The sequence below is a fragment of the Pongo abelii genome, chromosome 14 (genome assembly GCF_028885655.2).
Source record: "Pongo abelii isolate AG06213 chromosome 14, NHGRI_mPonAbe1-v2.0_pri, whole genome shotgun sequence".
Classification (NCBI taxonomy): Eukaryota; Metazoa; Chordata; class Mammalia; order Primates; family Hominidae; genus Pongo; species Pongo abelii.
The window spans coordinates 45,577,916-45,722,094 of record NC_071999.2 but is presented as its reverse complement, the minus strand read 5'-3'; the positions used below and the strand labels follow the sequence as shown (position 1 = coordinate 45,722,094).

At 42.3% G+C, this 144,179-nt stretch overlaps 1 protein-coding gene, 1 long non-coding RNA gene and 1 pseudogene across 2 annotated transcripts; 2 read left to right on the top strand and 1 right to left on the bottom strand.

The window, feature by feature from the left end:
* The first annotated feature begins 28,193 nt into the window (after positions 1 to 28,193).
* Positions 28,194 to 139,052, top strand: FOXO1 (forkhead box O1). Its single transcript, XM_002824200.6, has 3 exons — positions 28,194 to 29,262; positions 133,958 to 135,309; positions 135,784 to 139,052. Exons 1-2 carry the CDS (start codon positions 28,636 to 28,638, stop codon positions 135,293 to 135,295), a joined length of 1,965 nt encoding a protein of 654 aa, XP_002824246.1. The 5' UTR covers positions 28,194 to 28,635; the 3' UTR covers positions 135,296 to 135,309; positions 135,784 to 139,052.
* LOC134759885 (uncharacterized) lies at positions 61,796 to 117,615 on the top strand. The gene is made up of 3 exons (XR_010136751.1): positions 61,796 to 68,803; positions 68,903 to 107,322; positions 110,840 to 117,615. It is a non-coding gene; the product is annotated as an uncharacterized LOC134759885 (long non-coding RNA).
* On the bottom strand, positions 73,681 to 76,351 carry LOC103892216 (E3 ubiquitin-protein ligase RNF6-like; annotated as a pseudogene).
* Positions 139,053 to 144,179: the final 5,127 nt, after the last annotated feature.

The window sequence follows — 144,179 nt, the reverse complement described above, 5'->3', positions numbered from 1 at the left end:
CTTGCTGCCGCCTTGCAGTTTAATCTGAGACTGCTGTGCTAGCAATCAGTGAGACTCCGTGGGCGTAGGACCCTCCGAGCCAGGTGCGGGATATAATCTCCTGGTATGCCGTTTTTAAACCTGTTGGAAAAGCGCATTATTAGGGTGGGAGTGACCCGATTTTCCCAGGTGCCATCTGTCACCCCTTTCTTTGACTAGGAAAAGAATTCCCTGACCCCTTGCACTTCCCGAATGAGGCAATGCCTCGCCCTACTTCGGCTCGCGCACAGGGTACTGCACCCACTGTCCTGTACCCACTCTCTGGCACTCCCTAGTGAGATGAACCCAGTACCTCAGATGGAAATGAAGAAATCACCCGTCTTCTGCGTCGCTCATGCTGGGAGCTGTAGACCGGAGCTGTTCCTATTCAGCCATCTTGGCTCCACCCCCACATACCCCATGTACATTTTATCATCTCAATTCTCCAAGCTAGAGTTCCACTATGTTTCTGAAATCTGAATTTCCTGTTGATCAAAAAGCTTATGTATGAGGAACGAAGTAGAATTTTGTCTTTAAATACACTATACTTACTCATTTTTATAAAATAATCTCAACTTATTTTAGGTTAAGAGGGTACCTGTGCAGGTTTGTTACCTGGCTGTATTGCATGATGCTGAGGTTTAAGGTACGATTTATCTCAGTATCCAGATACTGAATATAGTGCCCAATATAGTTCATTTTTCAACCCTTGCCCCACCCCAGTAGTCTCCAGTGTCTATTGTTGCCATCTTTATGTCCATAAGCACCCAACGTTTAGCTCCCATTTATAAGTGAGAACATGCAGTATTTGGTTTTCTGTTTCTGTGTTAATTTGCTTAGGATACTGGTCTCTAGCTGCATCCACATTGCTGCAAACGACATGATTTCATTCCTTTTTTTTTTTTTTTTTTTTGACACAGTTTCGCTCTCGTTGCCCAGGCTGGAGTGCAATGGTGCAATCTTGTCTCACTGCAACCTCCGCCTCCCGGGTTCAGGCGATTCTCCTGCCTCAGCCTCCTGAGTAGCTGGGATTACAGGCATGCTCCACCATGCCCGGCTAATTTTTGTATTTTTAGTAACGACAGGGTTTCTCCATATTGGTCAGGCTGGTCTTGAACTCCTGACCTCAGATGATCCACTCTCCTCAGCCTCCCAAAGTGCTGAGATTACAAGTATGAGACACTGCACTCAGCCATTTCATTCCTTTTAATGGCTGTGTAGTATTCTGTGGTGTATATGTGCCACATTTTCTTTATCCACTCCATTGTTGATGGGAACCTAGGTTGATTCTGTGACTTTGCTATTGTGAATCACACTGCAATGAACATATGAATGAATGTGTTTGTTTGGTAGAACAATTTATTTTATTTTATTTTATTTATTTATTTATTTTGAGATGAAGTTTTCACTCTTGTTGCCCAGACTGGAGTGCAATGGTGTGATCTCGGCTCACTGCAACCTCTGCCTCCCAGATTCAAGCGATTCTCCTGCCTCAGTCTCCTGAGTAGCTGGGATTACAGGCATGCGCCACCATGCCCGGCTAATTTTGTATTTTTAGTGGAGACAGGGTTTCTCCATGTTGGTCAGGCTGGTCTCGAACTCCCAAACTCAGGTGATCTGCCTGCCTTGGCCTCCCAAAGTGCTGGGATTACAGGCATGAGCCACTGTGCCTGGCCTATTTTTTTTAAAGTATATACCCAGTAGTGGGATTGCTGAGTTGAACAGTAGTTCTAAGTTCTTTGAGACATCTACAGACTGTTTTCTACAGTGGTTGAACTAATTTACATTCCCACCAACAGTGTATAAATGTTGGTGGGAATGTAAATTAGTTCTCTGCAGCCTCGCCAGCATCTGTTATTTTTTGACTTGTAATTGATAGCCATTCAGACTGGTGTGAGATGGTATCTCATTGTGGTTTTGATTTGCATTTTTCTGATGATTAATATGATCGGCATTTTTTCATGTTTTTTTGGCCACTTGTATGTCTTCTTTTGAGAAGTGACTGTTCATATCTTTTGTCCACTTTTCTTTTTTGACACGGAGTCTTGCTTTTTTGCCCAGGCTGAAGTGCAGTGGCACAATCTTAGCTCACTGCAACCTCTGCCTCTCAGGTTCAAACAATTCTCCTGTCTCAGCCTCTTAAGTAGCTGGGATTACCGGCATGCACCACCATGTCCCACTAATGTTTGTATTTTTAGTAGAGATGGGGTTTCACCATGTTGGCCAGGCTGGTCTCGAACTCCTGACCTTGTGATCCACCTGCCTCGGCCTCCCAACGTACTGGGATTATAGGCATGATCCACCGTGTCTGGCCTTTTGTCCACTTTTTAATGGGGTTGTTTGTCCGATGCATACTTTGCAAATATATTCTCCCATTCTGTAGGTTGTCCGCATGCTCTTGATAGTTTTTTTTTTTTTTTTTGAGACGGAATTTCTCTCTTGTTGCCCAGGCTGGAGTGCAATGGCGCGATCTCAGCTCACTGCAACCTCCACCTCCCAGGTTCAAGCGATTCTCCTGCCTCAGCTTCCTGAGTAGTTGGGATTACAGGCATGCACCATCACGTCTGGCTAATTTTGTATTTTTAGTAGAGACGGGATTTCTCCATGTTGATCAGGTTGGTCTCAAACTCCTGGCATGATCATGGCTCACTGCAGCCTTCACCTCCTGGGCTCAAGTGATCCTCCCACCTCAGCCTCTTGAGTAGCGGGACCACAGGCATGTGCCACTATACCCAGCTAATTTTAAAAATGTTTTTATAGAGATGGAGTATCCCTATGTTGCCCCAGTTTGTACTTCTCAGCTTAAGCAATCCTCCCACCTTGACATCCCAAAGTGCTGGGATTATAGGCATGAGCCACTGCACCCAGGCTGCAATTGCTGTTGAGAACTTAGTCATAAATTATTTCCGAAGGGTGATGTACAGAATAGTGTTTCCTAGCCTTCCTTCCCCTCCCCTCCCCTCCCCTTTCCTTCCCTTCTTTTTTTCAGACAGGATCTTGCTCTGTCACCCATGCTGGAGTGCAGTGGTGTGATTTGGGAACACTGCAGCTTTGACCTCCTGGGCTCAAGCAATCCTCCCATCTCAGCCTCACAAATAGCTGAGATTATAGGTGCATGCCACCACATCCGGCTAATTAAAAAAAATTTTTTTTTTTTTGTAGAGACAGAGTCTTATGTTGCCCAGGCTGGTCTCAACCTCATGAGCTCAAGTTATCCTCCTGCTTTAGTCTCCCAAAGTACTGGGATTACAGGCGCGATCTACTGCACCCAGCCTGGTCTGGGATTCTTATAGTTTGAGGTCTTACATTTAGATCTTTAATCCATCTTCAGTTAATTTTTTTATATGGTGAAATATAGGGGTTCAGTTTCATTCTTCTGCATATGGCTAGCCAGCTATTACATCCAGCACCATTTATTGAATAGGGAGTCCTTTCCCCATTGCTTAATTTTGTCTACTTTATCAAAGACCAGATGTAGGTGTGCAGCTTTATTTCTGGGTTCTTCACTCTGTTCCTTTGGTCTATATGTCTGTTTTTGTACCAGTACCATGCTGTTTTGGTTACTGTAGCCCTATAGTATAGTTTAAAGTCAGGTAATGTGATGCCTATAACTTTGTTCTTTTTACTTAGAATTACTTTGGCTATTTGGGCTCTTTTTTTGTTTTACATAAATTTTAGGATAGTTTTTTTTTTCTAATTCTGTGAAAAATGGCATTGGTAATTTGATAAGAACAGCATTGAATCTGTAAATTGCTTTGGGCAATATGGCCATCTTAACGATATTGATTCTTCCAATCCATGAACGTGGGATGTTTTTCCATTTGTTTGTGTCATCTATAATTTCTTTCAGCAGTGTTTTGTAGTTTTCCTTGTAGAAGTCTTTCACCTCCTTGGTTAGATGTATTCCTAAGTATTTTACTTATTTATTTTTTGTGGCTATTGTAAATGAAATTGCATGCTTGATTTGGCTTTCAGCTTGAACATTATTGGTGTAGAAAAATGTTACTGATTTTTGTACATTGATTTTGTGTCCTGAAACATTACTGAAGTCATTTATCAGTCCCAGGAGCCTTTTGGCAGTCTTTAGGATTTTCTAATTTAATAAACATTTATAGAAGACCCACTACATGCAGAGCTTAAAGAACATGAGGCCAGGCATGGTGGCTCACGCCTGTAATCCCAGCACTTTGAAAGGCCAAGGTGGTGGATCACCTGAGGTCAGGAGTTCGAGACCAGCCTAGCCAACATGGCGAAATCCCATCTCTACAAAAATACAAAAACTAGCCAGGCGTGGTGGTGCATGCCTGTAATCCCAGCTACTTGGGAGGCTGAGGCAGGAGAATTGCTTGAACCTTGGAGACAGACGTTGCAGTGAGCTGAGATTGTGCCACTGCACTCCGGCCTGGGTGACAGAGCAAGACTCTGTCTCAAAAACAAAAACAAACAAACAAAAAAAATCACCTCAGTCACTCGGAGTGCAAAGTGAAGAGAAAGTGCCTGAAATTTTAGAGCTTACAGGAGACATAATGGTGTCTAATGCAATCAGTAATAATTTGGAAAGAGTTCAATAAAGTATTTTTATCAAATGCAGAGTTGCCAAAAATCTGCCTTCTGCAAACCCATCCTCCACACTGTTTCTGGAATGGTTGGTAGGTGCTAGTTATATTAAAAACAAAGACTCACTCACTCAAACCTTTTTAAGAGAAAAAGGGTTTGTGGCAAGTTCACATGGACTGGACCCGGATCTAAGGCTGGTCTAGGGCCAGCTCTTCTGTCTAGATCTCGTGGTCTTCATGCTCCCACTATAGTAGCCTGGCCTCCTCCCTCTACCCAATGGACAGTGTTGTCTTTCTTTCTTTCTTTCTTTTTTTGAAACAGTCTCACTCCTGTTGCTTGGAGACTGGAGAGGCTGGAGAGCGTGGTGCAATCACAGCTCACTGCAGCCTGGACCTCCTGGGTTCAAGTGATCCTCCCATCTCAGCCTCCCAAGTATCTGGGACCAAAGGCATGTGCCACCATGCCTGGTCCAATGTTGTCTCATCCTTGTAAACTTCAACATGTAAGGAGCCAGGCTGGCTGGCTTAGTAATGACCATCGTCCCTATTGACCAGAACCATTCTTTCAGGCCACCTCAAGGTCTTGCCCTGGATCAGATCCTCTGGTCCCTCTTCTCTGATTATGGTCAACCATGTCCAACTCAGTCCAGAGCAGCTTCCCAGAGCAGGGACTGTGGGCAGGTTGGCTTCATGTAGAAGGAGAAGTTGGTGTCTAAAGTCCTGTATCTGCCTGACAGACAGGTTCAAGATATATTTTTTAAGACAGAAATTATGTAATGGGGCCAGGCATGGTGGCTCACACCTGTAATCCCAGCACTGTGGGAGGCCAAGGCAGGTGGATCACTTGAGGTCAGGAGTTCAAGACCAGCCTGGCCAACATAGCAAATCCTTGCCTCTACTAAAAATGCAAAAATTAGCCGGGCATGGTGGCTCATGCCTATAGTCCCAGCTACTCAGGAGGCTGAGGCAGGAGACTCACTTAAGCCTGGGAGGCAGAGGTTGCGGTGAGCCGAGATCGTGCCATTGCACTCTAGCCTGGGTGACAGAGTGAGACTCTGTCTCAAAAAAAAAAAAAAAAAAAAGAGACAGAGAAATAAATAAATAAATAAATAATGTCATGGTACCTTTTTCTCATCATCGTTTGTTTTTTCTTTTTCTGGGTTTTTCACCCATCACCTATGGTTATAGTTTCCAATCAACAATACTTGGGGTGATGCTTTTTGACTCCACCAAATCAGTGGCCTGAATAATAGAACCAAGAGCTTGCTTTCTTTTATTTTTAAAGCAAAGTTCCCAAAGTCTTAAAATGCATCTTATTCATTTTCAGTGGCTAGCATGCTGGCTGGCAGAGCTGACAGCCCATAAATGTTTGATGAAAACAGAACAAAACAATAAGGCTTTATTAATGTACCATAACATGATAGACTAAGTAGGTGAAAACCTCCATCTACTTCCTTGTTCTGAAAAATCTTCCTCATTTCCATTCTGTTTTCTTCAATTCTCCACTTGAGGGCCACTGACAGCTCAGCCCAGGGCTGCCCAGGCCATTTTCCTCATCTTGCCCTCAGCACAGGTAGAGATACAGAAGGGATCAAAGCCCACATCTTTCTCTGTCCTCACACCTGCACATACCTTCTCAACACACTCAAGTCTGTAAAATCATCCTACATCTGTTAGTCTACAGCCAGGAAAATCCAGAATTGGGGTAAGTGAGCTCCCTAATGGAAACATAACTTACTGGAGCATGGTTCTACAGGAAGATAATGTGGAGCACTTTGCATCTCCTTCCGAAGCATCACCTTCATATCTTCCCCAAGAGTGGTGGGGATGAAATAACCCAAAAGAAAGCACAGTTTCTCCAGAGTGATCTGTAAAAATACAGTGTTGATAATGATAACCTTTTATTTAAAAAGTCTTTCAGGGCCAGGCACAGTGGCTCATGCCTCTAATCCCAGTGCTTAGAGAGGCTGATGCAGGAGGATGGCTTGAGCCCAGGACATCAAGGTTACAATGAGCTATGATTATGCCACTGCACTCTAGCCTGGGCAACAGAGGGAAACCACATTTCAAAAAAAGAAAAAAGAAAAAAAAAAGGCTTTGGTGGCCCTGCATTGATTAAATGGCAAACTTCACACCTTTGTACCTTTCCACGTGCTAGAGTACCACCTTCCTTCTCTAACTGGGAAACTTCTTACCATCCTGTCCCCTCCAAGACTAAGCTGGCTGTTCTGGGCTTCCCTCCTAGGCTCTCCAGGAAGGACTGGCCCTGGTGTTCCTTTTGTTGTTGCTGTTTTTAATTGAGATGGGGTCTCACCATGTTGCCCAGGCTGGTCTCAAACTCCTGGGCTCAACCGATCTACCCACTTCAGCCTCCCAAAGTGCTGGGGTTACAGGTGTGAGCCACTGCACCCAGCCCATGGTGTTCCTTTTGTACCTGCGGGCACAGCATCAGCCACAGGGCCCTACTGTTAGATCAGCAAGATGGCAAGTCTGGTCCCATGGCTGACTCGCTGTGTTACTGTGCATAAATTATTTAACACCTCTGTGCCTTGGTCGCCTTATTTGATAGCGATGTAGAACTTGCGATATGTTGGATAATATGAATGAAATACTTAGAATGGTGCCTCGCACACAGTAAGCATGGACTAAATGGTAGCTCTCATTCGAGTATCTCTACCATAGTTTTTAACATGGGATAAGAAAGCGTCAGTGAATTTCTTCTGGAGTAACTGTGTAATCATAGGTTTTCTCTAAGTAAGTTAGTGGTGGAACTCAGAAAACAAAAACAGAAACAAACCCAGGGCAACTGCTTTTTAAATCAGAGTTTCCAACTTTTCCCACTTGTAGGAGTTGTGCTTTTAGCACAAGGAGACCCTACGTTCCGTTCAACAAGACAGCAAAGGCCCTAATGTGGTTGCTTATAGTTGTCAGGCTCTCGTTATTCTTTTTGTGAGACAGGTGTTTTAGAAAAACTATGGGATGCAGTAGGAATGATTTGCATTTTAATAGGCTTGGTCATAAAAAGGATTCTTCTGGCCGGGTGTGGTAGCTCACGCCTGTAATCCCAGAACCTTGGGAGGCCAAGGTGGGCAGATCACCTGAGGTCAGGAGCTCGAGACTAGCCTGGCCAACATGGTGAAACCCCATCTCTACTAAAAATACAAAAATTAGCTGGGCGTGGTGGTATGCGCCAGGAATCCTAGCCTACTGGGGAGGCTGAGGCAGGAGAATTGCTTGAACCTGGGAGGCGGAGGTTGCAGTGAGCCGGGCTCATGTCATTGCACTCCAGCCTGGGTGACAAGAGTGAAACCCCATCTCAAAGAAAAAAAAAAAAAGTATTCTTCTTCCTGTGCCTTCCCTTTCCCTAGAACACAAGCTGAGATTTGAACTTAGTCAAATTTACACTGTCCTTCTGACCTTAGGAGAAATAAACCATGGAGACGAGCCCAGTTTTCAAGTTGTCTAGTTCCTGTGAAATTAAAATGGGTAGGTTTGGCTCTAGAAGAACTGTCAGTTGAGGCATCCTTTTTTTTTTTCTACAGTATGGCTAATAATGGCAGTTTTTAAAATTGAAGCTAAAACACCTAGAATTAAGATTTTGGCAGAACACACTGAGACATTCCATGGTTTTGGACATTTTAACTATATGCCTTGATTAAATGTTCACTTCTCACTTAACAGATTTTAAAAGCAAGAGGTGGAAATAAATGATAGAAGTCAAAGTTTTATGACAAATGTACTTCAAATGCTTCTCCTCCAGTGAATTTTAAAAGCAAAATTAGGATTAAAAAAAAAGGATGAGGCTGCCATGGTGGCTCATGCCTGTAATCCCAGCACTTTGGGAAGTCGAGGAGGGTGGATCACCTGAGGTCAGGAGTTTTAAGACCAGCCTGGCTAACATGGTGAAACACCATGTCTACCAAAAATACAAAAATTAGCCAGTCTCAGAACCTGGTCTCAAATAAATAAATAAATAAATATTTAAAAAGTAAATACAATTTAAAAAGTGTTACTATGTGCAAATTGATGTTGAAAAATTATACTGCTGCTTAAAGCAGTGGTTGCTTTATTTGGGACAATTTTTGTTTCCTTTTAATCCATAATCATTCTAGTCCCAATTCTTACACTCCTCCTTACCACTGGCCCTGCTTGCCTTAGATCCCTTCCATCCACTGATCTCATGTGGCATGATATGTTTGTCTGTTATCCTTATAGAAAATTTGGGTTTTATCATAATAGCTATTCATCAGTCACCTTCTATTGTTATTCTAATTGTTCATGAAAATTCAAAGCATAATATTTCTTTAAAGATTGATCCATTCCCAGTGCCTACTTCTTTCCTTTATCTCAAGTGAAACAAAGATTCTAGTTTTAGACTAATAAGAAAAATGCGCCAGGTGCGGTGGCTCACACCTGTAAGCCCAGCACTTTGGGAGGCTGAGGTAGGTGGATCATGAGGTCAAGAGATCGAGACCATCCTGGCCAACATGGTGAAACCCTGTCTCTACTAAAAATACAAAAATTAGGTCCGGGCGCAGTGGCTCACATCTGTAATCCCAGCATTTTGGGAGGCCGAGGCGGGTGGATCACGAGGTCAGGAGATTGAGACCATCCTGGCTACATGGTGAAACCCTGTCTCTACTGAAAAAAAAACCCAAAAAATTAGCTGGGTGTGGTGGCAGGCACTTGTAGTCCCAGCTACTCGGGAGGCTGAGGCAGGAGAATGGCTTGAACCATTGCAAATGGCAGGGTTTGCAGTGAGCTGCGATCGCGACACTGCACTCCAGCCTGGGCAACAGAGTGAGACTCCGTCTCAAAAAAAAAAAAAAAAAAGTTAGCCAGGCGTGGTGGCATGTGCCTGTAGTCCCAGCTACTCGGGTGCCTGAGGCAGAAGAATTGCTTGAACCCAGGAGGAAAAAAAAAGATAGCTTTAGGCCAGGCACAGTGGGTCAAGTTTATAATCCCAGCACTTTGGGAGGCCGAGGCAGGCGGATCACGAGGTCAGGAGTTCGAGACTGGCCTGGCCAACGTGGTGAAATCCTGTCTCTACTAAAAATACAAAAATTAGCTGGGCATGGTGGCAGGAGGCTGTAATCCCAGCTACTCGGGAGGCTGAGGCAGGAGAATCATTTGAACTTAGGAGGCAGCGGTTGCAGTGAGCCGAGATCACACCATTGCACTCCATTCTGGGCAACAGGGTGGGATTCTGTCAAAAAAAAGAAAAGAAAAGACAGAAAGAAAGAAAGGAAGGAAGGGAGGGAAAGAAGAAAGAAAGAAAGAAAGGAAAGAAAGAAAGATAGAAAGCAAGCAAGCAAGCAAGAAAGCTTCAACCAGCCCAGGAAGTTTAAAAAAAATTAGCCCGGCATGGTGCAACACACCTGTAGTCCCAGCTACTTGGGAGGTGGAGGTGGGAGGGTCACTTGAGACCGGAAGGTCAAGGTAGCAGTTAGCCTGATTTTGCCACTGCACTCCAGCCTGGACAACATAGGGAGACCTTGTCTCAATAAATAAAATAAAATAAATAAATAAATAATTAAAAGAAAGATGCTTCAGAGAGAGTGAGAATATCTAAGAGAAATTCTCTCTTAATAAGTATCTTTAGAAAGTTTCCCCAAATTATGCAACTGATAAACTTTTTTCCCCCAGCAAAGCTCAATATTAGAACAAAAGATGCAGACAAGTCAGATATCTAATGTTAAAAGATGCCTGTATAATGAACAATAATGAAAATAGCGGCCAGGCATAGTGGCTCACTCCTGTAATCCTAGCACCTTGGGAGGCAGAGGCAGGCAGATCACTTGAGGCCAGGAGTTCGAGACCAGCCTGGCCAACATGGTGAAACCCCATCTCTACTAAAAATATTAAAATAAATAAAAAATTTTAAAAATAAAGCAAATGGTTGGGTGCGGTGGCTCATGCCTGTAATCCCAGGACTTTAGGAGGCCAAAGTGGGTGGATCACCTAAGGCCAAGAGTTCGAGACCAGCTTGACCAATATGGTGAAACCCCGTCTCTACTAAAAATACAAAAATTAAAATTAGCTGGGTGTGATGGCGGGTGCCTATAGTCCCAGCTATTTGGGAGGCTGAGACAGGAGAATTGCTTGATCCCGGGAGGTAGAGGTTGCAGTGAGCTGAGATCACGCCACTGTTCTCCAGCCTGGGCAACAGAGAGAGACCTCATCTCAAAAAAAAAAAAAGGTAAAATATTTATGCTACTCTTAAGATATTATAAAAATGAAACTGCAGGGCACGGTGGCTCACGCCTGTAATCCCAGCACTTTGGGAGGCCGAGGCGGGAGGACTGCCTGAGCTCAGGAGTTTGCGACCAGCCTGGGCAACACGGTGAAACCCCATCTCTACTAAAGTACAAAAAATTAGTCAGGCGTAGCAGTGTGCGCCTGTAATCCCAGCTACTCAGGAAGCTGAGGCAGGAGAATTGCTTGAACCCGGGAGGTGGAGGTTGCAGTGAGACAAGATCACGCCACTGCACTCCAGCCTGGGCGACAGAGCGAGACTCCATCTCAAAAAGAAAAAGAAAAAGAAAAAGAAACAATTTTTGGCCGGGCGAGGTGGCTCACGTCTGTAATCCCACCACTTTGGGAGGCCGAGGCAGGTGAATTACGAGGTCAGAAGTTCAAGACCAGCCTGGCCAACATGGTGAAACCCCGTCTCTACTAAAAATACAAAAATTAGCTGGGTGTGGTGGTACGTGCCTGTGATCCCAGGTACTTGGGAGACTGAGGCAGGAGAATTGCTTGAACCTGGGAGGTGTAGGTTGCAGTGAGCCAATGTCACGCCACTGCACTCCAGCCTGGGCTACAGAGCGAGACTCCGTCTCAAAAAAATAAAAATAAAAATGAAACAATTTTTAAAGGCACATAAAAGACGCTTCTCTTTTTTTTTTTTTTTTTGACTTTTCTGAGTTTTATTACCTTTTCTCTAAAACTTTTTTTGCAAATGGCTATTAATGTCATATACCAGTAGAGGGCGATAAAACATTACTTTTAAGTATTATCTTTACTTTTACCAGAGTGGAAAAATAATTTTTGGATAACTTTTCTCTTGCCCCTTCACAAAAGAAAACGATCGAAGACACTGGCAAGATGGAGAAACATAGTTCAATTGGAAGATCAAAAGTAACAGACAGATTACCATGACCTAAATTTGCAGAAGAGAGAATCACCATCTGTGTAAAAACTATCGTGACAGCTCTGTTTAGATTGGTTTATGTCTCACAGAGACAGCCTTTTGTGCTAGCTCTCTGACACTGCATAACAATTGTGGGCAATTATGTATGGAAATCCTTCAAGCTGAAACAAATTGCAAAATTTAAGTGCACTTAGTCTGTTATACCTTTTGTGGATCTAGAATACGTAACTTTAAAAATCTAGATTGTAATAGCTTCTAGATAGATGATAGTTTGGGCGTGAACCATTGAACCATCCACTTGTGGTGTGGCAGGAGTATATGGTGAGGAGTGGCCAGCTAACATTCTCAGGGTGCCATGTTTACATGGGCAGGCTTGATTCCTGGAGGCCGAGCTCATTTACCAGAAGAGCAGCCAATACCATGAATAAATCTGGTCCTGAAAAAGTAAATGCTCTGTTTCTTGGATTATTTATTTCCATGAGATGGAGGGGGACAAGAAAGCTTATGCCTTTCCCTGTGGCCATGCAGCGCAGCTAGAGAATGTACACTGTGGTCGGTGCGGTGGCTCACGCCTGTAATCCCAACACTTTGGGAGGCCTAGGCAGGTGGATCACCTGAGGTCAGGGGTTCGAGACCAGCCTGGCCAACATGGTGAAACCCCATCTCTACTAAAAATACAAAAATAAATTAGCCAGGTGTGGTGGGGGCGGGTGCCTGTAATCCCAGCTACTTGGGAGACTGAGGCAGGAGAATTGCTTGAACCGGGAGGTGGAGGTTGCAGTGAGCCAAGATAATGCCATTACACTCCAGCCTGGGCGACAAAAGTGAAACTCCGTCTCAAAAAAATGTGAAAAAAAAAAGAGAGAGAGAATGTGCACTGTATTTAGTCTAGCCTGGGGCATTTTGTTTTGCAAATTTTAGTAGTATGGAAGTAAACTATCAGCACAAGAAAAAAGAAAATTCCTATGGCTCTGAATATGTTAGGATTTCTATCAAACACAGGGCCCAGCCCAGCCAGTTCCCAGTGGGGTAGGCTTGGCCCTGAGTCCCTACCAACACATTGACTGCTCTCCCCACAAGGTGATTTCACTGCACCGGACACAGGATGAGATGGTTTAGATGCTGGCATTGGAGCAGCTGCAGTAATGTGAGCTGAAAGGAATGCAGTTGTATGTCGAGAGTGCCAATTTCCAAAGCAGGTTCTTGAAAGGCTGTTTCTCTCCTTATAGTGAGGGACCTGTGCTGTTATCAAGACTAGGAAGGAGATTCATTAAATGTCATCATCAGCCTGAACAGGTGGTTGGCAAAGGAACAGAAAGCACGGAGATGAAGTCTTCAAGATCGGGGTGATTGCTGGCAACTAACATTATCAACTGTGATTCCAAGAGGCCCCAACTGTGGGACGCCTGGAGGAAGCCACAGAGGTTATCTGGAGGACCAGAGCTTACAATCTGGATGGACTGGATCCAGCTGAATCCATCTGAGGCTAGCTCCAGGAAAGGCAGGTCTGGTATTAAGACGTACAGCAGACCATGGTGGGTGGGGAGCTCAAATTGTACTTACAGGCAACTGGGTGTGGGGAGGAGGGTGGTACGGCTCTGCAAGCATAGACCAGATCCTGTGGCTATCCCCACATGAGATAGCAGGAGGATATCCTATGGGAGTTAGCCATAGGATCTGGTCTAAGCTTAACTTGAATTTCAATAGGCTGTCTTTTCCTTTCAATGAGCCTTCCTCACGAATACTTTCCATCCAAAGACTCTCTCCTTCTAATGTTCTAAGGGCTGCCAGCTGCCTAGGGCAGGCTCTCCAGAAGCCTAGGAAAGAGATGCAGGGGTCAGGGAAGCATGAGTTGGGACCTCTTTTTTCTCCCATTCTTACCTGTGTTCAGTCTGGTTTACTGAAAGCAAGAGGTAATGAGCCTTTGTGGATGGGTGTGGCCGAATCATTGTGCATTACCGATACAAGATGATCTGGAAGAAGCCCCTGATGGAACCTAAGGCCCTGGTGGAGTTTCTTTGAATATCATCAGATGGAACTTGAGACCCGAGATACAGAGGGGACTGCAAACAGGCCTGCAGTGCCTGGGGCTGATCCTACAGGCAAGCACCTGTATCATTATCTCAGGTGACCCCCACAGCAGGAAGATATTATTATGCCAAGTACTCAGATAATGAAACTGCCTGGAGGAATAAGGAGTAGAGCCTGAATGAATTTACCACTTTGTCCTGCTGAGTGGTTGGTGAGGGAGGGGTAATAAGCATTAGAGCTATTAACTAAGGAAGCAGCATGGATTACTGGTTAGAAGCAAAGCCGTGGCTCTAGCCTGCCTGGGTTTGTATCCCAGCTGCGCAAGTAACACAACCTCCCTGTGCCTCAATTTCCAATCATATCTGCCCAGTAGGGTCTTGTGAAGATTAAATGAGTTTATACAGAAAAGTGCTTAGAGGCTGGGTGCGGTAGCTCACGCCTATAATCTCAGCACTTTGGGAGGCCAAGGCTGGCAGATCACTTGAGGTCAGGAGTTTGAGACCAGCCTGGCCAACATGGTGAAACCCCATCTCTACTAAAAATACAAAAGTTAGTTGGGCGTGGTGGCATGTTCCTGTAATCCCAGCTACTAGGAAGGCTGAGGCAGGAGAATTGCTTGAACCCGGGAGGTGGAGGTTGCAGTGAGTCGAGATCGCACCACTGCACTCCAGACTGGGCGACAGAGCAAGACTCCGTCTCATTAATAAATAAATAAATAAATAAATAAGCTTAGAACAATACCTGGCACATAGTAAGTCAGTTTTCCTGCATGGTGCTGACTGTGCCGCTTTGTTAAGCAACCACACATTAGGAGAGTGAGTTTGGTTGAGACTGCCTCTAAAATTAGTGCTTTATTTGCTTAACTGCCTCCCTGAATTAGGGTCTTTTCATTCCTCATTTGAATGTTAAAAACCTAACCTATGTTTGGAAAAACATAATTGATCATACAGTCATTGTAATTTGCGAGGGCTGCCCTAACAAAATACTACAGACTGTGTGGCTTAAACAACAGAAATTTATTTTCTCACAGTCTGGAGTCCAAGATCAAAGTGCCAGCAGGTTTGCTTTCTCCTGAGGCCTTGCTCCTTGGTTTGCAGACGACTGCCTTCTCCCTGTTCTCACATGGTCTTTCCCCTGCGCAGGCATCCTTGGCGTCTGTGCATCCAAATCACCCTTTCTAATGAGGACAGAGGTTTGATTGGGTTAAGGCCTAGCCTAACAGTCTCATTTTAACTTAAGTCACCTTTCTAAGGGCCTGTCTCCAAATACAGTCATATTCTGCCGCAGTGGGGGTTAGACGTTTTAGCATATGAACTTGGGGAGGAAGAACACAATTCAGACCAGAATAATCAGGTTCCTCGAGGAAAAAAAAGAATTTAGATGTGCTAACATCAGTCAAAGAATGACAAGTATCATTGAAAGGAAGAAGTTGAGTGCCTGGGAGCAGCCTGGTCACTGGTGGGTATCAGAGCTCATGATCATGTGTATGTATGAGAACCACAGCATGCTTCGGGTTTTCAATTGAGTAAGAAATAATTATTTAAAAAATTCCCCTAGCTTTTTTCTCTTGTTCTTTTTCTCAGCCAGCTAAGAGAAGAGGGAATGTGGCACAGGGCTTGTGGAGGGAGGTAAGTTAAGTGTCTACTCTGATCCAGCTCAAGAAGGGCCCTTGAATAGCTCCAGGAAACAACAGAAAGTACTTTATCCATTACGACCATTTTAATAAAATCTCCATTGCAACCCATTTAAAAATAACTTTTCATCCAGGCACAGTGGCTCACGCCTGTGATCTCAGTATTTTGGAAGGCCGAGGTAGCAGGATCACTTGAGGCTAGGAGTTTTAGACCAGCCTGGGCAGTACAGTGAGACCTCATATCTATAAAAACATAAAAAAATTAGCCCAGCGGCCGGGCGCGGTGGCTCACGCCTGTAATCCCAGCACTTTGGGAGTCCGAAACAGGCAGATCACGAGGTCAGGAGTTTGAGACCAGCCTGGTCAACATGGTGAAACCCTGTCTCTACTAAAAATACAAAAATTAGCCGCATGTGGTGGCGTGCGCCTGTAGTCCCAGCTACTCAGGAGGCTGAGGCGGGAGAATCACTTGAACCTGGGAGGCGGAGGTTGCAGTGAGCCGAGATCATGCCACTGCACTCTAGCCTGGGAGACAGAGCGAGACTCCGTCTCAAAACAAACAAACAAACAAACAAATAAAAATAAATAAAATAAAAAATAGGCTGGGCACAGTGGCTCATGCCTGTAATTCCAGGATTTTGGGAGGCAGAGGCATGAGAATCATTTGAGGTAAGGAGCTCGAGACCAGCCTGGCCTAGATGGTGACACCCAGTCTCTATTAACAATACAAAAATGGCCAGGCGTGGTGGCTCATGCCTGTCATCCCAGCACTTTGGGAGGCCAAGGCGGGCGGATCACCTGAGGTCAAGAGTTCTAGACCAGCCTGGCCAACATGGTGAAACCCCGTCTCTACTAAAAACAAAAAATTAGCTGAGTGTGGTGGCACGCGCCTATAGTCCCAGCTACTTGGGAGGCTGAGGCAGGAGAATCGCTTGAACCTAGAGGCGGAGGTTGCAGTGAGCAGAGATCGCACCACCACACACTCCAGCCTGGGCGACAGAGTGAGACTCCAACTCAAAAAAAAAAAAAAAATATTAGCCGGGCGCTGTGGTATATGCCTGCAATCCCAACTACTCTGGAGACTGAGGCAGGACAATCACTTGAACCCTGGAGGCAGAGGGTGCAGTGAGCAAGATCACACCACTGCACTCCAGCCTGGGCAACAGAGCAAAATACATCTCAAAAAAAATTTTCTTAAGAAAAAATTAAAAAATAGGCCAGGCTTGGTGGCTCGTGCCTATAATCCCAGCACTTTGGGAGGCCAAGGTGTGTGGCTCACTTGAGGTCAGGAGTTTGAGACCAGCATGGCCAACATGGTGAAACCTCGTCTCTACTAAAAATACAAAAAAATAGCTGGGCGCGGTGCCTCACGCCCTGTAATCCCAGCACTTTCGGAGGCCAAGGCGGGTGGATCATGAGGTCAGGAGATCGAGACCATCCTAGCTAACATGGTGAAACCCCGTCTCTACTAAAAAAATACAAAAAATTAGCCGGGCGTGGTGGCGGGAGCCTGTAGTCCCAGCTACTCAGGAGGCTGAGGCAGGAGAATGGCGTGAACCCAGGAGGCAGAGCTTGCAGTGAGCCAAGATCGTGCCACTGTACCCCAGCCTCGGCGACAGAGCAAGACTCTGTCTCAAAAAAAAAACCAAACAATAATAATAATAACAATTAGCTGGGCGTGGAGGCGGGCGCCTGTAATCCCAGCTATTCGGGAGGCTGAGGCAGGAGAATCGCTTGAACCCAGGAGGCAGAGGTTGCAGTGAGTGGAGATCACGCCATTGCACTCTGGCCTTGGCAACAAGAGTGAAACTCAGTCTCAAAAAAATAAATAAATAAAAATAAAAAATAATGCTTTCATTATGACCTGTTTAAGAATTGATCACCAAAGACAGAACTAAGAATGTCCTTGCTAATTAAGAAAAAAAGAAAACCCTTTCACACCTTTAAATATTTTTTGGTAACATTTACAATATAAATTTTTACCCTGACTGTGTAATTTTAGCAGCTTCTTTTGTTTCTAAATTTCAGGTTTTCCTGGTTTCTAATTTAAGATGTTTCCATGGTTCTCATCAATTTTTGTTTATTAGTGACTAAATTTGTTGTATATTTTAATTGGGCTGTGAAAATAAGGTGGCATTTATGGTATCTTTTAATAGAATCATCATGTGTACACACAGTTGACACGTGGTTTTACAGTACAACCGCCAAGAATAACTAATCTAGGAATAACTGCAGAATCTGCCTTGTTAGAAATAATTCGTCTACATGAAAAGACATGAGTACTTTTTAATTTTAAAAGTGAACATTAAAATTAGGCTATTGCCTTCTTCCTAAATAAGAATTTAACTAGTCTTAAAAAAAGAAATCACAGCTAGGTGCAGTGGCTCACTCCTGTATCCCCAGCACTTTGGGAGGCTGATGCGGGTAGATCACCTGAGGTTAGGAGTTCAAGACCAGCCTGGCCATCATGGCAAAACCCTGTCTCTACTAAACATACAAAAAATTCACTGTGTGTGGTGGCAGTTGCCTGTAACCCCAGCGACTCGGGAGGCTAAGGCAGAAGAACTGCTTGAACCTGGGAGGCGGAAGTTGCAGTGACCCGAGATAGCGCCATTGCACTCCAGCCTGGGCAACAAGAGCGAAACTCCGTCTCAAAAAAAAAAAGAAAAGAGAAAAAGAAATCAAACCCAGAAAAACAGATCCCAGACTTAGAAGCCATTATATTCCAATTCCCTTCAAGTCGTCTACTTTTTGTTGTTATTGCTGTGCTATATGTTTTGCTTTTCTTATTTGAGAGAGTTAATTTTGTTAAGATTTTAAAATTTTTATGAGACAGTCACTTGTCTCCAAATTTTGTTTCTTCTTCTTCTTCTTTTTTTTTTTGTAAAGAGACAGGGTCTCACTATGTTGCCCAGGCTGGACTCGAACTCCCAAGCTTCAACAATCCTCCCACCCCAGCCTCCCAAAGTGCTGGGATTACAGGCATGAGCCACCATGCCTGGCCCCAGTTTTTGTATTTCTTAAAGCAACATCTAACTCTTACAAAATACGTTGGAGTGTCTGAGTGGGTTCAGTTTTTGAGAATTTTGTCCAAAAGAAGAGCCACAGAAAACCAAAGGATACATTGTATAAATTCTCTTTTGCAATTATTTTAGAGAAATTTGCATGATTGTTAAAGTTGTTGTGCTGCTTTCTATGATAATATTATCTGTCAAGCTGAAGCTACCAGTACCATTGTCAGCTAAACTCCTGAAATGAGTCAGCTAATTTTATTTTTAGCTGCTTTTTAATTGCCTGCTGAGACTATCAAGAATAATATGAGGATTTTTAAAGCTTTTCTAGCAACATTTTGGTATATCAGATCGTATAAAAAGATAGGTCAAAGATTCAAAATTCTCAGCTTACTTCCATGTAAAACTCATAGCAGCTAGGTGCAATGGCTCACACCTGTAATCCCAGTATTTTGGGAGGCTGAGATGGGAGGATTGCTTAAGGCCAGGAGTTCCAGACCAGCCTGGGCAACACAGGGAGATCCCATCTCTACAGAAAATTTAAAAATTAGTTGAGCGTGGTGGCAAGCATCTGTAGTCTTAACACCTAGGGAAGCTGAGGTGGGAGGATCACTTGAGCCCAGGAGTTCGAGGCTGTAGTGAGCTATGATCACACCACTGCAACTCCAGCCTGGGTTACAGGGCAAGACCTTGTCTCTAAAAAAAACAAACCAAAAAACCAATCATAACAACAACAACAAAAACCCCCAAAGCTGTAGGGCATGAATAGCTAGTAACAATCCCTGAGATTAGAGGCCTTCCTAAACTCTTGCTACGATGTGTCATTATTATACATATTATCTCTAAATTCACAAAGGACCAGTTGGATTTGGCAACCAATGTGCCTAACACGTGAATGTGGAGGAGCTATGGTACAATTTAGAACAAATATCAGTGATTTAGAAATCATGTATTTACCAGAGTTAAAGTAATTTGTATACTAATAAAAACCTACCCACGAGGTTGTACCAATGTCAGAGAACAAACATTTTATCCCTGTTTCAAAGTGCTTTAAGACATTATTTTAATCCTTACAATACCTCTTTGAGGTATGTAGGTGGCAAGTCATACCAAAATAAAAATTCAAAATACAAAATAAATGGAACACTACTTAGGGAATAAAAGAGGTTCTAGTTGATCATGCGTTGTTGATTTTCTGCTTTTCTTGGAAGATCTGTTTGTGATTTCACTTTATCATATTTTGCATAGAGGACCAGCATCATGGCAAACTTGATGAGGGGTTGCTATGATCTGTAAAGAGCCTCTGTGTTCCCGTTGCCTTCTCCTCACCCCAGTCATGGCTGGAGATGACTGAGGGACTCTGGGTGTGCTGTCCTGTCCAGAGGACAGCAGGGAGGGGGAAGCCTCCACCCTACTTCCCCAGACCTCTGCCAGGCTCCTAATTTGGCTGTGTATACAATGAAAAGGGAAAATCAAATCATGAGTCAAATATATAGATACTAAAGAAAAGAGATAATGTATTGAGATGCTTAACTGATTTTGTTTTACTGGGTTATCATAATCTTCAGCATCTACTGATGCCAACATCAGTGGATGCACAGGCCAATGGCCAATGGGCCATTAAAACTAGCACATCTCCTGGAGATGGAAAAACAGCAAGGAGTGATTTTCCTTTTGTGATTTAGTGGCAATTTAAACTGTTCCCACCTGAAAGGAAAGTAGCCATAGATAAGCTCTTCTAACTAGGGCTAGCCTCTTGTCTGTGATTGATGGGGGCTTTCCATGCTTCTCTGTGATGTGATGCTGAAGGAAAGAGAATACAACCTCAACTCTTAGCTGAAGGAAGTTTTATTTATGCTTTTCATGAAAACTGGGGACACTGACACCTGATTCCACCCCACTTCTTTTGAGACAAATTCTCACTCTCTCGCCCAGGCTGGAGTGCAGTGGTGCGATCCTGGCTCACTGCCTCCCAGGTTCAAGCAATTCTCCTGTCTCAGCCTCCCGAGTAGTTGGGAGTAGGCGCCTGGCTAATTTTTGTATTTTTAGTAGAGGCTGGGTTTCACCACGTTGGCCAGGCTGGTCTTGAACTCCTGACCTCTAGTGATCCTCCTGCCCCGGCCTCCCAAAGGGCTGGGATTAGAGGCGTGAGCCACCTCACCCAGCCTCCAGCCAAGTTTTTCTTTTTTGAGACACGGTCTTGGTATGTCGAACTTATGGACTCAAGCGATCCTCCTGCCTCAGCGTCCTGAGTAGCTGGGACTACAGGCGCACACCACCATGTCTGATGCAGTAACTTTTTCTAAAGGTGCTTTAAAAATATTTCTGATATTTTATGCCCACTTGGTGAGAGAGAGGGACATGCAGCAATTCAACTTTGAAGCCAACTTCAAAATAGAGAGGAACACAAGGGCTTTGTTTGTTTTGCTTTAGTTTACCGCCTCATGAAAGTAAACCTTATGGCTCTGCTGAATTCCCCAGTAGGTCCAGGCAGTAGGGGTGGGTTACATATTACTGGAATAAGGCCCACCGTCTGAACTGTAAAACACATGTTCATTTGTTCTAATCTAACTCCAAGCTTCTGAAACTCAGCTGAGGACAGGCTTTTTGATAAATATCCAATGCTAGTCCCTTTTCTTGATGGGGATAGAGTTCAATATGGCTGTTGAACTTGGTTTGATGTGCCTTTATTCAGGATAAGGAGAGATTTGGAGAGAGTTCCAGATAAACCAACCATTCTGGAAGAGCTGGCTGCTCTTATTGTATATGGTTTTAGGCTGGCTGTTTAAATAAGCAAGTGCTAATGGCTTGAAATCCCCTACATGGTTTGTCTTATACACATGCAAACATCAGCATTATTATTGTTATTTATGTTCTGTCCCTGGGCTTCTATCATTAACATAAACTGAATTGGCTTTAGGCAGAGATGATTGCTGACTTAGATTACCCCCCAAAAAGTCCAAATGTCAATTTTCTGGGAAAAAAATTGAAATCTTAAATTAACCTCTCATTAATTTCTTGTCCTCTAGAAAAACCCAACATTTTATAGAGGCAGAAAGTGTCATGTTAAACAGGAGATGAGCTCTGAATTTGGATAACGGTAGGTTCAAGTCCGATTGTAATTAGATAAACTTCTAAGATAAGACCTCAGGTAAGATTCTCAGCTGTTTGTACCTTAGTTTCAATTTCTGTAAAATGTGAGTCATAATAACTCTTATATTATTGGGTGGCTTGGAGGACTGATTCAGATAATAGCTGTAAAGTGCTTGGTCCATAGTTATTGTTGAAAAAAAAAAGCAGTTTTTATTAACACTGGAGCATAAAGAAAACTTTCATGTGTATATTCTCATTCTGGGTAAAAAATGATTTACAGTTTATAACTGAAAACATCTTGAAAGTAGACTTATATGTATATTTATTGACTTACAGCTCATCTTGTGTCAGATGATCTGTAAATCTGAAAAATGAGGAAGAGAGCTTCCGGAGCCTAGTCTTGGATTATAGAAAGAATTTTTCCAGGTTGGAATGCTCTAGAGCTCAGGCATGCAACATAGCCGTCAAATGTTCTGTTTTCAGTTTGTTGTTGAAACACAAAATTATTTAAAGTACACATGGCATCACACGAGACAAATTAATCTTTCCTCCAGCACTATATCAGTAATCAGCTAATTAGGAATTCCATTTTTAAATGTTAAACCTTAGAATATAGAATATTTCAGTGTGTTTTCAAGGCTGTATTCACCACAAAGTAGAAACCTGATATCCCAGGGAAATCACTATTCATCTAGGTTGACTCTCTGCCAGAGTAGACTTTGCATATGGGTGGGCCCTGTGAGTCAGCCAAACCTGAAATTTGATAAACTCTTGCCTCCTGTTTTTACACCCTGGCTGACAGTCAGTGACTGTACTATCATATGGAAAACACATGTACTCTAACTACACAGTTATTACCTCTTGTTATTGATTTTTATCAACGAATGACAAGCAACTTGGTTAGTTACTATAAAATGCTAACAGTTTCTTCCTTCATTCCTATCCTGGATTCTCTTAGTCAGTAGTTTGTTTACAATCACACTTGACTCCCTTTCTCTGCTATCATGGTATGGAAATAGGGCGATTAGATTGGAAAAACTGATTATTGTAAAACAGCAATTAATTTCTTACTGCTTTACTTGAACATTCATGCATATTAGTTTTCCAAGTAAATAAGTTAAATGCCTTGTTAAACTTCCTTTCTGCCAGAAATGTTGTACCATCTGTGTTCAACATGGCAGCATTTTCTTATTTAATACATATGTCCCCCCTTTTTTGGAAGTGTGTTAAAGAGCTTTAATATGACAAGAAACAGAAATAAAATAGTGAAAACACATTGTGTTTCAAACATGAATGTAAGATTCAGATTTGTGACATTCAGAGAATTTGGGATTTCATGTACCATCATTAATTTTATGGCAGTTCTATGAGTTCTCAATGTTAGAAAGAATTTTAATTCTAATGTGAATCCCCTTTTGGCTTGGGAAAGCTATTTTATTTTATTGTCGTCCAGGCTGGAGTGCAGTGGCATGATCTCAGCTCACTGCAACCTCTGTCTCCTGGGTTCAAGTGATCCTCCCACCTCAGCCTCCCTAGTAACTGGGACTACAGGCTTGCGCCACCACGCCTGGCTAATTTTTGTATTTTGAGTAGAGCAGTGTTTCAGGGTTTCGCCATGTTGGCCAGGCTGGTCTGGAACCCCTGACTTCAAGTGATCTGCCTGCCTCAGCCTCCCAAAGTGCTGGGATTACAGGTGTGGGCCATTATGCCCAGCCCAAAGATTTTATTTTAAATGGCTGTGTGAAATTCCACCTTATAGATATGCCATTATTTATTTAACCATTCTCTATAGTTGGTCATTTAGGTTATCTAGAAATATGTGTTAGTATTCCTGCAGAGACCCACAAGTAGTCTCTCACTAGTACCTAAAGTGAAGGAATAGTTTATTGAAGTTGACAAACACTGGCCCGTCACAACAGAACTGACAAAAGAAGTGGTTCACTGCTTCCCTTCTGTTACAGGTTAGTAGACAGATAACCAGAGGTAGTCTCCGTCTTCTGTCCGTTTGTAGTAAGATCATCCCAACCCTGAGGCTTAGTGGTCAGAACTCATACTCCCAGTGCCCGTGGATGGTGCATTTTTAAATCTTTTCCACTTCATCTCATTATTTTCCTCCAAAATGGTGACTATATTTCAATTTTTCCAGCCTTAGCATTTCTTTTACCTATCAAAAACATTTTTGTGTAATTCCTCCAAATAAATATTGTCACTATGCATTGATGATTAGAAAAGAACAGCATTCTTAACTCTGATAGCAAATATCGTATCAGGGAAAATAAACCATTTTGGAGTTCAAGGAATTTACCATCAAAACAATGGACTCTAAGATGCACAGCACCTGGCATATATGTAGGAGGTGCTCTGTAGATATTTGTGGAATTAGTGACAAAACCCAAAGGAAATTATCCCTTAAGAGAAACGAATGGTTACTTCTAATCTTACTACAGCTACTAGTTAATATGCCAGCCTTCAGGACATTGGTTTAAAGACCTGAGGCTATATATATTTTTTTCAGATTATTACTTTCTATGGGCTAAGTGAAGAAAGGCTGTTTCAGGTTGACAGCAGTACCTCCTAATAATTCAGACAAAGTTTTGGAAATGGACAGTTGTTGGGGAAAGGGAATGTGAAATACGAAGTGAAGTGCCCTGACTGAAAAATCAGCATCCAAGTTTTTCACTTACTCATTAAATGGAACTTAAATTATCTATTTTGACAAGTAAAAATTTAAATTTAAACCAGAGATCTATCATGTGTTGGTGAGGGGTAAATGTAGAAATTTCTGCCTGGGAATTGATCAAAGGGAACCATCCCTCAGTCTTCCTGTTAAGGATGAGGCAATAGTTACCCTGAAAACCAGGCACAGAAAAGAACATCACATAGTTTTGTGAGATGGGCTTTGTAAGGATAAATTTCCTTTTTCATTTTAATTGTCCTCACCTGACATGAGACATTTTTCTTCCCTATTTCTTCCCAGTTCAGACACATGCAGCAACTAAGTGATAATCAGTAGAAAATGCCTTCAAAGCAAGCTGCAACCACAAAACACAAGGAAGGAGAAAACAACTTTTTCCCTTGAGCAGAACCAGGGATGACCTAAATACTTTGTCACCCTTCAGAGATGGCAACATTTATATTTTTGACTAAAAAAACCCCCAAAAACAAAAAACAGAAAAACTTCTTTTGTAATCTCTTCTTTCATTATCTTATTACCACTATCATTGTTTTATGTCTGTTTTCTTGATCTTTTATTTTTTATTTATTTGTTTTTAAAATTTTTTAATTTTTTTGAGATACAGTCTCACTCTGTCGCCTAGGCTGGAGCAGTGGTGTGATCTCGACTCACTGAAACCTCCACCTCCGGGGTACAAGGGATTCTTCTGCCTCAGCCTCCTGAGTAGCTGGGATTACAGGCACCTGCTACCACGCCCAGCTAATTTTTGTATTTTTAGTAGAGATGGGGTTTCACCATGTTGGCCAGGCTGGTCTGGAACTCCTGACCTCAGGTGATCCGCCTGCCTTGGCCTCCCAAGGTGCTGGGATTACAGGCACGAGCCACTGTGCCCGGCCTATTTGTTCTTTTAATTCAAACCTTTATTTGGTTCAGTGGAGTTCATCTAACTATGATTACTAAGATCTGCGGCTTGACTGGAAGGAAATACACCACGAAGTTATAATGGTTATTGCTATAGGGGGATTACAGGATATTTATAATTTTCCATCTGTGTTTAGAGAAGGTTACTGATGGGAAAGCAAAAAATTAGAGCTATAGCCCTGGCATCACCACTCTTATGTGAGCTGGGGCAAATCAGCATCTCTGCACCTCTCTTTTTCTAAGTTAAACGGGGTCACCAAGGTGATCTCCAAGTTTACTTTCAAGTTTAACATTCTGTGGGTCTAATGGAAAAGAAAGTTTAGCTTGATATAACCGTTGTGGAGCGCAATTTGGCTGTGCCTTTCAAAACTACAAATACCTGCCGACCCAGTGACTCCCATTTCTGGAAATTGCTCCTGTATATATACTTGTACAGATATGAAATGAAGTTATGCAAGGTTATTTCTTTTTTTTTTTTTTTTTTTTTGAGACGGAGCCTCGCTCTGTTACCCAGGCTGGAGTGAAGTGGGGCGATCTTGGCTCCGCTTCCCGGGTTCACGCCATTTTCCTGCCTCAGCCTCCCGAGTAGCTGGGACTACAGGCGACCGCCACAACGCCCGGCTAATTTTTTGTATTTTTAGTAGAGACGGGTTTCACCGTGTTAGCCAGGATGGTCTCGATCTCATGACCTCGTGATCCGCCCGCCTCAGCCTCCCTGCAAGGTTATTTCTTACAGAATAGTCTATGATACCTAAAGACCAGAAACAAGTGAAATATTCACCAACATCCTGGGGTTCAGTAAATTGATACTTAGATACAACAGTGTGGTGGTTAGCTGTAAAAACCCTTCAATATATATTTTTAATTTTTTGGACCTATGTGTCAGGGACATTGGTGTTATAGGTTCTCTGTGCCTGCCTCGTCAATTTTTTAAAAGAAAGCCCAAATAAAAGTAAACTATGACATTTGAAGAAACAATTGGGCAGGAGAGCCTCAAAGATTTCAAGAATTTGGGGAAAGTCTGTAGGAAGACTCCTTTAACCAAATAAATATTCTCTGATTGACGCCCTGAAAAACCGGAATAGAAATGAAGGCAAGGCCAAATTTGAAGCTGGCTTCCTTTGCCAAGAATGATCCAGTAGGGCACCGCCTATTTTTAGGGTGCGGCTGTCTGGATCGGGGGCTGCTTCTGCAGAGTGTAATTGGAAAGGTGGGGGGAAGCAACAGCTGTACTTTGGGGGCCTGCGTTTGAGCTCATCTGAGTTACTGAGGTCCCCTAGCGGCTGGCAGAGGAGGCCCAGACTGTCCAAATTTGATAGTAAACGTGAAGAGACCACAAGACCAGGGTGGGAACCAGTCTCCGCCCGTCCCCAATCCATCCGGCTCACGCTCCCCACCCCACCCATCCCTAGTATCAGCAAGAAGCTGTTGTGATAAATAGATTATGAAGAAACAGGAGCCCGGACTAGAGAGACCATAGTGAGAATATAAAAGAAGAAAGATAATCTCTCTCAATCTTTTTAACTTTTGTAAGAGGCCTAATTTTTCCTTTTTTCCCCTCTTTTCTCTTTTATTTTTTCAACAACCTCTTGTCCAACTGACTAATTTTCTCTAGATGCCACTTTTTCCATTGTAGAATTACTTGTAAGAAAGAAAGGGGATTAAAAAAAAAGAGTTGGAAGCTGTCCTTTTGGACAAGATATTTAAAACCCTACTGTCCATCTTCCATCCTAAGTGGTCCCATCTTTCTAAAAGGAAATGCCTTCCATATTCTTCCTAAAAAAGCAAAAGCATAACAAAACAAAACTGGAAAACTGTTTCTTCTGCTTGAGACACAAGGGCCATTATCTTCCCACCTTTGGCCCCACTGATCCTTGACAGGATGTCCTGGACCTGCAGCCCAGATGAGGAAAGGTGGGGTGTGGGTGGGGGGTTGACTGACACACACAGCAAGTAGCCTCAAGGAACTTGGGGGTGGGGAAGGCTGCGCCCCAAGGCTTTGGTCCTATCCCCCGCCCCCCTTGCGTTTTTACTTAACACCCGATCACTTCCGTTGCAAATAAAAAATAAATAACAAACAGCTAAATTTAATTAGGGATAAGTAATAAAGTGACCTGGTTCTCGCTAACTGCGCTCCTGAGCCCTTCGCTGCCGGCCCTGGACTCAGTGGACGGAGCGGGAGATTCCCGCCCAGGGGAAGAGGTTCCCACCGAGGGCATGCGGTCGCGGGTGCCTTTGGATTCGTGTGTGCGAGGAGGCCAGAGAATCTCCTCCCCGCGCGGGAGCCCCGTTCCTCATTTCTAGCATTTTAAAAAAGGTCAAGAATACAGTGAATCCGGCTGGGGACTGCCGGCTGGGTGACGCGCCTCTGGCTAGACCGAATGGCACAGGCTGAGCCCGGGGATGCGGACAGGTGGGCACGGAGAAGGGTCCCTCGGCGCGGACTCGACTGCAGGAGCCGCGGCGCCGGGGGCGGGGGGCGTGTGCAGCTCGCGAGGGGGCCGGAGGACTTGACAGATCGCAGCGAAAGAAAACATTAAACCAAAACAAAACCCACCGATTCCCCACGTCGTTCAGCAAAGACATCGTGGGTGGAGCCAGCAGGGAGCGATTGAGTAGAATTCCGCGCGGCCGCCTCCGCCCACCCACCCCGCGCCCCCGGCCCTCGGCCCCCTGCCCTGCCAGCCCCCCGGGCTCGGCCCGCAGAAGAGGTCAGGGCGCAGCGAGCGCCTCCTCCCACCCGGGCTTCCCGAGTACTCGGCTCTGCTGCTCCGTAGTAAACAAAGTGTCGCCGCCGCCTCCACGCTGGTTTGCTTCCTAGCAATCAAAACACTGAGAAGGCGAGAGAATCACAGAAACACTCGAGAATTACCAGAAAATAATAGAGATCCAAAAAAAAAAAAAAAAAGGAGGTGAGTGTGTGAAAGAGAAAAACACCCCACTACCCCCCACCAGCCCACCGCCGCCTCCCCGTGGAAAACCGGGCCCCGCCCAGCACGGCGCCCACTGGCTGCCCGTGCGGCGGTGCCGCATGCCCATTGGCCGCGCGGCCTGTCGGTCAGGGGCGGGCCGGCGCGCGCGCCGCCGCGGGCGGGGGGCGGTAGCAGATCCCGTAAGTCGGGCGGCCTGGTAGTCGCAGCAGCCGCTGCCGCAGCCGCCACATTCAACAGGCAGCAGCGCAGCGGGCGGGCCGCTGGGGGAGAGCAAGCGGCCCGCGGCGTCCGTCCGTCCGTCCGTCCGTCCTTCCGTCCGTGGCCCTGTCAGCTGGAGCGCGGCGCAGGCTCTGCCCCGGCCCGGCGGCTCTGGCCAGCCGTCCAGTTAGTGCGGCGGACCCCGAGGAGCCTCGATGTGGATGGCCCCGCGAAGTTAAGTTCTGGGCTCGCGCTTCCACTCCGCCGCGCCTTCCTCCCAGTTTCCGTCCGCTCGCCGCACCGGCTTCGTTCCCCCAAATCTCGGACCGTCCCTTCGCGCCCCCTCCCCCTCCGCCCCCAGTGCTGCGTTCTCCCCCTCTTGGCTCTCCTGCGGCTGGGGGAGGGGCGGGGGTCACCATGGCCGAGGCGCCTCAGGTGGTGGAGATCGACCCGGACTTCGAGCCGCTGCCCCGGCCGCGCTCGTGCACCTGGCCGCTGCCCAGGCCGGAGTTTAGCCAGTCCAACTCGGCCACCTCCAGCCCGGCGCCGTCGGGCAGCGCGGCTGCCAACCCCGACGCCGCGGCAGGCCTGCCCTCGGCCTCGGCTGCCGCTGTCAGCGCCGACTTCATGAGCAACCTGAGCTTGCTGGAGGAGAGCGAGGACTTCCCGCAGGCGCCCGGCTCCGTGGCGGCGGCGGTGGCGGCGGCGGCCGCCGCGGCCGCCACCGGGGGGCTGTGCGGGGACTTCCAGGGCCCGGAGGCGGGCTGCCTGCACCCAGCGCCACCGCAGCCCCCGCCGCCCGGGCCGCTGTCGCAGCACCCGCCAGTGCCCCCCGCCGCCGGGCCGCTCGCGGGGCAGCCGCGCAAGAGCAGCTCGTCCCGCCGCAACGCGTGGGGCAACCTGTCCTACGCTGATCTCATCACCAAGGCCATCGAGAGCTCGGCGGAGAAGCGGCTCACGCTGTCGCAGATCTACGAGTGGATGGTCAAGAGCGTGCCCTACTTCAAGGATAAGGGTGACAGCAACAGCTCGGCGGGCTGGAAGGTGAGCGGCCTCGGCGCGCGGCCGGACCTTGGGGGCGCAGTGGGTCGGGCGAGGGCGCAGCTGTGCAGGTTTGCTCGGCCTGAAGGTGCGGAGCAGGAGTGCAGCGCGTTTCCAGGAGGGCGGGCGAGAAGCGGTGGTCGCGGTGGCCTCGCCCGGGTCCGGTCGGGGACGGCAGTAGGTGTGCGTGCGCGCCAGTCAGGAGTTCGCGTGGGACGCGGAAAGGGGCTCGTTGGGGAACTAAGTGAAGAAAGTGCGCCAAGAAGTGGACGTCAGAGCGGCCGAAAAGTTTGCCAGTGAAAGGAGAAAGGGGTTCGCTGGGAGCGGCAACCCCCGGCCCGCGCCGACTGCTTCGGCTGTCCCTTCCCTCCCGGACCTCCGCGGGGGGAGGGCGGGTTCTCTCCGGCCGCGCCGCGGAGCTGTTTCCGCCGGGCGCGGCGGGGGAGGGCGCGGCGAGGGGCCCCGCAGCCTCCCTGCCCCGGGACCGGGCTGCAGGTGGAGGGGACAGGCAGGGCGCGACCGGCCGGGGACGGTGAAGGGCCGGCCGGGCAGTTTCTGGAGGCGGTGCGCATTTTGCTTTGTTTTGGTTTTCTCCGGAGTGGCCTCGAGTGCCGGGGGCCCGGCGTCCCGAGCCCGAGGTGGTGCCTCCGACACGTGCGAAGGGGCGGCCACCGCCTGCGGAGCGCCGGCGCCTGGCCGCGCGGGGCGAGCTAAAGTTCAAGTGTGACCCTCGGCGGGGGCGGGCGCGGGCGGTGGCGGTGGCGGTGGCGGTGGGGTGGGAGGGGCCCCGGGCGCAGGAAGCCCGCGCCTTTAAAGGGCCAGCGCGTCGGGGCCGGGCGCCGTGGGGCCCGCGTTTCTCCATGCGGGGAAGCGCCCGAACTTGGTCTTGACCCTGGTAGGAGGCTTTTAGTTAGAAACACAGAGGCTGCCCTGAGGAGCCGGGGGCTGGGATGTGTGCGTCTTTTCTTGCCGTGCCACCCTATTCTTGAGCATGGAGGTCCAGATGAGGGAACAGGCGGGGGCTTTGCGACCAATGTTTTGAGGGAGTCGGAGTGGCGGTGCGCGTCGAGGGAGCGGTGCCTCGAAGGAGGATTTTTGCCATTTTTGCCTTCCAGAGCGTGGCCAGGAGAGACTTAGCGTGGGGGCAGGCACTTGCCGACTCCGAGGAGAAGGCCCGGGGGCCCTCGGCTCCGCGGAGGCTTCCCGGAGGCGGGGTCCAGTCGCGGCGCGGCCTCCCCAAGATGACAGTTTCTCACTGTCACCGGTGGCGGAATTGCTGTAAAGGCTGTCTAGTTGAGCTAAACACCTCCCTCTCCCTTTCTGAGACGGAGTCTCGCTCTGTCGCCAGGCTGGAGTACCGTGGCGCGATCTCGGCTCACTGCAACCTCCGACTCTCTGGTTCAAGCGATTCTCCTGTCTCAGCCTCCCGAGTAGCTGGGATTACAGGCACGAGCCACCACGTCCAGCTAATTTTTGTGTTTTTAGTAGAGACGGGGTTTCACCATGTTGGCCAGGATGTTCTGGATCTCCTGACCTCGTGATCCGCCCGCCTCGGCCTCCCAAAGTGCTGGGATTACAGGCGTGAGCCACCGTGCCCGGCCGAGCTAAACACCTTTTTAAACATACCTTTCCTCGCCTCTCATATTGGACTCTACAGCATAATAAAGATTGGTCTTTGCTGCGCAGTTGTTAACACCAAGGTTATTTTACATACAGTGTCATCCCTGTGGTTAATGCGTGTCAAAAAGGTTAAGTTACACCATACTGAAGTTCCTTTAGAAGGAGTTCAAGATTCATTTTATATTTTCCAAAGTGTGTTTTAGAGTAAGGGTATCACTTATCGCTTCATTACCAGGCATTACATGCAATTTTACCAAGTGTTTCAAAAAAGTAAAGTGCCTTCTTACCATTAAGCTCAGCATATATTCTATTAAGTCACAAAATCGAAATTGTCTGCCAAATCTTGTTTTACTTAACATTTGAATTTAAGTACTTGACTTACTTGCTCATCTATCAATTCCACTTCAGCTGTTAGAGTATTAGCCATTTAAAAAAAAATACTCCCCCCTTTTTTTGCATTCAAAGTACAGTGTGTACTTACACCATTCTTTAGTCCTTGGAAATGGATACAACCTACTTCAACTTGCTGGAGTGCCTTTCTTTAAAGATAAAGGCAGTGTTTTGGGATATTTTTAGTTTTGCGTCTCAAATGGCATTGTCAGAGTGTTAGTCTTAAACTAGGAATATGACTTACACTTTTTAAGATTTAGGTTTTTAAAAAATAGCTTCTGATGTTAAATCATCTTTACAACCATTTTTATCAGGTTCTTGTTCTGATTTTTAAAAAAATGCAAGAATAATTTAGTGTTTTTTTTTTTTTTTTTTTTTTTTTTTTTTTTTTTTTTTTTTTTTTTTTTACTTTATTTGCCAGAGCTAGGAGACCTGTTAAGTTATCTGTCTGAAATTGGAGGCCCTTGAGCAGCTACCAGTGGGAGCCTAATGGGGCTTTGCTTTGGAGTAGGCTGCCTTTCTCAAATGAGTAAATGTTTCAGGTGTAATGTCAGTTGGTTTAAGTCGGATTACAGCAAGTACATTTTCAGTTTGAGTAAAAGGGTATTTTAAGAAGAAAAGAAACAACCTGAGCTGTTCTAACTCATAACTAGTCTTTTGGTTAGTTTCATAAAAATGAGTTACTTGTTAAAACCAAGTTTCACTCTCAGATCTGAAAGACTCCTAAGAGTCATAAAAGAGAAATTTTACTCTGAATTTTAACTTAAATCCAGTTTTTAAATGCAAAGCAACCAAAACTTAACTGTTTTAGGACCGAGGAGAGGTTGCTTTGGAACAAAATATTTCCTGTGATTTACTACTGGAAATTAGGCTGAATCTTTAATTAAATAGTTTCTTGTGTGCTGCTTCCTGGGGCCTGCCTGAAAGTTTGAGTCATTTGCATAGGACAAACTAGTTGGAAAACTGTTAATGAATTCAAAAACTTTTAATGTCATTCTTTAGATAGTTAAGTGCTGGTTATATTTGAAGGATATGCATTTTGTGTTTGTGGGGATGGTATGTGAAATGTCTTACACTTGTTTTAATATTGGCTAGAATTTCTATAAGGTCACACACAAAGTGGAACCTAAGACTTTTGGAAAACCCGGGATCTTCTAAATCTAGTGCAGTATTTATAAATAGTGAAACTTCATTTCCATGACCTGTTTTCTCACATAGAAAGCCTTCTAAAGCTTGGGAAGTGGTATTTTGAACTCCGATTTTTTAAAATAAATGGCTGTTTTGAGTTGACTCTTGATATTATTTGGAACACTTTAGGTTAAAAGAATGACTTTGACTATACCACTTAACTCTTGTTAAATAAATTTTTAGATTGTTTTATTAGAGGTATCTTCTTTGATTTAAAGATAAATATCTTTTTTTTTTTTTTTTGAGGCAGAGTCTCACTCTGTCGCCCAGGCTGGAGAGCAGTGGTGCAATCTCGGCTCACTGCAACTTCCGCCTCCCAGGTTCAAGCAATTCTTCTGCCTCAGCCTCCCGAGTACCTGGGACTACTGGCATGTGCCACCACGCCTGGCTAATTTTTGTATTTTTAGTAGAGAGGGGGTTTCACCATATTGGCTTGGCTGGCCTCGAACTCCTGACCTCGTGATCCGCCCGCCTTGATCTCCTAAAGTGCAGGGATTACATGCGTAAGCCACCGTGCCTGGCCCCAAAGCTTTTTATTTTTAAGATAAATCTTTAATTGGGAGTGATGTTTCTTATTTGGCCTATGAGTTGACAGTGGATTTCCTTATGTTTTGAAATAAATATTTATTCTGTAATTTGGGTATAATCTGTAGGTGAGTAATTGAACCAGCCACAGAGATCCCATTAGAAAGATGGCTGCTTTTTTGTTGCATGATCACATTTGACTTAGAGAATCCTGGTGAGACCAAGTGGTTAGAGGATCTGAGACATCTTTCCTATTTCTGGATTGTCACTGAAATTACCTTAAAGAAAGCCTTGATAGGCTGGGCGTAGTGGCGCACCCCTGTAATCCCAGCTTTTTGGGAGGCTAAGGTGGGCGGATTGCCTGAGCTCAGGAGTTCAAGACCACTGTCGTGGACAACATGGTGAAACCTCATCTCTACTAAAATACAAAAAATCAGCCGGGTGTGGTGGCAGGTGCCTGTAGTCCCAGCTACTGGGGAGGCTGAGGCAGGAGAATCACTTGAACCTAGAAGGCAGAGGTTGCAGTGAGCCGAGATCACGCCACTGACCTCCAGCCTGGGCGACAGAGGGAGATCCTGTCTCCAAAAAAAGAAGAAGAAAGCCTTGATAATCCTGTATATGCACTTGGGGAAGCAATAATGAGGAAATAATTTAAAATGGATGAGGGGGTTATGCAGCTAAATGTAGCATCTTATTAAAGGCTGAAAGTTACCTGAATCTATTTGAGAGCTAAAACATTTTGTTCAGAAATTCCAAAATAGATGCCAAATTGGAATACTTAGTTTCAGACTCCCAAGAACTTTACTTTTTACACATGGTTTTGTGGCATGTCCGTGGTTGAGGGGATGGCGATAAGAGTGGCCTCTTTTTGAATGATTCTCATTTTTGTTGTTGTTGTTGTTTTTCTGAGACAGGGTCTCACTCTGTTGCCTAGGCTGGAGTGCAGTGGCTTGATCTCAGCTCACTGCAACCTCTGCCTGCCCCTGGCTCAAATGATCCTCCCACCTCAGCCTCCTGAGTAGTTGGGATTATCAGCACGAGCCACTGCTCATGGCCTAATTTTTTTTTTTTAAATTAGGTGACAGAACACTTGACAAGTGAAAATAAGGCATTTTAATTCTCATGTAAACTTGAAAAAAGTTAAAGGTCTTCAAGATCCCAAAATTGCTGAAAAGGTATCACATTAGCAGCAGACACATAAATTGCATGCTCCGCACACACAAAGAATCTTCTCCGAGGCGATATGAAATGGGATGTGGGGGAAGACTATTCAGTGGCAAGTTAGAATCCCTTGCAAACTGTAAACATATTGCCTGTCCTTGTGCTTCTAGCCCCTTCATCCAAGCATCTAAACTGCAATTTTGTGTTAGACTTTCTAAGATAGCAGCTGTATTTGGCTGGAATTTCTCTGGGGAAGCCTGAATGATTTGCATTTTTCTGGAACACTCTGCCCTTGGAAACTACCCAGTTCTCTGGCATCATGGGAATTTACCCAGCCATTTTTTTTGGCCTATATGTGCTGTAGCTTTGGGGCTTTTTGGGGATCCTCTTGGAAAGGCAGTGTAAATACCACATAGTGATTGGGGAAGGCAGAATTTTCAATTGTGTGGGAGTTGGTCTGCTTCCCTGCAGTTCAAGATTTGCCTTTGCCTTTGTAGCAACAACTTGCAGAGACTTGCCCAGCCCCCCAGGATCTCCCTGGGGTCATATAACCAACCACCTTTTCTTGGTGCATAAAGAATTCTGATGCTTCTAGTGGTGTTCCTCAGTTGTGAAACAGAAGACCACATGTACTTGAAAAAGTATGTATTTTGGTGCCTAAGAGATGTGCTGTGTACAAATAGTTCAAGTGTGGAAGACATCTTCCTCTTTGCCAGTTGCTGATGAGGATGAACAAAAATCAAGTCAGTGGCACAGAAATTCTTTTGTAGGTGTTACTACTTGTTATTTGTAGTCTTTTAAGGAACATACGAAACATGAAAAACACATTTTTGTACGTTGGCCATTTTATATGGTTCAGCCTTTTTAAAAACTTGCTTTATTCATTAGCATCCCAGTTTACTCCACTCCGTCTTCTCCCTGTGGTTTATCAACTTGTAGGTTAAGCACCACCAATAGTTGAATCTAGGGTTGACTTATTCTTGCCACTTGGCAGGCATTTGGGCTACTTTTTTTTTCTTTCATCCATTTTTGTAGTTTTGATAAAAACTAAAAAGGAAAACAAAAAAAGCAAGTTAGTTTTGATATTAAGCCAAATACTACTAAAAAGGTAAATCTGCAGCTCCTCATCATACAATTTAGTGAATTTTTACCTTCACTTATTACTTTAATAAGGGCATAAATTCAAAATGTGTCCTTTATTTCAAGCCATATTTATCACAGGAAAAAAAAATCAAGGGAGAGCTGTTTAGGGAATTAGCCTGTGTAGCCCCCAATTCTGGGTTTTGTTCTGATGATCCCTGAAGCTGGACTCTTTATGGGAGTTGGGGGTGTGTGTGTCTAAGTCTTCCTTTTCTTTTCTTTTTGAGATGGAGTCTTGCTCTGTCACCCAGGCTGGAGTGCAGTGGTGTGATCTCGGCCCCCTGCAACCTCTGCCTCCCAGGTTCAGGTGATTCTCCTGCCTCAGCCTCCCGAGTAGCTGGGATTACAGGCATGTGCTACCACACCCGGATAATTTTTGTATTTTTAGTAGAGACAGGGTTTCACCATGTTGGTCAGGCTGGTCTCGAACTCCTAACCTCGTGATCCGCCCACCTAAAGTGCTGAGATTACAGGCGTGAGCCACTGGGCCCAGCCTGTCTTCCTTTTTTTTTTCTTTTGTGAGATGGAGTCTTGCTCAGTGGTCAAGGCTGGAGTGCAGTGGTGCGATCTTGGCTCACTGCAAGCTCCGCCTCCCGGGTTCACGCTATTCTCCTGCCTCAGCCTCCTGAGTAGCTGGGACTACAGGCGGCCACCATCACGCCTGGCTAATTTTTTTTGTATTTTTAGTAGAGACAGGATTTCACCATGTTAGCCAGGATGGTCTCCATCTCCTGACCTTGTGATCCACCCGCCTCGGCCTCCCAATGTGCTAGGATTACAGGCGTGAGCCACGGCGCCCGGCCAAGTCTTCCTTTTCTTAGCTTTGCTTTGAGAAATCATTTCTTATCTTGGATTCCATTACAATGGTCCTCCTGCCATCTGGCTTCTCCAGTTGGTTCGCTTATTTTTCCTTCTCCTATCCTCATTCATAAGTATACCTCAGGACTAGTTGTGGACTTTTTCTCTGGTATTTTCTTAGGTAACTTACTCTCTGTTGCCTTGTGTATCCAGTTACCTAAAGGCTCTGGATGTCCCACTTTTATCTCAAATCCAGTATGTCTAAAACAGAACATACTGTATTTCCCCCTGCCCTCAGATGGCCCATTTCAAGGTCCCCAGTTGGGTTAATGGTCTAGTTAGTTCTTTCCCTAGTTTTCAAACCTTGGTGTCCTCTTGAGCACTCTCCTGGTGTTTAGTGTTCCCAAGTCTGTTAACTCTTCTTTCTCAGGGTCTGTTGAGACTTTCCGTTCCTACCCCCTAACCATTCCCCTAGTATTTCAGGCCTAGACGCTCCTGTCCCCAGAGCTTAGATCATCTTGAGCCCCGAAATTCAGCAGCTCTTGCTCAGTCTGCAAGGTTCAAGTCAGTTCACCAACTTCCAATCTTGGCTCCTACCCAGAGAAATTTTTGTCCTCTGAGTGAATATCTGGTAATCTTTTAATTCATGCTGCTGTGTATTATATGTAATTTAACTTTAATGTCTGTATGTCTTGGCTTCTCAGTTATATTGTAAATATGTTGTTAGGAAAAGAATTCTTTCTTGAAACATGGGTCTTTTATATTTCAGCTTCCTGTGTGTTGAGAATATCACAGTCTGTATCATGTGAGAATAATTTAAGAAGTAGTATAACTAAAGAACAGTGATTATTTTGTTTTCAACAGATTGTCAAAGTACTTTTTTTTCCGTTTATTTGTTGAATGATTACTGTGTACAAGATGTGCTAGGTGTTTTTGAGTGGTAGCAGTGACTCAAAACATAGATCCAGTAGGAAGACTAGATGCAACGTGTAAGTAATTATGATATACAGTGGGAAGAGTTAAGTGTCTTAGAGAAAAATGAAGTTCTGTATTGGCCGTTGAACCAGGCATTGAAAATGGGAGATTGGGCCTGGCACAGTGGGTCACGCCTGTAATCCCAGCAATTTGGGAGGCCAAGGTGGGCAGATCATTTGAGGTCGGGAGTTAGAAACCAGCTTGGCCAACATGGCAACACCCTGTCACTGCTAAAAATAGAAAAAATTAAGCGAGTGTGGTGGCGTGCATCTGTAGTCCCAGCTACTTGTGAGGCTGAGGCAGGAGAATTGCTTGAACTTGGGGCAGGGGGTTCGGGGGGCGGAGGTTGCGGTTAGCCGAGATCACGCCACTGTAGTCCAGCCTGGGCAACACAGCGAGACTCCCATCTGGGAAAAAAAAAAAAAAAAAGGATGGGAGATTGTTCCCTTACGATTTCGCTATGGAAATTTTCAAGCATTCAGCAAAGTTGGAAGAATTTCTACTACCTTTTCTACTAATGACATTTCATGATGCTTGCTTGGTCATATATCTGTGTAAATGCACATCTTTCTGTCCATTAGTTCATCTTATTTTCAAGATATATTTTTGGGATGGTGGACTGGCATTCATAAAGGTCTGAAAATATGGGAAGCATCAATTTCTCTGAGTGCGAGGTCAGGAGATCGAGACCATCCTGGCTAACACGGTGAAACCCCGTCTCTACTAAAAATACAGAAAAAAATTAGCCAGGTGTGGTGGTGGGCGCCTGTAGTCACAGCTACTTGGGAGGCCGAGGCGGGAGAATGGCGTGAATCCAGGAGGCAGGGCTTACAATGAGCCTAGATTGCGCCACTGCACTCCAGCCTGGGCGACAGAGAGAGACTTGGTCTCAAAAAAAAAAAAAAAAAAAAAAAAATTCTCAGAGTGATAGCCATATGAAATACACACACAGTTTGAAAAGTATAGGTAGGAAGGACATATTATGAAAATAACGCTGTGTTATAGACCAGATTTGTCAAATGATATCTTTGTTTTTGCCAAATAAGAAATTATGAAAATATGATTACATTAAAAAATTTTAAAATGCAACTACTTAGGAACACACTTGTATAAATATGGAGACCTATGGAATGCAATTTAAAGCCAGTGTACTGCAGTTGATTTTGAAACTGACATATGGAATTTGGCAATACATAGAACAGATTATGTAATTGACTTAATGTGAATAGTTGGCATTTACAATGTATTTAGCTTTTTGCTTGATCTGTTCTTTAAAATTAACTTCAGTGAGGCCCAGTGTCCTGGTAGCAGAGTGATTCAAAGAAAGAAAGATTACTATTAAGTCTTGCTTTTTTGAAAAATGAGAAATTCTGAATTGAAGTCAGCAATTTCAAAATATACTTAAGGCAATTATGAGGGAAGGTTATACTGGCTTGAAACGATACTTCAAAATGTAAATGTCAGTTCTAATATTGCCTTAGCTAAATATTAGATGTCCTTGATAGCTTTCTCATTGCAATAATTATCTTCCCACTAACCCAAATGCAAGAATGAAGATTATAATGGGGTATTTCAATAGATCCAGAGGAGGTTAAATTTGGATAGGCCGAATGCAAAATTGACACCATACAGTCCAATAGGACTGAATATATTCACTGTTAAGTGTACTTGGAGTGAGTCTGACTAGCTCATGTTGAACCAAAAGGTTTATGCAGTAAAAACGGCATTGTGACACATCAGAAGGCACAGATGTAGATTAAATAACACTCATCAGCCATTTAGAAATGGCAAGTGTTGAGGAGAGCTGTCTGGGTGCGGTGGCTCACACCTGTAATCCCAGCACTTTGGGAGGTTGAGGTGGGTAGACCACTGGAAGCCAGGAGTTGGCCTGGCCAATATGGTGAAATCCCATCTCTACTAAAAATACAAAAAATTAGCCAGTGGTGGTGGTGCATGCCTGTGGTCCCTGCTGCTCGGGAGACTGAGACACGAGAATCCCTCAAACCTGTGAGGTGGAGGCTGTAGTGAGCTGAGATTATGCCACGACACTCCAGCCTGGGCCTGGGCGACAGCAAGACTCTGCCAAAAAAAAAAAAAAAAAGAAATGTAGAAAACGATTTTACTAATATATTTATCCCTATAGAAGCAGACATTTTATTTAAAAGGTACACTGCTGATGAGGGGTGGGGGACAGTTAAATAAAAGTAAATGAAAAAGCCCACTACCATGAGGTTTTATTAAATGTCTAAGTTACCTTCCATGTGGAGAAAATAGCTTTCAAACGCACCAGGATCTCACACTTGCATGATTGTTAATGATGCCAGGCAAAACTAGTCAAAACCAACTAGGAAATAATATGGAACTGGCCAGTCTAATTTTTTTTTTTTTTTTTTTTTTTGAGATGGGGTCTCACTCTGTCATCAGGCTGGAGTGCAGTGGCCTGATCTTGGCTCACTGCAACCTCTGCCTCCCAGGTTCAAGCGATTCTCCTGCCTCACCCTCCCAAATAGCTGGGATTACAGGCACACCTGTAATAGTAGAGACCACCACACCTAGCTAATTTTTGTATTTTTAGTAGGGACGGGGTTTCACCATGTTGGCCAGACTGGTTTCGAACTCCTGACCTCAAGTGATCCGCCCACCTCGGCCTCCCAAAGTGCTGGGATTACTGGCATGAGCCCCTGTGCCCTGCTGACCACTATTGATGTTTGTAGATCCAGTGAAATTCAGAATTACGGCTCATCTTTGGTCTTTTAATTTTTGTAAGTAAAGATATTATGTAAAACATCATCCTTCAACTCCTTTCTCATCTTGGTTCTAATTTTGAAGGGAAGAAATGTAGTAGGGTCTTATCTCCCTCAGGGAAGGGAGGTAGATCATTTCTTTCAAGATAGCCTATCTCTACTGACCTTAAGTCTTAGGAGTTCTTTAATTCTTAGAGACCTCTGCCTTCTCAGAGGCCAGTACCACCTCTAAAGTGTTGTGGCCCCTTGGTCTACACTGCAGCACCCTTCATCTGGGAAGTGCTGTTATCTCCAGTAAGCCCCACTGTATCCTTTATACATCTCTGGCCAGCCACATATAGAAATTTCCAGGCTGTCAACTTTTTCAGTGTGACTTGGTTCCAGCATCTTGTATACAGATCTTCAAGACCTAAAAAGAAAATCTTTTTTCTGCCTTGATGTGTTTTTCTCCCTAGATGATGTTTGTCTTTTTCTTTTTTTTTTTTTTTTTTTTTTTTTTTGTGACAGAGTCTTGCTCTGTCGCCCAGGCTGGAGTGCAGTGACGCCATCTCGGTTCACTGCAACCTCCGCCTCCAGGGTTCAAGCAGTTCTCCGTCTCAGCCTCCTGAGTAGCTGGGATTACAGTCGCCTACCACCACGCCTGGCTAATTTTTTTTTTTTTTTTTTTTTAGTATTTTTAGTAGAGATGAGGTTTCACCGACTTGGCTAGGCTGGTCTTGAACTCCTGACCTTGTGATCCGCCCACCTCAGCCTCCCAAAGTGCTGGGATTACAGGCATGAGCCACCCGAGCCCGGCCAGATGATGTTTGTCTTAATAACAATGTCATTCATTCTTTGAGCAGTTCCAGTTACAGAGCTGGTCCTAATGATATACCCCATGAGCTTAACAGCCCTGGAGCCCCTACCCATCTTATCTGATTAAAGCGAACCTGTGATGAGAAAGAGGGTGGAAGAGAGGGCTTCCCTTGTATCCTTTTGTTCTTTTTTGTTTCATTAAAGATATTTCTTGGATAAACAGTTTTTCTCAATTGCTGTTCTAACAGTCTGGAAAATATAGGTCATGGTTTTGCGAATCTCCACTCTTACTATGTTGGAGATATGATAAAGCATCCATGTTGAGGGAAAATATGTGTTTCTGTTTAAAACCGTGGTTTCCCCATCTTGAAGGTGTTATAGTACTGCCTTTGTAAGTACTGGTGAGTACTTACAAAGTACTTACTGGTGAGGGGCTGGGTTTTTGCTCAGTTAAAAATCTGAAAGTAGCTAAGTGAACCTGGCATCAGGAAAGGGAGGGAACCTCTGTGGTTGTATTTTGTAACTGCAGTAAAAAAGCCAATGCGCATGATTAATCCTCTTAAGTCTTATTTGGGCCTAATGAGGAAAGAAGGAAGAGGGAAACCAGTTTGCATTATGTGGGAAGATAAAGATTTCTTCAATGGTTTGGTATTCTGAAGAGTTAGCTGAGGCCTGGAGGCACTGGGCTTTGTCTCCTCATCGGCCCTTTCCTTTCATATTGGTTTTCCTTTTTTAATTAAAAAATTAGTGCATTTCTTCTGCAGCTACCAGGCTCAGAAGCCTGCCATGCAAGTGGCTGAGCGAAAACCCCTCTTTGAGTGAGGAATCCCGAGCACAGAATGAGAGGGTCTTCATCTTTGCAGCAGTGGCAAGGGTGAGAGCATTCTGTATCTGAAAAGAAATGCATTTAGAGGCTGGGCGTGGTGGCTGGTGCCTGTAATCCCAGCATTTTGGGAGGCTGAAGCGGGTGGATCATGAGGTTAGGAGTTCGAGACTAGCCTGGCAACATGGTGAAACCCTGCCTCTACTAAAAACACAAAAATTAGCCAGGCGTGGTGGTGCGTGCCTGTAATCCCAGCTACTTGGGAGGCTGAGGCAGGAGAATGGCTTGAACCCAGGAGGTGGAGGTTACAGTGAGCCGAGATTGTGCCACTGCACTCCAGCCTGGGCGACAGAGCAAGACTCTTGTCTTGAAGAAAAAAAAGAGAAATGCACTTAGATTTCAAATTTAGTTTGGAGAGAGAAGTTATAATTGAATCACCTAATTCCCAGGCTTGTAAATATTGTGTCCTTCAAAGCTTGAAAGCAAAATAACCACATAAATATTTGGGAGTGGTCCATACAAGTAAACGTCAAATACTTGAGACATTTTGGTTGCTTGGAAGCAAGGTCAAAGGAAATGGTTTGCATATGGTTTAGCTAGAAGCTCTTATTTTGGCAGATTCTTGAGGTAGTAACGGTCACAATGTGGATTTTATTGTTCTATTTTGACATGAAAAAGGTTTTTTCTCTTCTCTAACCTTCAGGATAGAGTTGCATAAGTAACATCAAGATAGGTATGTTCAGTCACCATAATTTTGTATCAGAGATGATGTGCCTTCATGAGCTGTGAGGTTTAATTTGCAGAATCATCAGTTTGGGCCGGCACGGTGGCTCACGCCTGTAATCCCAGTACTTTGGGAGGCCTAGGCGGGTAGATAACCTGAAGTTAGGATTTCAAGACCAGCCTGGGCCACATGGCGAAACCTCGTCTTTACTAAAAATACAAAAATTAGCCAGGCGTGTTGGCGGGCCCTGGGGAGCCAGAGGTTGCAGTGAACCGAGATCGCGCCACTGCACTCCAGCCTGGGCGACAGAGAGAGACTCCATCAAAAAAAAAAAAAAAAAAAGAATCACCAGTTTGTTACACCAGTAGGTTTCAGCCTGCCATCATACTATACTGTGATTTGAATACAGGAGAAAGTGGGCTCTCTTGAATTACAGTTACCTCATCTGTTTGCAGCAGAACTGTCTCTGCAGGGCTACCTCCTAAACGGGGAGTGGGGAGGGAGGAGAGGAGAACTTGCAAAACTTGTAAATATCAATTGGGGTTGTTTGTGTACTTGGCACCAAGCTGGTTGCATTGGAAACTTTTCTCTCTGGATGGGTAGGTATGTAGGCCATCATGAAATTTACATGTGATGAATGGGAAAGCTTCCTGTGGATCATCCTACCCTGAGAGTTCTTCAATCTGTATGACTGAATTGGTCTCTCCCCTTCAACCTTTTAGGATTTAATTTTCTCTTCAGTGGCCCATTATGGCATTTACATACGTTGAATTTGAAAGATTCCCATACTCCCAGTCTCTTCTGTTACCGGTGTGCCTGGAGCAGTTTGTTGAATTTGTGAAATTTTGAGATAGAATGAATTTTGTAGGACCTGAATTTATTTATAATGTTATTGATATTATAAATATAATGTATATTTAGATGTATATTTATATGTCATGTATTTGTATTAACATGAAGTCTTTCTGATGATGATAAAACACTTTTTAAACATTTGGCAGTTGATGACTACATTTTAGAGGTCATCAAAATGTTTTTTTTAATTTTTTTTTCCTCTCGAAGTATTTGGTATAATTTAAAAAATTCATGCTAAGGAAATTTATCAGGGTTAAAGATTCCTGTAATTAGGCATGTTTTGATGTTATTGATATCCTCTTTTCTGGTTTTGGAGTGGATACTTTCCCTGCTGTGACCTCTGTGCTCTGTAGTGGTTCTCCTAGGGAATTATATTCCAGTAATTCTGGATATTTCTTTAAGGTGCTTTGTATTTCTTGAAGTGCCATTTTGATACTTTCAGTGTTCTGAACTATACCTAGAACGTACTTTTTATAAAGAGAAAGCAGAGTCCATCCAGGCAGAGAGAGTAGTGTGTGCCTGTAGTCTTGTCTATTTGCAAGGCTGAGGCCAGAGGATCCCTTGAGCCCAGGAGTTCAAGTCCAGGCTGGGCAACACACTGGGACCATGTTTCTTAAAAAAAAAACCAAAAAAACTAGGCAGGGCGTGGTGGCTCACACCTGTAACCCCAGCATTTTGGGAGGCTGAGGTTGGCGGATCACTTGAAGTCAGCAGATCACTTGAGGTCAGGAGTTTGAGATCATCCTGGCCAACATGGTGAAACCCAGTCTCTACTAAAAATACACAAATTAGCTGGGCATGGTGGTGCATGCCTGTAGTCCCAGCTACTCGGGAGGCTGAGGTAGGACAATTGCTTGAATCCAGGAGGCAGAAGTTGCAGTGAGCCAAGATTGCGCCACTGCACTCCAGCCTGGGTAACCGAGTGAGACTCCATCTCAAAAAACAACAACAATAACAACAACAACAAAAATCAAAGCTAAACAAAAGCGGAATCCAGATTATTAAAATAACAATTTAAAAAGCATGATTGTCACAGGCTTCAATAATTACCTGCCTGCTCTTGAGTATTTAGGTTGGTCTTGGAATCGGCCTGTCCCTGTGCTTGAGGAGTGGACCCTCAGGGTGTCACTGCCCTTCTTTGTGATCTCTTTTTAGCCCACAGTCCTTCCTTTGGTGCCTAACCCAGAAATAAACATTCTTAATCTGTTCAGCTTAATTGAGATTCAAACCTCTTAAAAAGTAGTTTTGTCAAGAGGCGTGTGAACCAGAGCAACTCCATTTTGAATAGGAGCTGGGTAAAATGAGGCTGAGACCTACTGGGCTGCATTCCCAGATGGTTAAGGCATTCTAACTCACTGGATGAGATAGTTGGTCAGCACAAGATACAGGTCATAAAGACCTTGCTGATAAAACAGGTTGCAGTAAAGAAGCCGGCTAAAACCTACCAAAACAAAGATGGCCACGAGAGTGACCTCTGGTTGTTCTCACTGCCACACTCCCACAAGCCCCATGACAGTTTACAAGTGCTGTGGCAAAGTCAGGAAGTTACTCTATATAGTCTAAAAAGGGAAGGCATGAATAGTCCACCCCTCGTTTAGCATATCATCAAGAAATAGCCATAAAAATGGGCAATCAGCAGCCCTCGGGGCTGCTTTGTCTATGGAGTAGCTATTCTTTTATTACTTTACTTTCCTAATAAACTTGCTTTCACTTTACTCTAGGGACTCGTCCAGCATTCTTCCTTGCGGGAGATCCAAGAACCGTCACTTGAGGTCTGGATTGGGACCCCTTTCCTGTAACAGTTTGAATGTTAAAGTTTGTGCCATTGCATTCTTTGGTGTGATTGCTTTATTTTGAACTAGAGGTGGAGAATATGGGGAATGTGGAATAAAATGAAGGGAATATATCAGTACAGATGGAGCTCATAATTTGTGGTGAATTTCTCCTTCCTCACAATTGGAGGGCATATGTTTGAAGTCAGTCAATTTCTGAATTTATTACCTAATTTGATTGTATGCCTTATACATTATATTTTTAAGAAAAAAATTAATTATTGTGCTCTGTGATCTCATTGAACGATGTAAATGATCTTGGGTCATGTAAAATGCTGAACATATAGGAGGACCCTACTTAATAATTTCCTTTGCAATGAAAATAGGGACACATTTTAATCAAAGACAAGCTGTTGATGGGTATGTTTCTTAGACTAACCATGACTTCCGCCTGTGTTTATGGCAAGAAGGGAAAAGGAAAACACTTTCATCCACGGAAGTCATCAATTCTGTCATGATTGACAACTTGGGGGCCTCCAATTAAGCCTCATTTATACTCCCCACCCCTCATTTTTTTAGAGAATTCATTTTAAAGGGTATTGGGAGGAAGAAGTAATTAAGTCAGAGAGATAAAATGAGAACTTAAAACTCTAGAGTAATGCATCAGAGGGATTCTTTGCAAGACAGAATTGTCTGTGATCCTTAACTGTGTGAATACACTCCTCGGATTTGAAATGAAGACACCCCCTTTCCACTTAGTCATGTGCCCTATGAAGCTTGTTTCTGTGTGGCTTGCTGAGACTCACTTAAAATGACATTTACTTTTATTAAACCTTAAGGTTTGTGATGGGCTTTTTGCACAAAAGCCTACTTCTCCAGGGGACGTCCCTGCTCCCTCAGGTTGCTATCTTGTTACTCTGGCCTGAAACAAGTTAGCAGCCACTTTCCCGCAGACCTGCACAAGGCACATCACATCAAGGGCTGTTGATTAGAGCATAATGACTCGTTAGATCATATTTATTGTGCAAATGAACCTGAATGTTACTAGGACAGCATATCCATGTAGGCTTAGAAAACTTAATTTTTAATGCCCCTTCTATCTTTCATCAGGCTAAAGCTTTTGAATTTATGATTATTCATTCTAGCTATAAATATATTAATAGTATTTTGGGCTGGTCAGATATGGGGCATGACCTTTGACATCCTGCTTGGCTATGCCTGGGAATTTGACATCCTTCAATTTAGGTGGAATTCTCTTGTTTCGTTTCCTGTGATAGTGTGGGGAAATACACATTTTGGCTCCTTCGGCAGAGGAAGACAGGAAAAAAGTAAAATTGGAATGCACTAAGAAAGTATTAATGATTTTATTTCTGCTGTGTATAGTTGAATGCACATGCTTTTTATGGAAGCCTGAGCCTATGAAAATAGTGCACAATAATAAGAAAATGCTAACAATCATATTTAGTTTTTGCATTTTTTAATTTGGGTTTATTTTTTGACTAGTTTGACATTTTTGGGTTTTTGAACTGTTTTGCATCTAAGTGTACATGGTGGAAAGAACTTTTTGTGATGCCTTTACTAGTATTGTCAGTACAAAGTATCAACAGTTGGGAAGAACTACAAAAGGGAACTCTTAGCCGGTGTGTATTTTGACCTGAGGAAGGGAGTGTTCTGCTGCTACCAACTAAAAGTTTATGAGTGTGCTTCTGTTTCCTGAATGTAATCAGAACCTCCATCAATAATTATCCCTGTAGGGGAACACAACATGGCTTTCTTCTACTGTAGGTTCTTTGACTGAGCCAATAATTAAATTGACATAAGGCAGACTAACAGGATAAAAAAAAAATTGTATTTTCTTATGCACTGGTGACTCGAAGAAGAGTCAGATGATTGAAGCTTATAGAGCGTCCTCAGCTATAAGTTAATGGAGATTATACAGATAAAGGGAAAAAGACAAAGAGACTCTTACCACTCGTGCTTTGACCAGACTCTGCAGGCAGAGATGTGGGAGCCCAATGTGGTAAAAAGTCTTAGCTGCAGCTGGCGTTTTGTCAGGGTCTCAGGATCCTGCAGCTGGAGCAGTCCTGGAGCTAGTAGTGTCCCAGCCAGTGAAGGATGCTCCACATTGGGCACCAGAAGCTATATAGCAGGGAAAAATGGCTTCCCCCCATCCTTCTAGGTTCTTTGGGCTGGGCCATGATTTAAATTGACATTAGATAGCTGGGCGCGGTGGCTCATGCCTGTGATCCTAGCACTTTGGGACACCGAGGCGGGTGGATCACTTGAGCTCAGGAGTTGGAGTGCAGCCTGACTAACATGGCGAAACTCTGTCTCCACTAAAAATACAAAAACTAGCCAAATGTGGTGGTGCACGGCTGTAAACCCAGCTATTTGGGAGGCTAAGGCATGAGAATTGCTTGAACCCAGGAGGTGGAGGCTGCAGTGAGCTGAGATCATGCTACTGCACTCCAGCCTAGGTGACACAGCAAGATTCCATCTCAGGGCAGGGGAGGGGAAGAAATAAATAAATTGACACAAGGTAGACTCTAACAGGAGAAAATGCCATTTTATTTATACTTATGTTTGCACAAGAGTCCCACAAAATGTAATGCAGGTTGCATGATTGAAGCTTATATTGTATACTGAGCTACAGAAAAGAATTAGGGTTTGAGGTTTTTGGTGGGGTGGTGGCCACACAAGTTAAAGGAGGATGAGGGGAAGAATTATATGGTGAATAAAGATTGTCTTGTTCTTGGGGATAAGGTCTTTCAGGTAATAAAAGTTGTCTGGAGCAGTCCTAATCTTAGTACAGATACTTTACTAATGTAGATTTCCTTTATGGATGCAAATTTCTTTTACAAAAGGACAGCTTTTCTTGTCTACTCTGGTGTCTGCAGTTTCTCAGAATAACCAGCTCAAATATGCCAAGGAAGTATATTTTGGGGTGGCATATTCTGATCTTCTACAGTCATATTTTGGGGTAGTGTGTCCTGGGCCCCAACATCCCTTTTGAATTGTTACGAAGTTCAGGCCGGGCATGGTGACTCACGCCTGTAATCCCAGCATTTTGGGAGGCTGAGGCAGGCGGATCACTTGAGGTCAGGAGATCGAGACCACCCTGGCCAACATGGTGAAACCCTGTGTTTACTAAAATACAAAAAATTAGCTGGGCGTGGTGGCACATGTCTGTAATCCCGGCTACTCGGGAGGCTGAAGCAGGGGAATCTCATTAACCCGGGAGGCGGAGGTTGTAGTGAGCTGAGATTGCACCACTGCACTCCAGCCTGGAGACAGAGCGAGACTCCGTCTCAAAACAAAACAAAACAAAACGAAACAAAACAAAAATGAATTGTTATGAAGTTCAAATGTCCAAAATTCGATGAAGCGGAGGGAAATTGGTTAAGCTAGAATTTTATAATATTCACCTTTTAGAAGTCACAGTAGTCAGCTAGGCACGGCTCACGGCACCAGCGCTTGTAATCCCAGCACTTTGGGAGGCCGAGGTGGGCAGATCACAAAGTCAGGAGTTTGAGACCAGCCTGGCCAATATGGCGAAACCCCATCTCTACTAAAAATACAAAAATTAGCACTCCAGCCTGGATGACAGAGCGAGACTCCGTCTCAAAAAAAAAAAAAAAAAAAAAAAAAAGTCACGGAAGTCAACTTTTGCTTTAAAAAAGAAAACCACAATTCCTTCGTAGCCTCCAAATAATCAATTTAATAGGCTTGCTTTTTGTTCATTAAGTTTTTTCATTTCCCATCTAAGGCTGATATCCATCATAGACTAATTAAAATTGTAGATTGTGGGGAGTCTATCTGTTCTGTTCTCAATTATTCACTAAATGAAGAGTGCCATGACTTTTTTTTTTTTTTTGAGACGGAGTTTCGCTCTTGTTGCCCAGGCTAGAGTGCAGTGGCGTGATCTAGGCTTATCACAACCTCTGCCTCTTGGGTTCAAGCAATTCTCCTGCCTCAGCCTCACCTGAGTAGCTGGGATTACAGCATGCGCCACCATGCCTGGCTAGTTTTGTATTTTTAGTAGAGACAGGATTTCTCCATGTTTGTCAGGCTGGTCTCAAACTCCAGCCGCCTTGACCTCCCAAAGTGCTGGGATTACAGGTGTCAGCCACTGCACCTGGCCAGTGCCATGACTTTTGAGGGTGCACATCTAAATGGTGATATTAAAAATGAGTACTTTTTGATCACCTCCTACTCCCCTTCCCTAGTTTTTCATCTCTTCTTTGCTTTCCTTCTCATTTTTGGCCCCCTCATTTAAAATATTTGACTTGAATAAATTTCTCTAACTTTAAATTAGATGAAAAGTTTCTTTAAAGGTCATTGCTGGCTGCTGGTGTGAGTTTTAAGTTAGCTACAACAACCCTATTTTACTTATTACTGCCTTTAGAAATAGTCATTGTTATTAATAGAACTGATCCCATTTAGAAATATTTGCAGGTGGTGATGATACACTTCACCCTGGGCGTGAACATGATGCAAGTCACCTTAAGGCCCGTAAAGAGGAAATCCACAAGGAGAATGACTTAGGGGAGTGAGTTAAATGGAAGTTACCTCTGTGTACTTTCACCTTTTAAACTGAAAATATGTAAGTATGTGTTTGTCTTACCATAGTTTTACTACCTTCATTGTGTTCTGGTAAATAGGACCTTTAAAATGAGCAGGGAAGGGGAGGGAAACAGTTTTTCTGGCATCTGATAGTCTGGATATATAGATGTAAATTTCCACTGAAACCGCACCTACCCAATCCTTTTCCTACTGTGACATGTCATTAACTCATATTTGACTTTTGGGAGGAGAGAACTACAAACTCAAGCAGAAATACCAAGGTGTGAGGTAAGAAATCATAGCCATTTCAGTATTCTAGATGTGCATGTCAGCAGCTGTTGTCATTGAGCTAAATGCCTTTGTGTTTTCAGTGTTGTCTCGACTCTGTCGCCAGCGGTAGTCTAGTTTAGCAAATTCTGCAACCTTCCTGCCTCATCTGTGTTGAATGCTAAGACTAGTAACTTTGAGATGAGTAGTGTTGGCTGCCTTCACATTGTGAAGTTCTTAATTTTAACTTCTGGCTTAGAGAATATGAGACCATGGACTGGATGGAGAAGTCTCTTAACGTTAGTAAAAGGAGTTAAATTCTCAGGGTGGTTTCGCTTTTGTGCTTGAATGAGGATGGGAGAGAATACTGCCATTCTCTGTGTTTTGGGTGAATAATCCCAAAGACATTTTATATGTTGAGAGTTTAGAGGTTTGACCCAATCAAACCGGGCATTGTATAACTGGGATGTCCAATACCAAGGCCTCTAAGCTCCTGTAAAACACTTTAGAAGTTCCTGAGCCATCATTGTATGTATGACCTGGTATATCCCACTGGACTCACGTGCAGATCTTACATTGTGATTTTTTTCTCTGGCTCTGGTTAGATTTGGCTTTTACTCTATCTCTGGCTTCTAATCGGTCCTCCTTTCATTCTCCCACCCTACTTTTCTCTCCTAGTAAATTTTTCCTTTCTGTTAGAGGCAGTAAAGTCCTCACTCTCCTTGTCAGTCCACATGGAAGCTTTGCCTACTTGGCTCCCCTTGGGGTGCGGTGAGGTGAGAGGAAGTCTAGTCCTGTGCTAATCGCAGATTGTTGGGGATGTGTGTTTCAATTTCCTTTTGTCTCAGTTTCCCCACCTGTAATTTTGGAGCATGATAATGGGCCATCCAGTGCTAGTGTCTGCAAAACTTGCTTCGAGATCACTGGACAAAAGGTGCTGGTTAGATGTATTTACTGGCATGCCCTGGGAGGATGTCTTTAGATCACTAGAGTATTTCAAAACTCACGTTGGGGTCACATCAGAATGATCAGAATTCCCTCTAGCATTTGCTCTTTATAATGCACTCATGAGCCTAACTTAGATCTGTAATTTTGCAGTAAATATTAGGAGTTTTTGGTTCTGTTTCTACATTGGTAACCAGATAATTCCTATTTAGACAAGTCACATCACTGCTGTACTAGCATCGTCATCTGTAAAATGGGGATAATGATACTGCTGGGAAGTACTTGTAGGACAAGTCGAGGTGCTCAAAGGAAGGAGCTGTGTAATTATGCTGTATTACACAGCAATAGCATTAGCCAAAATACTTGGACTTAAAGCTTAGCAAACCTGAGATTCTGGGGTTTTTTTTCTTTTTTTTTTAAATTATGGACATTAGGATTATATGGAATATTTTTACATAAAAACATAAGATCAGAACCAAAGAAAGAATCAAAACCTTTAGACCTATCTTTGCTAGCATTCCTAGTAATTGTGTAGCACGTTTGATAAGGGTGCTCTGGTAGACTTATATTGTTTTTGTGCTTTGGAAGAACTTCTGATGGGATGGGGAAATAACCTGGCAGCATGAGAAAGTGGAGTATAAAACTGTATATCAACTGATTTCAATTGTTTGAAGTATCTTAGGCTCTACTGTGTAGCTGTACTCGGGAGGAAATACACCCAGAGTTTGCAGTGGGTTGTATTTGGAGTGTATAAATATGGGTAAGTTATACATATATATCTCCTTTTCTTTTTTCTTTTTGAGATGGAGTCTCACTTTGTCACCCAGGCTGGAGTACAGTGGAGCAATCTTGGCTCACTGCCTCATCCGCCTCCCGGGTTCAAGCAATTCTCCCACCTCAGTCTCCTGAGTAGCTGGGATTACAGGTGCCCGCCACCACACCTGGCTAATTTTTGTATTTTTAGTAGAGATGGGGTTTCACCATGTTGGCCAGGCTGCTCTCAAACTCCTGACCTCAAATGATCCACCTGCCTTGGCCTCCTAAAGTGCTAGGATTATAGGCATGAGCCACCACGCCCAGTCCTATATTACATTTTAAGTAACAAACCCTTTTAATAGAAACATTAACAATTTTGAAATGAAAATGCTGTTTGTGGTTTTCAGGCTCCCGTCCTTGAGAGAATTTTGGATTCAAGCAAGTCAAACTTGAGATTATTTATATTTTTTATTTTTGGGAGAGGATCTCACTCTGTCTCACCCAGGTTGAAGTGTAGTGGCACAGTCTCGGCTTCACCTTCTAGGCTCAAGCAGTCCTCCCACTTCAGCCTCCGAAGTAGCTGGGACACAGGCGCACACCACCATGGTAGACTACTTTTTTGTATTTTTGGTAGAGATGGTGTTTTGCCGTGTTGCCCAGGCTGGTTTCGAACTCCTGAGCTCAGGCAATCCACCTGCCTTGGCCTTCCAGAGTCCTGGGATTACAGGCATGAGCCACCCTGCCCAGCCTATTTATGCTGTTAAAGGGAAGAACAGAGGGCTGGAATTAAACTTTTGAGGGTCTTTTATGGGATAGGCAGTGAGATAGGACTGAGCTGATCATGTTAGGATTCCAAAGGGTAAGTTTGCCAAGCTTATATCTGTCATCTGATAGTCTGGATGTATAGATGTAAATTTCCACTGAAACTGAAATTTACATTTATATGTGGTGACAGGCATGAGAGATACCTTTTTGGAGTATAGTTGCCAGTGCAAAAGTGAAGACAGACTGGTTGAGGGAAGTACACAGTGTACAATCCATTTTGAGAGGGCATTCACTGACTGTATATCTAGATTGGGGTTTGGTTGCACTTGCTACATATCCTAGCACTTCTTAAGAATGTGAAAAAAAATCTATAGAATTAGACCTGTTTTTCAAAGCAGTGAAGTTACACTAGCTACAAAAAAGAAGCTGATATTTATTGTGTGCTTACTGTGGCAGGCACTGCTGTAAATGCCTTTTATGCTATAAATGCCTTTTATTTTAGTCTCATAAACATATAATGTAGATATTCCCACTATCCCCAATTTGTAGATGAGGAAACTGAGACACGAAGTTGAGTAATTTCTTGAATGTTACACAGTAAATGGACTCAAGATGCCAATGGGTATTTATTTATTTATTTATTTATTTTTTGAGATGGAGTATTGCTCTGTCTCCCAGGCTGGAGTGCAATGGTGTGATGTCGGTTCACTGCAACCTCCGCCTCCCAGGTTCAAGTGGTCCTCTCACCTCAGCCTCCCAAGTAGCTGGGATTACAAGTATGCGCCACCATGCCCGGCTAATTTTTACATTTTTAGTGGAGATGGGGTTTTACCATGTTGGCCAGGCTAGTCTTGAACTCCTGACCTCAAGTGATCTGCCTGCTTCGGCCTCCCAGAGTTGCTGGGATTACAGGTGTGAGCCACCGCACCCAGCTGTCAGTGGGTTTTTAACCTAGGCCTGTGACTCTTAATCACTTCAGTTTGCTACATCAAAGAGAATAATTATCTTTGGAATTTTGGAGAAAAAATCTAGGACTTAAATTTGAAACTGGAAAAACTAAAGTAAAATAAAATTAACAGCTAAATAATCAGTTAATTGACAGAATTTAAACAATTAATGCACATACTGACAATCCTATGGTAGAAGTCTTACTGGCTCATCCAGCTAGTTAACTAGACTCTTAAAGATAAAAAATATATAATGATATATATATATATATCGTATATATGTATATATATGATATATATATGATATATGTATATATATGATATATATATGATACATGTATATATATGATATATATGATATATGTATATATGATATATATATGATATATGTATATATATGATATATATGAGATATATGTATATATGATATATATGTATATATGTATATATATGATATATATGATATATATGTATATATATGATATATATAATGAGATATAATGAGATTTATGTCAAAGTATTAGTGAATTGTTCTCTGAGGAGAATAATTCAGGTGTGTTTGTGGTGATGATTAATGAGCGGTTGGGAGGAGTTGACCAAGTAACCCTGTCGTGGCTCACGGTGTGGTGAAGAGGAGTTGCCTGTGGTTTCCTCACCAGATGGATAGGAAGGCTCTATTTAGTTGGCTTCACTGTTGGCTCTGTCACCCCCTGCCATACTGCCTAGAAGATGGAGGAAAAGAACCTCCTTTTACGGGGAATGGAAACTTGTCCTTGTTGATGCTGTGGGGTTGGCACATAGAAATAACAAACACTGGCTGGGCACAATGGCTCACGCCTGTAATCCTAGCACTTTGGGAGGCCAAGGCGTGTGGATCACCTGAGGTCAAGAGTTTGAGACCAGCCTGGCCAACATGGTGAAATCTTGTCTCTACTAAAAATACAAAAATTAGCCGGGTATGGTGGCAGGTGCCTGTAATCCCAGCTACTTGGGAGGCTGAGGCAGAAGAATGTCTTGAACCCAGGAGGCAGAGGTTGCTGTGAGCCGAGATTGCGCCATTGTACTCCAGCCTGGGAAACAGAGCAAAAACTCTGTCTCAAACAACAACAACAACAAAAGAAATAACAAACACTGACCTGTTTGGACAGAAAATACTTTGTTCTTGGGGTGAGCTTAAGCTTCAGGAAGGTTACTGATACTTTAGTTAAGGGACAAGGACAAAAAGAAATCCTTAAGCTTTCATCCACATTTTACTAAGAACAGGTCAGTACTTCCCATTAGGTACTGTCTCTATTGCATGCACAGGAAACTGAGGCGAAGAGAAACGAAGTGACCTGCTCCAGACTGAGGTCCTGAGACTCAGGGCTTGGGGGATGCTAAAGCCGCCCTTCTAACTGGATCATCAGATGAGCAGAATAGCGCCCAGGAGTGCCCTCATTGAGAAGGTCTTTTGGTTTTGCTTTGGACTATACATAGAGAGAGTGTAGTGTGGTTCAGAGGCGGTGGTAGCCAGGGCTACCTTCAGAGCCAGACATTGCTTGGCTTAGGACTCTGCTTCCAAATAATGTTCATCCTCCCTCCCTTTCCCTTTCCTTATCCTTTAAAAGAAATCACAGTGGCCTAAAGCAATTCTTTTAATTCCCTTCACATATGATGCTTGCATGAAGTGTGGCCCTTTAGCTTTTTCTTGAGTAATTGGTTCCTAATAGATGGACAGGATTTGTGCTATTTTAGTGTAGGATTATCTAGAGTTATTAATGTTTGTTTTATTCAAGGAGTGGAATCTATGGCCCTGTGGGGGCAGAGGTTCTGTAGTGTTTAGAACCTTGAGTATTGTCACCAAATCCGTTCAAGCTTGTTTAACTTAACCTTGGACAAGTTAACATTTAAGTATAGGTTTTCTCACCTGTGTAATGAGGATAGTACTTGCTGAGATTGTCGTGAGGATTGAGGGATTGGGGTTGCCACATAAGGCAAAGGTTGCTCTCTCCCCTGTCCTCAATCGTTTTATTTTCGAAGATTTTTCAGATAGAAGGGAGAAAGGAAAAAACTTCTAATTAGGTCTAAATTCTTCCTCTGCTAAAGACTGGGCTAATGGTTCTCAGCTGGTCCCTCTGACATTTGGCAATTCAAGAAACATCTTTTGTTGTCACAACTTGGGTGGGGGTGTGTTGCTACTGGCATCTAGAGATTAGAGATCAGGGATGCTGCTAAACACCGTGCAATGCATAGGACCTACCTCCCATAACAGAGAATTATCTGACCAGTAGTGCTGGCCACTATGTATGTCAGTAGTGCTGAAGTTGTGAAACCCTCCCTGCTCTAGACAAAATTACTGTTTTTTTTTTTTCCTGCATGAAAATGCCTTTGTTGCTTAGTGAGTGATTTTGAACTATTGGAATAAAAAACTGAGAGAATTCCTAACTTAGTTACTAGTGTTTTTATTTACTGCACCTAAAACTAGAAGAATGATGTGTAGGGCTCTGGACTACTGACAGGCGACCCTGTGGTAGGGCCAAGCAGGGTTAGACTGTCAGAGGGTCAGACCTCCTGTTCCATCAGCCCCGAGGCTTGTGACCTCTGAAGAAATGAGAGTTACTCTGCTGGCTCTTGAACCTTCTCCATATCCCTGCTTCCCTTTTCATTGTCTTAGTAACTGTTGTTGTTGTTGTTGTTGTTTTTTTTTTTTAAAGACAGAGTTTCCCTCTTGTTGCCCAGGTTGGAGTGCAGTGGCACTATCTGATCTCAGCTCACTGCAACCCCCTGCTCCCGGGTTCAAGCGATTCTCCTGCCTCAGCCTCCCAAGTAGCTGGGATTACAGGCACGCGCCACCACACCTGGCTAATTTTTGTATTTTTAGTAGAGACAGGGTTTTACCATGTTGGTCAGGCTGGTCTCGAACTCCTGACGTCAGGTGATCCACCCGCCTTGGCCTCCCAAAGTGCTTGGATTATAGGCGTGAGCCACCGTGCCTGGCCTTAGTGACTGTTCTGGAGTTACAGAGGTGGTGCGCTGCCCTGCCCCCCTTCCTTCCATTTCAGAACTTCCAGTGATGGTCTGAAGTTTCTGCTGCCTTCAGTGCCTCATCACAGCATGAATACAGTGCCCGTCCTTCTGATGACCGCTTCTCACCACTGTCGTAAGTGGGCATGTATTTTCCTAGGACCGTTGCCACCTTCTGAAACCTTAGGCCCCTCCTCCTCCCAGACTGCCTGTTTTGCTGCCTTTTTCGTGAAGCTTGTTGTCTTGATTTCCTCCCCAGTTGAATGGGATTTCTCGGTTTCCTTTGATTTCCGCCTTAACAGGTATGCTCTCTCTTGGAACTTTTTGTGAGTTAGTCTCTCGCCCCCAAATCTCGTTGGAGTGTAAGCTTTTAAGGGCAGAATTCTATTTACTTTTCCTTTCTGGTCCCAGGAAACATCTTAATATAGTTTCTCACACACAGTGGGAATGAAACAGACATTTAAAAATGACAAATTTTAGCTTTTTTTTTTGTTGGAGAAGCAAAAATGTATTCTTTCATATAATGTCTTCCTTACATCACTTCAACATTCCTCTATAAGTTATCTCATTATGGTGATGATGGTGATGCCAGAGGTTCTCATCTGGCTTGACATGTTTTTCTAGTGCAACCTTTTGAATTACTAGGTCCTTAAATTAAATGATCTGGTTCACTGCTGTCATTGTACTAAACTGACCCTAAACCAATCCTTGCTGTTCCTAAATTTAGAAATGGAAAGAACCTTCACAACATTCCAGCCTTTATGCCACTGAAGTCCACTGACAGAAAAACCAAATTTCAAGAATTTTTTAAAATACAAAAACTTTTAAGTGGGTAGACATATCACTGTTAACTCAGTAGTGGACTGTTGGCAGTAAAATGTGTACTGCAACTTGCAAATGACCCTAAGTGTGGTGCCTCCAGTATCTTAGTCTCATCTGTAATACAGATAAACATGAACTTTTTCTGCAGTTCTGTATAGTATTGCTTATCTAAATAACCAGTTATTCCCATAAAGTGAGTAGTTGCTGAGGAAGTCAGTATAGTAGAGTGTGTAAGTGCTTCGGTTTGCCAGTCACACTGCCTGGGTGGAGTTCTGCCTTCAGTGCTTACCAACTTTATCACTTGGGCAGTTGACCTCACTGTGCTGCTCTTTACTCCTGTGAAGAATGTAAATAGTAACTCTTACAGGTTGTTGTGAGAATTGAACAAAACATAAAATGTGTTCTAGAGCAGTGTTTGCTGTGTAGGAAGTGTTTTATAAATGGTAGCTATTATTATCATTACTTTGGTGAAGTACAGATTATATATAGAAAGCAGAAAATAGAAGGCTGACATTTTTTGAGTTGGTTAAAATTTGATAGCTAGGAAGACGTAAGGTCAAGGGTGAAATCCCAGCAGGACCTATTGTAACCTTTTTTTTTTTTTGAGACAGAATCTCACTCTGTTGCCCAGGCTGGAGTGCAGTGGCATGATCTCAGCTCACTGCAACCTCCACCTCCCGGGTTCAAGCTATTCTCCTGTCTCAGCCTCTTGAGTAGCTGGGACTACAGGCACGTGTCACCATGCCCGGCTAATTTTTTGTATTTTTAGTAGAGACGGGGTTTCACCATGTTAGCCAGGATGGCCTCGATCTCCTGACCTCCTGATCCACCTGCCTTGGCACTCCCAAAGTGCTGAGATTACAGACGTGAGCCACCGCGCTCGGCCATAAGCTTTTTACATGGGATCGATTGCCACTGCTACCAGAAAGGCTGTCACAGTGTTGAGTTGGGGTATCTTTCTGTCAAGTTTGAATCCAACCTTCTTCCACTTGTCAATGAAGTTCTTAATCTTCATGCCTCGGTTTCCTCATTTGTAAGTTGGCACAATAATGATCAAGGGTTGTTATGAGAGCTACATAAATTAATAATACATGGTAAGGTGCCTAAAGAACAGTACCTAGCACATAGTATTCAGGAAAAGTCATTGTTTATAATTACAGTAGTTTATTCAGCCTAGCACTTGTACTCCACCAGCACTGTGCTAGGCTTCTTGTTATTTCATTCTTTTAAAAAGATATTATTTTTTGGCCAGGCGTGGTGGCTCACGCCTGTAATCTCAGCGCTTTGGGAGGCCAAGGCGGGTGGATCACCTGAGGTCAGGAGTTTGAGACCAGCCTGGCCAATATGGTGAAACCCTGTCTCTACTAAAAATACAAAAATCAGCTGGGTGTGGTGGTGCATGCCTGTAATCTCAGCTACTTGGGAGGCTGAGATGGGAGAATCGTTTGGACCCACGAGGTGGAGGTTGCAGTGAGCCGGGATTGTGCCACTGCACTCCAGCCTGGGCAACAAAGAGTGAAACTCTGTCTCAAAAAATAAAAAAAAAAAGTTATTATTTTTTAAAAATAGAAATGGGATCTTGCTATGTCGACCAGGCTGGTGTTGAACTCCTGACCTCAAGCAGTCCTCTCATCTTGGCCTCCCAGAGTGCTGAGATTACAGGCATGAGCCACTGGGCCCAGCCCATTATTTCATTCTTACAGTAGCCTTTCATGGTGTAAGTATCATCAACATTTTACAGGTCAGGAAATGGAGACCTAGAGAGGTAGAGGACCCTACTTTGTTTGAGGTTGTACAGCTTGTGTGGCAAAGGTTTAACAGACCCCACGGTTTTGTTTTGTTTTTGTTTTTTTTTGATGGAATCTCGCTCTGTGGCCCAGGTTGGAGTAGGGTGGTGAGATCTGAGTTCACTGCAACCTCCGCCTCCCAGGTTCAAGCAATTCTCCTGCCTCTGCCTCCCAAGTAGTTGGGACTACAGGTGTACTGCACCATGCCACGCCTGGCTAATTTTTGTATTTTTAGTACAGACAGGGTTTCATCATGTTGGCCAGGCTGGTCTCGAACTCCTGACCTCAGGTAATCTGCGCGCCTCAGCCTGCCAAAGTGCTGGGATTACAGGCGTGAGCCACAGTGCCGGCTCCCACTGGTTTTTACAGATGTGCGCTACTGTGGGTCTGTCACATGCATGCATCTGGTCCCCAGGGAAGGGCAGCAGGTAGAGTACAGCTCATCCTGATGGCTGGGACCTCTGCCACGCCCCCAGAAGTGGGCAGGGCAGGCCCTCAGTGGAGGGGAGAGGACACTCTCTCCTCAGTGGTGTGCCTGACGGTCCAGAGGCCTTTCCTGCACAAGGCATCAGCCTTATTGACTGTAGAGGGCAGTGATTAGAGGTGAGAAATTTAGCTTAAGGGATGGCCCAGACATGACATCTCAATTTTCCTCTGTAAAAATACTCTTCCAGACTCATGGTAATGAAAATATTTTCATTGTAGTCTTAGCAGGTTATTTGTTTGACGAGCAGATTATAAAGCTGAGTAAAAGCAAAACTGACCAGGATGATGATATTTTGAAAACTGACTCAGTGATGTAAACAGTGCCTCTACCTGGTCCCCATGGATGCAGTATTAAACTGGAAATTAAGTCCTTAAAAATCCTTAACCTTCGTGGGTTAAAGGGTTCTTTATCAGGAACAGTTTTTTCTTTTTTTTTTCCTAAATGTTAAAAGAAGCTTGTAATGATTCTGTGATGCTGCAGAATTACAGCATTACTTGTATACTTAGTAGCATACAGAAAAAAAATTTATCTTAAATTTACTCCTGTGTTTCTTCATAGAAGGAATAAACAGTGAATGGGAAGCAGTATTTTTCAAAAATTTTTTTGGTTAATGAAGAATTAGGTATTACGATTTCTTTGTCTGATATCTAATACTTTGTTTCAGGCAATAATGAACAATGCCATATGCCTTACCAGGTAGATTTTTATATAAATAATTGCTTTTTATATGAATAATTGTAAATGATATGAGTTGGGTTTAGAGGTTTAGATTTTAATGAATGATGCTAAATTGATGCTGAAATTGTAGAGGGTTGTTTGTTTTGTTTTTAAAAATTGGGGCCGGACACGGTGGCTCATGTCTGTAATCCCAGCACTTTTGGGAGGCTGAGGTGGGTGGATCCACGAGGTCAGGAGTTCGAGACCAGTCTGGCCAACATGGTGAAACCTGTCTCTACTAAAAATACAAAAATTAGCTGGGCGGGGTGGTGGGCATCTGTAATCCCAGCTACTCGGGGCTGAAGAAGGAGAATTGCTTGAGCCCAGGAGGTGGAGGTTGCAGTAAGCCGAGATTGCGCCACTGCGCTCCAGCCTGGGCGACAGAGCAAGACTCCATCTAAAAAAGAAAGAAAAAGTACTAAAGTCACCTTTCTTGCTTTCTTTTTTTGTTGTTGTCGAGACAGGGTCTTGCCCTGCTGCTCAGGATGGAATGCAGTGGCATGATGATGGTTCACTACAGCCTTGGCCTCCCAGGCTGAAGTGATTGCCCTGCCTTAAGCCTCCCAGGCGCTTATTTTTAAATTTTTTTGTAGAAATGGGGTCTAACTGTGTTGCCCTGGCTCACTTTTCTTACTAATACACTTGGAGTGACTTAAATTGTGTGTATTCTGTAGCTTCTTAGGTTTGTGTTCAGTTTATTGAATGTGGGAGTGTTCATTTGTTAATGCCTAAGTGAGATTTGTTATTGTCTATACAGCAAGGTGTAATAATTATATCTTCTTGTATATGTAGTTGTGTGGATATTAACCAGTTAAATTGTTGAGTTCTGTGTTGCAGATTAGTTCAACACAAAGCAAGGCTTTTTGGTATCATTGGGAAAACCAAAGGGACTTTGTCGTGGGCAGTTTTATTAGCAAAGGAAAACTTCTTTATGTATTACTGTAAAATCACACAGTCTTGGTACCCTGTCATATACCTGTCATGTGGGCTAACAGTTTGATGTTGAATAACTATTGTCAGTTACTAGATTGTAAAGTACCTCATCCAGAGAATAGGCATGAAACTTCCCATAATTCAGTTTCCAACCTTGATAGTGAGTGCTTTACTAGGTACAGTAATTTGTAAATTTATTTTCATGAACCTGGGTGCTTGGCAAAATAGGGATAGCATGCATTTCTACTGATGTGTGCCTGTGGTGAGGAAAGTTGAGTTTCTATACTTGAGCATAAGGAGACTTGGGAATTCTTTCCTTGGCCATTTATAAAGTTACTGTGACTATGTATCTTTTAGTATGAAATGGATAAAGAAATCTACATTCTATTTTTAATAATAGCTTTATTGAGATATAATTCACATAACAGTTTACCCACTTAAAGGGTACAATTCAATAGTTTTTAGTGTATTTGCAAGAGTTTGGGCAACTAGCACCACAATTTTCATTTTTATCATCCCTAAAGAAATCTACTACCAGTCACTCCCCATTCTTCCCATATCTCCCTAACCTGCATTTACTTTCTGTGTTTATGGATTTGCCTGTTCTGGACATTTTGTATAAATGGTATCATGTTACAATATGTGATCTCCTTTGACTGGCTTCTTTCACTTAGCATAACATTTTCAAGGTTTATTCCCGTGGTAGCATGTATCAGTATCATTCCTTTTTATTACCAATTAATATGCCATTGTATGGAAATAGTATATTTTATCCACTTATCAGTTGATTTTAAATAATTTCAAAACCTCCCCACATTTCAAAATTATTGCTGTTATTAATAATGTTGTGATTATTCATGTGTAGTTTTTTTTATGTGCATATATATATATGTTTCATTTCTCTTGGTTTGGGTATATACCTAGGAATGAAATGGCTGGGCCATAAGAACTGTATGTTCGACCTTTTGAGGAACTGTCAAACTACTGAAAAGTGGCTGCACCATTTTACATTCCTATCATGAAAGGTATGAGTATTCTCATCTCTCTACAACCTTGAATGACACTTGTTATTGTCTTGTTTATTTTAGCTGTTCTAGTGGGTGTGAAGTGGTATCACTGTAATTTTGTTTTCCATTTTTCTGATGCTAAATAATTTTAAGCATCTTTTTATATGCTTATTGGCTATTTGTGTATCTTCTTTGGAGAGATATCTACTGAGATCCTTTGCCCTTTTTTTTTCTTTTTTCTTTTCCTTTTCTTTTTCTTTTTTTTTTTGAGACGGAGTTTTGCTCTTCTGCAATGGCACAACTTCAGCTCAGGTTCAAGTGATTCTCCTGCCTCAGCCTCCCAAGTAGCTGGGATTATAGGCATGCACCACTATGCCCAGCTAATTTTTTTTGTATTTTTAGTAGAGACGGGGTTTCACCATGTTGGCCAGGCTGGTCTTGAACTCCTGACATCAGGTGATCCGCCTGCCTTAGCCTCCCAAAGTGCTGGGATTACAGACATGAGCCACTGTGCCTGGCTCTTTTTTTTTCTTTTCTTTTTTTGAAATGGAGTCTTGCTCTGTCGCTCAGGCTGTAGTACAACGGCACAGTCTCAGCTCACTGCAACCTCCGCCTCCCGGGCTCAAGAGATATTCGTGCCTCAGCCTCCCAAGTAGCTAGGATTACGGGTGCCCACCACCACCCCTGGCTAATTTTTGTGTTTTTAGTAGAGGTGGGGTTTTGCCATGTTGTCCAGGCTGGTCTCGAACTCCAGGGCTCAAGTGGTCCCTTTGCCCATTGTTAAATTGTGTTATTTGTCCTTTTAGTACTGAGTTTTAAGAATTCTTCATATATTCTAGGTACTAATCCCTTATATATATGATTTACAAATAATTGCTCCCAGTCTGTGGGGTTTTTGTGTTTTGTTTTTGAGACGGAGTCTCGCTGTGTCACCCAGGCTGGAGTGCAGTGGCGTGATACTGGCTCACTGCCACCTCTGCCTCCCGGGTTCAAGCTATTCTCCTGCCTCAGCCTCCTGAGTAGCTGGGACTACAGGCATGTGCCACTACACCTGGCTAATTTTTTGTATTTTTAGTAGAGATGGGGTTTCACCGTGTTAGCCAGGATGGTCTCTATCTCCTGACCTCGTGATCCACCTGCCATGGCCTCCCAAAGTGCTGGGATTACAGTCATGAGCCACCGTGCCCGGCTGGGTTTTTTCATTTTTTTTGGAGGTAGTGTCCTTATTTTTAAAAAATTTGTGGTAAAATATACGTAAAATACACTATCTTAACCATTTTAAAACGTACTGTTCCGTGACATTAAGTACTTTCATTGTAATCACCATCCATCTTCAGAACTCTTTTCATCTTGCAAAACTGTAACTTTGCGTCTGTTAAACAATAACTTCACATTTCCTCCTCCTTCAGGCTTTGGACAGCCACCATTCTACTTTCTGTCTCTATGAATTTGACTACTTTAGGTTCTTTATAGGAGTGGAATCATACAGTATTTGTCCTTTTGTGACTGGTTTATTTCACTTAGCACAATGTCTTCAAGGTCCATCCATGTTATAACTTGTGTCCTACTCTATTCTATGTATATATCACATTTTGTTTATCCATTCATCCCTCAATGGACACCTTTTAGGTGTTGTGAATAGTACTGCTGTGAATATGGATGTACAAACAGTGGTGGTGTCCTTTGAAGCAAAAATGTTCTTAATTTTGATGAAGTCCAAAGCATCTATTTTTTTTTCTTTTGTAGCTTGTGCTTTTGGTGTCATGTCTAAGAAACCATTGCCTAATCCAAGATCACGAATATTTATCCGTATGTTTTCTTCTAAGAGTTTAATGTATTAGTTCATACATTTAGGTCTTTGATTCTTTTGAGTTGATTTTGGTAGATGCCATGAGGTCACAGTCATAGTTTATGGAATAGTGGCCCTAAACTTAAGCTCTAGTTGTTAGTCTGCTTTGGTTATGCTGAAAAGTTGCAGCATAAATACTTTTTGCAGGGATCCCTCCTCCACAATGCTGCCACTCCACCCTGCAGGACTCTAAGTCCAGCCTCTCTTGGCCCTGAATGATTGAGAACTCTGGAACAAAGACCTTGGCAATAATGTTTTTATATGCATTTCATTTTTCCTCATTGGTCATAATGGCTTTATTCTTTCTGACTTATCCACCCCACAATGTAATTTATGTTAGGTGGAAAATTCCCCCTAACTTTAGTAAGGCTCTTTGGGGTGGGAAAAGCCTCACCTGTGTGGGGGCATTGCCCCTTGATTCTTGGTTTCTGAACCACATTCCTGCAGAGTGGTGCCCTGCGGGAATCTTGGTATTATACTTTAAGGCAACTTCCTTCCCATTTAAGAAATTAAAAAGATTTAAACAAAGAAAAATGACAGAGTGGTGTTGAGGAGTGGTGTTGGGCAAAGCTCGTAGTCTTCACAGTATGGGAAGGGAAAAATAGTTTTAGGCTCTTTCACTATTTGTCAGACCAGTCATTAAGTGAGAAGCTTTTCCTGGTTTTTCCTTTTTTATTTTTGAGAAGTTTTGCTCCCTCGCCCAGTGTGGAGTGCAGTGGCACAATCTCGGCCCACCCCAATCTCCACCTCCTGGGTTCAAGCAATTATCCTGCCTCAGCCTCCCGAGTAGCTGGGATTATAGGCGCGCGCCACTGCACCCGGCTACATTTTTGTATTTTTAGTGGACACAGGGTTTCACCATGTTGGCCAGGCTGGTCTTCAACTCCTGACCTCAGGTAATCTGCCACCTCAGCCTCCCAGCATGCTAGGATTACAGGCGTAAGCTACCACACCAGGCTGGTTTTTCCATGTTGACAAATGATTTTTGCTTTTCAGTGGGAATAAAAAGAAGAACAAAAGCAAGCAGCCCCAGACTGTTTAGAAGGATCCCCTTGGCTTACCCTGTGTATAAACTACATCGAGATTTTCTGTATAATCAGAGATTCTCAAGAGTTTCAGTTCCCCTTGCTGTTTAAATTAACAGGACTTGAATTCCTAGAACAAAATGCCTAGCATTGTGGCAGGACTGGAGTTCTTGGTTTAGCTGCTTATATTTTAAACCTCCTTCCCTTATTTTTTGGACATAGAAAGGTAGAAGATATAATACTATCAATTTTTTGAAGTGGTGGGCATTATTTTGTAAATTAAAAATGTTAGATGTAATGTAGTTAAAGGTTCTTATCACTTGACTGCTGAGCACAAGAAAAGCACAAACCAGGCTACTTGTTGTAGGTCCTCTGGTTTCAGAATGATTTATGCTCACTTTACTAGCACATATTTAGTTGCCTTGAACCTTCTCAACTGTAGCTTCCTCTTACAGAACACAGTGCCCCACAAGGAAACCTTGAATCTGTGGTCTCCTCCCAGGTTTTAGCCGAAGCCCACAACTCACCGAGCATGTGAAGCAAGGGCCATTGGTAGATGGGTCTTATGTCCATATACAGGTTGAATATTCCTAATCTGAAAATCTAAAATCCTAAATGCTCCCAAATCTGAAACTTCTTGAGTGGCAACATGATGCTCAAAGGAAATGCTCAGTGGAGGATTTTGGATTTTTGGATTGGGGATGCTTAACTGGTAAGTTTAATGCAAATGTTCCAAAATCTGAAAAAATCCGAAGTCTGAAATGCTTCTGGTTCCAATCATTTTGGATAAGGGATAGTCAGTCTGCACTTTTGATATATCTCTAGAGGTTGTGAAATCTTAGGCAGTTCAAAAATCATGTTGTTTGGCCGGATGCAGTGGCTCACACCTGTAATCCCAGCACCTTGGGAGGCCGAGGTGGGCAGATCACCTGAGGTTGGGAGTTCAAGACTAGCCTGACCAACATGGAGAAACCCCATCTCTACTAAAAATACAAAATTATCTGGGCGTGGTGGCGCATGCCTGTAATCCCAGCTACTCGGGAGGCTGAGGCAGGAGAATAGCTTGAACCCAGGAGGCGGAGGTTGCAGTGGGCTGAGATTGCACCACTGCACTCCAGCCTGGGCAACAAGAGTGAAACTCTGTCTTTAAAAAAAAAAAAAAAAAAAAAGTCATGTTGTTTTAACTATTCATTGCCATTTGTTGGTTGGGCCTCTTCAGCCATTGTGATCTAATCCTAGTTCGATCCATTGTTGAATTCAAGTATTGAGGTCTTAGGGTGAATGAGCAAGGCTTTGGGCTGGCACATAAAGGCGGGACACCCACAGGTCCTGCTCTTGGGGAGTTTGGGTAAGTGTATTTTATTCCCGAGATACACTTGTAAAAATATAGATGGTAGGCCATAGGTGGTCTCACAGTTTGTCTGTAGTAGTACAGTTACTGTTTGATTCAGGGGAGTGAGAGGTGAGTCTGTTTCAGAGCAGGTGCCTGGGGGACAACCTGGGGAGGAAGGTTGAGCCTGCAGGGCTTTGGATGTGTGAAGGGAATGATTCCCAGTAGTGTTTTGTATTATTTCAAAGTACTTCTATACCATTGTTACCTCCTGCCAGGTCTCATCTGCTTCTGTCGGTAGGTTGGCCATGTCCCCATTTCACAGATGAGGAAACTTGGCTTTGAGCGTGTGGCTTGGTGCAACTGAGATTTGGGTCTAGATCGTATGAGTCAATTCCACTATACATTTTCTAGGAAGTGGTAGTAGCATGAACAAAAAAGCTGAAGAGGATGGACTCAGATAGCATGGTGAGTTCTTTGGGATTGGGGAGGGGAAGGTGAAAAGTGCAGAAAGGGATGAGGGGGTTGTGTACTGTGACAAGGTTTGTCCAGACAAGTTGCCGAGAGTGCCCGGGAAGACTGAAACCCTCACAAGGGTGTGTGTGTGTGTGTGTGTGTGTGTGTGTGTGTGTAAACAGCTCTATTGAGGAATAGCTGATGTATAATCTGCACATATTTAGAATGTACAGTTTGGTAAGTTTTGACGTGTATACTTGAAAAACATCACCATGCTCGAGAATGAACATTATTCATCACCCTGAAAAGTTTACTCCTGCCCCCAAGAAGGGCTTTTAAAAAAATTTTTTTATTTTGAAATTTTTTCAAGTGGTAAGTTTGAAGAAGAAAAAAAACTTCTGTGTACCCGTTACCCAGATTCACCAGTTTTTGACATTTTGATAATTTGCTTGCATCCTTTATGTATGTATATATGTATACATGTGTATATGTCTATATTTGTAGGTACCTAGATTTGTGCACACACACGGTTCCCCTGCCAACCCAGTCAAGGGTAGCTCTTATGAGTGGTGCTGCTGTATTCTTTAATGCTTCAATGTGTATTTCCAGAGATCAAGAATAGTCTCTTATGGATCTGTAGTACAGCATTCACATTCAGGAAAGTTACGGTTTTTTTTTTGAGCCGGCGTCTCACTCTGTTGCCCAGGCTGGAGTGCAATGGCGTGATCTTGGCTCACTGCAACCTCTGCCTCCTGGGTTCAAGCGATTCTCCTGGCTCAGCTTCCTGAGTAGCTGGGATTACAGGCGCCTGCCGCCACGCCTGGCTAATTTTGGTATTTTTAGTAGAGCTGGGGTTTCACCATGCTGGCGAGGCTGGTCTTGAACTCCCGACCTCAGATGACCTGCCCACTTTGGCCTCCCAAAGTGCTGGGATTACAGGCGTGAGCCACCATTCTCGGCCAGGAAAGTTATTGTTAATATAGTATTTTTTATTTCATGTTCCAGTTTTGTCAGTTTCCTAATAATCTCCTTAATAGCAAGGAGATTTTTCTCCTCATACAGAATCCAGTACAGGGTTATACAGTGCACTTCAGCATTACCTTTCTTGAGTTACCTTTGCTTTGAACATTTCCTCAGCATTTCTCAGTCTTTCATGCCATTGACACCTTGGAAGAAACCAGACCAACTATTTTTAAAGTGTCCAAGGGTTTTGAGGTTTTAGCAGGTGTGTGAATGTGATCTATCTGGGTTTGGGAAAAATGAACAGTTGTGAGTGAGGTGGATACAGATGGTGGGGAGGAAGTTGGAGGCAGTGGGCTCTGATTCCCACAGGCTTAGGTTGGTGGAAGCTGTGGTTGGGGGAATTGTCAGTAAAATTGCTTGGATAAGGATGGACCTGGAAAGGAAGCAAAGGTGATTGCAGGGTTCTAATGCTTGTGTTCTGGAAAATTAAATAAAGAGCAGGGAGGTTTAAAGATAAAACTGGGAAAGGGCTGTTTTATGTCCAGGAATTGTTATGCATACATTTCTTCTTTCTGCACACTGTGATAGCCCTGATGGTAACTACTTAGAAAAAAGGTTGTGAAATTTTAGGAGTTTGGGACCCAGTGGCCAGATTGAAATTCAGTGCATGTAGGGCAGTTGCCAATAAAGTCACCCTTGGGTACTTGTTCATAGCTTTAGATGGAGGAATGTTTGTTCTCTAGCTTTAAGGAATTGAGACTGGTATCATCGGGGCAGTGTCTGATGGACCTAGTTTAGGGAAGTTCATAGGCCAGTGTCTTTGCAAGTGAAACTAGGCATCTTTCCCCAATGAGAGAGCATATGGAGACGTTCACTTTAAGGAAGGGTTTTGAAAGGGGAGGTATTGGTGGAACTTACCAACTTTGTTATGTAGCCTAGTTATCATTTCTGTAGGTGTGTAACAGTTTATCAAGTGCAAGGAGTTGTTACCTCTGAATCTTCTATATAGGAAAGAAAATTTAGGCATGTTTAGTAACATGCAGTAACCTCTGGAATGCAAAAATGCATCTGTACTTTCTTTTATGAAGTCTGAGTAGAGAACATTTCAGTGTGGGGCATGAGCTGTCTCACCAGTAGGACAGCTTTAGAAGTCATTAAGCTTTCAGTGTTGTAAACTGTTTATCACTTATATTAAAACATCACAACTGCCTGAGACCAGTGCTCTTACTTGGTTGCTTTGTCAGGAGACTTGTGAATATTGAATCCTTTTAAGTTTTTACAATGTTTTGAGAAGTGGAATTAGTTAAAAATATATCCTGTTATCAGAATGTCTGCTGGCTAGGATTTGTTATTCTGTTGTTCTATTTAAATAGAATATGTCATATATTAGATGTTTTCTTAAATAGCCTTAGGTTTTAAATAAAAAGTAAGGCTGGGCATGGATTTGTTATTCTGTTGTTCTATTTAAATAGAATATGTCATATATTAGATGTTTTCTTAAATAGCCTTAGGTTTTAAATAAAAAGTAAGGCTGGGCATGGTGGTTCACACCTGTAATCCCAGCACTTTGGGAGGCTGAGGTGGGAGGTTGGCTTGATCCCAGGAGTTCATGACTAGCCTGGGCAACATAGCAAGACCTTGACTCAAAAAATAAATAAAATAAGATAAAATAAAATGTAGTGAAGACAAAGACGACTTTATCCTGGTCCCTGGTCAGGGACCTGGTTCATAATTTAAAACTCTCTTGTTTGAATTTAATAATCTATAAAGTAGGATTGATAAACTGTACTGCCTTGGATTGCTTTTGAAAATGTGTGTGCCAAGGCCTGCTTTCACATGGTAAGAGGAAAGTCATTACCTATCATATGCCATGTTTTCCTCTAACTTATACCTAAAATATTTTAGAGTGCTTATTGCCTTATGTAAAATTACAAGATCATATAATCACATTCCCAACCTGTGGAAAATCAAACTTTTTTTTTTTAAAGTGAAAGCAAGTTTATTAAAATAAAGGAATAAAGAATGGCTACTGCAAAGGCAGAGCAGCCTAGACTCTCTGTAACTGAGTCTAAGCTAATGGAGAACGGATTATTGTAAAAAAAACCCTCTGTTTTATAGCAGAATTTTCTACCAGGCCACATATGAATTTTCTGCTCTTGCTGTCTTGAGTGTTAACAGTGGGAAATTGTGGACACTTACACTGAGCAGTACTTAGAATTTGCTGGATTTGCTGAAAAGTAATCCATCAGCATTGGAGACCACAAGCAGTATAAAATTGTTGATACCCATATTTATGTTTATTTTCTTTAGGTGGAGAAAGAGACCCTTGAGTTAGAGTTTTTGGATGATGAGTTTAGTACTTAATCATTAGTATATTTGTGCATGTCATATTCTAGGTCATAATAAATTATCAACATGCCACATTTGTGGTAGTTAGATAATGCTTTTATTTCCTCTTTTTTCCCCACTTTGAATCCAGATTAACATAATATGTTAATTTGTGTTTTTCTCAACTCAGTGTGGTAATTCCATTGCATTAAAACGTTAGGCACTTTTGTCTTAACTAATAATCCACTTAATCTCTCACAATAAAAAGTACTTTCATTTCTACTGACTTAACATTTATCCAATCAAAACTTTATATATTATTAGACTTTTTGTTACTTTTACCTAGCATCCAAAACCATGTTTTATGATTGGTTGGCAAAGAGCTGTAGAAAACAGATTTTAATATTGCAATGTATATTGTTAGATTTTTCTATCTGATGGATTGCCAAAAATATTCTGTGTTATATACATAAAAAACTATATGCATAATTCCCAGTGAGACAGTTATTTTCATTACTCGAAATACTCTCATTGAAAATTGTAATTCCATGTTCCATTACATGCTTACCAAAAATGATTCCAGGTTGGGGGAGTGGTTGATTCCATATACTCTCAAAATTTCCAAAAAAATAATGAGTGGACTTGATAAACTTTAAAAAGCATTAAATTCCTATGCAGTGTTATCTGTCACCTCCCCCCGCCAAGTTGCCTGGCTAGCCACCATTTAATTTATGATGAGATGAGTGCTCTGGCCCTGGGGTTCCCACCCCACCCCCTTTAGTCAGAGTGCTGTTCTTATCATATGGTATGAATCAGAACTGATCATTTATAACGCATGTTATAAGTGATTGGGTAAGACAGGCAAGCACAATTTTTAGATGTTATAAAGCAAAGCATTGCTGCAATTTCTGGGTAAGTTTTCATGAAACTCCTGTAGTAACATATTTCTCTTTGCTCTTAGGAATGTCCTGAGTGATCTTTTTTTTTTTTTTTTTAAGCAGTATTAGTTTTTAACAGCTTTGATCACATTCCTGGCCTGTTTTCTGTTGGTGGTACTATCAGGCTATGAGATGATAATAGTCCCCAGGTGCATGAAATCTTAGAATTGGGATTAGGCCACATATCTCCTTTTGGGTTCTTCTGCAGAGGGTCATCTAGGCTTTGTTTATCTCCAGAGATTAGGAGTCTTTTATTTCTTATTTTTATTTATTGAGACAATCTCACACTGTCACCCAGGCTGAAGAGCAGAGGTTTGATCACAGCTCATTACAGCCTCAAACTCCTGGGCTCAAGCCATCCTCCCACCTCAGCTTCCCAAGTAGCTGGGACTACAGGCGTGCGCCACCGTGCCTGGCTAATAAAAAAAAAAAAATTTTTTTTTTTTTTTTTTTTAAGAGATGGTGTCTCACTTTGTTGCCCAGGCTGGTCTGAAACTCCTCCTGCCACAGCTTCCCAAAGTGTTGGGATTACAGGCATGAGCCACCATGCCTGGCCTGGGGAACTTCTTGACCATGGTCCCCAGAACTGGACCCCTTTCTCGTTATGGGATGCGCTCTGATTTATCAATGTCCTTCTTAAAGTGTGTTAATGAAGAACTCATCTAGTTCTCTAGATATAGTGTGGCCAGTTTTGAGTGTAGTAAGACTTTAATTTCCTGTGATTTGGAAATTGTACATTTGTTAATGCAGCCTAAGACTACCACACCTTTTTGTCACTTACAGTGGTTCATATGACACAGCAAACATTTCTGTGCCTGCCTCCAAACACATTTCCCCATTAAAAAGAAAAAAAACTGTTGAACTTCCAATTTTATGTTGATTTTTAAACCCAGCATTCTAACTTGTCAGTGTAATTTAATTCTGTTGTTGATTTTATTGCTTATTTTATTTCTTGTTGTTGGCAAGTTTACCGATCTGTCTTCTGGGTTGTCGTGTGATACACACAGATGTAAATGCAGAGGAAAAAAGTTGATTTTCGTAATAGTCAGCAACAGTAATAACTAATGCCCCACACGGTCCCCTGTGTCACTTTTGAAAAAAAAAAAGCCTTTGTTCATAGAGCAGCCTTACCAAGGGATAAATGTTTTATGGCCTGAAGGGAAATGCATCTCAATATAATGGCTGTGTTATTTTTTAGAAGCCAGTTTTGTTTTTCTTTCCCCTTTAACTGTATTCCATTTTTTTAAAACATTCCCATTGGATAACTTAGAGAAAGGTGAATAAATGCAAATCAGGTGGTTTTGTTTTGATTAGTAGTACCTTTGATAAAAGGAATTGATTCTGCTGAGAATTTGGCTGTATAAGTGTGTTGCCATAGCAGACTTGCAGTCATAAAATGATTGGCATGGGCTTAAACCTTTGAATCACACCCTGGAAGCATATAATACCTTAAGGAATCTCTTGTCTGTAGTTGTTTCTTACTTACAGAGCAGGACACTCTTCTTCCATGCTTACTTATAGTGATCCTTAGGGAATGAGCAAGATAGGAGTAAACTTGGAAAATAATTTTTAGGGGATTGGAATCTGAGAAATAATGATAAAAAATAGTTTAACTTTGAAAAACCATGTTATGCCAGGCATAGAGCTGTGTGTTTTCTGTGTACTGTCTCATCATGACAAGCCTGAAGCAAGTCATTATTGGCCCCATTTTACACAGGCTCAGGCAATGGTGGAATTATGTCGAGCAGGCAGGAGGCTTGGTGATTTTTGTTTGGATTTTCTTTGGCTTGGGAAAGACAGATTTGCCTTTTGCTAGAAAAGAAACTCCTTCAGTGAGCTAGCACTTCAAAGTTGATGTCTCAGAATGTCGTGGAGATGCAGCCAGTTCACCTGAAGTAAGTGGTGGTGGTTAAATAAACATCTCCTCTGTAAGTCTAGCTCTTCCTACAGTTGTGAAATCTGAGATTTTTTTGTTTGTTTGTTTTAATATTTGTTGGTAGAAATAGATCATCAATGCATACTTTGTGTTTATATAAACTGCATTCTCTTAAAGGTTTTTGTTTTCATTGAAGATTTTTAGCCTCCAAGTGAACTTAAAATATTATCTATGCAATCGATTCTTTATAGACTTTTTTTAGATTTTAACACTAAATTTGGGAAACCATGCATATTGTATACCTTATTTAATAATCCAAAGAATTGTTTGCACTTTCAAAAGAGTTACAGAAAGGCTGAACACAAGTTAAATAACCTGTATGTCCTAAATTTTCCATTACTGAATAAATACTTCTTCAGTATTGTATATTGCTTGCTTTCTAATAAGTCAGATTGTCAGAGATGTTTCAGTAAATTATCTCTATATTAAAATTATATCTGAATCCCTTTTCTCTCTGAGATGATCTTGCCAGTATTAAACATTGTGCCATATGCATTATTAGCCCAAAAGCTTAAATAAGAACCAAACTTGTAGACTGAATATTTTAACCGTAAAATTATATACCTATATATGCATATATGGTATGCTGTATATTAAATTTAACATTTCAAATAACATGTATAGCAAACATTCAGCCAAATACTCTTTCATGAAAAGGTATTATTCTTAAAAAGTTAGCGAAAAGCTTATTTAGATAGAAATGTCTAGACATAAGTACTAAGCCTATGAAACTTGAAAGTAAAGTCTGCTGTGCTATTAAGAAAAAGAAGATTGGTTTTTAACCTACTGAATTGTGCAGATACAAAAGTGCTTAGCATGACAAAATTACCAAAATAAAAACATTTTAGAGGTTATTTGGTTCTAGCAATGTTAATTATTTTGTGTTTCTGGATAATTTAATGTTTGTATTTTAAATTTTATATAAATTTCCTCTTTATAACAAGTTTTAAAAAGCACACAAAAATAGTTCAAACTATATATAATCTGTTATTTTTCATCCTAGTTAGCTCATCACAAGTAACTCAGCAAAACAATGCTTGAACATTCAGTTCTACTAAAATACAATATTTGAGTAGATCCCATCACTTTACCCATTGTTTGCTATGTTGGACCCTAAAACAGGCTGCTGACAGATCGGACAAGTGAAATTCTCTGAGAGGCATTGGTCAGTACAATGAATATGAAATTCATGCCTGCAAGGTAATTGCCTAAGCTTGTTTCCAGTTATGTAGTCACTGATACAAACACTACAGATTTTACCTCGTTCACTATCAATACTGTTATGCTCTAGCGCCGGGTGGAAAGATTGTCAGTCTGTTCTTTGGTTAAATCATGTATTCAGGCGGGCATGGTGGCTCTTGCCTGTAATCCTAGCACTTTGGGAGGCCGAGGCAGGCGGATCACCTGAGGTCAGGAGTTCAAGACCAGCCTGGCCAACATGGTGAAACCCCATGTCTACTAAAATACAAAAATCAGCCAGGCATGATGGCGGGTTCCTGTAATCCCAGCTACTCGGGAGGCTGAGATGGGAGAATAGCTTGAACCCGGGAGATGGTGATTGCAGTGAGCCAAGATCACACCACTGCACTCCAGCCTGGGTGGCTGAGTGAGACTCCATCTCAAAAAAAAAAAAAAAAGAGCAAGGGGAGGAATAGGTAGTGTTCCAGTTTGACTAAATCATTTGAATTTTGCAACTACATGCTACCCCTATTGTCACTGTTTCAGGTATGAGGCTGGGTGGTCTCATTTACACCAAGCATTTCAGTGCTGTCTCCTTGGGCCTGCCTGTCTCGAGAGGAACCTTCCCTGTGCTGGCTGCTGTTAGTAACTGTACCTAAGTTACTCAGTTCTCAATGCATCTCTGGTAAATGCTGACCATTTCTCTGAAGCTTTGACTTGGAGAACCAGAGCTTCTCTCTAGTGGTTGAACCCTCCATTAGAGTACTAGGTTCTCCAGACCGAGTCATAATCTGCCTTAAGATTGACCAAAGAGCCACTGGTGATGGCTCAACAAGCTCATTCTCAGAAATCCTAGGAAGAATTATGGTACTAACATAGGTTTGAATACGTGACCGCTCTAAACGAGAAATGATTCGGCAGAAGCCCCCACTATTGCTTGGAATAGTGACTGTATTTTCTGTTAGCCCTACTCTGGATGAGTTCTGTTTGCAGTACTGTCTTGATCTCTATTTTCTCTGGGATGGATCCTTCTCACTTGAAGGTCCAGTGTGATTGTTCGATGTCGTCGTACAGCAGTTGAGGATCTGCTGGATTCTTCTTCTTCTACTGTTATTCTTGACTTAAGTCTTGAATTAGAGAATGGGGTATATGCAGTACCTCTGTGTTCTCTATCTTGCTCTGAAAAGACTTGAGTTATACCTCTCCTCCTAACAGATCTTCTAGTGGTTTGCTGTATTGGTCTACTTTCCCTTTGTGAATTATGACAAACAGTGCCACTGTGTCTCTGAATTGGTGAACGGCTTTGGCTACTGAAAGTAGATGTTATTGGCCCTAATCTTTGGTTTGTATTTCTCACTGTAACATTACATCTAGCCCCATTTTCCCAAACATGTGCTGCTTTAAACTGTTGTGCCTCCCTTTGCCTGAGTTCGCTGCCACCCGACTGGTTTGTGTTACTGAAATTAGTGCGTGAAGCACTAGCTCTGGGAATGCCAGCTGATCCCCCAATTCCATTTCTTAATCTTCCCAATGTTGAGAAAGATCCTTCAGCTGAATTTTTCCCCCTTGAAGCAAGCCTAGTCCTTAGAATGTTGGAACTACCACCATTGAAATTCACTGAGGTTTGGCTTCTTGTTCGCCTAGCCACAGGACTAGTTGACCTTTGTTGCCTATTTGTAGTATGATCTCTGTTACTATCTGAAAGTGGAATGTTTGTATAATCTCCATGAATTTCAGATCCTCTATTTTCATGATTTATGTGGATTTCCAAACTAAACCGAAACTCTCCACTGTTGGAGTTTGTTCGACTCACAGCTCTCCAATTTTGATTCCCATTTTGTCCACTTTGAGTTGCATTTCCTGTGCCCCGAAAGGTGTTCAACTATGCTAGAAGAGAATATTCATTTGAACTTTCTCTGGGGACTTCTGAGTCTCTGTAATTTGTTCCATTTATTTATTTTATTTTATTTTTTTGAGACGCAGTTTCACTCTTGTTGCCTAGGCTGGAGTGCAATGGCACAATCTTGGCTCACTGCAAACTCCACCTCCCAGATTCAAGCGATTCTCCTGCCTCAGCCTCCGGAGTAGCTGGGATTAGGGATTACAGGCATGTGCCACCACACCCGGCTAATTTTTTATATCTGTTTAGTAGAGATGGGGTTTCACCATGTTGGCCAGGCTGGTCTTGAACTCCAGACCTCATGATCCACCCACTCAGCCCCCCAAAGTGCTGGGATTACAGGCATGAGCCACTGCGCCCGGCCAATTTGTTCCATTTCTCAAGTCAGGCTGAGATGCTAGTTGTTTGTTGACCCCATCTAACCACTGTTGCAGTTCTTCTGATGTTATTTCTCTAGGGGAGCCTAAAAGATTATGGTCTCTCATAAGCTGATAATCTTCATCATTGAGTTCACAGACTCTTCTCTGTGGAGATGCTCTTGCTGCCATCTTCTCCCATTTTCACAATGATTACGGTCTTGAGATAAGGTTTCTTCACTACCACCATCTGATCTAGATCTAGACTGATTCATCCTGAGATTCCTGGCTTTCTTATTTTCCTTTCAACATGCTTTTAACATATGCCATGGTATCCATCCTTCAATTGTTTGTGCCTTTTTGGAGAGCTGTCCATCTCTTCCCAACTCAAATCCAGGCCTGTTGGTCTTCAGGGTTCTTAGTTTTAACTACTGTACTGTTCTTGGTTTCATAACTCTGCTGTTCAGTAAAATAACAATTATTGTCCTCTCTGCCCTCATCACTCAGCTTAGCCAAATCATCCACCAGAATACAATCCCGTTCTGTGGAACAGCTCTTGGGAGCTTGGAAGAAGAAAGATGAGTGGGTATTTTAGTATGAATTGGTGGTATTCTACATGTACATTTAAAGTTTTCAGGGCCAGGTGTCATGGCTCATGCCTGTAATCCCAGCTCTTGGAGGGGAGTGTAGGGTGAGATGGGTGGATCTCTTGAGTCCAGGAGTTTGAAACCAGCCTGGGCAACATGGTGAAACCACTTCTCTACAAAAATTAGCAGGGTGTGTGACGTATGCCTGTTGTCGCAGCTACTCTGGATGCTGAGGTGGGAGGATCATTTGAGCCTGGGAGGCGGGGTTGCAGTGAGCCAAGATTGCGCCACTGCACTCCAGCCTGGGTGACAGAGCCAGGACCATGTCTCACAAAAAAAAAAAAAACTTTTCAGGTCTTGCACTACTCTAGAAGAAATATCTAGAATGGCAGATGATGTGATTTTGGCAAGCGTGTCACATGTTGATTTCTGTTTTGCCGGTGAATGCATCAGGCCTGAGGTATGTGTGGGATCTGGACTTCTCCATTTCTTGTTTCTGATCACCTGAGGCTTGCACTCTGGAGCTTTTCCTTGTCTTCGGAGAATTTTCAGTGTGATACATCTCATTTGTTGTATTACAAACAATGTACAGAAGAACACTTAATGCTTTCATTGGTTAGGAATCTCTGAAATTAAAAAGGAAATACCATGTTAGTTTTTGCCTTCTTATTTATTGTTCAACATTGTTACTTAAATCTTTTTTCCTATTTTCAGGTCATTTTTTCCCCCCCAACATGTTTGGTATTCTTTCTATCCACCTGTTCCTTCACCCAAATATAGTTAGGAGAGGAGTGCTGACCTATTAAGGCTTGTGTACTGTGGCTCTGTGTCTCTATTAGATGAGACTGAGTTCCTTTTCTGGCTCCTAGATGCTGGGGACATATTACCTGGTCACAAGAATGTGAGTTCTGATATGATTTCCCACCCTTCTCTCTTTTAGTAGTAAACATTCTTAGTAACCTGTCACCTTTTTTTTTTTGAGACGGAGTTTTGCTCTTGTTGCCCAGGCTGGAGTGCAGTGGCGTGACTGCAACCTCCGCCTCCCGGGTTCAAGCGATTCTCCTGCCTCAGCCTCCCAAGTAGCTGGGATTACAGGCATGCACCACCACGTCCGGCTAATTTTGTATTTTTAGTAGAGACAGGGCTTCTCCATGTTGGTTAGGCTGGTCTCGAACTCCTGACCTCAGGTGTCTGCCTTGGCCTCCCAAAGTGCTGGGATTACAGGCGTGAGCCACCGTGCCTGGCTTTTCACCTTTGTTATTGGTCAAGGACAGATTGTTCCCTAAACTGTCATTTCTCTTCTGTTATCCCATTAGAAATTCATGCAGAAATTAATACTTTGGTATCGTATTTAAACATATCTGTTCAGTTATATCTATTTCGAGTGACTTGGATCCAGTAGGGAGGGTGTGGGCAGGTTTTGTATGTATTCACATGTTAGCATAAAGATTCTAAAGCATGAGGGCTTTCCATTGAAAAAGGAGCCCCGGGAAGCTCACTGGAAGTGAGTTGCAATAGAACATTGTTTCCTGTTCCTTGCTCCTTTCTCCATCTGTCCCTTTTGCTCTGGCTCCGGATCTAGACTGCCATGTAGTGTCAGTTTTTCTTTTCATTCCTTGGTCTGCTTCAGGTCTTAATTTTATTCTGCCTTCTTCCCTCCACACCCCTTGCATGCAGCCTCGCAGATCAACTCTGTCCTAAGCAGAGAAATACAACTTCGTCTCCCTCTTGTATTTCAGTCTTGTTCTGCCCTATAGTAGCTTCTGATACCTCCAGCAATAAATAAAATTGCTCATCATGGCCTTTTCAGGCCATTCCTGCTGCTGCTACCTGTGAGTTTACCGATGGGCTTCTCATTCTTCTCCACATGCCTTTGGCACTCCACGGGCCCTCTTCTTCTGAAATCCTTTTTCCTGTCTTGTTCATTAGATGAGCATCGTCTCGTCCTTCAGAATCATTTCCTTTACAGAACTTTTCAGAGTACCTGTTTTAGTTCTTGTCTTCTAAATTTTTTCTCTGTCCTTCATACATCTTTAAACATTAGTCCCTTTGCAGCGCTCTCTGACTTAATTTTTTGTTGTGTGCCAGGGTGTGCAATGTTCTTTTTTTGCGTTTCAATTTTTTTTCATTTAAAAAAAACCCTCCTTACTATCATTTCCAGATATTCTTGTCTCAGCTGAAGATACTTGTTTTTCATTTTGAATAAATATTCCAAGTAACTAAAGCTCTTTCAAATTTAGGAAGAAGGCGTTTTCCCTTTCCCTTCCTATCCCACATCTGGTTTATCAGCAGTGCTGTCATCTTTATCTTCAAAATATATCCAGGTTCCTTTACTTCTTACCCCTTCCACTTCTGTGTCTGGTTCAAGCCCCTGTAGTTTCTCTGCAGGTTGGTTGCTCTGTCTCCTAACTGCTTTTCTTGCTTCTGTCCGTTCTTCTCTTGCAGCCTGTACTCAGCAAGGCCAGACGGATCCCCTGCTCCAAACTTCCCCTGGCTGCCTACCTCCCTCAGCATGAAAGCTGAGGTTCCCACAGCAGCCTGCAAGGCTCTTTATTACAGCCCAGCCCTCCTGACCTCATGTTCCTCTCTTTCATGTCTCTCTGGTCACTTGGCCTCCTTTCACGCCATGCATCCTTCTGCCTTGGGGCTTTGGCACCATCCCTTGCCTCCCTTTGGAACACTCTTCCCCAGGTGTCTGCCTGGCTACTTCCTTCACCTCACCTCGCTCACTCAGATGTCACCTTTTCAAAGCAATCTTCCTTGACCTCATTGTTGATAATCACAGCCTCCCCGCATGCCCGGTATATGCCATGCACCATCCCCTCTGCTGTATGTATGTATGTATGTATGTATATATGTATTTGAGATGGAGTCTCACTCTGTCGCCCAGAGTGCAGTGGCGCGATCTTGCCTCACTGCAACCTCCCCCTCCTGGGTTCAAGCGGTTCTCCTGCCTCAGCTTCCCGAGTAGCTGGGATTACAGGTGCGCACCACCATGCTCGGCTAAATTGTATTTTTAGTAGAGATGGGATTTCACCATGTTGGCCGGTCTGGTCTCCAACTCCTGACCTCAGGTGATCTGCCTACCTCGGCCTCCCAAAGTGCTAGGATTACAGGCGTGAGCCACTGCGTTGGCCCCTTCTGCTTTATTTCTCGTAGCACTTGTTGCCACCTACCCCCAGTGTGTATTCTTGTCCATCTCCCCCACCATACAGCACAGGCTCCACAAGGACAAGCATCCTCTGTTTTGTTCAGTCTTTTGAACCCACACGGTGGTAGGTGCTCAGCGGTTGTTTGCTGCATGAATGTGCATTTTATCTACTTCTGCATTCACTGTGTGCTTTTCTGCCTTACTGGAGTGATGGGAGTGATCATTGGGAACTTCTGGTTTTTTGCTTACCACCTATGCCATGTCTTCTGGAGCTTGACAAAGACCTCCTCTTACTGTGTACATTGATTTGCCTCCTAGCTACTTCAGCATGGTTTTCAAGCTAGGAAGGGATGAGCCTTTCAGGAGAAGCTTTATAACAAAGTGTGTTAAATAACTGGCCTTATTTTATACACAGTTTAAATCCAGCAGCCCCTGGTTGAGGATTTGAGAGGATCTCTGTGCTCTGTAGTTCTGTGGATTAGCACTTGGCTTTCATTGTTTTCTTTTAGCCCTGACTTTCTGGTTCACGTTTGTTTAAATAGTCTGAGTGTTTCAGAGGCTGAGGGGTTGGAAGGCTGGCCACCAGATAAGGGGAGCATCACTATCCTTGTGCTTTCTTCTCTGCAGGGCCAAGAGATCTTCCACTGTGCAGTGTGAGAAAGTTGCTGGCGTTGTTCTCAGTAACAAAATCTACGTGAAGATTTGCTGTCCCCTCAGTTCCTTAGTTTTCCTCTTTACAAAATGAAACGTCATTGACCATGTTTTCAGGCTGCTTGCAACTCCAGTGACCTTGAGTCCTGTAGGTCCCTCTTGCTAAGTAGAATGTTCAGATGAATTAAATATGGTGCCGTTGTGTTGCAGAATCACACTTTGAAAAGAGGTCCTATTCCCTGCAGTGTTCTTGACTTTCTGAAGAGGACTGAGCTCATGGTCAGCATGTTTCCTGGTGGTTAAACATATCTAGCTTTAAAATTTCCAGCTGCTAGAGGAGACGAAGACGATGAGAAGCAAGCACACAACAAACTGTTTGGCTTTTAGATGCATCCTGGCCTGGCTGGGTGGACTTGCACAGAACTGCTGGTGCCAGGTTAGTTCCCTGGGACTTTTCCAACATTTGTCTCTGTATTGAGTTTTGTCCTTATTCCTGAAATAGAGTAGCCACTGAAATCAGGAACCAGAACTGCTGGAAAATACCTTTGGAAACCACTGTGTTGCATGGTAGAGGAAAGGCAACTGCCAGTAGTTAAAATACCGGCTTGAGTGCTAGTTTTTTCACCCTTTATTTTTTCTCTTTAAAGAAAGGTCTGATTTACTTTCTTCTGTCTGTTAAAGCTCTTCACAGGCTCCTAGAAAAACAAGCCATTTAATGGTACCAGCTGTGAGGACCCAACTTCAGTTCCATGAAAGCTGCTTGGTAGTTCTGGTCACAGGGTCCTGATGGGAGACCGTGTAACTGCTGCTAGGCAGTCAGCTGGAGGGCTCTGGTGTGGCTCACGCTTGTGTTTGTTCAAGTGACCTGAATGTGCTTCCTCTTTGGGGACCTGTTTCAAATGCACATGCTGACGCCGTAATCATCCACTAAACCAAGTGAGAGTCAGGAAATTCAACTTCGTAGTGCCTGTGACTTGGCCACACTCCCTGTACACATAAAACAAGGTCTTAAATCAGAGACTACCATCTAGATTAACACTCAAACTGCAGATGGGGGCCGGAGCTGCTCTTGGTGTGGGAACTGCAACTTTGAAGTTCCAGACTTTGATGTGATTAACATTTCAGACTTAAAGTCCTTTCTGTGTGGTAACTTTTTTTTTTTTTTTTTTTACACCAAACTGAAAATAAAAATTGATTTAGATTAGGGGTGTTGGAGAAGCAGATTGTAAAGGGAGGAGCCCTCTTGCAAACCACATGTAACTATGTCACATCCTTATGTGCCTCAGGAAGAGAGAGATGACAGACTAGTGACCTTTCACCATATCTCTTCTACTTCTAGCTGTTCTCACAGAGACCCTGCCCTCCAACACACACACCACCTCCAAAAAGAGGACACTTTTGACTTTGTTATCTCTTATTGACCAAGTGATAATCCTGATGGAGAAATAGGGTTTACAGGCATGAGGTGTTCTTTTTTACCCAGATTTCAAGGTTCAAATACTGGAGATCATCTTACAGCCTTCTTCAAATTGTGGCTGATTAAAGTTTAATTCTTCACCTCTATCTTGCTGGTGAAAGGAATACGAGGGCAGGGAAAGTAGAGTTTGTGGGTCATTCCTCTTTTAAAACGTTGCCATTAAAATTGTAGATCAACTGATACACAGTAGTCCTCCTTTATAGGAGGGAGGTAGTTCTTTTCCCTATACCTACATACCTATGATAGTTATACATTAGGCAGAGTAAGAGATTAACAACAATAACTAATAATAAAACAGACCAATAATAACAGTATACTGTAATAAAAGATAGATGAATGCGGTTTCTCTCTCTCTCAGAATATCTTACTGTATTGTACTGCAGGTAACTCAAAAAGGCGGAAAGGGAAAGCTCAGGGAAGGACTACTGTACATGGAATTGACATCAAGCAAACAAGAAATGTTGTGCCTGGGATGATAAAATTTCTTGGCCACTGAAATTGTTGGGCCAGCCTTCTTTTTGAAAGAAATCTCCTTAGGCATGCTTGCGCGCACACACGTGTGTGTACGTACATATGTGTAACACACACAAGTCTCTTCTGTTTTCTTAGGCTAAAAACCTGAGGTGTCGTCCTGATAATATCATGGAGACCCTGTAACATTTTTTCCATCATACATGGCACTTTATCTTCGTAGCTGTGTCTATGATATACTGTCTACCTGCTGTGCTCTGTCCATTTGAGCTTTCTAGAACCCTGTAGGAGAGGTGGGGAAGCCTGGATTTTGTTGGGGAGATCCAAGGTCTCTATGGCATGACAGCTGATAAATGGAAGATGGATAACTGTAACTCTTGAGTCAGTGTGTTTTCTGCTGGCCCTTTCAGTCTACTGACCTTGTTTTCAGTAGGCCTGTAAAAAGGCAGGGCAAAACCTAGCCCTCTAGTAGAGTTTTTATTTTTATTTTTATTTGTTTGTTTATTTATTTATTGAGACAGGGTCTCACTGTGTCTCCCACGCTGGAGTGCAGTGGCGTGATCTTGGCTCAACCCCCGCCTCCTGGGCTCAAACAATCCTCCCACCTCAGCCTCCTCAGTAGCTGAGACTAAAGGCATGCACCATCACACATGGCTCATTTTTTTGTATTTTCAGTAGAGACGGGGTTTTGCCACGTTGCCCAGGGTAGTTTTGAACTTCTGGACTCAAGTGATCCACTCAACTTGGCCTCCCACTGTGCTGGGATTTACAGGCTTGAGCCACTGTGCGCAGCCTAGGTCTTAGGGTTTTTACATTTTACTGTTGACAATGCTGTAGCTGTGATGGGAGGAGGGAAATAACAGGGCTCATGAGAGAGTGCTGAGCACCGTCCTCTCTCCCAAACACAGCTTCCGTGTGTTTTAGATGTGTTCTTTCCCTATCATGCCATCAATGTTTAGGGGCACAAGAAGAGTCAGGTGAGGAGGGAATGGGCATTTAAGTCCATGTGAACCCCTATAGCAGGGATCCCCCCTGGATCACTCTTTCAAGGAGATGGGATAGAATTACAGCGTAACTGTTTTAATGTACAAAATCAGCAGAAGTGATGAATATTTTTATCTTCAAATTTGTATTACACACTGAGGACCTTATATATGATTCTAAATTTATTGGTCATATCCTGAAATATACACTGGGTGTACCTAGTAACCTTGTATTGGTTACAGTGATGCTGTCTTAAGTTTATTTGTTTGTTTTAAATAATGTCTGAACCCACCATAGGGGTAGCATTCTAGCACAGTTTTGGGTAACAAATAAGATTGCATTCTGACATGGTGTCATAAATCATATCTAAAAGCCGTGAGGTCACATAGAACTTGTTTATGTAACAGGATAGAACAAAACTCATTGTTCTGAGAATATATTGCTTACTCATTTTATCCTCAGTCACGATGAGTTTTACAGCCTATGTGCAGTATTGATGCCATTGAATAAGCATTTATTTTTGATGAAGATACAACTTTTCTCCTCACATTCAGTTGAGAGGTTGCAACAACTAAGACTTTGCATTCTGGAATTTATGTAGATGTATGTGTATAGATACATGTGGTTTTTAAGGCCTGGCAACCTTAATGAATACTGGTAGAAGATTTTGGCTGCCTTTTAACAGCATTACCACGTGGTTGACCATTTAAATAAGCAGCAGTTTATCTTGATGTAGTGAATGCATTTAATTGGTTATCTTGGCAAAACAGGAGTATTTGTTGGTTACAAGCATAATTTTCTGATTTTATATTATTTTTCCTTCTAGATATTTGTGAGCTATTGTTTTTATAGCCTATATTGAAAACATGCTTTTTCTTTTTAAAATGGATTGTAGTATAGAGCTTTGTTAATAAAAAAATTTAAAATAAAAATGGTAAGGCAGAATGACTTAGTTATTTTTATATTTTCCTGTAAAAACAGCCTCAGTTAAGTGAGCCACAATGAGCCATGATGTATTTCCTCCATCAGGATGGAAAATAAGCCATTTATTATTTCAGGTCTGACTCACAGTGAACCTGCTGACACTGGGATGTTTTAAAATCATAATCATAAGGAACAGGTTAGGGCAGAAACTTGGACGCTGGGCCTAGGATTACCTGCTTATTACAGTGTTTTACAACTTGGATGCTTTAGGTTTTCTGGCACAATGTCCTAAACCTCACACACTAAACACCCCCTTGTTGTACAATTATTGCTTGCTGGTTTTAGATAGTGCCAAATAGACAGATGCCTCATCATAATTACCATTTTTTAAAATTTCACTGTTATAGACATACATAAATAGGTTGTTATCTCCTCTCCCTTCCCTCAGTACAGTATGCTCATGCTTCCACAAAAAGCACCCCGGATGTCCTTAGTTAATAAAAACGGGCAGCTGAGGAGTGAGGGTGTGGCAGGTGGATGCAGCGTGTCCTCAGTGTCGCAGGGTACATAATATTGAATTACATGTGATTGCAAAGGAAAGCAGTTACGTCGAATACAGTTGTCAGAATTGTCATAGGGTAATAGATGTGCTTCTTTATCAATACATTAAATAATATTTAGTGGCGGATCACCATAATTTTGAGGTGGAGATGAATAAACAATATTTTGAGTTGTTGACAGCAACTGTAATGTGAAGGCATCCGATTTCTGTTGGTGTCAAAGTCACAGGTACTGCCAATACTGTGATGTATTGCCTACATTCGTAATTGGAAGAAATGCTAAATTTTAATGAGCGGCTCATAAAAATGTGTTTTTTCCTATCCCAGGTCAGGAATCCCTTGAGTTCTGTCCATGGGCTCCAGGTTAAAATCCTGGGCCTTGAGGAATTTTTTTTTCCCACCCTGAAGAATTTCTTTAGGCATGAGTTTGAATATATGCAAATAAAGTTTTCCTTGAAGACAATGCTATTCTACTGGCCTTGGTTCAAAAATAGGAAGACATGTTTAACTCTTGTTTTTATAGTCAATTCTAATTATCTATAGTCCAGAATTGAAGAAATTAGCCTTCATTTTCCTGAGAAAATCACATACTCCTTTGACATCAAAAGAAGGATGCACTGAAACCTGTATTTTCTATGGTTTTGAGTAAACAGACTTACATTTACAAATACTCATGCATAATTCTATACACATTCTAGGTGTATTAATACAGTGTAGACTGATGTATAAAAATTACATTCTTTCCAAAATAAGTGTATGCATCTCCTTTGTAAAACAGAAGGAAGAATAAAGGAAGCAAACAAATTAACCTTGTCATGGCAAGCAGAAGAAAAAGAAGCAGTAGGCTCCCAGTTTGGTGTTCTACCCTCCAGATGACTTTATTGCATAATGTGTTTTGTCATCCAAACGTAATTTTATTTCAGGTCTACTGAGCTTCAAAAATTACAAATGATAACGATAATTAATTAAATTTGAGTAGTTTTAATGACATTGAGCTGTGTGCTGGAATGGGAAAATGGCACAGTTGAAGGACATTTACATTGAATGTCATTGTTTAAGGTTACCCTGATTTGGAGGCCCATTAAAAATACCAAAAGTCATTGTATTTTAACATTTATTTCAGCTGAAGTTTTTAAAACAGCTTTTAAAAATCTTTAGTAACTGCAGTGAAGATACATGTACCCCCTTCCCACCCGTCTCTAGGATCCATCATATGAGCTGAAAATTATCTTTAATAAATTAACCATGGTCATGACAAATCTTACTTTACTGCTTTGAAGGAAAAAGGAGGCATTTTGTGACGTGACACTGAAAGGATAACATTTTCTGCCACCCTCTTATATAATACCTATCTTAAGAATCAGGAAAAGCCTTGGAGATGACACTTCAATTTGTAGACAATGTTCTTTTCTGAAGAGAATCTGAAAAAAAGATAGCCTAGAGAAATAAATAAAATATAAAATAGAAAAAGAATAAGGTGATTGCTACTTTAACAACAAGCTAATACTCTGAGGGGGTTACATTAATGACAGACAAGGAGAAATATGCATTTTTGTCTTGAAGGACAACACATTGTATCAATCAGCTTTTGCTCCATAACAAATAACCCCAAAAGTCTCAGTGGCATGCAACTGTATGTATTTATTTCTTGCTCACATGTATGAGATTCCCTGCAGCAGCCTACTCCATGTGTCTCACTTTGAGGCCTTGGCTGGAAGGTGAGTGACTAGGGTAAGTTCTTCTTATGGTATTGTCATGTGCAAGAGGGCAAGCCTGACTGTATGAGTATGTTTCAAGTCTCTGCCAGCATCAGATTCCCTAGCATCCCATTAGCCATAGCATTTCTTGAATCAAGAAGGAGGAAAGTGTACTTTACCCACAAGAGGCCATAGAAATACAATTACCAGGGAGTGAAGAATTGGGACCAATAATTCTGTCCTACCACAAATGCTAAAAATGTTAGCAGCTGAGGGTAGCTTTTGGTTATGAGATTATATGGTGCTGTGTTATTGCCTTTGGCTTTTGTCATTTCGTCTGCCCCAAGAAACACTAGTTCAGTTTTTCATATGGACGTGGACTGAATGTAACACACCATGAGAGACATGTCACTAACAGCTAGGTAAGGGACAAGAAAGAGGGTACGTGAATTGAGCCAAGACTTAAGAGATCTGGGTTCAAAATCTGGTTCAGCAGTGTACCCATTGGGGGAACCCCAGGCAATTCATGTAACCTGTTTCTGTCGTGGGCCTCTTGTTCTGTAAAATGAAGATACTGGGCTAGCCCATCTCCTTAGTTCTTTCTACCACTAGAATTGAGATTTGATTTCTTACCTGTAGATACAGGTTTCATTTATTGGCACCTCCATTCCCACCTTTGTGTTGGTGTAGGCTCAAGGCAACAGAATGACTTTAGTAGACAAATGGGGTTAAGTAAAAACATCGAGTGTATAGAGATGTATTACCTATGTGTACAATACTAAATAGTGTGGAGTAATGACTGTCGAATGCTGTGTTTGGGGTTATAGAATCTCCCCTATAGGCTTTAAGATCCCTGATAACTTTATTTCCCTCCCTCCGTCCCACCCACCTAGTACAGTGCCTGACTTGTAGTAAAGCACCCTAGGAACAAATGGTTGAAGGAAGAAACCCCAAGTGGGAAATTAGTAGGGGAACAATTCCCTAGCCTGAAAGTGTATCCAAGAAGAATGGTGGTTTTCTGGTGCTTATATTTATTGCCTAGGATGGACAGCTTTCTGCTTCAGAGGATTGGGAGTGTTCATCCAAGCAAGATTGACATAGACATTTGACCCCTTGCTGTGTCCCCAGCATTTTGCTAGGCGTTCCGGGTGTAGTACAAGGAAGCATGGTTGCAACGCCCTCCGATTTTTGTCTGGAAGACAGATGTGTAAACAGAGTTGCACTGTGCCTTCTGTACCAGAGGCCCAACCAAGGCATAGAAGAGCCACGTGGGAGACATAGGGAGATCTCACTTCGAAGAAACCTGGGTCTGGTCTTGATTGAGGAGTGGGGAGAAGTTGGGCAGATGTGTGGGTTTATAGAGAGCTTTCTGGGAAGGGTGAAGTGGCGCAGTATTTTTTGGGGGCCTAACTACAAAGTCTGAAGGGAAAGGCAGGGTGAGACAAAGCTTCAGAGGCAGACAGGGTTAGATCTGAGAGCCTTGCATGACATGACTTTGGTCTTTACCTGTTGGAAAAAGGAAGTTACTGAGGAATTTAAAGCAGGGTCAGGGATGTGATGAGATAGGAATGGCGGTGAGGAAGTTGGATGTGGGAGTTGCAGGGAACTGCAGGCTGCACTATGACTTGGGGAGGATGGAGGGACAGCAGAGGGGCATGAGATGGGCTGACATCTGGCAAGTAGTGTCTAGTATGGACAATCACTCTTACAGTCCTCCTCAGTCCCTTTTGGCACCCTGCCTCTCCCCCAGCCCCACCATAGAAAATAACATGCTGTGCTGTCACTTAAAACCCCCTTTTCATGGCCGGGCGCGGTGGCTTACACCTGGAATCCTGGCATTTTGGGAGGCCGAGGCGGGCGGATCACTTGAGGTCAGGAGTTTGAGGCCAGCCTGGCCAACATCGTGAAACCCCATCTCGACTAAAAATACAAAAATTAGCCAGGTGTGGTAGTGGCACGTGCCTGTAATCCCAGCTACTCAGGAGGCTGAGACAGGAGAATCACTTTAGTCCAGGAGGCAGAGGTTGCAGTGAGCTAAGATTGCGCCACTGCACTCCAGCCTGGGTGACAGAGTGAGACTCCGTCACTAAATAAATAAAGAAACAAAGAAAGAAAGAAACCAACCAACCATGTTGCTGGTCCCTGAAATAGTCCGTTTTAGGCTGTATAGCTCTGGGTGATGAGAGAGATATGGTGTAGTCTGTGTTGAAGAGTGATAGAAACTCAGTTTGGAAAACTGTCAACTTGATAGGTTTGAAACCACCTTGGTCACTAAAGTGATGGAGGTTATTTTGATCTTCAATTTTTACATTTGCTTTATCTTGCTAGATAACATTTGGAAAAATTGTTATTCTACAGTATTTTGGTTAAGTAGAACAAGCCTTTCAGTAAATTCCACTACATTATTGTTATAATTTTTTTTGTCATCCCGGATTTGTTGATATTTGTATTATTGCTTGGTCGATGTACGTTTTCTAGATTATTAGGCTCATACCTACTATTCAATATTTGTCAGCTGATAATCAAGAGGTATCTCTTAGTGGTTAATGTCAGCAGCATTACTGGTATAATTTGTGGCCTTCTTTCACACACTAGTTTTCCACACCTCCAAGCAGGTTCAGGGCTTACGTAGCTACTGATTCATACATACTGCTGGCAACTGACTAGAGAGGTGGAAAAGGGAGTACCTTGGGGGTTTAGGGGCTAGAAAAGGTCACCATTGGGTTGGAACCAGGAAAAAATAGAGTGCACACCTATGATGAGCACTGTAGTATAGGTAGAATTTCAACAGGCCGAGGCTGTATTTTTGGGCCAGATTGAGAGGAGATTCAGGGGGAGGAGCAGCCTGGACAAAGGGGAGGAATTGAGAAGTACGGTGTGGTTGGATTCGTGTGATTGGAGTTAAGGCTGGAGAAGTGGGAGCCATGTCCCCGTCATTTCTTTTTGAGAGTAGGGAGCTATCGAGTAGGAAATGTGCGTGTGTAATGCTGACAGTAATACTGTTAGGTTGAAGTTTTAAGCACCAACTGTGAGCACTGGAGTGCTTAGTATTGTAACAGAGCATCTCCAGGTACTCTGGAATTCTCTCAAAATATCCTGGAATTTTCCTTGATCAGGAAAAAAAATGATATAGTCGAGCAATGAATTTTAAGAATTTTATTTTTCTATTTATTTACTCCTATAAACTTTTGTTAGTAACTGTGTTTTATTATAGAGTTGCCCACACAGTATGTGGTTTTGGTGACTGAAAATGAGGACTGGATGACCATTGACTAAAAATACATATTTATATGTATTTTATATATATCAACACATACATATATATGATATATATCAGGTTTTTAAAAGTAAATGATGAAGAACATCACTAATTTTATTTTATTTTTAGTAAATCAGTAAATCAAATATGTACCAGTTTTTAAATTCTGGAAACAAAGATTCCAGGTTTCTATAGCATTTAACAAATTATTATTCATAGCAAAATCTGCATTCCTGAGGCTGGGAACTAGAGGAAAGGGTTTGTGTCAAATAGGAACCAATTGAATTTTAGAAAGGAGGTTAACATATAGCTGTTTTACTGTCTATAATGTTAAATGAATACACTTTTGGCTTCTGTCTGGAGAAAAATAACATCTTAATCTAGTGTGTGATTCTTATACATAAGACTTTTTTGGGATGACAGTAATATTTACAAATAGGTAAAAAAAATATAGAGTTGTCTGGTTTAGACTCCTGTTGTCATGGCATGTTTAAAGAAGAAAGCTTCCGGCAGAGAAAGACTTGTGATGAAGTAGCATCACCTTTCAGTTAGTTCTCTGTAGTACAGATTATGTGTATGTGTCTGCCTGGTCATAGATGCTGGTAGCTGGGTGTCCTTGCCTGATGCTAATATGATTCTGGGCTGAATGCACATGAATCAATTCTGATATAAGTGTAAATAGCACACGGGAAGATAAACCTACCAAGAGAACCACATACAGATCATATGGTTTATTCCAGAGGCAAGAATAATAAAAAAAAGATCTGACATCAGACTAATTATGAGATAGTTGAGTGTACTCAGTCATATGTACGCTTTAAATAACATGTAGGTACATGCACATACATATACAGTATCACTATTTAGATTTTTCACAAGATTGACTTGTAGGAACAAGTGACACACATTTAAAATGTTAATAGTGCTTCTAGGTGGCATGTCTTGTCTTTTTTTTTTTCCTTAGTGGAAGTTGCAAAATTTAGGCTAATTCTGTCACATTCAGTATAAATCACACAGTTAAAAAGCCACTCTGTAGTTTTCCCAGTCTTTGCCCCATTTTGGCACATAATTGTTCAGGGTAAATTTCTGTGGCGACACCATCATCTGCTCTAGCTTTCTCACCTGATCTTTGCTTCCCCAGCACACCACATCAACCCCAGTTCTTAATTCCCTTGACAAAACACACTTCATGATTGTATATGGCACTCTGACTGCTAAAGCTAAGCTCTAGTACAGTAGTTGAGTTATAGTTTTCTTGAAACTCAGTTGTGCTTTTTCTGATGTGTTTGTGCAGTAGTACTTGTTTTCCTAATAAAAAGTTAGTTATTAAATATGAATGTGAAAATAATTATCTTTAGGAAAAACTAAGTTGAACCCCTTGAAAGACTTAAGCTGCTGATAAATTAGTTGCAGTCAGATCCTGTAAGATTAGGGGAAACCATGAAGAACTCTGTAGTTGGATTGATATGAAAGGGGTTCAGTTGGATTCCTCTTACACTTGAAAGAAACCCAAATTGTAAATCTGTGGTGACAATATACTGTGGGTTTAGGGTTTATAAGAAAGAATGGAAGCCTAGCCAGAGTATCTTGGTTCAAAGGTTTGCTGTACCTCAAGCACAGTTACCTGTATATTTTTAAGGCAAATGTTTAAGGAATACATATATGTACACACACACACACACATACAGACATACACACATATATAAGGTATACATACTTTTTATTTATAATATATGTATATATTTAAAATCCTGTGCTTTAACTCAACCTTTTTTTTTTTTTGATTCATCTGCCAACTAGGGTCTCCATCTGGTTTGGGTTGGATTGAGATTGGATAACAACTTTCCACCTAATAGCAGCATTAAGAGCATTGACTACCAAAAGCCATAGCTAATCTACTTTCTTTAGGATATATATTGTTTCTCCTCATTACCCTGTAATAAAATAAGATTTATCTTAAGCATATGCTGAGAGAAGCCTAAAATGGAAATACACGGTACAGGCATAGTAAGCTGGGAGAGACCTTAAGGACCATTGCCAGCTCCCTAAATTGTAACTGAGGAAATGGCTCCACCAGATTGAGATCTGCATTAGTGGCCTAGCTGTGAAGTGACGTAGGCAGTGAGTGTATGAGCAGAGCATGTGTGGTGTTCATTCCCATCCATCCATCACTCATCCCACATGAAGTTGCCTCTGGATTGGGACCTTGAACTCTACTAATTTTATGGCAGTGTAACTTGCAGAAGACTTACCAGGTAGGTGAGCTTGTTAGTATGTTTTGTTTTGTTTTGCATTTGGGACCATCTTCACATGTGTCAACTAAGAAGGAGTTGCTGCTAACCTATATCTAAATCTCTGACACAAATCCTGGAAAAGCCTTAAATGATTGGCAGGTAGTGTTGAAAGGTGCTGTATCAGGGCTTTGTAAATCATGCCATCTAGATAGAATGCATTGTGTTGGAATGAAATTAAAACAAAACAACCATTTTAAAAAATGTAAATGACCTTGGGTAGAAAAACACGAGCATTAAGCTGTATTAGCAGGTGAAGATAAATATCTCCCCCTTCATGTTTGAAATAATCTTTTACATTGCTTATGTGAATTTCTTTCTTTTTTTCGGGTACATTGATTATGCATCTCCCCCCACCCTCCACATTTAATCCCCTAAGGGATTGGTATTAATGAGTTTTATGCTTTGAATTTTAAAATTTTCTTGTCCTCAAAAGTGAGACTGGGGAGAAAGAGAAAAGACTTTAAAAATTTTCTTTGAAAGCTTTTGGTTATCTCATATACCTATTCCTTTTGAAAATTTCTCTGTGGATAGCAGGCTTAGTTTCTTGCAAAAGACTAATTTAAATGCCATAGAACATGTTTAGATTCACTGTCCCATGGTTGTTCCCGCCACATTTCTTTTGCTTAGATTCACCTTCAGAAAGTGAGGGAGGGGGAAAGCATATTAAGCATATTATTCCTGCAATTGAGGCATAGGTTGGCTACTTAATTTGTAGTTAGTAAAAAACTACTCTGATGGAACTCAAAATATTAATACATTAAGAAAAGCAGAATGCTTGTCTTTTGCTTTAGTGATGGGACTAAGGTTTACATGAATCTTTCTATGTTGTGTAGTTTCAGCTAGTGCCTCTTGGCTCTGAAAGCTATGCATATGTAATTTCATTATTATTGATAACATAGGTACCTCTCTAGAGAGTTCTAGTTACTGTATTTTTAAAATGCGAACATTTGAAAATGTAGATACAATTCTATTTTTAAAATTAATAGGTCTGAACTGGGATCTTTGGTGATATTTCCATTTCAAAGTATTTATCAAATCAAGACATTGGTGGTAAAACAGTACTAGTACGAAGATGCTTAGGTATTGCTCTATATTTTTCAAAAGAATAACAAAGCAAGAACAACATCTTTTAGAAACGTGTCTAAAAAGGTGCCAATGTGACCAAAAAACCCATTTCATCACTGAGAATTTTAACAGAAATTTTTAAAAGTATTATATTGGAGAATCAATATTTAGTACATTGGACAATTCAGAAGATTTATTCAGGTTTGCTTGGGGACTTGAGAACAAATACGTGTTTAAATTTGTATGTATAATTTAAAAATATTAAATTTGAAAAATAGGGAAGAGTCAGCCATATTGTTTTAATTAAACAAAATTACTGCTACTGTTTTAGCAGTGCTTCCACTTTGTTTTCTATGCATTATCTTTTTGAAGCCACTGGTTAATGTATGTATAAAGCTTGCCAGCTTGCTTTTGATTAACAAAGTTCAGTCAGTGAATAATGTAAAATACTATTATTGACAGCATAACTGGAAAGTGACTTGAGCACATAAAAATCACCTTTAAGTCCAAAGTTAAATTCTTGTTTTTATGTTATTTATTGTTTTCATTTAGAGAAGAGATACGTGCCTCATCTTAGGAATTCTCATTTAATATCCTTCAAAGACTGGGCTTTAATGAACAAATTTGTCATGTGGCGGAAGTTACTGTAGTCTGATGAAAGGGAAGATGGCTGCAAAGAAGAGAAAACGGGTGGTGGGGGGCATTGAGGTATAATAATCTGTGGCTGTGGGATGGTTTTCGACAGACCAGTCATAGCCCAGACTCATGTTTCCAGACATAAATTAACTGCAAACCCTGATCTCAGGTTTTATGTTTTTCCATCACTTTTTAGCTTTAATTTGTAGTAGATTGCTTGAGGAAAGACCCCTGTTGATTGGTTGTAATCATCTAAGATTTATGATGATTAGGAAGTCTAAATAAAAGTCTGTTAGATCCAATTTGGACATAAATTTGAATGCCCAGTTTATTGGATTGCCTTGAAATTTTAATTGGTAATATGCAAATCGAGTTAGAGTCTTTGCTATCAAAATCACCTTAGGAGTAAATTAGACAGTTTGGAAGCTCCATTAACTCTTTCAGAGTACTGAGCTACTATTTAGTCTACCCAAATTTACTAAGTTTAGCATACCCAGACAGTAATTTGCAAAGTAATACTTTGAAGATGCTGGAAGGAGTTAATGAAGCTTCTGAAATATTGTGTTTTTTTGGGAGAATCTGACTCAGCATTTGCAGTAGTTGGAGTTGAGAAAAGGCATCTTTAAATTTTGGATGCCTAATTGGCAGGAATTGTTGCTAATGCTACAGTCTTTGATTTTTATCATACTCCTATCCTCTTCCTGTCATGTGGCACATTCCTTTTACTAATTTATGTGAGTGCCCCCCAAGGTAAAGCCCCTGTGCACTTCCGTGGTGGTGCCTTCTGACTGGTTCAGCCTGTCACCTTGACACACACACAGATGGTTTCTGGAGGCCGATTTAATTCCAGCTGTCTTGTTCTTCACCTCTCGTGTCCATTTCTCTCCATCTTTTCTCCTGAGCTTTGGTCTAATTTGTCAATTCGTTGGGGACCAGATGGCTGGCTGTTGCCTTGAACTTGTCTTCCTCTTTGAAATGGGTTTCTCCTCCTGAAGTCATCAGGTTTTGAATAGCACTTACCATCATTTTTTAGGTGAGGATAGCTTTCAGTGCTGGGTCAGTGGGAAAAACTCCAATTCAGCTCTTTTGCCTCCACAGTAGAGCATGGAGTTGAAGCTTCTTGGAGTTTTCCTCTTTCCCTTCCCCTAGTTGGCTGGAGCCATTTCATCGTTTCATACTTGGGTCACTACACTGGTCTTTTCATCGGCTTGCTGCCTCCAGTTTCCTCCTTCACTCTGCTGTGGGCAAGATGACACATCACTTTAATTATAACGTTTCACCTCCTGAAGCATCTTCAGACACTCTGCTACTTTGAGGATAAAATCTAAATCCTTTTGCTGGGTATCAAGACCACTCACCATCTGAAAGGCCCATCTTTCCAGCTTCCTTTGCTACAGATTCCTCTACCACCCCTCCGAGGCCCGAGGAGGGGCACTCCCTCCCTTTGAGGTATTTTACACTTTTCTGTGCTCCTAGCAGGACTTCCCTTTTCCGTACCCACCCTATCTAGAACCACTCAATGAAAAAAAGGCAGGCTCACAAAGACACATGCCACACAATTCCATTTGTATAAATTTCAATAAACAAGCAAAACGAACATAAGTGCTAGTAAGTGACAATACCTGTGGGTGGTGGTTTCACAGGGTACACGTACAAAACTTCGTCCAGCTGTACACAGCCCATTTGAGCATTTGGCTGTAAGTTAGACCTCAGTAAAACAGTGCCAATCGTGTAAGGCTGTGGTGAGGCTTAAATTATATAGTGTAGTATATAAAATGCTGAGGGCAAGGCCTGGCATGCGGGGGAAATCCCATCTCTTTTAGACAGAAGCAGTTGCTCTCACTCTGAATTGTATAGTAGATAAATCCTTCCCTGACAAGACTAACTCTGCAAACAGACCTCGGAAGCTTTTTTTTTTCAGCGTGTTTTTCACTTGACTTTTATTGCCATGTTTTGCTCAGTTGGTATCTTTGGTTTAATGTGGATATACTTGTTTTCTTTTCTTGTTTATAATGTAAATTTTTGATCAATAGAAATAATGGCAGTAGAGTGTGTTGTAGAAAGCTCTTAATGGATTAAGCAATTCCCCCTTCCCTCAAAACATTGTACATATCAAAAAAGAACTTTATCTTAAAAGTATTTCATACAACAAACAAGATTTATTTTCCCAAGTCATCTAGTTACCAGAGAAGCATCCATAAATGGTACTTAGTAGGAAGACATATGACTAAGGAAGACTTTCTTAATTGAGCTGTGAAAATGAAATAATAAACCATTTTGCGAGATGGCAAACTTAAGTGTATATATTAATCACCTGGGGATCTTGTCAGTTCTGATTTAGTAGGTCCGGGCTGAAGCCCAAGGTCCTGCCTTTGTAACCAGCTCCTAGCGATGCCAGTGCTGCTGGCCTCAGAACCACACTGGGAGTAGAGCAGAGCTGGGGGTGTATTCAGGTTCAGAGATGGGACATTATGAAGGGCAAAACAAGAACTTAGCTCATAAAAACCACCCCACAAATTTGGGTGGGTAGTGACCTTGTGAACCACATTTATGTAAATATTCCTGAAAGAATCCATTCAAGAAAGTATCAACTTGTCTTTTAAAGTTTTGATGTTGTGTGATTTTTTTTTTTATGCTAGTGGAAAAGACTGGTTGATTTCATTAGTTTGTTTTTGTTCCCTCTTGCAAAATAATACATCAGAAATGGTCAATGAATTCAATCAGAATTTTAGGGAAAGAAATTTATTTGTGTGAATGCCCCTTCTTTAAAGAAATAGTAACAACATCAACAAAAAAGCCCCAAAAACTGAACTAAAAAGTACCATCCTGCCCATTTGTTACCGTATTTCATGCATCATACTTGACAAAGTTGCTACCCTTTGCCATATTCCATCTGAAGAGCCAGTTTCACCGGTGTTCTGTCTGCTCACTTAACCATGAGTAGATATCCATTTCCCTCCTCTGAACTGGGGCCTCTTTCATTTGCTTGTTCCCTTTTGCCTATCACAGTCTTGACTTGGTAGAGGATTTTATTCCCTGTCAGTCTTTAACCTCTGTTAGCCTATGATTTGAAACTGAGAAAAGTCCAAGTTGGAAATTGAAAATGAGAGCCCGATTCTCTGAGGCTGGGAAAGCCTCTGAGGACTTGGCCCGAGCACCTCCCGCCACCATAACAGGTTAACAGGAAGAATGTGGCTCTGCCTGCCGGCTCCTGGCCACATTCCTTTCTGTTTGGGGACTGAAGTACTGGACACACACATTATTAAATTACTTAATGAAGATTTTGAAGCACACCTCTAATCCCTTTGAAAAGGCCCTTTGAGCTGGAGAAGGGTGTGTGGGCAGTGAGAGAGAGGCGCCTTCACACTGGTGAACAGGGCCCCTTAGAAGCTCCCAGGGTGCGAGTCAGCAGCGCTCCAAGGCTGCGAGTCAGCAGCGCTCCAAGACTGACCATTACTTTCTGCCCTGAATTGGCAGAAGAGACTTAGGGGAAAGTTCTTTCTAGGGCAGGACCCTTCACCGAGGGAAGATGTGGGGTTTAGGCTCCAACCTTGACTCAGCATTGCCATTTACCATTTTGGCACAGGACCTTGTTGAAGCCATGACTAAGGGCCTGCAGGTGGTGGGCTGTCCTTTACACGTCCTGATCACAGTTAGGGATGCAGCTCGGACTGATAAAAATGGGCCTTGGGCTCTGTTAGAAATGTGTATAGTTGAATTACATAGGTGATTCTGATAACAAAGATGTTTTTGTGTTCCCACTACCCTCTTATTGGGAAGATGTCTGCCTTAGAGAATAAGAGAACAGGCTCCAAGGCTGGGTGACCAGGAACTCATCTCTGGCAACAAACTCCAATAGCCTTTGTCTTCATCTGTGGTAATAATAATAGTCCTAATACATTCTGGGGTCATTGTGGCGATTGATTGAGAATATATAAGGAAAGACTAGATATTAAAGCATTAATCGCATGTAACTATCTGTAAACAGCGGTTTTGTAGTTTTTTGCTTTTAGTAAATAGGCTCCCCCGTGTGATCAATACTAAACTGACAGCAAAAGAGCAGTCCATTCTTATTAGACCATGCCTGGGGAGATGAGTTGCTGCTGGTTCATGAAGGACACATTCTTTTTGATGTAGGGAGGTGGAATGAGGATTTAGGCGCTGTCTTCCTCCCCTTTGGGGTAGGGTACCTTGCTATCTTTTGACAGAATGAGGATGAGAGGAGGTGGTAGGAAGGCGGGGGAGGATCAATGATGAGATGGCATTGGGGACAGTGGAGAGAATGGTTGTGCATATGATTTACGGTCTTTATTTTCAGTATACTACAGTGCTTAGATGTGTATGCAGAAATCAAGAGTTATCAGTGATGTTTGAAAATTAGATGTTGCTGGCATGGAACTTCCGTTCTCATTGAGAACAGAGTGTGCTTAGTGACATGTCTATTTAGTACAGTAAGACAGTTGCAGAGGGATGGCCCTGATGGTGACAGTGATAATCCTAACCCTAGATGCTCACTGGCTGGGCACAAGTACAGGATCTCAATGGAACCTCACTAGGTATCTATTGTTCTCCTTTTATAGTTGAGAAACAGAAAGCTTAAGTAATTTGCCCAAGATCATGTAACTAATAACTGGCAGGGATTTGAGTCAGGATCTCCAAAGCTACCTCTCTTCCTAAAACTAGTTTTAAAATTTCATTTGTCATATATGGAGTAGCCCACAAAGGCTGTATGCAAGGTAGTCTTCAGAAAGCTTACATCTTCACCAAGGCACATGAGACTGCAGAAAGAAGCAATGTTAGGCGTTCCTGATAATAATTATCTGCCTGGATGACAGCAGTCCTGCTCTATGGTCACAGACCCCAGCTTTCCGCCAGAACATGGCTCAGGACTCCTGAAAAGCATCCCATTCGGGAGCAAGTGGGTTTAATTTCATTTTCATGAAAGGAAAGATTAGCTTTCATGCAAACACTTGGTCCATTTGGCCATTTAATAAGAAGACTGAAGTCTCATGTTCCATAACTTTATCAGCCTAAAGTCCCTTTGTTGTATTATAAACACATAGGCTGAAACCCCTGTCCTTCCAACTCAGAGCAAATTCTGTTGTATTAAATAACCATGCCATATACTGAATGTTTTTACACTTATTTATTGGACTTGACTCCTACCTCCTTCCCGCAAAAAAAAAAAAAAAAAAAAAAAAAAAAAAAAAAAAAAATTAGCTGACATTTCTACAGGGCCTACCACTAACCAGAGGGAAAGAGACTCACATGTCACTGTTTGTAGCCAGCAGTCCAAATTGTGAAATAAACATACTTTGAAATGTGGTCATAAAATACCTCCTGTATTTTATGGCCCACAGAGAAATGACAAATGTTTGAGGTGATATGCTCAGAAGAGCATAGAAGTGATCAGGGTGGGTCATTTTGTTAACCGTTCAAGGATGGAGATTCTGTGTTCAAGGAATCAGAGTAAATTGTGAATTTATTTGAATTTCTATTACTGTTCACTTGATAATTTTATAGTTGTCTTAGAGGCCCTTCAAACAGAATATGCCCCTTTATGAAATATTACCACCCCTGCCCGTTTTACCCTGATTTGATCATTATACACTGTATACATGTATCATAGTGTTACTTAGTACTCCATAATTATGTTTAATTATCATGTGTCAGTTTAGATAAAATTATAGCATGGACCATTGACATCAGTATCACCAGGAAATCTCAGGCCTACCCCCAGACATACTGAACGAGGATCTGCATTTTGACAGGATAGATAGATCCCTGATGATCCCTTGTATGTTCAAGTATGAGAAGCACTGATTTTTATGGTACTCAATCCCCCTCCAACTTACTGGTTAGGCTTATAGAATGGAGGCTTTATTCTTTACAAAGTGTGTCAAGCTCTTTTAAAGCTAGGCTTTAGAGAACAAAAGTCTCAAGTGTACCTGTTTAGCATCAGGGATGTTTTGCCATTTCTAGCAAAGTCTGACTTATTAAACCTCCTAATCACTCCATCTCAGTTTTTTCTGTTTATGTTGTATTTCATTTGCAATGTGAAGCTATTAGGATGTTCCTTTTCTGAGGGAAAAGGCGGGGCGGATTCCATCTTAGTTCTCATAGAAGTATAAAAATCAAAACCAAATAAGCATATAAAGTCTACTGTATGCTGGTGCGGTGGCTCATACCTGTAATCTCAGCACTTTGGGAGGTCAAAGTAGGAGGGTCGCTTGAGCCCAGAAGTTTGAGACTAGCCTGGGCAACATAGTGAGACCTTGTCTCTAGAAAAAATAAAAAAAATTAGCTGGCGTGGTGGCTTGCATCTGTAGCCCTAGCTACTTGGGAGGCTGAGGCAGGAGGATAGCTTGAGCCTAGGAGTTGGAAGCTGCAAGTGAGCCATGATTGTACCACTGCATTCCAGCCTGGGTGTCAGAGCAAGACCCTGTCTCTAAAACAGAATCTCCTGTAGATGGCATGGAGGAGAGAAGCCCGTGTGTATTATTCAGAACCCTCCCTCCCTGACGCCTTCTCCCCTGCCTTCATCTTGTGCTCTTTATTGGAGAAAAGTGTGAGGTGAATACATAGAAAGGTGCTCCCCACTGTGGCAGGTTGAACGTTTGTTTTTGTTAATTAATGTCCATGCATTCTGCTCTTTCAGTAACTAGATTTAGGTAACCTGGGCCTGTTTCCCATCACTTCCTGGCCTTGTGACTTTGGGCAAATAACTTTGTCTCCCTGGGCCTCAGTTTCCTTAACCCTGAAATGAAGGGGTTAGATTCCAGCGCTCTGCGCTCTCTGGCCAGCTCTTGAGCACCTGCGACTCCTTCCTGCTCTTCAGTTCTTCCTCCATCCTGGCTGACTTTTGCCTGGCTCCCGCTGCCCCCATTGGCCCCCTTAAACTCCAGAAGAGCATAGAAGTCATCAGGTGGGTCTTTTTGTTCACTATCCATTAACTTTTCAAGGAGGGAGATGCTGTGTTCAAGGAGTCAGAGGTGAAATTGTGAGTTTATCTGATTTTCTGTTCACTTGATAATTATATAGTTGACTTGGAAGTGTTTCAAACTGAAGATATTCCTTAATGAAATATGACCTCCCCACTGCCCCATCTTTAGGGAATGGCATTCACCAAATCCTTTCAAATTCAGAGAAATTAGGAAACCTTGGATCATTTTAGTATTAAATTTAGTCTTAAAATTGTGGGTGGTTGTCAAATGAGACCTTGTCTAAGGGGACCTCATTAGGCAGTTCTCTATAATGGTGACAGGGTGGCTTAAAATGTCTTAACTAAATGCAAATTATCTCAGAGCCAAAAGTTGAACACTTGAAAGCCAATGAAATATCTATTTAAGGAGCACAGAAGGATGTCAGAGAAGGATCCAAAGTCCTGATTTTTTTGTTATATTATATTGGGGTAGATTTACTGCAAGCCAGAGGATTCTTTACCTAATTAACTCCCATTTGAAAAAATAGCAAACAATAAAACTATTTTTTTTCCTTTACCTTTGGTATAAATAGAACTAAGCCATAGGTTAGTATGTTTAGTAAGTAATAGGTATTAAGTAAGTAATATGTATTACTTAGTTTTACCATAGTTCAGGTGTGAACTTGAAATATTTTTGAAGCACGGTCAACAGTGGTAAGAACTTTTCTTTGCTGCAGTTTTAGATTACCTAGGAAGAAAACAGTGACATCTTGGAATGATTGTAAAGTGGTGCTTGAAACCCTGGAAGTGAACTGTTTTCCAGTGGCAGGGTGATGTGAGATTCAATACTTCTCCCATTTGAGTCTTAGATTTTAAATAGTCTAATTCCAAAATATTTCCTTAGGCTGGACACGGTGGCTCATGCCTGTAATTTTAGCACTTTGGGAGGCCATTGTGGGCGGATCACTTGAGCCCAGGAGTTCGAGACCAGCCTGGGCAACACAGGGAGACCCTGTCTCTATAAAAAAAAAAACCAACAGAAATTAGCCAGGCGTGGTGACATATGTCTGTGGTCCCAGCTATTCGGGAGGCTGAGGCGGGGCCATCACCTGAGCCTGGGAGTTTGAGGCTGCAGTAAGCAATGATCACGCCACTGCACTCCAATGTGGGTGACAGAGTGAGACCCTGTCTCAGAAACAAAACAAAACAAAACAAAAAAGCCCCCAAAACAAAATGCTTCCCTTTATTCTTGAGGCATAGTTGATGTTTTAGTGGTGTTATAAACATAATTATTATCTTATATAGGCTGTGAAGTGATTGCTTATTGGTTTAGTAATATAAACCATATACCTTTAATTATGTTTGATCATGTGAGACCCAGAAATGCCTCCTGTACACGCCTTTACCATTTCTTGGGAAGTCAGTAGGGGCCTGCTATCACTGTGAAGCAATAAAGTGTAAAGGATTGGAAAACAGGGATTGGGATTATTGAAACTGGAAAAAGTGAGGGAGTAATTTAAATTCTTTTTTAGTTATTAAAAGTCTGGTTTCCTGACTGTGCTAAGTATTGCAGAAAGACAAAGTGTGAGACAAAATATTTAGATCTTCAGGAGCTTACATTCAAGACAAGGTTAACCTGACGCTGTAGTTCTGGTTGTGTTCCTCCAAGAGGCAGGAGAGGAGAATGGAGATATTCAGAAAATGTTCGGGAGGAATGTAGTAATCAGGGCACCCTTCTGGTTTAAGTTGTCTCTTCTGCTTCACTACTATTCAGAAAGTGAAAAGCTTTGTTCTGGAACTTTGAGATATAGATTGGTCTTTTGCTTTTAATAATTTAAGGTAACTCCTTCAAAGATATTGCAGGCCTAGTTCACAAAACAAATTGTGTAGTGAGCTGAGAGCAACTTTCTCTGTCCTGCGTTTTGATGAAGTTTTTTTTTTTTAAATCATGATCAGGATACAGGTCCTTAATTAGTTTGTCTGGAATTTAGTAAGCGGAGTGCTGGAGATTGGAGATCAGAGTAGCATGAAGATTGAATAAGATGGGGATTGCACATTCTGGTTTACCCAGTTTGGAAGAGTAATGCATAGGTAATATACAGGTTGTGTTGATGGGTGAGGATACAGATGTCACAGTTTGTGAGAATTCAAGTGTAGTGATTTATTTTCATTTAATCTACTGGCAGAGTTCTAATTTACTTACTGAGCTGTAGAAACAAAAAATTTCTAGTAGGGCTGAGTGCAGTGGCTCACACATCTGTAATCTCAGCACTTTGGGAGGTCAAGGCGGGTGGATCACTTGAGGCCCGGAACTCGAGACCGGCCTGACCAACATCATGAGACCCTGTCTCTACTAAAAATGCAAAAATTAGCCTGGCGTGGTGGCACACAGCTGTAAAAATATCTCAGCTACTCGGGAGGCTGAGGTATGAGAATCACTGGGACCTGGGAGGTGGAGGTTGCAGTGAGCCAAGATCGAGCCACCTCACTCCAGCCTGGACGATAGAGTGAGACTCTGTCTCAAAAAATATATATATTTTTAGTAGTTTATGAAAGTAACAAGACTAGTAAAATTATAAAGCAATTGGCCTTTATGGTCTAAAGCGTTCTTATTTATAGCCACCCAGAATGTATCATCTGCTAGCCTCCACTCTGCTGTCTGTACTTCCCATCATCCCTCTTGGGCGCCCTACCTGGCTGGCCTGCCTAGTAAGTATGGCACCAGGATTCCTGTTCTGGGCCTCTGGCTGCTTTGTACTACTCCATTCCTAGAGGTCTCTGGACCTTCAGCTGCTCAAAATTCAATTGCACCAACTTTGACTGAAGTGCACTGCTGATGATCCTTCTCTTTGTGAGCCTTGCCTCTTCCCTCTGAGCTACTTTCTGCCTAGACCTCCTCATGGTGCCGTGTCCAGAAGGTGGGAGCCACCCGGCTAGGAAACTCAACACTGCTGCGCTACTAGCAGTAGCAGCAAGCTACAGCTTGCCCTCTTTCGAGGTTTTGACCCTGTTGGATTTCTCATTGCTCCCCTTCTTGCTTTGTACTTTTTGGCAGGAAGAGTCTCTTTTATTTCTGAGCTGATTTGCAGATCAGAAACGATGGACCTCTGTTGAACTCTGAAGCAGTCCTCCCTCTCCACTTGGGACTGCTAGCCCTCTTGCCTTTGGTATAAAGGGGTCCTCCATCTGTCCCCAGGCCCCATCCCCCGAGAGGCCTTCCAGAACCTGAGCACTGTGTTTTTCTTTTTCAGTACTTTAGTACCTTAGAAACCAGAAAGGGATAAATGAGGAGAGTAGGTATGAAGTAGAAGAGGATTTTGATGGCCAGCTCGTAAAGTGGAGCGTTAAGTGAAACATTGTGATGTGAACAATTTGGTATTTTTGAAACTCCTAATGCTACTGTACCAGGTGAAATGTTTAAATCTCTTTCAAGCCCCTAGCATTTTGATATTCTTAAAAAAGAAAAAAAAAAAAAAAGCCACACAGAAGGCATTAGTCCAGCGTGGTATGTTATTGAAACTGGAACGATATTGCAGCATATCTCCACATCTCCTATTGACGGCAAAGCTGAGCCAGTGAAACAGGTGTGAGCCTTTGAGACTGCTGGGATAACCCATGCTGTGGAGATGAAAAACTAAACTTTATCTTGAGTGAGTTTTCTGGTTTATTGGGATTCATCTTTGGTGTATCAGCAGTTGTGGTTTCAAGGTTCCATATTTTAGTTCTTGTTCCACTTGATGGAACACTTGACATCTATCCTCTTCTGCAACTCTGCAAGAGGGGCATTTGGTTAATGGTCATTTTGGAAAGAAAGCTATTTTGGAGACCGTAATTGCCTGGAGTCTTTATGTAAGAAGAGACCGAAGAATCTTAGCAAGAAGAAGGTTTCTGTTTGTGGCATTTGGCCCATAGTATAGTACACATTCCTGTTATGTTGTTTTGTTTGCATCCATTGGGCTTAGATGTTATTAGATATTACTAGTCTAATCCAATTCCTTGTTCTTGGAGAATAGGTTTCTTGTTTATCTGAATGGCTTTTCTTTGCGTCACTATGCCAGAATAGTCATTCTTGGACAGAAATGATGGTTTTTAAATCTCTCTTACATTTTAAGACCTGCTCTAGGGGTTGTGAAATAGTACTGCTGTTATTGGGAGGAGTTGGGTAGGGGCCACAGCAGCAGGGAGAGAGAGGCTCCCATCGTACAAACTTGCAGATTTTTATTAAAACGTATTTATTGATTGCAAATTATGTCAGCAGAGTAAGGCTTTGGTAACTCTTCAAGTTACTAGTGTTTGCTTCTTTGCATAGTTGTTTCCCATCACCCTTTAAACATCTGCTGCTTCTGGTCTTGTCCGGTCACGCTTGAGTGATCAGCCCCAGAAGTCTGACAGCTCTTCCTGTCTCGACTCAGGCCAGTCCAGGACAGCTCAGCTCCCTGCACTGAAACAATGGGACTCCTGAAAACTGTTCTGCTGTTGACATGAGAAGCACATTTCCTCTTTCTTAACTTCCAGAAAGTTACTGTGGTGGCTTTGAAATTTGTTCTGAAACAATAAGCTCAAAGGATTCTGTTAATCTATTCTGATTAATTTAGGAGGCAGCAGCATTCATTATTTGACTTATGTTAGTGGTTAATTAACCAAAGTAGAACATGTTCACTTTTTATAAATTAAATGCTGATAGAGTTACAAAGACGAAATATTTTACAACACAGATCCTTGAATTTGACTCTGAAATATTCTGTTATTTTGCAGCAGCTTCCGGTTTTAGTGACACTTACATACTGTTTCTATTATTAGCAGATTTTGAATTTAAGTAACTTGAAATGGATATGAAAGTTGTTTCTATAAATAATACAGACTGTACTCATGTGAGAGTTTTTTTTCTTTAATTTCATTGTTGGCCTTGATTAGGGAGAAGATTTATATTTTATGCCAGTCTTTTTCTTGTTTGAAATTGGCAAGAATTGGATTGAGTTGTATTAAACTGTTTATGTGAATAGATAGGTACTTTTGAGATGTCTTTGAATGTAGAATATTCTTGCAGCCATTTCTTGATGGTCTACCTTGACTGTCTTATGGACAGTTGGCATCAGTGACACTTTTATTTATTTACTTATTTATTTTTTTTTAGACAGAGTCTCGCTCTGTCGCCCAGGCTGGAATGCAGTCGTTTGATCTCAGCCTCACTGCAACCTCTGCCTGCTGGATTCAAGTGATTCTTGTGCCTCAGCCTCTCAAGTAGTTGGGATTACAGGCATGCCCCACTATGCCTGGCTAATTCTTGCATTTTTAGTAGAGATGGGGTTTTACCATGTTGGCCAGGCTGGTCTTGAACTCCTGACTTCCAGCAATCTGCCCACCTTGGCCTCCCAAAGTGCTGGGATTACAGGAGTGAGCCATCACTCCTGGTCAATCAGTGACACTTTTAAATCACTTGTGTCCTTGACTCTTTTTATGTTGACTTTATGAGGGACAGGCCCTTTATTCTACCAAGGAGGCCTCCATAGTTGCTCATTCTGAATTCTTTCAGGAAGATTTGGTTGAGGGTTGTTCATTAGGCTGGGGCCTCTGCCAGGGTGGGTTGAGGAGATTAGATGGATAACAGGAAAATAATCATAGTGCTTCCCAGCCCCTGTAAGCGAGGGGTCTAATTAGGATAACTTTTTGGCTTGGAGTAAATGTCCCCCCCAAAATCTTAAACTCAGTTTAAGGGTGAAAACTTAAACATAATTTGTTCCTGGACTTTGGGATTCTGTGAACGTTTGTTTGCTTCTGTTAGTGATGGTTATGGAGGGTTTAACCGCCCACATTTTCACTACGTTTTTAGCCCAATAAATGGAAAAAGAAAAGTTAGGCAGGGAATTTTGTTCCACTTAAAACATCAGTTGGCCTGTTCGGATTCAGGTGACTCAAGGTTTGGTAATGAAGCTAGAGAAGTCTTGTGCACATACACTCAAACTTCCTGACTGTGCAGTTCAGGGAACTGTAACTAGAGCCTGAGCAGGAACACCTTGATTGTTGGAGAGGAAAGGTGGAAGATGAGCACTCCCTAACCCTCCTCTACTCAGTTTCTTTAGGGTTAAATGGGCATTTATTTAAATGTAGGATTCTGCTTGCCTGAACTCCCAAGGTTTTGTTAATTGAATTGAATCCTTTCTATCCTGGGCTTCCTCCCGCACCATAGGAGATGTGAGGATATGGAGCATAATGCAGTAGTGCTCTGTACCCTGTGTTATGCAATTTGAAAAGTGCCGTTCTAGCCGGAAAATGTTTAGTGCATTGACTCTCTTTCACTTGAAAGGCCTTAAAGTTTACCCCTGGGAGTCAACCTAGGGTGGCACAGAGGCAGAGACCCATTACCACCATCAACCCTCTGGCCCTTTTAAAAGATGGGGAGAGGCTACTGTGAACACTGAAGACAGCACTTTAATTGGATGGACTTCATAATTAATGTCTCATTAAGTGAAGACTTCTGTTTCATTTGCCTTTCCAGACCATTCGGTAGAAATGCAGAGGAATGGAGGGAGAACAGTGCATCTCAGTTGGCAGGCAGGAAGAGCAGATGTGGAAGAAGCAACAAAGATTTTCTCCAAGCACTTGAGCCGTGCTCTAGGTATAGATGGACTGTCTTTGGGGCCATCCTAGTAATCATCATGGTTAATGGCAGCTTCTCTCTCTGTCCTTGAGTCTTTTACCAAAAATAAGTTTTTATTTGACTCCTCAAGCAAGGGTACCCAGCCTTGGAGAGGAGATGAAATTAAGATAAATCTTTATTTTTTCTTATTTGTATTTGAAGGGGAAGTTTAAAACTAGTCATGTAAATAGCTGTTTGGCTTATCTGGACTTCCCAGTCATTTTTGTGTTCCTTCCTTTCACGGATAATCGATCTTTCACTATCTGTTCGTATTTGCTTCTCACTGTGGTCTCCTGCTCCGCCCTGCCCACCGCCCCCTGTCCCCCTTTTTTTTTTTTTTTTTTTTTTAAACTTTGTTCTGAGCCCTTCTCAGGCAGAGGAGGTCAGGCAGGTACACGTGCCTTTGGGAAGAAGGTGGTGGAAAAATGTGGAATAATGAGCCCTTCTGACTTTGGATTCAGCAATTTAACATTGGTGCAGTAGGTGGAGTTATTCTTGGAGTCCCAGTTTGAAGATTGCTGTGCAGAAACCCATCTGTGCTGCTGGTTGCCAACATTTCTGGTACAAATATTGTCATTTGCTCTTGAGGCAATCTGCTATTTCAGTCCTAGATGCAGTTTTGTAATATGCTGGGTAAAATAGCAGACAAAAAATATCTTAAGTGGTGGTATAATCTTCAGTTTAAAAACACTTTAGCAATGTTTCCAGTAGAGGATTGTTCAACGTGTCTCCTTTCCTTGGCTGTAAACATAATCTAAATTCATTTTTCCTCGTTTCCCTGAGCCATGGTTCCCTTGTGCTGACTTTGCATGTCAGTAACTTCCGTACCCATCAGAGAGGAAAGACAGAGGGGCAGTCTTCTGCAGGTAAAAGGTTTAAGTAGTAACATTTCCTTAAAATTGCACCCTGTAGAGGTTTAGCATTCCATGATCATTCTGTTGATAAGTAAATGAGAAATGAGTAACTTGCTCAAAAGTTATTTGGTTACAAAAATTGTCAAAACTGATACTACACACTATTTCCCATTTGGTACCTTTTATCCCAGACTGCAAGAGTCACACCTTCTGTGCAGGCTGCTGAACAGCTTCACAAGGGGTACCTCTGTTGCCTGTGAGGAGTAGGTGTTCTTGAAGGGATTGGGGTCTCCCTGGAAACCCGGGGATGGGACTGTGCCACCATTTTATTGGGCTTTTGTTATTAAGCCCTTCTTAGAGAGAGAAAGCATATCCTGTAGGAAGTAGTATGTTTCCTTCTGTTTCTGTGGCTTTCTCAGTTTCTTCCCATCCTGATGCATAGTGAGAAATTCATTTTACAGTATGACTCAGTGCACATATGCACACAATGATAGAAGAGTTTTACAAAATAGTACTGTACTTAGCCATTTATGTAAGACTGTTTTATTATTCTTTACAGAAATGCTAGCCACAATCCTCTCAATTGATTTCACTATTTTATGGATTGTGATCCAGAGTTTTAGCCTGAGGGCTTTCCCACATTCTTTCAAGACCTTTGTGTCATGGCAGCAGCCTTGAAGTTAGGGGAAACAGGTAGATGAATCCATATATGGAGAATTGGCCATATATGGGAAATGAGGAGGGAGTTCACAGGTCAGTCGCTTGAACACAATGATTTGGGCTGAGCCAGTTTTTAAGTAGCCCCTCTCTGGATTGGTCTCAAACATGGAACTAGTTAAAATTATGTACTAAATCAAACAGACCCAAAAGACACAGTTTGTTTTTTAAGTCCTGCTGGCACAGACTAGCTAGGATAGGGTTTTTCATCCATCTGGACATCTTGTCATTCAGCTTTTGTATTCAACCCTTGAAAATGGGCAGCTGCTGGGTCCACTTTCCTGGATGAGGTTTCTTCCTTCTTTCTTTTGAGATTAACCTGAGTAAGGCTCACCTGAATCAATTATTTCCGCAGAAGCTTTCATCTCATGAAAGCGCATTCCACTTTTCATGTCTTCAGGGCAAATACGAATTGCACTTCCACCCTGAAGTCAGAACTGGAAAGGAATTTTAGGTGTTATCAATGTTTGATAAGAAGTGATTACCCTTTCTCTGCAGAGCTGGAACAGCTGAAGCTGGTGTGATCTGGCTGGGAGAAGACTGTGCTCTGGAATAGTGTCCTTCCCACTGAGTCCCTGACTTGCCTGTTGGCATATGGAGCAGTAATCTTTTCAAAACTCCATTGTGAAGTTGGCTGTGTGTGTGTGTGTGTGTGTGTGTGTGTGTGTGTGTGCAAAGGAAATACTTACATACTAAAGGGGAAAGCGGGGGAGGAAAATTCCAGGAAATTGGAAGGTGAGGTTGACATTCCTTATTCTCTTAACGCTTGCTTCTGTTTTTCTTTCTGAAAAACAATGATGACTTAAAATTTGATCCCAGAACCAACTGGCTTTTTATCCGTAAGATTACAATTGTGTTTTTAGACATCCTTTCATAAATATCTAATGAATTGCATTTTATTATTTGGTGTTAATGACCAAAAGTACCACTAACATAGTGTTTCTCATACTTGCCTGTCATATAAGATACTTGTTAAGAATATTCTGGGACTTCATCTTCCTCTTGTTAAATCAGAATCTACCTGGAATAACATGGTTACCTTATTTTCTTAGAATAGTAGAACTGAAAAGAATCTTATACATGAAAGTAGTTCAGGTGTTCCCAAACCTGGCTCCAGTACCATAACTGTTTTAATAGATTGCCAAGCCCTGCTTCATACCCAGTGAATCATAACATCCGAAGCTTCCTAGAAGAGTCTGACCATTAGACTGGAGTGATAACTACTCACTTATTCGGTTACCTTCAGGAAAGGGGAATTTATATGCTTGGTTATTGGGCTGATTAATAGCAGGACAAGAAATCTTATTGTTTCTATAGATTCATCCAAATAATATCCAAATATATATTTAATGTTTGTTTGAGACGGGGTCTTGCTTTGCCCCCCTGGCTGGAGTGTAGTGGCACAATCACAGCTCACTGCAGCCTCAACCTACCCGGGCTCAGGTGATCCTCCTACCTCAGCCTCCTGAATAGCTAGGACTATAGACATGTGCCACTACATCTGGCTTTTTTTTTTTTTTTTTGCATTTTTTGTAGAGATAGAATTTCTCCATGTTGCCCAGGCTGGTCTTGAATTCCTGGGCTCAAGCCATCTGCCTGCCTTGACCTCCCAAAGTGCTAGGATTACAGGTGTGAGCCACCACGCCCAGCCCCAAATAATATTTACATTTCAGGTACCGAGTAGGTAGGCGAGCGGGGGCAGTTTTGAGATGGGTGAGCAAGGTCTCTCTGCCTTGGAGGTATATGTGGATTGTTATTCAGCCTTTCTCAAGGGATGAGTTTTAGAGAGTGGAATTAGACTCACTTGGGGAGCTTTTTATTAAAAAAAATTCTAATACCCATATAAGACTGCGAACTTAACTGATAAATGTTTGTTCTCACTGCTCCATTAACCTGCCATTCCCCATCTCTCTCCCCCTCTTCAGGGTTCCCTATCCCTGAGACAAAACATTATTGAGATTAGACCATTAAAACCCCCACAATGGCTTCTACATGTTCAAATAAAAGGAAGAGTCACACCGTCTGATCTCACTCACTGTAAATCAAAGGCTAGAAGTGATTCAGCTTAGTGAGGAAGGCATGTATAAAGCCCAGATTGTCCAAAAGCTTGGCCTCTTATGCCAGTCAGCCAAGTTGTGAATGCAAAGGGAAAGTTCTTGAAGGAAATTAAAAATGCCACTCCAGTGAACACACAAATTATAAGAAAGCAAAACAGCCTTATTGCTGATCTGGAGAAAGTTTTAGTGGTTGTATAGAAGATCAAAACAGTCACAACATTCCTTTAAGCCAAAGCCATGTTCAGAGCAAGGCCATAACTCTTAAATTCTATGAAGGTTGAGAGAGGTGAGGAAGCTGCAGAAGAAAAGTTTGAAACTAGCAGAGGTTGTTGGTTCATGAGGTGTAAGGAAAGAAGCCATCTCCATAACATAAAAGTACAAAGTGAAGGAGCAGCAAGTTATCCAGAAGATGTAGATAAGACCATTGATGAACGTGGCCACACTAAACAACAGATTTTCAATGTAGATGAAGTGGCATTCTATTGGAAGAAGATGCCGTCTAGGACTTTCATAGCTAGAGAGGAGAAGTTAATGCCAAGCTTCAAAGAACAGGTTGTGATTCTCTTATTAGGGGGGTAATGCAGCTGGTGGCTTGAAGTTGAAGCCAGTGCTCATGGACCATTCAGAAAATTCTAGTGCCCTTAAGAAGTATGCTAAATCAACTCTATTCGTGCTCTGTAAATGGAACAACAAAGCCTGAGTGACAGCACATCTGTTTACAGCATGGCTTACTGAATATTTTAAGCCCATAGTTGAGACCTACTGCTCAGGATGAAAGATTCAAAATATTAAACTGCTCAATGATAATGTACCTCCTCACACAAAAGCTTTGATGGAGATGTACAAGCAGATTAGTGTTGTTTTCTTGTCTGCTAACACAACATCTGTTCTGCAGCCCATGGGTCCAGAAATAATTTTGACTTTCAACTCTTATTATTTAAGAAATATATTTTATTAAGGCCCAAGTTGCCATAGTGATTCCTCTGATGGATCTGGGCAAAGTAAAATTTAAAAATCTTAAAGAAAGGATTTAGCATTGTAGATGCCATTAAGAAATTTGTGGTTCATGGGAGGAGGTCATAATAGCAATATTAATAGAAATTTGGAAGAAGCTGATTCCAATCTTCATGGATGACTTGGGAGGGGTTCAAAATTTCAGAAGAGGAAGTAGATGCAGATGTGGTGAAAACATCAAAAGAACTAGAATTAGAGTGGAGCCTGAAGATGTGATTGAATTGCAGCAATCTCATGATAAAACTTGAACTCATGAGGAGTTGCTTCTTATGGATGAGCAAAGAGAGTGGTTTCTTGAGATGGAATCTACTTCTAGTGAAGATGCTGTGAATGAACATTGTTGAAATGACAATAAAGCCTTTAGAATATTACATAAAGCGGTGGCAGGGTTTGAGAGGATTGACTCTAATTTTGAAAGAAGTTCTACTGTGGGTAAAATGCTATCAAACAGCATCACATGCTACAGAGAAATTTTTTGTGAAAGAAAGAGTCAATCAATGAGGCAAACTTAATTGTGTTGTTTTAAGAAATTACCAAAGCGATCCCAGCTTTTAGCCACCACCACCCTGATCAGACTGCAGTCATTAAGATCGAGGCAAGGCCCTCCAGCAACCGATCACAACTCACTGAAGGCTCAGATGATTATTAGCATATTTTAACAATAAAACAGTTTTTAATTAAGATGTGTACATTTTTTTAAAAAAATAATGCTATTGCACACTTTATAGGCTACAATATAATGCATACCTTTTATGCACAGGGAAACAAAAATTTGTGTGACTTGCTTTATTGTGATATTTGCTTTATTGTGGTATTCTGGAAGTGAACTTGAGGTATCTCTAAGGTAGGCCTGTATTTCATACATGAAGAAAGGCATAGGGGCCAATATAATTAGTACGCATATTCTACCTCTCTGTTTTAGCTATAAATATAATTCCTCCCCTCCTTGTCCCAGAGGTAGCCACTAATTCCAGAGTTTGTGTGTTGAAGGGCACCTTTCCTGCCAGAAGCCCGTACCCTGGCTGTGCTGATAGATGTGGTCCACAAATTCTTTGTAGGATCCCCTTTTAAAAAAAAGCTTTACATAAATGTTATCATTTAAGGTAAACACCATTCTGTAACTTGATTTTCTTTAATAAAAGTCAGCATTATATTTTTGAGATGTATTGTTCTTACATGACCAGATATGGCCCCATACTTAATAGTTAAATCAGGAAATTGAAGCCAGACAGCTTGAAAACCTTCTTAATGGAAAAAAAATGCAAGAAGTGGGTGGGATAGAGTTTCTGTTGAATTTTTGTATAGAACATTGTCATTTGTGGAAAACTAGTTGATTTGAATTCTGTATTATTTTGAATAGCCTAATAACAGCTTAATGAGGATTAATTGCATGTTGTATGGAAAGTTAATTGTTTTAATTTACTATGGGTGTAGTTACTGCAGTTTGGTTCAAACAGGTGAAAGTTAAGATTTGTAGCATAAAACAGGAAGCAGATGGGAGCTAATTAAAGTTCTGTTGATGATAAAAGGATGACTGATCAAGGAGCGAGCAGCTGGTTTCTCAATTTAAACACAATTTGTACTATTGTATGAAGACAGCCCTTTGCAAGTTCTCGTGAGTATCTTTCAAAGGTGAAGGCATGTGTTCCAGCAACAAGTGTGAAGGCTATTGTGGCCCTGTTTGTGCTTGCTCCCCTTTTTTGCCTTCAAGCAGTGTCACTTCAGGTTTGTCCAAAAAAAGGGGGTTAAGGGATCACAAAACCTGGCCAGATTTTCAGTGATGCTCTCTGGGCACCTGTTGTGTCCCAGAAAAGTCTAAAGCGCTTTCTGTCTCCAAGAAAAGTGCCCAAGCATTTCATTTCCTTTTGTAGTTTTTCTTACTTATCTCAACTCCGTCTCCTGGTGGGCTTTCCAATGTTGTTGCCCTGACCATAACCCAAGAAGGCCCACATCTAGCTAGCAGAAGCGCCGGGTATTTAAGTGTGTAGGTGAAGGCTAAGCAGTGCTGTAGACACTTTCCTGGAGCCTCACCTTGTTCTTCAGGGTCCTTGAGCTTCTGGCCATGAGATATTAGGAACTTGAACTTACTTTGCTTGATTGTGTCCTGGATGACTTTCACCTTCAAATGACAGCATCTTTTGTTGCTACTGCTAATAATGGTTGCGTAAACATTAAGGACAAGTGTCCTCTATGTGTTTTGCTTAAGGAACATGCCAGCACTGGGTTTTCTTTGAATGTGTGCAGGGAGGTGACATGAGGTCAGATGAGGTGTGCCTTGCTTGGAGCCAGGGGCTAGACATTTGCTTGAGATTTTGTGCCCATAATATCTAATATTTATAAGTGCTTTGTAGGATTATCTCATTTTAGTCCTAATAGATGAGGAGATTGAAGCCTGGAGAGGTAAAGTGACTCAGCCAAGGTCTCACATTTGCTAAGTGCCAGTACTGGATGTAGATTCCAGGTTTCTGTGACAACAAGCCCATGCTCCTCAGCCACTAGTTTTGTGTAAAACTGTTGTTCTCTTTCCCCCTCTCCTGCTTAAGGAAAGATATATTGTTTCCTGGAAAAACAAAAATGTTAGCATATAGTTTGCAAACTACAACTTATTATTTGGTTATGCAGGTGTGTGTGTGTTATATAAACATTATATATATTTCACTTGGATATATTCCACTTGATAGGAACTGCTTTGTTTTTGAATGAATATATGAGAAAGGAAAATGCCTGGATTTTTGTTTGTTACCCCAATGTAGCAACATTATGAAAGGTAAAATGCTCTTTCTTTAACAACAGCAGCAAAAAGACAACATGTAAAGGTAATCTACAAAGTAAAAAGTCCCATTATATTCACCACCTGGAAGCAACATTATTATATTCATCAAAAATGTCTTGTAAAAGAAGTAATTGACCATACAGAGCTCGTATAATTGGTAATAAAGAGCACCCTGTATTTTAGTTGCAAATAGTGTGCAATAGGTTTCAGGGGTGTCATGATTGATGTTCATTGTCAGGTGTTGTAAATAAACTTTCCAATCCCAGATGGTGTTTTTGCCTAGTTAGGTTCTACACTAATCCCACCACATATTACACTAATGGGGAAACCTTGTGTACAGGTTCCTCATTTTCCAAGCTCTATTGTGGTGACCCTAGAAACTGCCTATGTGCTCACATCATGGCTCCTAACAGCATGAGGAGGAGTGTCACAGCCAAGGCTAGAGTGTTTTCCTGGCCTGGGAGAAGTCTTAGGATTGTGCCACCCCCGCCCCCCTTTTTTTTCAGAATCACTCTTCTCCTGTCTTCTTTTCCCCTTCTTTGCTTGTTCCTTCCTATACCTTGCTTGTCTTTTTACAGAAGCATTTAAGGAGATGGAAAAGACTTGGCCCATTCTTCTGTCATAACTCTGCCTGTGTATTTTTGAAGATGATGTTGACTGTTGGGGAATGGGATGTAGGAGAAAGAGGTCTGCTGTGGGTCTTGCTTCGCACGGGGTAATCCGACCTGGCTTTGATTGTCTGGTCTCCTCCTTCATCCATCAAAGAGTAAGGCATGGTTCAATTACTTCTAGCAGCAAGTCCCGCAGAACACCTGGGCTTTCTGAGCTACCTAGGGCAGGTGTGTTATTTGGTAGGAAGTTTGGGCAGCACTGGGGCTTTCAGTGAGAGCCCCTTCTTCTACCTTGGCATAATCGTAAAATCTCACCAATACGTAGCACTTTATGCTTTTTGAAGCACTTATACCCATTACAACTGTGGGGCATTTAGGACAGGCATTGTTTTCCTACTTTATAGACAAGAAAGCTGAGACATAAAGGATGTAAAATGTGTCCAGTCAGAAAGATAGAGCCAGACTTAGATTTTCTTCCTCATTACCACTGTCTTGCCATTAGATCAGCATTTTCCAAAATGTGTGCTGCTGAACATCAGTTTCATGGTATAGTCTGTCAAGAAGCGTGGGCAAAGAAGTGTGTGTGTGTGTGTGTGTGTGTGTGTGGAGGGGTGTGCATGTGCATGCATGTGATCCCACCAACAAAACAAAGTCTAAGGGAACAGTTTTGCTTTGTTTGTTTTGTGTTGTTTTGTGTACTCAAGGCTCTAAAAAACTGTGCAGTTAGGAATCCTGTTTAATTCTGTGTGGCCAGAGTGTCCCAAAGGTATTTGTTCAGTGAATTTAAATCACCCTAAAAGGAACCATTATTTTGTAGAGCACATGCGGAAGAATGCTTTAGTAGGCCATAGTGTGCTGCTTTGTCCTGAAACTACTTTGGAGGTGCTACAGGAGACCTCAATGGTTAGAGGAAAATCTGATCTTCAGGGAACTTGGAGGGAAGAGTCCAGAGGATGCTGATGCAGTCAGTGGCTGGGGATGCTTTGGGAATAAAGACTGTCCTGAAAGTGGAGTGGGATGGGAGGCTGGCTGCAGGGAGTCTTTGTCATAATGTTACTGTAAGCACCATGCCTCCAGGATTTCATACCAAGTAGGACTTTAACCAGAATGCACAGAAGTTCTCAATCTACAGGATCAGCATTCTAGGACCAGTTGTCAGCTTTGTTAGGTAAAGCTCCATGAACTGTAGCCTGAGTGACAGCTGCAGAGTTTATTGGCTTAAGGATGGACTTAAGAAATTTGGACCCAGAACAGCCAGCATGCTGCTGCATCTTGGCCTGAAGTTTGACAAGGCACATTCCCTGAGTGAGGCCATCTGCATCAACCCCCGCTCCACTGCCCTTTATTTAGTACTTAATGTTCAACTTTGCGTGCAATTTTGCTTTTACTAGATGGCAATTGAGGGAAGGGTGGAAGAGAGGTTGGTGGTAAAGGTGCCAGCCAGCGGGCACATTCTGCATCCATGTCCTTAATCAGCTCTTGTATCTTTTAGCAGAAATAGAACTTGATAAAACTCTTATTTTGAAGTAAGTTTGTTCCAGCCAAGCAGAAAGGATAAATTATTTTGCATTGATACCTGAAACTAAGGAAGCAAGTCTAACCTCCTAAGAACTGGTCATGGATATCACCCTTCATCTGTCTTTTCTCCTGTTCATTCTGTTTCATTCCGTTATGTTGTGCTTGGCTCTGTTCTGTTCTGGGCATTGAGTATAGATCAAAAAGTTCAGGTACAATATTTTTAAATCCCGATGACAAAAACTTTAGATTAATGGAGGTGATTAGTTTACTTAGTTTGGGCTGGTGAGGAGAATAAAAATGATCCTGGTAGGAGGAGTGGCTGGAAGAAGTGCTATGAAATAGGAAAAGTTAATAACCTAAGGTGTGGTGTTCCTGTCTGCAGGTATCTGTTAGCTATCCTCCATAAAGTGGTTTTATGTGCTTCTAAAGTGGACGGAGTATTAGACTCTGTGACCCATTCTACAAAATATTTGAACTGTCTGCTAAGGTTTCTTTGTTTGCTAGTAACTGTGACTTTTAGACCCTGTCTTAAGTTGCATGGCACACACTTCGTTTGTAACAGGAAGGAAAGGAAGCAGTTAGAGGTCAGGGCATCTGGCTGGTGGAAGAAGAAAGGAGGATGGGATCTGTTGAGGGTAAGGTTAACATCACATAAAATGTTTATAATCGAATTCTGTTGTGGGGAGTGCTCATCAACCTTTTAAACGTTTTCAAGAATTGGACCACTTGTCTTCTAGTATACATGTGGGCGGGGGGTAATCATGCCTTTCACATTGAGGAGGAGGGGTGGGTGGGTGGGGGGAGTCTGATGCCATTGCAGCTTATCCTCATGCCCCTGCAGTACCCCACAGCCTTGGCCCTGAATCTCCTGTGCATCCACCAGGGTACTGACTAATGCATGAGTACTTTGTTGCAGCTTTATCCATGTTTGTGTGGAACCATCCATGGTTACATTGTAGGCCATTATTTCCTTTAATTTCCTTTTAGCTGTTCAAAACAACCTGAAAGATGTTATAGTTGAGCCTAGACAATGACCTCAAGGAACAAAAATAAACCTTCAAAATGTAAGAACCAAATTTGTATGCCAAATCTTGTGAATGGTGGATAAAATGTATGAAAGCAGTCAGCTTCATGGAGGGAGACTTAAAATCTGTTTTCAAAACAAATGGTCCTGGCCCCAGCATCCTGCCCTCCTTTGGCTATGAAAATATCAGATTATGCCATAAATTTGAAAACAATCAAGTATCCTTCAAGTCATGAGACAGAAGCCAAAGCTTGAATCAAAAACCCTGTCATTTTCAGCGAGGGAGACAGGGAGGAGGGCCTGAAGGTAACTTGTTTCTGAGGCCCTTCTCTCAGCACTAGCTGCAGCAGCTTCCTGTTAGGTGGGAGAAGAACCACAGCCAAGGACAGCAGCTCCTGGAGATGCTTTTACTTATCAAGAGCAATGTAGATGTATGCAAAAATACAGACACCCACACACAGTTACATTTGTGGATAATCAGAAATATCTTTCTGCTTTCCCAGCAGAGCCCGAACTCTTCTCCTATCATCCAGGTGGGAAGACAGGTTTAGCGCTTTGCCCTAGGTTCTGCATTATAACTTTACTCTGTTGTCCTGTGATCTTCCACTTGCTGTCCTGTGCTTTGCATGTAGGGTAAAAAACATGCTGCTGTGTTAAGGCCCCACTCACTGTACCTTCTCTCTCTCTCTTCCCCCTTTCTGTGTCTAAACTCGTACATGGCCATACTGACCTCTTCTCTTTTCTCCAGACATACCTTACTAATGTTTTTAAAAAAGTTTCCTCACAAACACTAATAGCTCATATTTATCGGACATTCTGCACAGTGGTCAGTAAGTACCGTTAGTATTTCCTTCTTGCAGACAAGGGAACCAAGCCCAAAGATCGCGAGCCACTTATCCAAGAGCACTCAGGCCGTAACTGGGTTTGAACCGGGCCGGTCTGGTTCTAGCACACATGTTCTGCACCACCACATAGTTTGTCTGTCAGCACTGGTTCATGCTCTGCCCTACATCAAGAATTCCCGTCCCCTTTTATCCAGCAATCCAAATCGTCCTTTGCTTCACGTCCCAATTCCAGCGTAGGACCTTTCCTTTCTTGTTTTGCGTGTGGTGCACGTTAACGTTCCTGTGTTGTTAGCCTTCCGTACATATGTGTAAGACCATGGGAGGCAGGGAGAGCCTTGTGCCTTAATGCCTACTTGTTATTTCCACAGTATACAGTAGGGGCTTAGTAAATAATTGTTCAGTGAAAATTACATTGATCGGTATTGATTTGGCCAAATCAAAAGATCCTAATTTATGTTATTGAAATGTGAATGGAAATAAATTAACTTCTGAAATTGTCAGTTGATTGAAATACTTTACATTAGGTAGGCTCACTTTAGCTAGGCGTTGCTCAGGCTCCCGATTAAGTTTGCCTAGATTTTCCAGTGACAAAAATGAAGATAAAAATTGATCTTTGGTTTGTTTTCCCAATAAAAATGACTGACACAAGGTCCTTTGAGACCCTTCCTCCTTGGTGCCCTTCACTCCACCTACCCCCACCCCTGGCAAGTGCTCTGACACTGACTTGGGCAGGATGAACTGGACATGTTCTGTTCCAGTCCTGATTCTCTGAATGGTCCCTTACTTATTTATTTTTGTCACCCAGGCTAGAGTGCATTGTTGTGAACTTGGCTCACTCCAGGCTCAACTTTCTGGGCTCAAGCTGTCCTCCTGTCTCTGCCTTCTGTGTTGCTTAGACTACAAATGTGCACCACCACACCTAATTTTTTGATTTTTTTTTTTTTTTAAATGTAGAGACAGGATGGTCTCATTGTGTTTCCCAGGCTGGTCTTAAACTCCCGTGCTCAAGCAATCCTCCCTCCTTTGCCTCCGAAAGTGCTGGGATTACCGGTGTGAGCCACCATGCCTGGCCCAAATGGTCCTTTTAAAGTCTGTCATATATTTCTGTCAGAGACTTCATGAAGATAGACCTCAATATATTGGATAACCATTTTAGTCTTCAAAGTAGCTATAAATTAAGCTAGGAATAGCAAGCAATTTTCGAACAACATATTTCTTTAAAAGAGTTTTCTAGGTTTGGCTATTTATTATGTGTGATAGATTTTTTAAATGATTAAAATGTGAAACTTTTGTTTTTGGGGGTAGTAGGGTACCACTGAAGAATGATTGTTTTACACTTTGTTCAGTCAACAGCAGTTCTAAGTCATCCATTGCAATCTTAACTAGGCTGTCAGAATTTAGCTAAATTAGTTTTCTCAGTAATAAAAATGAAAATAAATCGGAATACCAGAGACTACATGTTGGTTCAGAGAAAAGTGATCTTTGAGAGTTGAAATGCTGAAGTAATCTGTTAGACTGACTTTACTGCTCATCTCTTTGTTGTATAAGTATCTGTGACAGTAGAGCCAATAATTTCTTCTAAAAACCTTGCATTTTGTTCTAGAATATCATGAGTTTATAGAATAATTCTCTAATATGCTTGAAATTGGTAGCATTCTTCACATGTATAATCTGTTTTATGTTTTCCAAACATGTTCTCATTTAATCTTCACAACGCAGTTGTGAAGTTATATGGTATGGAGTTATATGGTATAGAGTTACATGGTATGGAGACACCAGGGCATCATACAGCTCAGATTCACACGTGCAGTAATGATCTAACTTGGACACAGACATACATGCCCTGACTTCTAGTACTTTTCCTACTGGACCATATTGGCCACTTTGTAGTTTTAAGAGAAGTGGAGAAAAGGTATCTCCAAGTGTGCTAATACATACATTGTGGTGGAAAACTAGCAGTAGGTCAGAGTATCCTTTTTAAAAATTTTTTATTTTACTTTAAGTCCTGGGATACATGTGCAGAGTATCCTTGAATAGCTTGGAAGAGACAAAAAACATTTGTATTTGTGTGCAAGATTCTAGCCACAATAGTTGATATTCAGTTCCCTTTTGGAGGAAATTGAAAGTGAAAACGCTGAAACAATGAGGACTAAAATTCCAAAGAGGAGTTTAAGGTGTACCATCGCAAATTATTGGCTTGTGTGGGAGGTTCTAATTTTCCGTTGGTTTGAATCATCCTAAAAAATGGTTCATTTAATCATTCATTCCTTCTGCCTTTGCTAGTTTGCCCAAAGTTATTAAGATAAACTGTATATAATTATCATTGTGTTTTCATCTTCAAACAACAAATGTGTATTGCGCGTAGCCAGTGTGTTTTAAAAGATCAAGACTTTTCTAAAAATGATGTCGATAACTTCCAAAGGCAACTGTGAGGTTTTTTTGTTTTGTTTTGTTTGTTTGTTTGTTGTTTTCTTTTGTTTTGGTCTGTGGAGGTTTATAAAGATAGTCTTGTCTTAATTTATGACAGCAATGTCATCCATGTTTCCAAAAAAGACATGATTCGAACTGCAGCATTAGAATAAAACATTTAATATTTAATACAAGGAACACTGTCCATATGGTAAGGTTTGCTTAGTCATTCAAGTGGGGACCCTCAGGTGGTTCAGGGATTCCTTTTGTCCTACTTGACATTCTCCCTTCTCTCTGGAGCCCAAAGAATTCCTAGTGGGATGTCCTCAAGTCATCTAAATGTGGTTCCAGGGCAGACTCAACTTGGAGCCTTTCAGAATTCCTTTAGCCCAGGAATGATCTTGGGGAAACACATTCTTCCTGGGCTGGCTTGCTTTGACCTGAGACTGCATTTAAGCTGAAAGTCCTCGCGGGCATCTCTGACACAGATGTGCCCACATCTGGTGGAGTGCCAGTGACTGCGCAGTGGTGAAGGCTGCTCTGCAGGCTTCTTTTCTGCTCAGTGGGTGCTAAGTTTTCAAACAGACATGAACATGCAGCTCTCAGCACAGGTGCTTCCATTGGGGTGGAAATTTGGCCTTACAAATAAGCAAAATGTAGGCTTCATTCATGTTAGGTGTGTGCTGATGGGGATGTGTGGCTTTAGTGTGGGCACATTGAGGAGGGCCAGGAGGAGTCATGGAGGCTTTTTATGTATGTTAATGAAAGCAGCATTACTGAAACATTTATGTGAGCTGCTTTTGGAGTCCCCAAACATGCCTGGGCTTCTGGTGGTGCTGAGGGAGCAGCAGTTTGTGAGAGGGACCATGTCTTTTGTATTATTTAGAAGGAAGGTGTGGACAGCAGGGATTTTGCGCAGCAGACCTACTGTGTCTTAGAGTGTAATTGTGCTCTGCCTCCTCAGGTGGATCCCTGATGTCTGTGGGAAGCTGGGCCACAGCCCTAACTTGGGCTCAGTCTCTGTGGTTGTGGGAGTTTCTCTTTAGCATAAACCTGAGCCCAAATAGTTTTGCTATTATTGGGTCAACCCATTTGGGAAGCTATTTGATTTGAGACAACCTTTGAATAATATTTGGGTGGTATATAACCAAACAGTATATACTCGGCAGTCTCAAGTCGTTGTTGCATTAGGCTTCCTAGACAGAATAATGGGCAAGCTGGTGTCAAGATTCTATGTAAACCCTACAGGAAAACCCAACATTGCAGGTAGTGTAATTCAGAGTGTTACACTTTATTGCAGTTTGCTGTTGTTTTTGTAATCTGGATTATCATGTCTAGGTCCCAAAATAGGAGGAAAAAACACATAAATCTAGACTTTGTACTCTGTTTACTAAGAATTCTTAGTAAACAGACTGTGCATCCAATAGATAAATTCTTCCCTAGATTTTCCAGATAGCAAACATATTTAGGATAAAAACAGTTCTACATAGTACATGCTATGGGTGGGATATTGTCCTAGGGATTTTAATCTGTCAAAGTTTCAGTGTTCTTGCTTCTGAATTTGTATCCATAAAGTTTTTCACTGGCTTCTGTAAACAATTCGGGAACATATCTTAAATATACATTTACCTAGCATGAACAGGATTAATAGGCTCATCAATGTAATGCTGACAAAATACTTCAAAATTCACTTTAGTCCTTTAAAATTTTAGAAAGCTTTAAAATGGATCAAAGTATTGGTATGGTTATGCTTTATTTTATGCCTAATTTAAATTCTTCATCAGAAGAGAGTAGATCCTAATGTGTTCTTTGTTTTTGGTTTTAACTTTGTTGTGCCTTAGTCTTCTGGTAGCCAAATAGATAAGGTAGTTAAATGCATTATAATGCTGTGCGTTTATAGGACCACTGCAGATTAGAAAAATTGTATGGCCTATAAAATAGACAAAGATTTTCATTAGGAACAGCAGAATTACTTCAGCGTCAAATGAGTTTCCTCTTAATATTCTCCTATAGTGGGGCCTTTTGCATCTGAGACAGCCATTAGGCGGAAGCAGCAAAAAGCATGGGTGTTCCAGTAGTTAATTCAGTCGAAGTTTCAGGAAGGCCCCTTTAGGTCACTGATAGGCAAGATGCGGGGAGTTGTGGCTGTCTGCTGTGGATTTGGCAGTACCTGGCCTCTGTGCCTCCCTGGGGAGGAGCTGGTGAGTGGGTTAAAGGGCCCCCAGGGGTAACTGCAGGCTGCATCAAAACTAAATCAATCCTAGGGGAAACAAGCTCCACTTTGAAATCCTTGGTAGCCTACAGATCTCTTTTTTTTATTTTTTATTTATTTTTTATTATACTTTAAGTTCTAGGGTACATGTGCACAACGTGCAGGTTTGTTACATAGGTATACATGTGCCATGTTAGTGTGTTGCACCTGTTTACTCGTCATTTACATTAGGTATATCTCCTAATGCTATCCCTCCCCCTTCCCCCACCCCATGACAGGCTCCAGTGTGTGATGTTCCCCATCCGCCTACAGATCTCTTAAAACAAGGCATTAGAAGAATCTTAGCTAGATGAAATTTAGTCTCTGGATATCCACCACAGGGACCTTATTAGCTAGGGTTGATGACATTCATTTGAGAGCTGGCCTTGTTTGGGTTGTGTGGTATCATTAAACCCAAGCGTATGACAGTGTGAGATAGTTTCTGTTTTCCAGGCTTTGCTTAAACAGGGGTCCACATTAGCACCTGATACATTGGGGTTATAGAAGGAAAGTGATTAAGATGAATGCCTTGTGATCTGGAGCTGGTGTCTAAGGGGATTGCTCGTTTCTGCCTCACCTGGATTGTTTTGGGATTTGTCTTTTTGGGGTAGTTTGTTTCTGATAGTGCATAGAGCCCATAGTATTGAATGGTACAGGAGACTTCCATTTCACTTCCTGAAAATTAAAGGTCTTTGCCCTTCCTTTCACAAAACTGTAGCTTCCTTTAATACAGGGTTCTCATGTGGGACATAGTGAAATTTTGTAGTGCTGCTTTTTAATTACTACCTTCTGAAATGCAAAAGCTTTGGTATGGTGTAACATCATTAAGTACATTTTCTGTTCTGTCCCTGAAGGGGTTTTCTTCAATCCTAAATGTATGAGGTTATTGGCTGAATTGTTACTCTGAAATATTTAGACCTTTGGCTAATAAAGATCAGACAAAGCAGAGAGCATCCTCCGTTGTAAAGCTTTCTGCCCCCGGTCTTGTGGGCTAGTGGTGGCCCCCTTCTTCCTTCTTCGTTCCTCAATACCATAGTCCCATTTACTTGTAATGCACCTCTTTTGTCCTGTAGTACGTTCTTATACTCCTTGACCTCCTCACCTCTTAGGGGCTCTTTTTTTTTTGAGACAGTCTCTCGCTCTGTTGCCGGGCTGGAGTGCAGTGGTGCGATCTTGGCTCACTGCAACCTCCGCCTCCCGAGTTCAAGCAGTTCTCTTGCCTCAGCCTCCCAAGTAGCTGGGATTACAGGCACGTGCCACCACACCTGGCCAATTTTTGTATTTTTAGTAGAGTTGGGGTTTCACCATGTTGGCCAGGATGGTCTCCATCTCTTCACCCTCGTGATCCACCTGCCTTGGCCTGCCAAAGTGCTGTGATTACAGGCATGAGCCACTGCGCCTGGCCTAGGGGCTCTTTTAGTTTTTTTTCCATAAAGTAAATAGTCATGGGTGACTAGTGTTTGTGAAGAGATGAGAAAGAACATCATTCTTATAATCGCCACCCTGGATATAATTTGTCATCGGTCCAGGTGCAGTAGCGCAGGCCTGTAATCCCAGCACTTTGGGAGGCTGAGGTGGGAGGATCAGTTGAGGCCAGGAGTTGGAGACCAGCATGGGCAGCATAGCAAAACCCAATCTATTTAAAAAATTGTTTAAAATTAAAAATTAATCTATTATCAGACAACTGCTGTATCTCCCTTAATTTGAACAACATCCTGGACATGCAGAACACGTGTTCTGACATAGGTCACCTCAAAAGCCGACAGAATATGCTAGTTAAATGCTCAAATTCTTTCATTTAAAATTTTCTTAACAGGGAGAAAACACAATTTTTCTGTAAATGAAGGATTGCAGCTCAGTTGTGAGGACATGGAAATAAGCCTGAGGAAGGCTGGCTGCCTTTAAACAGGAAGTTTGTGATGAGTAACTTTTAATCAAGTTACAACCATTCATAATGGCTTAAAAAATTGTTGTTTATGTATTCTTTCACTTCCTAAAACAAAATAGCCAGTGTTTATTGTCTTTATGTCAGGTGATGCACCAGGCAACTTCATGTGTATCATGTATATCATGCCATCCGTACATGTAACTGTTTTACAGATGTGAAAACAGGCTTAGTGATGAGATCCAGGACTTACTCAGAAGGGCCCAGCAGTAACTGTGCCTCCAGAGCCAGCACCTCCGGTTCTGCCTCACAGTGTACTTCCCAAGTCCATGAAGCTTCTCCTGACACCTATGAGTTCTTCCATTTGTCTTTTTAGTACTATTTGACATGCAAGCATAATCTCCTACATTTCTTTTGCGGTGGATGGTCATATTTTTCCTTCCTTTGGAATGACTGACTATGGAGTTAGAGGTAGAGCTGTGTAGAACTAAATTTGTGTCCATAGTGGTTTGAGACCATAGGTAAGGGTTGGCTTGGCTAGGGGAGGAATATTGCATGTTCTTGGTACTTGTTTTACATTTCTTCCAGTACTAAAGCTCCATGTGGTTCTATTTTTTGTAAATGAACACCCTAAGTTTCCCATCTGCATTGTAATCTCTCTGAACTTTGTTTTCCTGACATAAAACAAGAGTATTAGACCAGATGACCTTCGAAGTACCTTCCGGTTTTACCAGGCCGCGAGTCTCTGTCCACAGCCCTGGGATCAGTGGAGATGCTTTAAGACCTCTGCACAGTGGGGGTAGTAGTGGGGGTATAGTGGTCTTTGAGGATATTCAGGCAAGAAGGAAACGATTCTGGGAAATGAACCAGCCTTATGGAAGGATCTAGGGTGTAAGCGTGTAGATTAGCTATTCTCAGCAGATCTTGTGTTAAACACTTTATAACATTGATTTACATACTGTCTATTGCTAACGTGTGTCTACTGACAACTCTTGTAAAAAGAAGGGTTGGCAAAAGGTCATGTTTTCCTTCTGTTTGCAAACAAAATGGATTATTTTTAAAAGTTGTTGTTTTATTAGTAACTCTTAATGGGAACTCTGTTGAATAGATTTTCCTACTTTAGTTTGTTTTCACTTGTGGAAGTGCAGGAAGAGCTGGTGTAAAAGAGAGGAAGGAGGAGGAGGGAATAAAGGCCATGCCGGGAGCCTGCATAACAATCACACACATTGAGAAAGTTCACAGAAATTAGATTAAATGCTTTGGAAAAATCTAGTTTGTCTAGCATTTTGAAAGAATTTCTAGAATTTCTGGGACAATGAATTCATTTAATCATATGTTCCAGTTTCTGAATGTGAAGTTCTTTTTGTTGGATTTGGTGGCTATTGCTCACACCTTCACTCAGGGTGGTGGGCAGTTCTAGGTAGCTGGGGGTCTCTGGGGACCTTTCCGCTTTCCCTGTGAGTCCCCACAGGTTTTCCCTAGGATGATGCTCACATCTGAAATGCACGTTTCAGCTGCTATGGATTCCTGCCATAAAGAAGAACCCACTAGAATAAAAGCAAATCACATTGTGTAAATTTTTTTTTTTTTTTTTTTAAGACGGAGTCTTGCTCTGTGGCCCAGGCTAGAGTGCAGTGGCGCAATCTCAGCTCACTGCAACCTCTGCCTCCCAGGTTCAAGTGATTCTCCTGCCTCAGTCTCCTGACTACCTGGGACTACAGGCGCCCACCATCATGCCCAGCTAATTTTTGTATCTTTAGCAGAGACGGGGTTTCACCATATTGCCCAGGCTGGTCTCGAACTCCTGATCTTGTGATCTGCCCTCCTCAGCCTCCCAAAGTGCCAGGATTACAGGTGTGAGCCACCACACCCGCCCACATTGTGTAAATTTATCACCTGTTAAGGCAGAAAATGAGCTTTGTAAACTAGTAAACAGAATTATTTCTGCTCCCTCAAGGTGCATACATGTAACCTCAACCTGAAGTATGTTCCTTTGATTCCTCTTAATAGTGGTGAAGCCAAGGGGATAGTTTTTTCAGCCAGCAGTGGGGTTGCAGGTAGAATCACAGAACTTTGCTTTGAGCCCTAACTGGACAGATCATTTTCTGAGTCTTAATTTTTCCTTTTCCATTTCTAAAGTGAAGACAGTAATACCTGCCTTATAGGGCTGTTGCAAGGATGGAATGAGATGTATTGACAGCAGTAAACTATAAAATAGATAGTTTATATAATAAACTATAAAATAAATATAAAAATATAAAACACAGGGTATGAAGGCCATCTAAGGGTTTCATGAGCAAGGTGTATTCAGCCTTAAGTTGAGGTTTTGCATTATTTTTGGTTAAATATAAAGACCAGGGTAATCATAGAACTGCCAAGCAGAAAGAAATGTAGAATGTAGCGGTGGTGTGGAGACCCCTGGCTGACAGGTAGTGGTCTTTATATAGGCTGAGGGACAGGCTAGATGCATGTGAACTGGCAGCTCAGGTTGGAAGACAGGAGTTGGGGATGTGAGAGTCCAGGCCAGGGTGAAGAGAAGTGGCTGGGAAGGCAGCCAGGCTCAGCTCTTAGGAGGCAGAGAGCTGCAAGCAGAGGGTGGGACCAGGTCTCTTTTTTCAACCCAGTCTTGAGGGATGGGGGCAAAGTCAACCTAGACTTGATTTGGAGCTAGTTCTGCTCTCTTGATCATCTTTATTGGGGCCTTCAGGCTCCTAGAAGGCTACTGTGATAGACTGACTAGTGGTCTGTAAATGGTTTTTATTAAAAAAATCACATACCCTTTTTGATAAAACATGTATTTGTTTATACACTTTAAATATATCGTGTATATTATAGAATACATTCACAAATAAGAATTTTAAAAGAATGAAATAAAAAATTTAAAGTAGTCCAGGCGCGGTGGCTCACGCCTGTAATCCCAGCGCTTTGTGGAGACCGAGGCAGGCAGATCATGAGGTCAGGAGTTCGAGACCAGCCTGACCAACATGGTGAAACCCCGCCTCTACTAAAACTACAAATAATTAGCTGGGCGTGGTGACAGGTGCCTCTAATCCCAGCTACTCAGGAGGCTGAGGCAGGAGAATCGCTTGAATGTGGGAGGCAGAGGTTGCAGTGAGCCAAGATCAAGCCACTGCACTCCAGCCTGGGCAACAGAGTGAGACTCTGTCTTTAAAAAAATAAAATAAAATAAAGTCAAAGAAAGTTGTAAAGATTTCATCCTGCACTTCAGTGGCTGATGATTGCCTTAGACAGTGGGTCTGGGAGCATCCTGGGGAGGGCATGTGTCCTCAGGGGTCTCTGGGGACCAGCCTCAGCACTTTACTTCTTCCAGCCACAGAGGCAGAACATCGGAACTATCCTTCATGGAGCTTCCCAACTGGTCTTTTGAGGTCCCTGCTCTGCCAACCCCTGCTGCTGCTCCGCACATGCTGGCTGTGTCCAGAGTTCGGAGGCCCCTGGCCCCAGCAATGTGTGATGCCTGCACGTGTGGCTTGGCTGCAGCACCTTGAGAAGACTTAAATATTCTAGTGACACTGGCTGACCAGGGCATTGACAGACTCACCTTAGTATCTGAATCAGTTCTGAGGCAATATCTAGTGTGAAGAGAAAAATGAACTGTTTTTCCCAAACCAGTCAGTCTTTCCAGTAATTAACATATAAAAAAGCCTCATGTTAAGTGAGAGCAGTGCAACATGTGGTTATAAAGAAATAAGACTAATGTTTATGACATACATAGGTCTGTAAAACACAGACATATGTTATTTTATGGATGCTATTTTGCCAGTAGTGATAACAGTAACATTAGCTAATAGAGATTAAGGTAAGCCTTTCCACGCATACTATCTCATTTAATCTTTGCACCAACCTTGTAAATGTAGGAAATACTAATCTGTTCAGCAGATACTTGAGTGCCCATATGGTGTTGGTGCTGTGAGGATACAGTGTACAAGAAGACAGACAAAGGTCCCTGTGCTCACTTGAGCAGCTCACAGTGTAGTGGGAAGTCAGGCATGCCCCCCCACCACCCCAGGGATCAGACATAATGGAATCATAATGAGGGGTGAGTAAGCAAGGTCCCATGTTAGAGCTGCAGGATGAGATGAGGTCCTCAAGAAATGCTTCTGGAGGGGACAGTTGGGCTGAGACAGAAGCTGGGGCATGGAGGGCAGGGTGGCAGCCTTTGGAGAGAAAAGGTCTGTGTTCCTGGACAGTCTGTGGGTTGTGTCGTCCTATTAAGTGGCTCTTTACGTGCACTTATTTTCTCCCCAGGTAGATCAAAAGCTTCTGGAGGGCATGTTCTGTGTGTCATTCCTTCATGTCTTTCACTACTCCTTGCACAAAATAGTTTCCAGTAAATGTTAGTTGACATGAATTGGTATTCAAATGGATAGTTAAAAGATGTGTAGTGTGTAAGACACCGTATCTTCCTTGTAATTTTTTTTTTTGGGGTCAACCAACAAACATTTATTGAGGCTATGATATTAGAAATTAAAGACAAGCTTTAGCCCATTTGCTCTTTAAGGAGCTCAGAATCTGAACATAGAACAGCCAGCAGAGCAGGTTGAACAAACAAGTACACCATGTCGGGGTTCCCCAACTCCCCCATCTGTGGAGCTCATTGGGTCAGGCTTCCCAGGAAGCACATGCTGCACTGCTTGGGGTGGCCAGGCATGCAGATGGCAGACGGGGTGTGTGCAGAGGCTTGTGAGTGGGGCTGCAGAGAAACAAGCTAGTGGAGAGGTGATTGGCTGGCTTGTGTTTCTCTAGTGCTGTCATGTAGAAACGCTGGATTTGGGCAAGTGATCAACAGGGCATGAGCCTCTGTCCTGACACCCTGCCTCTGTCCTCAGGTAATATTTGTTTAGAGTTCAAGGGCATAATATTTCAGAGCCCAGCAGTCCCACGCGGCTCTGCTGCGAAGTCCCTCTGGTGAACTGCTCTTTCATCCAGCCTCTCCTGTGGCCAGTAGGGGAGTGCAGACACAACGTCGTTAATAGCAACACATTTTTACAAAATTTACCTTTTCAAACCCCACCCCCTAGAAACCGTAGCTGCTTTAATGTCCCGCTGGCTGTGTGAAAAACAGGAATTTATGTAACAAGTCCTGCACAGCAAACCTTTTCCTGTTCGGAAAAAATTTTAATTGTTGGCAAAGTTAGGAGACAGCTCTGTTACTCAAAGAGCGACCTGAAATGTCCTCTTAGAAAAATATGTAATATGATGTTTTGATAAGTAAGAGACTGCTGTGGCTTTTTTTTTTTTAAAGTCTAAATTAGTATATGTCCCACCTGAGTTAGTGAACGCTTCTTGAATGTTTTAAAGATTTCCTTATTATGTCTCCTGCAGTCTTTTTAAAAATGACCCCCAGCTGGGCTTGCCAGTGATCTGACAGGCTTATCATGAGAGAGCTTCACCCCTTCTCCCCAAGTCAATGCAACAACCAGGAAGCTTCTATCTGGGAAGATCTTTCTTCCCCCTTTATCATTAACTAAATGTGACAGGGACAGGAGTCAAGCTTCCTCTCCTCCAGAGATTTCATCGGAGCTTATCTGTGTGTCTATTGTGTTCAAAGAACAAAACTGTCATGATGGAATATTGTGCAAATGCCTGGACTTCCAGTGTATAGAAAATGTCAGGGTCAGAGTGCAGGACTGCATTCCAGTGCTACCCCAAGTGCAGGCCTGCTGATCTTAAGGAGGAATTAAGAACTCGGTTCGGCTGGGGTTGGTGGGTACAGCAGACAAGGCTGTGGCTCTGTGAGCATGCGTGTGTGTGGTGCCTTCCCATAGGAATTTGGGAATCTTAGGGGAATGAAATAGGATGGGAGGGAAATGTACTCCCTGGCCTCTTTTAGGGATTCTTGTACCGACTCTAAGCCCCTGGCCCTCCTCACAGCATGTCTCGAGGTGAGGGTAGATCTTGGGTGCGGAGGAAGGCGGGGATTCTTGGGAAGAGGAGACAGTCACTGCCATCACCACACACCTGCTCCGCTCCAGCCGGGCTCCGGTGGTGTCTTCCTTGCTCTCACGCTTCACTGTATGCTCTGGCAGAAGGGCTTGTCACATAGCTGCTGTGTTGAAATCTTTAGGCGGAATGCAGTACAGAGGGTCAGAGGGCGTTTTGAAATGTGGATTTCTCAGCCCTGACTGCTGGGCCTTACCCTGACTTTTGCATCTCCCTTTAGAAAGTGAGACCTCTCCATTTTCTCTCTTCTACCACCTTTTAATGAGAGAAGACTTCTCTCCCAGTTCGTGTTGGAGCCAGGCCTCATCCTGCTGTGCAGAGGCTCTGCTCAGGCGCAGTGGTTGGCACTCAGGCCCGGGCGTCCCATGTCAATGGCATGAGGATGTGGGCGCTGTGGCTGCACCCCTGGGTGACCACAAATCCAGCCAGAGCCTTTTTGTGGTTGAGAAGAGGGGCCGCAGAGATGCAGGGGGCATGGTCAGCTGAGCCTTGCATCCAGTTGGCAGAGGAGGCCAAGAAAGCTGGGAGACTGTGCACATTCCAGGGTCTTAGGGCACCCAGAATCCCACTCCTTGGGAGCAGACCTCTGAGGAAAGAGGCTGCTGAATGAACAAGGTGTAGTGGCTGTGTGCCCTGTACTGTGCTGGGGGCCAGAAGCTATAAGACAAGGCCCTTCCTCCTGGGGAGCTCCCAGCGTTTCCCTCATCTCCTTTTCCATGTGTCCCATGGACTCCCCTGAACGCCATCTTACCATGTGTTGTAGAGGAGGTGAATCAAACCATGGCTTTCTCATCTGCAGCCTGGCTCTGGTGTTTCTGCTGAAACTTGGAGAGACCACCTCTGGCCCCTTTCACCATATATTTGCAGTTGTGGGTTTGTATCTGTACTACTTCTAAGCTCCTATACATACCACACTGAATAGGAATAGAGAAGCAGGACTTTGGGGGCGCAGGATACCACTATTCTAAGTTGGGGTCTAATATTCCCTTCGTGGTGACTGCTTACATGCCAGGTACCACTGAGCATTTTTATGTATCTCATTTAATACATGTAACAACCCTGATAAGGTTCTGTAATTTATCCCTGCTTTACAGGTGAGGAAACTTAAGACACATTAGGGGCTAGGCAGCTTCCCAGGGTCACCTAGGTAAGTAAGTAGCAGAGCCACCCAAGAAGTACTCAGAAGAAAAATTGTTGGTTTTTCTTCCCTAGTTGGCCTAGGGATGATAAACATGGCATGATTAGTCATGAAGCTGCGCTAGCTCGAGTGTTAGAGCTCTTTGCATTCTCTGTCATTTCTTCCCATCCCAGGTTGTCTGTTTGGACAGTGTAGCCCCTGGCTCCGTGGAGGTGTGTCATGGAGTTAGTTGGTGCATCCTGCTCATACTACTGGTCATTGGTAGAACTGGAGGGTAGGGGCACTACTTGAATTAAAAAAAAATTTCTTTTGGCAGGTCAGCTTTCTCAAATACAAAAGCAATGACTGTTTTCCTTACATTCACTTGTATTTGCTTAATGGGCTTTAAAGATGTGAATGAATCCAAGTCTTATTAATTTGGGGCCTTTAATTCTTGATCAGCTCTGTATTTCTATATTCTTTTTTTTTTTTTTTTTTTTTTTTTTTGCGACAGAGTGTTTAACTCTTGTTGCCCAGGCTGGAGTGATCTCAGCTCACTGCACTCTCCTTCTCCTGCCTCCGCCTCACAAGTAGCTGGGATTACTGGCGCCTGCCACCACACCCAACTAATTTTTGTATTTTTAGTAGATATGGGGTTTCACCATTTTGGCTAGGCTGGTCTTGAGCTCCTGACCTCAGGTGATCTGCCTGCCTTGGCCTCCCACAGTGCTGGGATTATAAGTGTGAACCACCATGTCTGGCCTATATTCTATATATTCTATATTCTTTCGTCTTTTTTGTTGCTGTATGTGGGCCCAGTAATATAAAACTTCTTTATGTAAATGGCACATGTTCAAACTGAAGAGAATTGGCAGTAGTTTTAAGGATAGTAGAATGGAAGGGGTTTTTGATAGCAGTTTGATACAGAGTACTATTGTAGCTAAGCAAAATTTAAGCATTTATTAAAACCAATTCCTGTGATTTTTCCATAAAATATAGCTGTATAAAAGAAGGTATTTACAATACTTTTTATTAAATTTTGTCCCTTCATTAAATTAAGACACAGATTTTTTTTTTTTTTTTTTTTTTTTTTTTTGAGACCGAGTCTCACTCTGTCATGCAGTGGCATGATCTCGGCTCACTGCAAGCTCCGCCTCCCAGGTTCACACCATTCTCCTGCCCCAGCCTCCCGAGTAGCTGGGACTACAGGTGTGCACCACCACGCCTAGCTAATTTTTTGTATTTTTAGTAGAGACAGGGTTTCGCTGTGTTAGCCAAGATGGTCTTGATCTCCTGATCTCATGATCCGACCGCCTGGGCCTCGCAAAGTGCTAGGATTACAGGCGTGAGCCACCGCCCCCAGCCACAGATATTGTTTTTAAGATAAGATACTATTTATTCCTGGGCTATTTGAGATCTTTTGTAGTGGCTTCAGAGCCATTAGGACTGTTCAGATGGAAATCTGTAGCACACACTCTTAAGATTTTTTACTTGTTTTCCATGTAATACATGTAGAATAGTAAGTTTTGCAAGCAGAGAAGTATTGTACTTCTAATAAGATGTTTTGCCTTACAGAATTCAATTCGTCATAATCTGTCCCTACACAGCAAGTTCATTCGTGTGCAGAATGAAGGAACTGGAAAAAGTTCTTGGTGGATGCTCAATCCAGAGGGTGGCAAGAGTGGGAAATCTCCTAGGAGAAGAGCTGCATCCATGGACAACAACAGTAAATTTGCTAAGAGCCGAAGCCGAGCTGCCAAGAAGAAAGCATCCCTCCAGTCTGGCCAGGAGGGTGCTGGGGACAGCCCTGGATCACAGTTTTCCAAATGGCCTGCAAGCCCTGGCTCTCACAGCAACGATGACTTTGATAACTGGAGTACATTTCGCCCTCGAACTAGCTCAAATGCTAGTACTATTAGTGGGAGACTCTCACCCATTATGACCGAACAGGATGATCTTGGAGAAGGGGATGTGCATTCTATGGTGTACCCTCCATCTGCCGCAAAGATGGCCTCTACTTTACCCAGTCTGTCTGAGATAAGCAATCCCGAAAACATGGAAAATCTTTTGGATAATCTCAACCTTCTCTCATCACCAACATCATTAACTGTTTCGACCCAGTCCTCACCTGGCACCATGATGCAGCAGACGCCATGCTACTCGTTTGCGCCACCAAACACCAGTTTGAATTCACCCAGCCCAAACTACCAAAAATATACATATGGCCAATCCAGCATGAGCCCTTTGCCCCAGATGCCTATGCAAACACTTCAGGACAATAAGTCGAGTTATGGAGGTATGAGTCAGTATAACTGTGCGCCTGGACTCTTGAAGGAGTTGCTGACTTCTGACTCTCCTCCCCATAATGACATTATGACACCAGTTGATCCTGGGGTAGCCCAGCCCAACAGCCGGGTTCTGGGCCAGAACGTCATGATGGGCCCTAATTCGGTCATGTCAACCTATGGCAGCCAGGCATCTCATAACAAAATGATGAATCCTAGCTCCCATACCCACCCTGGACATGCTCAGCAGACATCTGCAGTTAACGGGCGTTCCCTGCCCCACACGGTAAGCACCATGCCCCACACCTCGGGTATGAACCGCCTGACCCAAGTGAAGACACCTGTACAAGTGCCTCTGCCCCACCCCATGCAGATGAGTGCCCTGGGGGGCTACTCCTCCGTGAGCAGCTGCAATGGCTATGGCAGAATGGGCCTTCTCCACCAGGAGAAGCTCCCAAGTGACTTGGATGGCATGTTCATTGAGCGCTTAGACTGTGACATGGAATCCATCATTCGGAATGACCTCATGGATGGAGATACATTGGATTTTAACTTTGACAATGTGTTGCCCAACCAAAGCTTCCCGCACAGTGTCAAGACAACGACACATAGCTGGGTGTCAGGCTGAGGATTAGTGAGCAGGTAAGTTCACACCAATATCAAAAGACCTTTTGAAAAATAGAACTTAAAAGCGAGGAACACAGTAACTTGCCATGGTTAGCACATCTTTGATGTCAACTGACTGCCCCTTGCAGAGAGGGATCTTTTATCATTCATTCTCTGTCCTTTTTGCAGCTTACAATTTTCCTTCTGAGCTTACACAGAAGGAAGCTTCCTTTAACTGCTTTAAAGATTGCTTTTTGACAGTTCGATGGCTGCATCTTTTTAGTAGCTCTTCAATAAATGAATACATTTGATATAAATCAAATGCTGAAGGGTTTTTTGTAAAGTAGAATTTTCCCCATTGAATGATTTTAGAGCTGTTTGAGAAAGCTCTAGCTTTTTGCCCCTAAGTATGTCTGTCACTCTTAACATGTTAAGTTGAATTGACTTTAATTTGGCTATATTTTCATTGTGTGTGTATGTGTGTGTGCGTATGTATGTGTTTTTTCCTAGGTTACACTTAAAAGTACTTCAGATTGTCTGACAGCAGGAACTGAGAGAAGCAGTCCAAAGATGTCCTTCACCAACTCCCTTTTAGTTTTCTTGGTTTAAAAAAAACAACAACAAAAAAAACCCTCCTTTTTTCCTTTCGTCAGACTTGGCAGCAAAGACATTTTTCCTGTACAGGATGTTTGCCCAATGTGTGCAGGTTATGTGCTGCTGTAGATAAGGACTGTGCCATTGGAAATTTCATTACAATGAAGTGCCAAACTCACTACACCATATAATTGCAGAAAAGATTTTCAGATCCTGGTGTGCTTTCAAGTTTTGTATATAAGCAGTAGATACAGATTGTATTTGTGTGTGTTTTTGGTTTTTTTAAATATCCAATTGGTCCAAGGAAAGTTTATACTCTTTTTGTAATACTGTGATGGGTCTCATGTCTTGATAAGTTAAACTTTTGTTTGTACTACCTGTTTTCTGCGGAACTGACGGATCACAAAGAACTGAATCTCCATTCGGCACCTCCATTGAACAGCCTTGGACCTGTTCATGTTGCCACAGAATTCACATGAGAACCAAGTAGCCTGTTATCAATCTGCTAAATTAATGGACTTGTTAAACTTTTGGAAAAAAAAAGATTAAATGCCAGCTTTGTACAGGTCTTTTCTATTTTTTTTGTTTATTTTGTTATTTGCAAATTTGTACAAACATTTAAATGGTTCTAATTTCCAGATAAATGATTTTTGACGTTATTGTTGGGACTTAAAAACATTTTTGGAATAGATATTGAACTGTAATAATGTTTTCTTAAAACTAGAGTCTACTTTGTTACATAGTCGGCTTGTAAATTTTGTGGAACCACAGGTATTGGGCAGCATTCATAATTTTCATTTTGTATTCTAACTGGATTAGTACTAATTTTATACGTGCTTAACTGGTTTGTACACTTTGGGATGCTACTTAGTGATGTTTCTGACTAATCTTAAACATTGTAATTAGTACTTGCATATTCAACGTTTCAGGCCTTATTTGGGCAGGAAAGTGATGTATAGTTATGGACACTTTGCGTTTCATATTTAGGATAACTTAATATGTTTTTATGTATGTATTTTAAAGAAATTTCATCTGCTTCTACTGAACTATGCGTACTGCATAGCATCAAGTCTTCTCTAGAGACCTCTGTAGTCCTGGGAGGCCTCATAATGTTTGTAGATCAGAAAAGGGAGATCTGCATCTAAAGCAATGGTCCTTTGTCAAATGAGGGATTTTGATCCACTTCACCATTTTGAGTTGAGCTTTAGCAAAAGTTTCCCCTCATAATTCTTTGCTCTTGTTTCAGTCCAATTGGAGGTTGGTTTTGTAGTTCTGCCTTGAGGAATTATGTCAACACTCATACTTCATCCCATTCTCCCTTCTGCCTTGCAGATTAGATTACTTAGCACACTGTGGAAGTTTAAGTGGAAGGAGGGAATTTAAAAATGGGACTTGAGTGGTTTGTAGAATTTGTGTTCATAAGTTCAGATGGGTAGCAAATGGAATAGAACTTACTTAAAAATTGGGGAGATTTATTTGAAAACCAGCTGTAAGTTGTGCATTGAGATTATGTTAAAAGCCTTGGCTTAAGAATTTGAAAATTTCTTTAGCCTATAGCAACCTAAACTGTAATTCCTATCATTATGTTTTATTACTTTCCAATTACCTGTAACTGACAGACCAAATTAATTGGCTTTGTGTCCTATTCAGTCCATCAGTATTTTCAAGTCATGTGGAAAGCCCAAAGTCATCACAATGAAGAGAACAGGTGCACAGCACTGTTCTTCTTGTGTTCTTGAGAAGGATCTAATTTTTCTGTATATATCCCACATCACACTTGCTTTGTCTTGTATGTTAATTGCGTCTTCATTGGCTTGGTATTTCCTAAATGTTTAACAAGAACACAAGTGTTCCTGATAAGATTTCCTACAGTAAGCCAGCTCTATTGTAAGCTTCCCGCTGTGATGATATTTTTTTTGAAGATCATTGAACAATCACCACTCTATCCATCCTCATTTTGGGGCACTCCAAGACATAGCTGGTTTTAGAAACCCAAGTTCCTCTAAGCACGGCCTCCTGGGTATGTAACTGAACTTGGTGCCAAAGTACTTGTGTACTCATTTCTATTACTACATACTGTCACTTTCCTCCCATGCCATTACTGCACCATAATACAAGGAACCTCAGAGCCCCCATTTGTTCATTAAAGAGGCAACTACAGCCAAAATCACTGTTAAAATCTTACTACTTCATAGAGTAGCTCTTAGGAAAATGTATCTTCCTCCTGAGTCTGGGTAATTATACCTCCCCCAAGCCCCCATTGTGTGTTGAAATCCTATCATGAATCCTGGGTAGCTCTCTGAGAACAGTGAAGTCCAGGGAAAGGCATCTGGTCTGTCTGGAAAGCAAACATTATGTGGCCTCTGGTAGTTTTTTTTTCCTGTAAGAATACTGACTTTCTGGAGTAATGAGTATATATCAGTTATTGTACATGATTGCTTTGTGAAATGTGCAAATGATATCACCTATGCAGCCTTGTTTGATTTATTTTCTCTGGTTTGTACTGTTATTAAAAGCATATTGTATTATAGAGCTATTCAGATATTTTAAATATAAAGATGTATTGTTTCCATAATATAGACGTATGGAATATATTTAGGTAATAGATGTATTACTTGGAAAGTTCTGCTTTGACAAACTGACAAAGTCTAAATGAGCACATGTATCCCAGTGAGCAGTAAATCAATGGAACATCCCAAGAAGAGGATAAGGACACTTAAAATGGAAATCATTCTCCAACGATATACAAATTGGACTTGTTCAACTGCTGGATATATGCTACCAGTAACCCCAGCCCCAACTTAAAATTCTTACATTCAAGCTCCTAAGAGTTCTTAAATTTATAACTAATTTTAAAAGAAAAGTTTTAGTTTGGGAATAATCATTCATTAAAAAAAAATGCATTGTGATTTATGCAAACAGACCAGCCTGGCATTACAGTTGGCCTCTCCTTGAGGTGGGCACAGCCTGGCAGTGTGGCCAGGGGTGGCCATGTAAGTCCCATCAGGACGTAGTCATGCCTCCTGCATTTCGCTACCCGAATTTAGTAACAGTGCAGATTCCACATTCTTGTTCCGATACTCCCTGAGAAGTGCCTGATGATGTTGATGTACTTACAGACACAAGAACAATCTTTGCTATAATTGTATAAAGCCATAAATGTACATAAATTATGTTTAAATGGCTTGGTGTCTTTCTTTTCTAATTATGCAGAATAAGCTCTTTATTAGGAATTTTTTTGTGCAGCTATTAAATACTTAAGTCTTGTCAGCCACAATGTTGTGGTTTGTTCAAATCTGGTATTTCCTTTGGAGGAAAAGGGGAACAGCCCCTCTGGGACCAAATCATAGTCCCCTGAGATGGGGAACAAGTACAATCCTTGGTAAAATCCTGGAATACTTCATCTTTGGAATGTCTGAAACTACATCCGGTTCAGTAATTACTAGGCATATTAAGTCTTATGTCAGAACAGACTCTGCTAAAGGTAAAAACACCTTGAGGGCAAGTTAGGAGGATCTGGCTAGGAAGTCACAGAGCAGATACGGTGGATGGAGTGGTAGAACCCCCATGGCTAAGGTCGTAAGTGCTCCTCCAGTCACTACGGCACACCTTGCTGAAGGGGGAGGATCAGCCCTCCTTTAAGTGGCTGTAGATGGGAAGTTTATGTTTGCTCTTTTCAGAAGATGTCTGAGGAATGAGCCAGGATTAGATTAAGATGGTTAAGATGCATTTTAAAATCATTGTGAAGCCCACTTTCTCCTAACTTCTGACTTTCTGACCAGACAAGTGAATGAGCTGGAGAAGCAAGGAAAAAGATTATTCTGTTTATCTGTGTAGACACTGAGGGTCCATCCCGCTTTCAGAGTATTTTAAAATTTACCCACTTTTGGAAGTGGAAACCCTTTCTTTAAAAGACATGATAGCCAGAAGCCCAATGTATAGAAGAGATGAAAGCATCTACCCCCATCCCCTGGGGCTCATGCACAGTTCAGTGTGAAAACTCTAGATGTAGTCCAAATGAGGAAAAACCCCTTGCTTATACCCTAGAACTCTAACCAGCTAGCCTTTCATAACTCTGCACATATATACAAAACTGCACGTCCAATGTCATTACTTGAGGCCAGTTTCCAAGTTTTACATTAATTGATAAGCAACATATAGCAGGAAGGTTTCCCTGGGAGACCTCATAGGAGGAGCTCAGTGTTAGACTTTGTAGCCGGACAGGCTTCCTTCCTTGGACAGTTATCTAGGCCCTTGATGTGACCAGAGCTGATAATAGAATCAGGATGTGTACCTAGGCTTGTTTCTTGACCTGTGAATCGGCCACACTGGAAGACCTTTGCCTTGGCTATTGTTTCTCCATGTTTCAGGTGACCTATAACAATGACACTACACTGGTTGGTGGGTTAGGTAAGGTAGGTGGAGGGCTGTTCCACTGGATATACCATGTTTAAAAGTGGCAGTCTCTGAAGCAGACATCATCATGTACACATCAAACCTTGTATCATCTAGTGGTGCTCATTCTGGGCCCAGGTGTATGAAGGTATATTCCTGGTAGGTTTCCTTATTACAGTTTGTTGTTTTGGTGTAAAAGTTGCTTTGGTGAGAAATAGTTTAGCACTTAAATCACACCAGTTACATTTATTGAGAAAATTATTGGGAAAAAGTGATTGGGGTACAAGTCCACTTTTCAAATCATAGACTCTGGGGTGTTTTTTAGTTTAAGTAACTAGAAAAAAAATGGAATTTTCAGTGGACTGGAAAGGGAGGTAGCTATATGCAGGGATAAAGGAGAAGAACAAGTAGTCCTGGGTGGTGGTGGGTAATACATCAGGCAACCAGACGTGAAGTGGAGCCGTAGGCCTTGGGAGGAAGCTATGGAGTGTCGCGGGGGCATCCGAAAGCTAGAGAGCTTTTGACGCCAACGGGGAGAGGGGGCTTTCTGTTCAAGTGCCTGGCTTTGGTGATGTGGCCGTGAGAGGAGGGAACTCTGTACTGAGAAGGCATTCACCTGTTAGAAGAAGCAGAGTAAAACAGTTGGGGCTGGCTTTTTCTTGCTTGACTGGTGGCAGGACACTTTTCCACCCCTAGGCCCTGGCCCCCATATTTCCACGAACTCCCAGACTGAAGGAAATTTCTTGCCTTTAGTACCTTACTCACGCCATATCTCCCCAAAGTGATTCTTGTTTTCTTGGAAGCCACTGGTGGAAAGTAGAGATTTACATCCTTCAGGAAGAAGGTCGCTTGTTATTTGTCCGTTACATGTTAACTTCTGTGAGCTTAAATCCCCGAACAAGCAACTTTGAGAAAGAATTCCTACAAAAACACATTGCAGATGGCAGCATGGGAGCCCTGCTGTGTTCTTGTAGTTGCTAGAGTTTCCGCAAACATACTTGGCTTGTAAAGTACTAAAATTGCTGCCCAAGTTGGATGACCTTAGATGAGATAGCTGCTTAGAATAAGGCTCACATTTTAAACCAGATTTTTCTCCCCTGATGAATTGGGATAGAGAGGAAGTCCATTTGCACTTTAGCACTTGGTCCCAGAATAAGCCAGAGATGCCCACTTCTTAGTCTGTGCTGGTGTCAGGGACACTTGCAGTGTTTGCAGAGTGGGAAGCTCTGATGCTTGGGCAACAATTTCCCCACAGGTAAATTGAGGATACCTTCTGTTACCTGCCTCACAGGTTTGATAGGAGATTAGAGCGATGAGGTAATGTCTGCGAATGGTTTCCTGTGTCAGGGAGAAAGCCTGCACAGCTGAGTGGTGTCATCTTAGGTAATAGTAGGCCTTGGGATATTTCTGTAGTGGGGCTTCTGACAGCATCTCCCTGCAGGATAAGTGAGAGAACTATGTGGTTCATCCCCAATGTTTTTCTGTTTTTTGTTTGTTTGTTTTGTTTTGTTTGAGACAAAGTCTCACTCTGTCACCCAGGCTGGAATGCAGTGGTGCAATCTCTGCTCACTGCACCCTCCACCTCCAGGGTTTGGTTGATTATCATACTCCAGCCTCCTGAGTAGCTGGGACTACAGGCGTGCACCACCACGCCTGGCTAATTTTTGTATTTTTAGTAGTGATGGTGTTTCACCATGTTGGCCAGGATGGTCTCAAACTCCTGGCCTCAAGTGATCTGCCTGCCTTGGCCTCCCAAAGTGCTGGGATTACAGGCGTGAACCACCATGCCCAGCCCCCAGTGTTTTTCTGCTTTCATATTTGCTGTGTTTCGTTTCTTAAGCAGGAGAGTGTAGACAGTTTACAGGGCCATTTCCAAGAGTGAGTAGGTCTGTTTTTCTTCAGCAACTCTAAAGTATTATCAGTAGTAAAACTGTAAACCTGTATCTGCCCAGTAAAAACTAGTATTGATATTTATTCCCCAAGAAGTTCCCCAACATGGACCCGTACTAAGGAAATTTACAGACATTTAAGTTTTCTTGACGTTGACCTCATCCCAGTCTAGAATAGACTGTGGGACTCCATCTGTAAGATAGGGAGAGAGGAGAGGAGAGGAAAAGCCTGAGGTCAGTGGGGCCACAGTAGTGTGTGTTGGAGCCCAGTCACCTGGTCCACAAAAATGAATGGTTAAACTTGCAGAAGTTTTGTGAGCCCATTTTAAATACCTTCATTATCAACAAGTCAGATAAACTATTATATTTAAAATCAAAGATAGTAAGTCCTCAAAACTCTTCACTTTGTAATTATTGTATTCATGTTAGTCTTGTCTGCCATCGAGGTTGTTGGCAGCGACTGTGTTGCATGGTGAGGATGCTGTGTAATGGTGTGCTACCATAACTGACCCCAGGTGTGTCTGCTCACTGCTTGAAAGCCAGATTCCAGAGACAAGGGTTGGTGCGAGGAAAAGCAGGATTAATTGGAGAGCCAGCAAACTGAGAAGATGGTGAACTAGCCTTCTAAAGTACCATCTTCAGACAGTACAAATTTTAGGCTCTTTTTATGTTAAGGGCAGAAGGAAGGGGAGGGGATTGAGATCAAGAGGTAACAGATAACCACCGACATCTGGGTGCCAGCAAGTGTTCAAGGAACTTCTTTGTCCTTGGTCAGGTCACAATGCTCCTATAAGTCTTTAACAAAAACATAGTTGTTTACATACTTCTCCTTTAATCCCAGAGTTAGTTTTTAAAACTACATGATTGCTGTTTTTGCATATTAATAGTACTCTAAAATTATCCTTGCCTATGTGCAGAAATGGGTAAGGGCCACTTAAACCAAAATGGAGTTAGTTATGTTAGCTCTTTTGCTGTTTCACGGTTACACTGCTGCTGTGCTGACGCTAAGCAGAGTTTCAGCTTCACTAATATAATTTGGGTGAGAGTGAGAAATAGTTTAACAGTTAAATCACATCAGTTTATTGAGAAAGTAAATCTGAGAAAAAAAATGCATTGGGATGCAAGTCCATTTGTCAAGTCCTAGTTGGATTGCCACCATATGTTGGCTACGGATAAAAGTTCACCAGAAAAATCAATGAAAGAATTCTGTGAGAATCAATTGACCTAATATAATTTACAATAGAGAGTATTGTATATTTTATTATTTGTAAATTGTTACTCATCTTTTATATCAGTAAATTCTTAATTTATGTACGTATATACAGGCACATGTTATTTCCCCACAGAGCAGGTTGTTAAACATTGGCCAACACATCACCGACAGGGTGTATGAAGGCATTAAAGGACTAATGATTTTGGTGACAATAACAGGCAGAATGGGAGTAAGGGAAAGATAGAATAGGAGGTTGAGGAAGGGTCTGGGGTGAGGTCATGGCAGCAGGTGTCTGAGAAGCTGTGAAGTCCAGGGCCCTAGAGTAGAAGAGGTTAGGGGATGATAGGGCCTCAAGATTGAATGCAGCATGCAAATTAGATTTCAGAGCTAACCAAGGGACTTGGGGTGGAGAGGAGTCACATTTAAGTGCCAGTGCCTTTAATTTGGGGGAGAAATGCAGAGCCAGTAGCTGCTAGATGTCAGTGACTGGGAAGGGCACACAGCAGGTTAGGCTGATGCTGTAAGCATGGATACAGCTTTTAACATGCATGTGCAAGAGGAAGATTCTGGAACTGGAAAAGGAATGCAAAGGATGCCAGTTCTGCTTTTTAGACTCATTTTTGATGGGAGGAATTGTACCTGCGTACTGGGGTTACTGTGGAAATTAAATAACCTGAGTTAACCCCCTATGGTAGTGCTTGGCCTATAGAAGGGGCTCACAAAATAAGAGCAATCAAATGTTCTGGTTTGCTTAGGAAAAAGTGTTGTCCCAGCACAGTTATGGTAAGTTCCTCTTGTTACTCAAAGTGTTCAGG

What these genes read in the sequence shown, in the direction of transcription:
- FOXO1 (XM_002824200.6), top strand. Translation starts at nt 28,636, where the DNA reads ATGGCCGAGGCGCCTCAGGTGGTGGAGATCGACCCGGACTTCGAGCCG. An exon ending in ACAGCTCGGCGGGCTGGAAG is followed by an intron (nt 29,263 to 133,957) that starts GTGAGCGGCCTC and finishes TTTGCCTTACAG; the next exon opens with AATTCAATTCGTCATAATCT.